Source organism: Ptychodera flava, assembly GCF_041260155.1.
Source record: "Ptychodera flava strain L36383 chromosome 3 unlocalized genomic scaffold, AS_Pfla_20210202 Scaffold_26__1_contigs__length_13983176_pilon, whole genome shotgun sequence".
Taxonomy (NCBI): domain Eukaryota; kingdom Metazoa; phylum Hemichordata; class Enteropneusta; family Ptychoderidae; genus Ptychodera; species Ptychodera flava.
In genome coordinates this window covers 2243494-2387672 of record NW_027248280.1, presented here as the reverse complement: position 1 = coordinate 2387672, position 144179 = coordinate 2243494, and the positions used below count along the sequence as shown (strand labels likewise).

At 38.0% G+C, this 144179-nt stretch overlaps 8 protein-coding genes and 1 long non-coding RNA gene across 12 annotated transcripts; 3 read left to right on the top strand and 6 right to left on the bottom strand.

The window, feature by feature from the left end:
- Positions 1-49245: 49245 nt before the first annotated feature.
- On the bottom strand, positions 49246-55495 carry LOC139125726 (guanylate-binding protein 2-like). The gene is made up of 7 exons (XM_070691826.1): positions 55479-55495; positions 55128-55317; positions 54446-54722; positions 52482-52780; positions 51684-51956; positions 50463-50522; positions 49246-49467 (listed from the first exon to the last, which is right to left on the bottom strand). The coding sequence occupies exons 1-7, from the start codon at positions 55493-55495 to the stop codon at positions 49246-49248; spliced, it is 1338 nt and encodes a 445-aa protein (XP_070547927.1).
- A 9045-nt stretch (positions 55496-64540) lies between these two features.
- Positions 64541-79015, bottom strand: LOC139126096 (uncharacterized). Of its 2 annotated transcripts, XM_070692150.1 has the most exons (11): positions 78909-79007; positions 76100-76172; positions 75392-75666; positions 74955-75161; positions 69695-69881; positions 68986-69265; positions 67723-68020; positions 67049-67321; positions 66664-66783; positions 66131-66190; positions 64541-65792 (listed from the first exon to the last, which is right to left on the bottom strand). In XM_070692150.1, the coding sequence occupies exons 7-11, from the start codon at positions 67795-67797 to the stop codon at positions 65577-65579; spliced, it is 744 nt and encodes a 247-aa protein (XP_070548251.1). In that variant the 5' UTR covers positions 67798-68020; positions 68986-69265; positions 69695-69881; positions 74955-75161; positions 75392-75666; positions 76100-76172; positions 78909-79007; the 3' UTR covers positions 64541-65576. The 2 variants fall into 2 exon arrangements, 1 of the variants encoding a protein (XP_070548251.1); XR_011550465.1 differs by lacking the exons at positions 64541-65792; positions 66131-66190; positions 66664-66783 and having other exon boundaries at positions 67182-67321; positions 78909-79015.
- A 6304-nt stretch (positions 79016-85319) lies between these two features.
- Positions 85320-103018, bottom strand: LOC139126095 (guanylate-binding protein 2-like). 3 transcript variants are annotated; one of them, XM_070692148.1, is made up of 11 exons: positions 95775-95865; positions 92414-92487; positions 91696-91971; positions 91239-91446; positions 90332-90521; positions 89680-89959; positions 88723-89021; positions 87721-87993; positions 87304-87423; positions 86741-86800; positions 85320-86418 (listed from the first exon to the last, which is right to left on the bottom strand). In XM_070692148.1, the coding sequence occupies exons 2-11, from the start codon at positions 92439-92441 to the stop codon at positions 86197-86199; spliced, it is 1956 nt and encodes a 651-aa protein (XP_070548249.1). In that variant the 5' UTR covers positions 92442-92487; positions 95775-95865; the 3' UTR covers positions 85320-86196. The 3 variants fall into 3 exon arrangements, with proteins under 3 accessions (XP_070548249.1, XP_070548248.1, XP_070548250.1); XM_070692147.1 differs by lacking the exon at positions 95775-95865 and adding an exon at positions 102859-103018 and having other exon boundaries at positions 85322-86418; XM_070692149.1 differs by lacking the exon at positions 95775-95865 and adding an exon at positions 95113-95213 and having other exon boundaries at positions 85322-86418.
- Positions 103019-105229: 2211 nt separating this feature from the next.
- Positions 105230-108048, bottom strand: LOC139125687 (uncharacterized protein PF3D7_1120000-like). Its single transcript, XM_070691789.1, has 4 exons — positions 107795-108048; positions 107368-107430; positions 107016-107075; positions 105230-106545 (listed from the first exon to the last, which is right to left on the bottom strand). Exons 1-4 carry the CDS (start codon positions 108038-108040, stop codon positions 106324-106326), a joined length of 591 nt encoding a protein of 196 aa, XP_070547890.1. The 5' UTR covers positions 108041-108048; the 3' UTR covers positions 105230-106323.
- A 1629-nt stretch (positions 108049-109677) lies between these two features.
- On the bottom strand, positions 109678-111984 carry LOC139126142 (uncharacterized). The gene is made up of 3 exons (XR_011550484.1): positions 111882-111984; positions 110481-110671; positions 109678-109784 (listed from the first exon to the last, which is right to left on the bottom strand). It is a non-coding gene; the product is annotated as an uncharacterized lncRNA (long non-coding RNA).
- Positions 111985-117945: 5961 nt separating this feature from the next.
- Positions 117946-122727, bottom strand: LOC139125725 (protein gooseberry-neuro-like). Its single transcript, XM_070691825.1, has 4 exons — positions 122322-122727; positions 118985-119067; positions 118682-118741; positions 117946-118032 (listed from the first exon to the last, which is right to left on the bottom strand). The coding sequence occupies exons 1-4, from the start codon at positions 122725-122727 to the stop codon at positions 117946-117948; spliced, it is 636 nt and encodes a 211-aa protein (XP_070547926.1).
- Positions 122728-137496: 14769 nt separating this feature from the next.
- Positions 137497-138354, top strand: LOC139125724 (uncharacterized). The gene has a single exon (XM_070691824.1). It carries the CDS (start codon positions 137497-137499, stop codon positions 138352-138354), a length of 858 nt encoding a protein of 285 aa, XP_070547925.1.
- Positions 138355-139196: 842 nt separating this feature from the next.
- On the top strand, positions 139197-140687 carry LOC139125723 (uncharacterized). Its single transcript, XM_070691823.1, has one exon. It carries the CDS (start codon positions 139197-139199, stop codon positions 140685-140687), a length of 1491 nt encoding a protein of 496 aa, XP_070547924.1.
- Positions 140688-140732: 45 nt separating this feature from the next.
- LOC139125722 (uncharacterized) lies at positions 140733-142940 on the top strand. Its single transcript, XM_070691821.1, has 3 exons — positions 140733-141072; positions 141222-141931; positions 142536-142940. The coding sequence occupies exons 1-3, from the start codon at positions 140733-140735 to the stop codon at positions 142938-142940; spliced, it is 1455 nt and encodes a 484-aa protein (XP_070547922.1).
- Positions 142941-144179: the final 1239 nt, after the last annotated feature.

The window sequence follows — 144179 nt, the reverse complement described above, 5'->3', positions numbered from 1 at the left end:
ATGGTAGTTGGGTGGCTGGTTGGTTGGTTGGGTAGGTAGGTAGGTAGGTAGGTCGGTAGGTAGGTAGGTAAGTTGGTAGGTAGATAGGTACATGCGGGTAGGCCAAGGTATTAAAAATGTGCGTATCTATGTATGTATTTTATTTGTATTGTGTGTTTAGGCATCAAGTCACATAGGTGTTCCTCATAGGTACTGTTCTTCACCAAAATTAAAAGCCCGTATGTGCTACATGAAAAGTTATACATGACTATCTATTATTAAGCTATCGATTAAAAGGTATTGATACGAACGGAACATTTACACGGTCAATTGGTTAGTCTAACGTATGTATTTCAACGGTGGTATTCTGACAATTGTATAACTATTGTTGTACTTACTATGTCTTCTTCAACCTGTTGTTTCATGTCCATTATCTGTTGTCTGAACATCTCCTTTTTCTAAATAGAGGCAGACAACCATTTGTAGAAACCAAATCAGTAGAAAACAAATTTTCATCCCGGTTATTTCAAGACGACGAGAAACGTTTCAAAGCTCAGTTCAAAACGCACAAGTGTGGTATACTGATAATAAATATTTGGTTTTAGAAATACAATGACAGGTGCTAAAACCTCTATCACGGAGCTTCAGCTCAGTTTGGTAATTTTCAATGTTACGTTGTCGTCAGCCTCTACTTTGCAGAGGCAACACAATTAGATTACATCATCGCAATTATACTTGTATGTTCTGTATTTGATAAATCTTTGATTATAATGCTATAAGTGCATCTATATGGACTACACTTTTTTTCATTTATTATCCGTTCATTATTATTTTCAGTATGTGAAGTCCGATTACTTTAGGCATACTCCCGCAAACGGAAAAGTAGGAATTCCATATTACATTTAGTCTCGTACTGGTGTACACCACAAATACACTTGGTCATGCAAAAATACTACGTCTTACCTGTAATTCCTCCTTCTCCATATTCATCACTTGAGCCTTTGATATACCGGCTCGTTTACGTTTTACGTCTTCTATACATTGTCTGCCCTCCGATACAGCGCCAGTAATTCTGGTTATTTCCTAGGATGAAATTAGATAACGTCATGGCATTTATTTATGGCATTTATTTACTTTATGAAGGAAACTAACACTGAAAAAATCTTCTATTTGAAATAACCCGACATTGAGAAACCAAATTTGACGATGTAGTTTGTTAGGACAATTACAAATACTTGTTCTGCAAAATTTGATATATATATATATATATATATATATATATATATATATATATATATATATATATATATATATATATATATATATATATGCCCCACCTCAGCCAATACTGTTTTATACACATGCAAGTCTTGTGGACCTCGTGCCTGTTCCTTGTATAATTTTTCGATCAGTTGGATCTTTGAGTTGAGATCAACAGGTGAACGTGATCCTGCACTTGAACTTATCAAAGGATCTAGTTTCTGTTTGACTAGTTCCATAGCGAGCTGTTTGCAGAATGCATCGGATTTCTTGGCGTTGTCTTCAAAAATGCCTTTGAGGTATCCGCCGATGATTACGTGGTGATCTTTGGCAAATATGCAGATTCGTTCCTTCAAAGGAAAGATATACACAGATAAATACGCGGAAAGGTGGGCATACACTGCTGCAATAAATGTCGAGGTATGTACGGAGAGAGATAGAGAGACTTAGCAACACAGTAAGCCTGGCCAATAGTACAGAGACTGGGGGTCTATCATCAAGCAAATAAAGAGTCGGATAGCACATTACGGAAGTTAAACAGATGAAGAATTGGTATCAGACAAATGTGTATCAGTGACTAATAGAGATAGTTATTGTCAACATTAAGAAACCATGGAGTGTTCATATTAACGTGCACAGCGCTAAACACAAGAAGAAGATCTGTAAAGCGTGAAGAAGAGATGTTATTAAAAATAATTGTGAAGAAAACATCTGAAAGACTTTGGTACGAAAGTAAAATGTCCATTAAAATAGAAGATCTGATATCATTCAATCAAATGATCAGCTGCATTGAAAAATAATGTCGTCTTCTGTATTGATCTTTCGACCTGCTGTTCAAAACACAGTAGGTTGATCCTACCTCAAAATTCTTTCTGTACTTGTTTAGCAGATCGAAATCATTGATATACATAGCATTTTTCTCGAAATTCTTCATTGCTTTGAAAAAACAATCGTTATGCTTTTGAAGATCTCGTGATCAGGACATGGAAGTGCTAACTCGGCGAATTTGCCCATGTCGTTGCAGTACTCGACGAATGCATTTCCTTCTATTTCCCCCAATGTTTCTTCCATCACTCTTTTTCCAACTGTTTGCATGCAGATTTCGGTACCATCGACGGCTAGCTCGTATACATACTGTCTTATCAGTCCGGCAAAATCTATGGAGAGAAATCAAAAATTTCCTGTCAAACTATTTTTGCGAAATGATCAAATAGTTGAATTATAACACACCACATGCTCACTCTCCAGAATACGTCACGTGACGGAAAAAGGGTACTTTTATAACACGCCACATGCTCATTCCGTGTCACGAGTTGCCAGAATACGTCACGTGACGGGAAAATAGATACGTGTAGTCCAACCGAATCAACAAAAGTGACGTCAGAGGGTATTTTTTTTGGAAAACTTTCCCCAGGGAAATACTTTTAATGCTCTCCCGGGATGAGCGACAAGCCTCTCTCTATAACATAGATTTTCCATTCCAACAGCGTAATAACTTGAACAGCTCAGCAACGAAAAAGATTCAAGTGCTACAAAGGATGTTGCAGGTATACTTAGACTAGTTTTGGAAGAAAGTAGTACCATGTACTACTGTAACCGCTGTGAAAATATAGCCATGTAAAGTTGTCAGAATGGATTGTTGCGGTGCAAAATATTAAAACATATTAAAAACTATAACATAACATAATGCAACATGAGCGTGTGGCATGTTATAAAACACCTATAGCTTGGTCTTTATTCGGGATATAGCGCCCGTTTTACCGCTAGTGGCCTTGTGTTACCAGAAACACATCGCTATAACCCCTCGGCCGACGGACTCGGGGAATAGCGATGTATTTTTGGTAACGCATTGCCCCCTCGGGGTAATAAACGGGCGCTATAGCCCGAATAAAGACCAGGTTATATATGTTCACTTGCCCAACAGAATCGACATATGTGATGTCAGAAGGTAGTTTTGAAAGACTATTACTCTAGGGAAATAGTTTCGGACCAAATAGGGAAAGGCGCCCAGTCACGTGACCGCAGTGTCGCCTGCAGCTTGAAACGATAGCGGGCGATGAGCGCCCAAGATGAGCGACCAGTCTCTCTCTAAAACAGGAAGATTTTCCGTTCCAACAGCGGAGTAACTTGAATAGCTAAACGACGAAAAAGATTCAAGTGCAGCAAATGATGTGGCTTGGCATGCTTAGTGTTTCTCGGAAGAAAGTGGTATTACTGTTATGGCTGTGGAGAAATCGCCAAATAAACCTGTTCCGTGCAATGGATTTTTGCGGTGCATAATATCAAAACACATTTAAAAACCACAACATAATCCAACATGAGCGTGTGGTGTGTTAAAAACGCCTGTAACCCGGTCTTTATTCTGGCTATAGCGCCAGTTTCTCAGTCCTCGTGGCCTTGTGGTACCAGAAACACATTTTTGTACCCCTGGGTATACGGTTTCAGGGAATAGCGATGGGTTTCTGGTTAACCAGAAAGGTTAAGTTTGTTACTCCAAAGGGGCCGTGCGTAACCGGTTACGCACGGCCCCTTTGGAGTAGTAAACATGCGCTTTATCCCTCATGACCACGTAATTGGTGTTTACTACTGGCTACTTTATAGTTGTCACCCTTTAGCAGTATCACTCTGGTTAGGATAACCTCGTGCGTGGAACAATATATGGAGATATTATGCCTGTAATACACGATTACTTGTTTCAAAATGAATTATATTTTGCACACTCAATACTGATTGAATGAGTAAGCATAAGCGTTATTCATCAGTGGTAAATTTCTCCATGTTTAATTTTCCCCCGAAAGTTAAAACGAAGTTTGACTTTTGGCAACTTGAACTTTACGCAGAAAAGCAACATTCAACGTAACATTCATTGAACTACACAATAGGAACCTGCACCACAGATACAATCTTTTATCATAGACATTCTAGGTACATGTCTTAAGTAAAGTGTATTTCAATGACACAGTCATCTGCCTTTTGACAAAACTCACCCGCAAGACTGAACTGTGTAGATCTCTCTGTAGTGAATGCTATACCGCTCATTAATAAGCCGCATATGTGACAAGGTGAATTTAGAGAACACCGCCAAAATACTAATGAATTTATAAAATAAAAAGGTTTCGTTTCGCATTCTCTCTCGTATCGATCTAGTCTAGCAGCATCGGCGTTCGCTTGAAGTAGAAATCATATTGTCAAAACAATTACAGTGTCTTATATGTGTTTCTGTTCACGCGTACATACTTTACAACCATGATAGTGAACTTATGTCGGTTATCCCGCTGCGTGTCACATTTACCTATGCACAATGCATGAATAGACCCTCTCGCTCAGGAGTCTGTAATGCAATGAAACATTCGAATCCTACGTCTTTTATTATTTATATGTCGTACGTCGGATCTTATCTGCTCGAGATAGGAAATTAAAATTGGATTCAAAAGTGCATCGCTACTTCATTATTGCAAGAACCCTAGGATGAGCAACGAAGCTCAAATATTTACGGAGTGTACAAATGGTGAATTTAGCTTGGTTTAAAGGGTCAATGGAATATTTCTCAGGTCATGTATGCAATGCATTGCGTTAACTTAATGAAGGTATTCGCTAAAACTTTCGCGTGGCCGGTAAAATCCGCCATTATGGATGACACATCGAATCGACCGTTCAATAGAGGGACACGGCTGTGGGTGGGGACAGCACAGAAAGACTTAGTGCACTCTATTCGCAAAGGAAGGATAACCGACCATATATGAATCGGAATCGCTCTTTTGAGACAAGGTCACGATACCGTACAAGCGGAGGCCCCGTCTTATTCACTGTCAGCGAAGGAGCAAAAGACTTTCATGAACTATTATAATAAAAAATCGGCCATTCTTCGGAAAGGTGCAAATAGTCGACCGGCCAAATCAGTTATACAGTTTTACTTGTCTATTATCCAGCAAGTGCGCGCAATAAGTGACCATAGAGATGGACACTTTGCACAAAGGTTGGAGGGGAGTTGCGCGCTGGGAGCAATTCTCATGTGCCCTACTCTGCTCTATATGACGATTTTGTGAATCAGCATCCACCAAAAGATGCAACTAGACAACCAAATTTATTTACTTTCTTGTAAATATTGAAAGCAAAATAGTGTCGCTTTGTAATTATGTCTACGAAGCCTTTAAACCAAAATAATCAATTTAGATATTATCTGAGATTGTATGACTTTCTGAAGTATTTCCGCTCAGAGATCTATACATAGAAATATTTTCTTTGGGTGTTGATATTGTAAACATTTTCTGTATTTACTTAAATCATATATTTTTTCTAAAACTGCTCAACAGATAGGCCGTATGAGTTAAAATGAAAATGATGTACACTTTAACTAGAAATTAAATTAAAAGGAGGCAATACTCACGGTAACCAGTGATATTTCCGATATAGGGCCAGGCTTTCTTTGGTTTCATAAGTGATCCACACCTGGAGATAAACTCGTCAACGACCATCAAGGAATGTTTGGCTAAGGCGATTACGTGTGGCCCCTCTATCCATCACAGCCATGACCGAAGATTTAGTCGCTGGAAAGGGCAATTTCATGGAGTAAAAGGCCGGAAATGACGTCAGCAGAGCTGTACGAAGACGATTCCGTTCTTTTATGTTTATCGCGTTGGCAATCGGTCTCCTCAATGTTAAGAACCTTGACAGAAAACGATGATATCGAGGCTTTTAACTCTTCATGAATAAAATTGACAACCATTTTTCCACCTGACCTCATAGTCTGCAAGTTTAAGACGAATTGAAATTTTTCTCGAAAATATTGGTCGGTCAGATAGTAAGAGTCGACGTATTTTGTGACACACTCAATGGCAGAAAACGCCACATACAATGTGGGCGCCCTCACTGCACTGGGGACAGAATGAGTCATGTCGCCACGAGGTGGCGCCCGACTAAAATGTTACATATCCATCACTCCCATTGACACGGAATCCACTCCCACTATACACACAAATACTCATGCGCACAGAAAACGTTTTCGTTGTTCAAAGTCACCATATATCACAGCTTACCTCTCTCAGCATGTATTCGTGCATATCAACTTCTACATATTTACTACCTCGGGGAAGAGTACAGTCCAATGTGACGTCACGAATCACCCACAAAAAATTCGGGAAGAACTTTCTGAAGTCCTTGGCCTGTGATTCATCGGACAGTCTGACCTCTTTTCCACGAATGACTTCACCAAGAACACCTACCAAACTATGAATGTAAATAATTAGTGTTAAAGACAAATTACCAGCACCGTTGTTGTCGACCAAACTCAAGCTGATGAGTGGTGTGTAACTTAACCATAGTAAATACAAGAAAATTTGCTCTTAAACATTTTCTTTCCTATTTAGGAAAACAAACATGTCACAGCCAGGATACAGCTGGTTATCAACTGGGGCATTTTATTTATTGTTAGAAAAATAAAACAGGAATTATGATACAATTGTCTTTCTGTGCTCGGTAATCCACCTTGCAATAAACTTTGTTTTCTTGCTAAATTATATGTTGTATCTGATAACGTACAGGATACGTTGACAGCAATTTGCAAATGCAAACTGACAGTAAGTTAATGGTATTTTTGAAAGGGTGAGTAAGAACTGAATTTGCGAGATTTACCTGTACTATATATTATAGATATTATAGACTAGATGTGTATGGATTTCTAATGGTGTTTTTTTTTTCAAAAAAACAACTATACAATCGGATGACAGGCTTACTATCATGTTTGTGCATAGCCAGTGTATCACGATTTCACAGTAACATACATATGCATCAAAACATAAAGTCGTTTCCTCGTGATAAAGTTACAGAGTCAAAAAATGCTTACAAGGGACATTGTTAGACATCAATATGTTATTTGAAAGTCCGCCATGCCTCTAATTTTTGCTGCGTTCTCACAAGAGACGTAAACATGAGAGGGTTTAAAGTCGATATTTAATATTTGCTACGGTGCACAAACTGCCTGTGTAAAGAGTTGTGGAAGACACTACGCTACGCCCTCCAATTGGTTAAGGCTTCGAATGCAGGACCAAATTATTGGATTTATATTTAGAGGTTATAAACGGCAAGTGAGGGTATCTTGTTGCTGGAATACAAGAGTTATATAACATTGACATCACTGTAATGAGGCATCGAATCAGCTTTCACTTTTCATTGGTCAACGCCGCCACACCCTCTATTTTGATTTGATTGTTTACTTGTTTATCAATGATGACATAAGAGGAACGTCGAGGGCTCGAACGCTGCTTGCGATCGCTCACACATACGTGGCAACATGCCATAGATAGCCAACAGAAGAGAACTTTGAGCATGGAACGCTTTTGATTTTTTCACATTTTGAGCTTGAAATTCTTCTAAATGATCGATACAAATAACAGTTCGAAGATTTTAAAAGGAATTTTAAGAGTAAGATACGGCAAACTTAACTTGTCGAACGATCGAATTTCAGCGTTCACCGTGGCATACAAGCGCTCACTGTTATCAATAGCGTGTAGGACACACAAGCACAGAATAAACTGCATGCAAAAGTGACTTTCTATTGTAAACAGGGAATGTCCGGTGAGAAAACTACTGGCAAAAACGTCTCTGCAAATTCTTCGTTGCGCGCGCACTTACGTGTGTTTCGATGTATGATGGCCGCCGTACCGTGTATCCATGGAGCTAGAAACGGACGTCGCCCGTTGTCAATGTTTTTGCTTCGCTGACAAACAAACTGCTCTTCCGGATAATAAAAATCATCCTCACACTATAATAAGTACATGCAATTTTCTTTGTCGTAGTTTTTAATCGGTAATGTCATGCATTTTACTATAACTAGCATCGAACCAAAGTGAAATGAAATCTTGTAGACGACATTTTTTGTGTTTACAAACAAAAATAGTTCCGGGTCAAAATTGGTAAATACTCATTAACATAAAGAAATGGCATAATGTTTTTGGTATTGCACTGCAGTGCAAATACCGGTAGTACGCGCGCTTCGATGCAAGTAAACTGTGGTACATATGTAATAATACGACTAATTCTTCAAATTTTAGATCAAGTAAAAATTACTACCGAAGGTTAAATTTGAAGTTGCCTTTCCTGCGTAAAGTTTCTCGAAGGAACTTTGAAAAGTCGGTTTTTACAAAAAAAGGAATTTCAACTCAACGGTCTTTAAAGTGAGCAAAAAACTAGCAGAGTAGGGGCGCGCCTGGACATATTTAACAATTTTGAGAACAAACAAAGACAAAATTGAACTGGTTTATTCTTACCCTAATTTTGTTATATCTTCTGCCGTCATGGTTGCTCTGCTGTTGTACACCAAAACCGAAGACAGGAGACATATCAAGGTAAAAAGGTGCACATCGTCTTGATTATTTGCGTCGTAGGCGCCAAGTCCCTCCGTATCCAGGACAACCACTGTCACTTCTTCGCCACTTTCCAAAGTCTTCTTAAATACCTCGGTGCTCATCCATATTCCTACGTTTAATGCATAAAAATAGTATGTGTTTCCATTTAACACAGCCTTCAGATTCAGGGGAGGTCGGCCGGGACTTTGATTCTTTGCGAATGGAAAACATTTTATTTTTATGGGACTGATCAAAGGACAGCAACGTTTGGCTCAATCGTGCTTGAATTTTGAAATACGAAAACAATAAGTTTGGAGGGTTTACATGGCGCAGGTTGGGTTACCTGAAACATTTATGTGCGCGCTAAATAGGTGCAGAAGCACTAAAATTGCACAAAAGCAGCAGCAAGATGAATTTCCAGATTCTATCCTAAGTTTTTGCTCCTGGTAATGTTCGTCGGGTCGAATTCATGAACAGTTTAGGCCTTGTATCATATCATTTCATCACTAAACTGTATGATGATTACTCTACGTACCCATCGTCTCTGGCTGCATTTTACTTGACGTTTTGAACAAGCAGTCAAATGGCCTCGGCTCGATCAGCTGACTGGCTAAGTATGATTTCCCTGTCCTTGCAGGACCAGTAACAGTTACTGGGCAGATTGGTCCATCGATGGAATGAAAGATATCCAGAGCGTCCTCACACATCACAAGTTTACCCCTGGTTTTACCACATTTAACCAGTTTACATTCGTCCCTGTCCCACTTGAAATTGTTGGGATAACACAGAGGTATGCATTTGGTCGTCATGCCTGTAATACAGTTAGTTAAAATATACTTACTGTGGTCTATTAGTAGCATTCAGAATGTTTGTTCTGGGCCACTAGTGGGTTGTGGGGCTGGTAAGTCGGCAAACTGAGACTCCCAGCCCAAAAAGTCTAAAATCCAGGGTCACTTGAGAAGGGCCTGGGAGCCTTCATTTACCAATTTGAAAAAAAGTTTCTTTTGTAAAAAGGTGCCTATTCCCTTAAATTGGTAAATGGAAGTTCCCAAGCCCCATAACAGGTGTTTGTTTGGGACACACTTTCGCTGATGAGAGTGTTGTGTCCTTGCGGTGCTCCTTGTTCTTTCCAATTAAACATCCAGCGGTAATCGGGTATCCCAATCAATGAGGAAAGGAAAAACACCTGCCAGTGACTTAAATTAAGCTCTGTACAGCATGGCAGAGATTTGTAAATTTCACAGACACAAACTCAGGAGAGGATCGTGCACGAAGCCTTGCTATGTGTGTGGTAGGGGTTGACAAATCAGTTGTCTCTCTCTGAAGAGGGTGGTTAGAAACATGAGGCGTCGAAACTATGGCACAGAGAGCAGAGGGTTTTCGGTAGGATTAAAGAGTATTTGCAAAGGAATACACCTGGCTGGTGGATATTAAATGACCTCTGATGTGAGTTTACTTCTTAGAGAGAACTGCCCAGCAGGTATTGAACATCCATTTAGAGACCAGCAGCAAAAAGGAGCCACCACCAGCAAACAGGGTACCCACTCATTACTTAGAGGAATCACCCAGCATGTATTGAAAAACCATTAGAAGAGTAGCAGCAAAAGGCATTACCAACCCATCAGGGGATACCCTTCCCAAAGCCCGTGCCTCGCCGACCTCTACCCAATGAAGAGGATTTAAGGCATTTTGGGGATGGGAGCGTCTATTTGCCGATTTAAGAGTCCCACAGCCCACTGTATAGCACAACACCTTATGCATATTTTGTAAGATGCACGTAAGAACGGGGTGGGGTACTCGTACGCTTTCCAGGGCGTTCATATACCCGTGGTCTCACAGATAAGATAAGCATCCTTTTTGTTTTTGCCGTGAACCAAGACAGTTTGCAACAGCTTTACACAGCTCAATGAATAATTGTTCAACAGTAAATGCGGTTTAAGTGAACGAGAAATTGTGCTTTGTTATAACATTTCAATGAAATGAATATTTCTTACTACCCGACAGAAATGCGGTGAAAATGGCAATTGCTTGGTCTTCGTAATGTGTGACACTTTCGTGTATGCTATTTTCATCTCTCCTGGGAGGCTAAGAACTGCTATAAAAGTAGTTATATGAGCAAACGAACCATAAATCTCATTTTAATTAACCGTTGACGATTCTGCAATCCAAAGTTTTGTAACCGAAACTTTTAGTGCGCACCATCAATGTTTTCAGCAATTGCGCGTTTATTTCTACAGTAACACAAGTTGTCGAATTGTAGACCTCCGTTTGAAAGAGACATTCATTTACAAACATTACCCCAGAATCGCATGGTAAATCCGCACTTTCTTTAATATCAGTCGAACATGTGACAAGCCCCAGAAAGAAACTCTTATAGTGGGATATCTAGTTAAGAGGAAGAAATGTACAAAGTTTCACAATAAGCTTCTCCAGATAAGCACTCATTGTTACTTGATGACATTCCTACCTTTCTGCGAAGTGTCTTTTCTCGAGCTCTTAGCAACCACGTTCCGAAAGTGGTGTCCACACCACAAGGGAATTGCGGTTGCACATCCACTTAGGCGGATGAACTATCATGGATCAGAAATACCCTACCTGTCATACACATGAAAACGTCTCGTTACTTCACTGAGGGGTCTCCAAATGCGAATCACTATACACAGTCACACAAATAGTTATCGTTATACAAAGCCAATTTTGAGAGTTTGTTGTTTGCTTAAGATAAATATATATTTGGTTCCATGCACACCGTACGTTTATGTTTGACACTGCAACGGCGAAGTCAGAAAAAATAAGTATTTGTCGATGACGGCTATGAGCTTGGTAGACACTGTCACCCATATCCTGAGTGCCGCCTTTTTAATGATATTCAGAAAGTGGCGCAAAAGTGAGGTTACCTTCTTTCAAGAGCGTTCTTAATACCTTTTTCGGTTGAGTTTGTTTCAGCTGATTGCTCTGCTTATTACTGTATAGACCGACGTGATAGCAATATTGACCATGAAAATTATTTCAATGCTGTTTATCATAATGTACCTCTACATCAGGAAGGCAAGTTCCGACTTTGTTGACTTCGCAATAAACTAAAGAAATATATATATATATTCGTTTATAGGGTACGACAACCTTAAAACAAGAGTCGAACACACACACCACACACCACACACACACACACACACACACATACACATACACATACACACACACACATATATATATATATATATATTATATATATATATATATATATATATATATATATATATATATATATATATATATATATATATATATATATATATTATATGATCACCGATAACAATATGTAAGTATACTTAAGTCATATGGTAGGTTGCAGTGTTATCTTTAGCATGGCTTTGTTATAGCAGATAAATGTATTTACACACGTCTACTGATCTGGTTGTAAATTTTCTGTTTATTGCGTTGGTAATGTTGACACAACGTTTCGTCCTAAAAGTAGGACTTTATCAGGTTGGTACAGATGTCGCGAACACATCATGTGACCAGAAAATTGATATACCCAGCCCCTACTGGTTCGAAATAAGTGACTTCATAGCGTAGCTAGGTACATTTCTTTAAAAAAAGGAAGTTTAGAGTGCGTTTTGTGTCGTGTGTAGCAAGATGTTCCATTCCAACAGCGTAGGAACCTTAAGAATTCATTGATGGCAAATATTCACGTGAAACCAAGGACGTCATGTGGTGGTCTCAGGAGAGTTTTTACTATTTTGTGGATTAATTGGTACTATAACCGCTTTTGAGAATCGCCCAATAAACTCCTCAAAATCATGGATTGTTGCAGTGGCAGTACATTAAAGCTCATTGAAAGAAATAACATAGAATAGCGCTAGCACACGGTGTGTTATAAAACACCTATAACCTTGTCTCTACTGTTCGGGTTCTGACGCTCTTTTATACCAGTCCTCCTTTACGGTGGCCGTTAACAGCAATAACTCGCTAAATAAATGTTTTTTTTTCTATCCGACGTTGCAATTATCTTTGTTGCTATGCAAACCTCCTTAAATTTCTAGCCGTTTTCGCGATGCTTTGTGTCATGATATTAAATGACAAGCACATCCCGCGTGCACAACTCAACAACATCTCACATGTGACCTAGCCTGACACAAACTCAGAAAAAATCACGCGAACATTCATTTGCCAGTTTTAAGGATAGGCGACAGCTTTTTTAGCTGATAATAAGGTTGGCCCAAAATCTAGAAAATGCTCGTATCGTTGTTTCTGAATACCCCAAGCAATGGCATTCACCATTAGGAAAAATTCATTTCACACTCGTGTTTGCTGCCAAGTCAGTTGAATGCTGACATGCGTCGACCGAAAGGTCGGGTATCATATTTTACGGCTTTTACTGCTCTGGATGGTGGACAGGTAGAAAAATACTTGCCGTATATGCTGATGCCGCTACGTTTGGTTTCTACAATATTGTACACACGTCAGTTTAAATACCTTTCGAAAGGTATTTCATTATTATCTGCACCTCTGAGCGAAACTGAATGACATATTGGTACGAAAGGTTTTTCTTGGAAACCCTGTAAACGCACATGTTTACACATAATAGGGGAGGTTAAACAAAGGCCTCCGGGTGGCCTTTTTAGGTGAGCTACTCTTTCATCACTACTTAGGACTTAGGACTTTTTTTTCCTTTTTTGTTTTTTTTTTTGCAATGAACAAAATTTTTATTGACAAACAAAACAAAACAGCAGACAAAGAAGCAAAAGAGAGACAAAAACAAAACTGGGAAACAAGAACAGAGTGGTGTCCAGAGTCAGCTTTTTAAATTTGCTGAAAAAGGCCGAGAAAAGGCGACCACTTTTCATTATGAGTGTCAAGCTTATCTTTGGACTTGGCTATACTTAATTCAATATCATGGATTTTCCTGAGGAATAAAACAAAACCCCGAAAAGAAAGGGGTTGCCCTGCAAATTTTGATCTGTAAATATATTTACGAACTACCAAAGAAATAAAGTTCACATTAAGATTATCTGCTGGATCACCAAGAATCATACAAAGCTTTGATGGAGTCGAACTAAGAGCTAGTGATCGACCTATTGCATACATAATATTTTGCCATGGGGCTTTCGTATGGTTACAGTTGTAAAATAGATGTTCTATTGTCTCTGGAAAATCCTGACAAATTCCACACAAGTTCGAAGGATTATTAACAGAATTAAATGAATAAAGCTGTTGATTTGTGTACAAAATGTTAACAGGACTTAGGACTTAGGACTTTCAAAAAGTTCTACGGTCGATATGATGACATTGTGGCAAAATATGACAACTCGGTCACTCAAATGATTAACGACAGCATTCCCGGCTTTGACTTATTACAGTGATTCATATCCTGTATCATTTCATACAATATTTAGACAATTTTGAGACCAATCCTGACGGGTGTGGCATGCTAGCAGAGTATGCTTACCCATTCTGGACACCTGGTACTACCACTAACTATCAGTGGTTCAGGGTGGTCCTACTTAAATTTGTAAATCACAATTGTCCCATGGACCTGGTAATGAATTACCTTGAATGGAAATGATTATTGGACCAGTTTAATGTCATATTTCATCACTACTTCAATCACGCTGAATTAAGGTTCCAAGACAAGAAATTGACCTTTTTAAGCTAACGATTCTCGAGTGGTTAATAAACGAAGAACCTTGTAAATTACATATTTTCGGAAAGCCTAGACATAGGGAAACATTTTTGTTACATTAGTGTCACAATTGTTTACATAACTATCACGTGACAGGTAAATGGTAACCCATAATAGACACAGCAATTTACATTCCGTTCATTGCGACGGCATGCCGACTCCTATAGAATTTATTACGCATATTACATTTCAGAGCTGTTTTAAATAAAAGTGTGACACCAGTTTTGAACTGTCCTTCCTGCGGCATTGTAAACTTACAGAATTTGTCTTTACAATGACCACTTTGTGGCAAAACATTGAAAGATAAGCTAAATGTGAACGGATAGTTTGCATTGTCATTTATTAATTTTTTTTAAACAATTAGTAGTGTTGTTGAAACGCCTTGCAAGTGTTTTAGACCCTGCTTTGTAGAGAGATTGTAGGAACTCTGCTTCATATGAATAGAGAAATAAGTCAACAAGAAGTGGTGCACAATCTGTACCCATTGGTATGCCGATATATTGTTGAAAGGTCATACCACCAAACTTAACAAACATGTTGTCGATTAAGAAATTAAGCATGTTAATAATTTCTTCATCTGTGTATTTGTGCTGGGCATCCATGTTGTTACTAAAATAACCTGACCCATGTTTGATGGTAATGTATTGGTGCCTTCTACTGCCATTTTTATGCAGGAAAGCTTGTTTAACAAGAGATGACAGCCTTGTTTTAGGTTATCGTGGGGAGAGTTGTGGTGTATAGTGTGGAAAAGTCAAATGTCGGATTGACCTGTACTTCTTTTTCTTGACTCCCTTGACTACCAAGGCCAATGTATTCCTATATACCAGGCCCCTTATGTAAATATTGATAAAATGTTGGGGTGTGGTCATTGCATGAACACTGCTTAGAGTAAACATTAAGTAAGTACCAATAAACCATATATTTTCTGAATCAGCATGAAATTTCCCACTTTTTCATACATAAATTTTGTTTTTCCAGGTCACGTGACTGATCACATGACACGTCATGTGACCAGAGTTGGCAAAGAATATGAATATGTGAAGCATCAGGACGTGTTTTGAATCCATAAAATGATGCAAATTTGAATACAGTTGCAATTTTCATGGCATTGTCTTTACATATATGTAATAATACCCTTTACTATATTTATAGATGTTCCTAGTTATGATTTTTCTCACAAAAGGCAGAGTAAATGAACCATAAACATCAGCATCTGACATGATTCTGTATTTGAAAATCAACACATTTTATATTTGTAAACACCTGCTTTATGTCTTCCTTGCAGAAACATGCATCTAAAATGGTTATGATTTATCAAAAAATATTTACAATATTTAAAAATACATTTTAGGGAACAACATATCACATGACCAAACACATGACCAGTCATTTCACCAGTCATATTGATAATATGGCTGCTATAAAATTTCACTGGCTTATATATAGAAACTGTATTTCCTCTCGTTTCATTCACGAATATTGCTGTTAATAGAACATACTTACATATAAATCATTTGTTTTCAATAAATAAACATTTCATATCATTAAAAAAACCCATAAACATCTTCGCGATCGTCTGTACTTCTGAAAACTGTAAACAATCAGTGCGATGCTTCAGTGATCAGCCTGACCTTTCAGGGTCGAGGTCATGGGTCACGACATTTGCTTCCGTATTTTGGCCATACTCGGACGTACGGGGGCGCAATCACATTCTGGCCAGATCAGAATACATCAATCTTAGTTTTGCTGCGTGCCGGTGCCGAAAGTACGGGATTTTTAGCAACAAAAACGAAGCAAATACGCCTATTTAACTGTGCCGGATATTTCCGGCACTCAAGGTATATGGTAATTCAATATGGCGCCGGAAATATCCGGCGCCATAGGTAGTCAAGGGGTTAAATCAAGCAACAATTCCTTTGAATTTTTTAATATCCACATTTGATTCAACCCACTCGTTTTCATACACTTTGTCACAATATCGAAAAAGACCATTTTTGATGGTTGTTAAAATTATAGTCAATAATTGTGTCAGATGTTTAGTAGTGCATTTGCTTGATCGTGCGATCAAGCGATATTTGTAAGGGTTCTTGTGCAATTTAGGTATCCAATACAAGATAGGCAGTGGGGTTACTCAATTTTTGAAGCAAAATAAATTGAAACACCTCTCAAATTGCACCATGGTTGCACCCGACTATTTCTCAAAATTTTCGATGCAAGAGGAGGACACCCCCTCCCGTGCTCTCCCCCCTTAGTTCTAACAGTTTTAATAATTAAAAACAAATTAAAAAAAACCTTTGAGGCTTTCAGATTGCACCAGGCTGCCCCATTGCACAAATCAATTTCTCAAAATTTTCCACGCAAGATAGTGAATACCCCCTCTGACACTTTCCCCATCAGCCTCGCGCATGTTATTTCCCTTGTGCTTTCAACCTCTGCCCAGTCATATATCATAGTGAAAACCCAGTCATGGTACCCATTCAAATTAAACAGTATTATGTGGTTAGATACTGGTTATAGCGTGAGCTTTAATATCTATATTTCGTTGTCACTTTGAATTTCATTTAGTTTGTTTCACCTTTTTCAACTGTCATTAGATAACCGATAATAATAATAAATAAAACTTTGTATTTATGGTCCGCTACCCCGCTACCCTTAGCTACCCAAAATCTAATTTGCATAAATGAATCGTGCCTCGAATTTGGCATTAATTGTGAAACGGCGGCAATATCGTTATATATTCCTGTCGGGCGACAATGTCCATGAGACAGTGCGTCGCTGCCGTAGCTGGCTCATGAATAATTTATAAGGACGACTACGCTTGGAACAAAAGGGCTGCCAAAAAAACCTGTCGTGAAATAGCATATCAATAGAAATTTTGGATTTTTCTGATATCTTATATAATCATTTTGGTTTAAATACCCGGATGGTACAGATTTTCAGGGAAGCTTGGGATCACTTCTATAGTGCTAATATCAAGACCTTCAAGACCTTAAAAATCACATGTAGGATTTATTCTGTGAGCTTTGTACAGATCAACCTCAAGCCTGCAAGCCAAAGGACTACTCACGTTTCAGTCTGTCTGACTCAACTTTAGAGCTTTGTGCCTTCCCAGCTGAGATAAGTAGCCTGTAAACTTTAACAGTTTGTACTTTATCACTTGACTTAGTAATTGGATTGAATGAATTTTGTGTCAAAGAAAATCGCTGACTTTCCCACCGTTTTTTTTACTGACGTAACACATTACTGCAAGATTACGTAGTGCAGTTCATGAAATTGAAGGGGTACCGTCAGCCACTTTACGTCTGCCGGCATCAGCACCCAACCAAACCCAACTACGTTAATTACAAAACCACTCCTACTCTTTGAGGCTGAAGGGACGGATCAAATACATGAGCATGAAACTATTGCATTAGTATTACTGGCACTGCGCTCATTGCGATAAGATATATTTTAAATTGTAATAAAGGAATGAGACCCCCATGGGATACTCATCATAGTACTATGGGTGACTACACCATAGTTATTTTTTCTGTACAAGATTCCTGCATATACATTTTCATTTCTGCTAAAAGTAGTTAATGGAATGAGATTTTTAAAGATCCAGGTAATCGAACTGACTCTCCCCATCGCAGCTGACACCACTTCGGCAGGCACAAGCGAAATGATTAAATAATTAGGTATAGGCCACTTTGTGTTGTTGCTTGTTGTAAACTACGGAACGTCTTGGACGGGAGTACATATTGAAAAAATAAAGAATTGGAATGACCTGCAACTAGGTCTTTCAGATATATGAGTCAAAACTCTCTGGTCTTATCGGTGACAACATAACAAGTGCTGTTTTAGACTTGTATAGTTAGTTGTAAACATTTAACTCCCGTTTGACTCCAAGGCAGAGCTCACTGCAGACCTGACTAATGAATTTCTTACCACAACAGAAAGACAAAAGATAACAGGTTTTACTGCCTACTCGTTGGAACCTATTAAATAAAATAAAAACTGCTTCCTTTCCTTAAATATTTGCCATTGCTGCATTTGCAAATATGACAGGTACCTTTAATCTTAGTGTTAGATTGCCGTAGAAGATTACCAGTTTTGCTACTAAATACCATTGTTATCGGACTGGCATAGGAAAATAAATCCGCCGTGTTTATCAGTATATCGCTTGTAGGCGTGTTTGTTTTCAAGTTGATACTTCGTTGATCTGGTGCCTAAAAAATTGCACTTAAAAATTGCACGTAGACCAAAAGTCATCTGATCAAATTCAGAAGAAGGTGAAAATAGTATCACCAGACGACTTTTCAGCCTGCAGGGATCCTTTTCAATGATTTTCGGCAGGAATGTGCTGCCAAGATAAAAAATCTGTATCCACGGATATTCAAAAATGACCCTTTGAAGAGATTTTGTGAACAATTTGCTACATTTTTACCGTTAGTAGTTTGCATGTTAAAATTTTCCTTAAACATTTGGACATTTTCTATTCTACATAATAACTGTTTTACCAATGTTTAGGTTTTTGGGATGGAAAGTCAATGAACATTTACATGGATTTGTGAAAAAAAACCTGATCCATGATCTTGGAATACCCCGTTTTGTATCACCACTTAAGACAAAATGAAAATTTGCAACATATTACTGAGGCTATTAGTTGAACGTGTGTCAAAATGCAGGCACTGTATCCCAATACATCAGCATTAGGTATTCTGATATTTGTAATTAAAGTGACTATAGTTGTAAGGGGAGTGTAAGGTTCAATATTTTACATCGATGCATTTAAAGCATTGCCAATTACATCTTTGGTATGCGTTACTTCATCCTTAAAAGGGAAGTAACACACTGTATCTACTATAAAAAGGATTAGCTCACATAGTGTTAAACGTTGTTTGTATCAGTAATGTGTTTTTTTTTACATTTTCCAGTAGTAAATTACATGGCACGTAGCGCCGGGAATTCATGAGCATAATACATGTCGTAGCCTTGTAGAGGACTGTGCTCATGCAGCAAGGAAGAAAGCCTGTTGATACATTTCATCATGATATTCACACAGCTTATGGCATTAGTACCACACTTTTCGTACTTTACAGGACAGTGGCTTCATAGTTTGGCCATACATTACAGCATAATATTTCATTTAACAGTGATTAAATCGATCACAAACACGTTCTACACACGTACGGCTTTCGTCAGTTTGATTGACTCATACACTGCTGGCATAAAGCGAAATGGGTAGAGACGCTGCTTGACTACGGTACAGTGAGTGACTGTTTAAAAATGCTTGTATGATTGATGTTTCATTAGAGCACATCATAAGAAAAAACATTAAAAGATGCAGGTACTGCCTGTTTAAAATGGCCTAAGAAGTTGGATCGAGTTTTTCAATCATAGACTATGGGTTTAGTATTCCTGAAGTGTCAATATTTTTATGGGTTTTGGGCTCTCCTCTAATTAAATAGTACAGGCTTTAACAGGGGAGTAAAAATCTAATGGCATAAAATTAAAAAAAACATGTTGACAAACCTAAATTATCTGCAATTGCTGTATTTGCGAACAGGAGAAGACCATTAAATCTTCACGTTAGATTGTTGTAGAAGATGTCACAATCACAGGCAATAGGATGATTTGAAGTGTCACTCCGAAGTGGTATGAGCAATAAAGTTCAGGATATATTTGAAGGACGCTTAGCGTATTTATGCACTACAGAACAAATTATATTTAAAGAGGGTTGGCCAGGGCATAAAGAACCCCACTTCCTAATAAGGTATCCAAGCGTACTGGGCTGATTGATTCGTTTGATTCACCGCCGCCGCCGCCGCCTTCTGGACTACTAAATTTGGAAACCAAATTGCGAGTAGTCATGTGATCTGGTCAGCCTTATTTAATTTCTGAATTCGTTAAATGAAATATCTTTTTCTCCATAACCAACAGACTATTCTATTTGGAATTTTGCCCAGATCATTATCAGTGAGAATGCTAGCAAGTTTGCAAACGGTAATGCAAAAAGCGTTCATCATGCGTTTTGGCAGCCATATTACCTTTTATTGCCATTTTAGAAAAAGTTAGATAAATATCCAATGGTTTTAAAATGACGTACTAAGAATATTCAGTGCGAATGCCCGTTAATTATTGTACGGAAAATATTTGTCAAGAAAAATATGTAGATATTGGGGTCTCCTAAGCGTATTGACAGTGTATATTGTTAAGGACAAGTTCACAGTTTTAAGAGATCGCATTTATACACTTCATCAGAGCCCCAAACATGATCGGATCGACCGTGATTTCATGCATTATCATTTTTTTTACAATATCGTGACATTTTTCAAATGTCAGATGTTGTAATAGAGAAGTTTTGTCGGAAATTTTACACTCAAAATGAGAAGTGAAAATTTTATTGCCACTTTATCACAAGAAAATCCCAGCGACTCTCACTTCATACGTCGATATTTCTCTTTCTTAACCAGATCCAGCAGGCAATTTAAAGGAAAACCACAAACAAGGCATTCCAGTGTTAATCACGGAGTTAAATCGACCTTTAAAGACGATTACACCTTAAATATTGACTTGAAGAATTTACAACCGATAAAATGCCATTGTTTTGTATTCGGTGCTGGAGTACATCGCCAAATCACGAGAGTAGAATGTAACACCCTTGTAATACAGTATCTCATCATTATAGATTGAGATTTTTTATATTCAAAGCGGATGAAATAATTGACATGCGATCGGCACAATAGCGGCGAAGAATTTTTAGCCCCCAGTCTATTACATAGCTGGTAATGCCATTGCTTCCCATGGGGCGCGAGTATGTGTGTTGCCGAACAACAGACGGCGGTAAAATTGTAAAAATACAATAATTTAAGCAAATATTTAAAACTCGAAAACAATACGATTGTAGAACGACGTCTAATAACTGTTTAAGCAAATTTTTAACATCTCAGATTGCAGTTCTCTTCAACAAGACCTTAACCACAAGAAAAGATGGTGCACGACATGGAAATTTAAACTGAATTTTAAAAAATGTATGGTTATTTCCTTTACGAACAAGAAAACTCCGATTCTGTATGATTATAGTATTAATGGGGACAATTTATGCAGAGTAACATCAGTTAAAGACCCGGTGTTCTTCTCACCCAAAATCTGAACTACTCTGCACGCTGTTAAAGCTTTCAAGCTATTAGGTTTTATAAATGTTACTCACGTAATTTTAGCAATGTCAACTCTCAAAACCCTGTATACAACACCTGTGCGGAGCCAGCTTCAGTATGCCAGTCAAGTATGGTCTCCACATCAGCTGTATCTCATTCACCGTATTGAAAGAGTTCAGTGTAAATTTCCTAAATACTTGTGTGGTAAAACTTGTATAACCTCCTCATCTGGTTACTACTACAACTCTGTACCTTTTTCAAAATTCCATCTCTACAAGAGCGTAGGAGTTTTCTGGATGCCAATTCTTTTACAAATGTTTGTTCTCTTTTTACAACACCTCCATAATTCGAGAGCGTATCTGTTATGTGCCTTCCCGCCCTTTTGCGCTCAAAACAACATTTTAAACCTCGTGTATCAAGACTAAATGCTCATTCTCCAGCATTTTTACAAAGAAACTATGAACACGATTGGAACTAAATTGGGATAATTGGATGAGAGTAATTTTAATGAAAGTTTGATGAAATCGAAATTTTTACAGCTTAAATTTTACAAAATGATAGAATACTGTAAAAAGTAAAATATTGTTTTCATCGAACAAAATAACAAAATCACGTCAATTATTGTATATCCATTAAACCGTATTCATTTCTATGAAAAGGCGGTATTTTTGTGTAAATGTCATAAAAAAACGAGACAAAATGCATAAAATTTCTCTAATTAATGATTTTGAGTCGGGGCACTTTTAAAATGTCCCTTACTTTTTCGTCAATTTGGGGCTTAATAAATACTAAATGTAGTCAGGGCACTTTTGAAAAGACCCTGACTAACTAAACCGTAAATCGATCGAAAAACGTGATTTTGGTTGGGGAAAAGTAACAAATCGAGATTAAATCTAGTATTTCACTACACAAAGAAAGCATAGACAAGTTCGCATATTTTCATTCAAATATAAATATCGTTCATAAGTATTGAACAATATTGCATTAGATGCAGTCACGCAATGATTCTTACTCATAACATGAGCACAACACCGCAAATTTTGAATACAATTTTAAAGTTGGTTGGTATATATGGTGTAATATTTAACAAATTCCTTATAAAATTTTTGAGAAATTGTGCCAATCCAATTAATCCAAATTAGTTCCAATCGTGTTTATGTAAAATGTTAATATTATTTTAAACAATGAGAGAGTCAAAACTCTCTGCTCTTATCGGTGACAACATAACAAGTGTTGTTTTAGACTTGTATAGTTAGTTGTAAACATTTGGCTCCAAGGCAGAGCTCACTGCCGACCTGACTAAAGATTTCATTATCACAACAGAAAGACAAAAGACAACAGTCTTAAGGCCCACTCGTTGGAACCTATCGAAAATAAAATAAAAACTAATAAAATAAAAATGCTTTCTTTCCTTAAATATTTGCCATTGCTGCATTAAAAATATAACAGGTACCTTTAATCTTAGTGTTAGATTGCCATAGAAGATTACTATAATCACAGAAGATATGTTGATTAGATTGCGTTGGCGAAAAGTGGTATGAGGAATTAGCCCAGGATATTTTGCTTGAGAAAATAATATATACTGAATGAGGGTTGTACAAACCAGTTTTGCTACTAAATACCTTGTTACCGGACTGGCATAGGAAATAAATCCGCCGCGTTTATCAGTATATCGCTTGTGGGCGTGTTTGTTTTCAAGTTGACTCTTCGGTGATCTGGTGCCTAAAAAATTGCACTTAAAAATTGCACGTAGATCAAAAGTCATCTGATCAAATTTCAGAAGAAGGTGAAAATAGTATTACCAGACGACTTTCAACCTGCAGGGATCCTCTGAATGATTTCCGGCAGTAATGTGCTGCCAAGATAAAAAATCTGTATCCACGGATTTTCGAAAAGGACCCTTTGGTAGAGATTTTATGAACAATTTTGCTACATTTTTACCGTTAGTAGTTGCATGTAAAATTTTCCTTAAACATTTGGACATTTTCTATTCCACATAATAGCTGTTTTACCAATGTTTAGGTTTTTGGGATGGAAAGTCGATGAACATTTACATGGATTTGTGAAGAAACTGACCCATGATTTCGGAATACCCCGTTTTGTATCACCCATTTAAGACAAAATGAAAATTTGCAACATATTAGCTGAGCTATTTAGTCTGAACGTGTGTCAAAATGCAGGCACTGTATCCCAATACATCAGCATAAGGTATTCTGATATTTGTAATTAAAGTGACTAGTTGTAAGGGGGAGTGTAAGGTTCAATATTTACATCGATGCATTTAAAGCATTGCCAATTACATCTTTGGTATGCGTTACTTCATCCTTAAAAGGGAAGTAACACACTGTATCTACTATAAAAAGGATTAGCTCACATAGTGTTAAACGTTGTTTGTATCAGTAATGGTTTTTTCACATTTTCGAGCAGTAAATTACATGGCACGTAGCGCCGAGAATTCATGAGCATAATACATGTCGTAGCCTTGTAGAGGACTGTGCTCATGCAGCAAGGAAGAAAGCCTGTTGATACATTTCATCATGATATTCACACAGCTTATGGCATTAGTATCACACTTTTCGTACTTTACAGGAGAGTGGCTTCATAATTTGGCCATACATTACAGCATAATATTTCATTTAACAGTGATTAAATCGATCACACAACTACGTTCTCATACACTGCAGGCATAAAGCGAAATGGGTAGAGATGCTGCTTGATTACGGTACAGTGAATTAATGTTAATAATGCTTGTATGATTGATGTTTCATTAGAGCACATCATAAGAAAAAACATTAAAAGATGCAGGTACTGCCTGTTTAAAATGGCCTAAGAAGTTGGATCGAGTTTTTTCAATCATAGACTATGGGTTTGAGTATTCCTGAAGTGTCAATATTTTTATGGGTTTTGGGCTCTCCTCTAATTAAATAGTACAGGCTTTAACAGGGGAGTAAAAATCTACTGACATGAAATTAAAAAAAAACATGTTGACAAACCTAAATTATCTGCAATTGCTGTATTTGCGAACAGGAGAAGACCATTAAATCTTCACGTTAGATTGTTGTAGAAGATGTCACAATCACAGCAATAGGATGATTTGAAGTGTCACTCCGAAGTGGTATGAGCAATAAAGTTCAGGATATATTTGAAGGGACGCTTAGCGTATTCATGCACTACAGAACAATTTATATTAAAGAGGGTTGGCCAGGGCATAAAGAACCCCACTTCCTAATAAGGTATCCAAGCGTACTGGGCTGATTGATTCGTTTGATTCACCGCCGCCGCCGCCGCCTTCTGGACTACTAAATTTGGAAACCAAATTGCGAGTAGTCATGTGATCTGGTCAGCCTTATTTAATTTCTGAATTCGTTAAATGAAATATCTTTTTCTCCATAACCAACAGACTATTCTATTTGGAATTTTGCCCAGATCATTATCAGTGAGAATGCTAGCAAGTTTGCAAACGGCTAATGCAAAAAGCGTTCAATCATGCGTTTTGGCAGCCATATTACCTTTTATTGCCATTTTAGAAAAAGTTAGATAAATATCTCAATGTATTAAAATGGACGTACTAAGAATATTCAGTGCGAATGCCCGTTAAATTATTGTACGGAAAAATATTTGTCAAGAAAAATATGTAGATATTGGGGTCTCCTAAGCGTATTGACAGTGTATATTGTTAAGGACAAGTTCACAGTTTTAAGAGATCGCATTTATACACTTCATCAGAGCCCCCAAACATGATCGGATCGACCGTGATTTCATGCATTATCATTTTTTTTTACAATATCGTGACATTTTTTAAATGTCAGATGTTGTAATAGAGAAGTTTTGTCGGAAATTTTACACTCAAAATGAGAAGTGAAATTTTTATTTCCACTTTATCACAAGAAAATCCCAGCGACTCTCACTTCATACGTCGATATTTCTCTTTCTTAACCAGATCCAGCAGGCAATTTAAAGGAAAACCACAAACAAGGCATTCCAGTGTTAATCACGGAGTTAATCGACCTTTAAAGACAATTACACCTTAAATATTGACTTGACTAGGTTGGAAATCACATAGATATGAAATTCGACTACACTTCTTCATAATTTCTCCTAATAAGTACCTATTAACGAGAAAATTAATGCGTTAATCTTGGTACCACAGATATTTGTTGTGTCATCAGTAAAATCATGACTTTTGCCCCATCGAGATGGTACTAGTCTGTTCCAGGTCGTAAATAATGTTGCATTAAGTACACTCAGAGAGCATAGGTAGGCAGGTTGAATAATTCAATTCGAGCTTAAAGTCGGATACAACATCATAACACTTGGTTGATAACGATTGATGACTTTCATGATGACTATTACTTTCAAAGTTCTCTGTAGTCATGTACCATCTTACCTTCATGAGCTTTTGATTAGACGTAGTACTAGTCATACATTGTGTTCATTTTCAACCCATCGGCCGCACAGCTTACTATGGTGATAGGGCGTTTTCAATTGTGCGCCTCGTCTGTGGAATTCTTTGCCGTCGCACCTTCGTGCATCTTCAGTCACTCGATAATTTTAAAGTCGGGTTAAAAACTTACCTGTTTAAGTCATTTTATACATGATTTTATACCCTTTTAAGTAATTTTATACCTGAGTTTTATTTGTTGATCTTTTTAACCAGTTCTTTAGTTTAGTTTTACCAGCTGTTACTTTTATTGAACATTTAAAATTTTACTGTTTTTATTTGTCACTTTTTTCTTTGTTTTTAATGTAAAGCGCATTGAGATATTTAAATAGGTAATGCGCTATATAAGAAATAAAGATTATGATTATGATTATTATGACTGCATTGATCGAATGGGAAAAGCCAAGTATGTGACAAAATTTGACCTTTCTCCTGATGGATCGTGCTGGTGAAATATTCTCCTTTGTTAACATCGGACAAATTGTTCCAGCACAAGGTAATACCATTTGGAATGAAGACCTCACCGACCACATCCCAACGAATGATGTATAAATATGTCATATCTGGATAAGAAAGATGTGAAGCTTATTTGGACGACGTTGTCCTTTGCAGCGACACCTTGGAGGAACACATCAAACTCATGCGGAAGTATTTTGAGAGACTGAGCGAAGCAATCTTTACTGTCAACCTCACCAAACCTGAGTTTGGTTCTCTAGCGTGACTTACCTTGTGGGCATACTGTAGGGCAGGGTGAGGCAAATTCTGTTGATGCCAAACCCAGTGCCATTTCAAGCTTTCCAATACCAAAATTGCACTTTCTCGGTATTGCTGGTTACTACACCAGTACTGAGCCTTTGACTAACTTACTTATGTAGAAAGTGAAATTTGTTTCGTCAGAACAATGCCAACAGGCATTTGAGCCATATTTCAAAGTGCCTCTGTCTTGTCTGCACCAGATTTCCGTTTGCCGTTCAAATTAGCTATAAATGCTAGTTCTCTGGCTGCTGGTGCTGTTCTTTTGCAAGAGGACAGTCACAGGAGAGATCATCCTGTCTGTTACATTTCACGCAAATTACTCCAAGAATAACTACTCTTCAATTGAAAAAGAGTGTTTTCTCTCTGATATTAGCTTTACGGCATTTTGAAGTTTATGTTTCTTCTTCAGTCAGCCAATAATGGTTGATATTGATCCGCGCTTTTATTGCCCGTGTTTGGGATAAATAAAGTTCTATTGAATTGAATTGAATTGATTGAATGAAAACCCTCTTGTGTTTTTTGCAGAAATTAAATGGCATAAATCAGACATTGTTTTGATCGAGTTTAATGATACAGGATTTAATCTTGACATTAGACATTTCAAGGGCAGAGACAATGCGATTGCAGACACTTTTCTCATATTTACAGTTGGTCCTTGTTCACACATTGTATATCACATTTGTAAAAAAGAGAGATTTTTTCTTGAAAAACTTTCTTTTCAAGAGAGGGTGTGTTATATAGACAGTTTGCTCTACTCATGTCCTCAGTTAATTAGTCCAGAAAATTCTAAAGGTCATTTAAGGAATTCTCCTCCATGAAATTGCATTTAATTTTTCATGTTCAGAACTTTCTGAAAGTTAATGTTAACTACAAGTGAAGGTGTTCTTAGAACAGCAAACACAACGGGGCAAAAGGCCTTCTAATTGTTCAGTGCAGCACCCGCCACCGTTTAAGCTCTGCTATTGCTATGGTCAATAGCAACAGATTTTTCAAGATGGCGGCGCCAATAAAGAGAAGCTGCTATATCGAGTTATAGTACTTTTATATCTAAAAACAGCTGTAAATATAGGAGGTGAAAGTAGAAAATGATACTGCTGTATTTCTTTTTGCTAGATATACTTCCCAAGATATGTTGGATTATTGAAATACACCTGCAAACTGATTATACAGCCAATGATTACAATATCGCGCAAGGCATGTTGATGTCGCCGAACGCCAGCAATACAATTGCAAAAAATTAAACAAATTATGTAAGCATCCGAAATCGAAAACCACACAATGGAGCATATTATCTCCAGATAATATGTGTATTTTTTTATTTACATAGTGGCAGCAATAAGCATAAAGAGGCGAGCGATGTAAATGGGGTCGGTAAAGCATTGCAGCCGGTGAAAAAGCCGTTGTTATCTATAGGTTATTCTGCATTTAAGCGCGGAATTACTTACGTCTCTAACAATGTAAACTTAAAAAACTCAAAATCTAAACATACAATTGAAGTGCATTACATCAACATTATTATTGTAATTTTTGTAAATCAATAGCTGAAGGAATAATAATCTCCAAGTGAGCGATTGACTCGGGACCGGTGAATAATCACAGCCGGTAAATATTCCATTGTATTTGTAAGGGCTTTGGAGTAATAAAATACGTCGCCGAATCACGACAGTAAAATTTAAATTTAAATGAAAATAACGCAACAGCAAAACAAGAAAATAAATCCCTTGTACTACAGTATCTCAAGGTTATAGATTTAGATTTTTACATTCATAGCTGAAGAAATAAGTATCTTGAGGCAAGCGATCGGCACGGTAGCGGCGAAGAATTTACAGCCGTAATATACTGGTGCGGGAGGGAGAGGTAACGTATACGAGTAAGTCGCCAAATCACGAGAGTAAAAATGTACACACCCTTGTAGTACAGTATCTCATCATTATAGATTGAGATTTTTATATTCAAAGCGGATGAAATAAATATTTTGAAACATGCGATCGGCACAATACGGCGAAGAATTTTTAGCCCCCAGTCTAGTACATAGCTGGTAGATGCCATTGCTTCCCATGGGGCGCGAGTATGTGTGTTGCCGAACAACAGACGGCGGTAAAATTGTAAAATACAATAATTTAAGCAATATTTAAAACTCGAAAACAATATGATTGTAGAACGACGTCTAAACTTTTTAAGAACATTTCTAACATCTCAGATTGCATTTCTATTCAACAAGACCTTAACCACAAGAAGAGATGGTGCACAACATGGAAACTAAAACTGAATTTTAAAAAGTATATGGTTGTTTCCTTTACAAACAAGAAAAGTCTGATTGTGTATGATTATAGTATTAATGGGGACAATCTACGCAGGGTAACATCACTTAAAGACATGGGTGTTCATCTCATCAAAAATCTTAACAACTCTGAACGCTGTTAAAGCTTTCAAGCTGTTAGGTTTTATAAAACGTAATTCACGTAATTTTAGCAATGTCAACTCTCAAAACCCTGTATACAACACCTGTGCGGAGCCAGCTTCAGTATGCCAGTCAAGTATGGTCTCCACATCAGCTGTATCTCATTCACCGTATTGAAAGAGTTCAGTGTACATTTCTCAAATACTTGTGTGGTAAAACTTGTATAACCTCCTCATCTGGTTACTACTACAAACTCTGTACCTTTTTCAAAATTCCATCTCTACAAGAGCGTAGGAGTTTTCTGGATGCCAATTCTTTTACAAAGTTTGTTTCTCTTTTTACAACAGCTCCAGAATTCGAGAGCGTATCTGTTATGTGCCTTCCGCACTTTGCCCTCAAAACAACATTTTAAACCTAATGTATCAAGAGTTAACGCTCATTCTCCAACATTTTTACAAAGAATTATGTAAAGTTTGAATATTATTTTAAACAATGAGACTTTTGATATTTTTAATTGTAACTTTGGGTAATTTCGCAGATTTTTATTTTATAATGTTTTTTAGCTCTATATTTTTTACCAATGATTATTCTTTTTTACGTTGTTGTTACTGCCTTTGTTTCTTTGTTGTGCTCTTTGTTAGTTTTTTATGTCTTTTGCTAGAACTGCAATTGGGCGAAAGCCCGTTGTTCCCAGGCAGTAAATAAATAAATAAATAAATTTTAACATTCGTAGTTGATGAAATTTTCAAGCAAGCGTTCGACACGATAGCGGCTATGAATTTGAAGCCTGCCGGTAGATGCCATTGTTTTCCTAAGGGGCGCGAGCAGTGTGTGTTTTGTCGAACCACAGACGGCGGTACAAGTATAAAATCGTAAGACTTTAAGCATATATTTAAAAATCGAAAACGATTATTAATCAACACTAAAAAATGAAGGTAGCGATCCACAAGGTACCGACAATCCACGCAAAAGCCATTGTTTACTATGGGAATTTTACGTATCATTCATCTACACTTGCAATAGCTAAAACTCGCCCGTTCAATGTTTTTATTTTTCGCACGAAGTTGAAAAAAGATACAGTCGTTCGGATTTTCATCGAAACAAAAAGCGTATTGTTTTGGACTTTAACATTACGCCCTACTTTTCTTGTACGGATTGGTTTCAGGGCTTAATTAGCAGTGGTGCTATACGTAATTCGGACATAACCGCTTGCCTGTGTCAGCATAATTTGGGTAGAATTTTCATAATTTATTTCATGTATTAGTAAAATAATTACTTATACGTTTTCATGTATATGTATACTATATGTTTGGAGAATCTTTAGGACAATGCTACTGTGAAACGGCGGCAATAGCGTTATGTATTTCTGTCGGGTGTCAATGTCCGTGAGACAGCGTGTTGCTGCCGTAGTGGGCTCATAATTTATAAGGACGACTACGCTTGGAACAAAAGGGCTGCCAAAAAACCTGTCGTGAAATAGCATATCAATAGCATATCAATGGAAATTCTGGATTTTTCTGATGGATTTTCGCTGACTTTAACCGATTTTTTTACTGACGTAACACATTACTGCAAGATTACGTAGTGCAGTTCATGAAATTGAAGGGGTACCGTCAGCCACTTTACGTCTGCCGGCATCAGCACCCAACCAAACCCAACTACGTTAATTACAAAAACCACTCCTACTCTTTGAGGCTGAAGGGACGGATCAAATACATGACATGAAATACTGCATTAGTATTACTGGCAACTGCGCTTATTGCGATAAGCTATATTTTTATATTGTAATAAACGAATGAGACCCCCATTGGATACTTATCATCGTACTATGTGTGACTACACCATAGTTATATTTTCTGTACAAGATTTCAGCATACATTTTCATTTCTGCTAAAAGTAGATCGTATGAAAAAGTTAATGGAATGAGATTTTTAAAAATGCAGGTAATCGAGCTGACTCTTCCCCCCCCCCCCCCCCCATCGCAGCTGACACCACTTCGGCAGGCACAAGCGAAGTGGACGCTAGTTAAATAATTAGGTATAGGCCACTTTGCGTTGTTGCTGGTTGTAAAACTACGGAACGTATTGGAAGGAGGTACATATTGAAAAAATAAAGAGTTGGAATAACCTGCAACTTGTGTTGGTCTTTGAGATACATGAGTCAAAACTCTCTGGTCTTATCGGTGACAAAATAACAAGTGCTGTTTTAGACTTGTATAGTTAGTTGTAAACATTTGACTCCCAGTTCACTCCAAGGCGAGCTCACTGCCGACCTGACTAATGATTTCATTATCACACAAGAAAGACAAAAGATAACAGGTTTGCCGCCACTCGTTGGAACCTATCGAAAAATAAATAAAAATGCTTTCTTTCCTTAAATATTTGCCATTGCTGCATTTAAAAATATACAGGTACCTTTAATCTTAGTGTTAGATTGCCACAGAAGATTACTATAATCACAAAAGATATGTTGATTAGATTGCGTTGGCGAAAATGGTATGAGGAATTAGCCCAGGATATTTTGCTTGAGAAAATAATATATACTGAATGAGGGTTGTACAAACCAGTTTTGCTACTAAATACCATTGTTACCGGACTGGCATAGGAAAATAAATCCGCCGTGTTTATCAGTATATCGCTTGTGGGCGTGTTTGTTTTCAAGTTGACTCTTCGTTGATCTGGTGCCTAAAAAATTGCACTTAAAAATTGCATGTAGATCAAAAGTCATCTGATCAAATTTCAGAAGAAGGTGAAAATAGTATTACCAGACGACTTTTCAACCTGCAGGGATCCTCTGAATGATTTCCGGCAGGAATGTGCTGCCAAGATAAAAAATCTGTATCCACGGATTTTCAAAAGGACCCTTTGGTAGAGATTTTATGAACAATTTTGCTACATTTTTACCGTTAGTAGTTTGCAATTTTACCGTTAGTAGTTTGCATGTTAAAATTTTCCTTAAACATTTGGACATTTTCTATTCTACATAATAACTGTTTTACCAATGTTTAGGTTTTTGGGATGGAAAGTCGATGAACATTTACATGGATTTGTGAAAAAACTGACCCATGATTTCGGAATACCCCGTTTTGTATCACCCATTTAAGACAAAATGAAAATTTGCAACATATTAGCTGAGGCTATTTAGTCTGAACGTGTGTCAAAATGCAGGCACTGTATCCCAATACATCAGCATAAGGTATTCTGATATTTGTAATTAAAGTGACTAGTTGTAAGGGGGAGTGTAAGGTTCAATATTTTACATCGATGCATTTAAAGCATTGCCAATTACATCTTTGGTATGCGTTACTTCATCCTTAAAAGGGAAGTAACACACTGTATCTACTATAAAAAGGATTAGCTCACATAGTGTTAAACGTTGTTTGTATCAGTAATGGTTTTTTTCACATTTTCGAGCAGTAAATTACATGGCACGTAGCGCCGAGAATTCATGAGCATAATACATGTCGTAGCCTTGTAGAGGACTGTGCTCATGCAGCAAGGAAGAAAGCCTGTTGATACATTTCATCATGATATTCACACAGCTTATGGCATTAGTACCACACTTTTCGTACTTTACAGGAGAGTGGCTTCATAGTTTGGCCGTACATTACAGCATAATATTTCATTTCATAGTGATTAAATCGATCACAAATACGTTCTGACATGAAATTAAAAAAATAGTCTGACTGATCTTAATTATATGCCATTACTACATGGCGGATAGGACAAGAACGTTAACTCTTAACATTAGATTGTTGTAGAAAACATCAGAATCACAGGGTGCAAAGTTATTGGAGTGTGGCGGTATTGAGAAATGAAGTTCAGAAAATTTTTGAAGGGACGCATAACATATTTATGCGTGAGATAATAATTTATACTCAAAGAGGGTTGAATAAATCCGCCATTCTACTGAATACCACTAGTATGGGACTGGCCTGGGAATAATAAACCTACATCCTCATTTCTTGTAGTCTCACGGAAATTTTTCCTTGTATCCATATGTTTTCCCTGTAAAGTTCATAATACTAAGACTATTTAAATTTTCTCTTAATAAGATTAGTGAGACCGCTGTCCATTTCTGCGACAGAAAGTGTTTAGATTTTGCTTCAGATTCAACGCCCTATCTATTCAAACTAACCCGTCTTCAGATTTAATGCTATCCAAAGTTGCTTCTTAGTAGTCTATTAATCTTGATGCGAAAGTTTGTGTGATACTCGTCAGTACTTATCCAGCTAGTACCGTTCTTTTCTTATTGTAAAGGACGGCGGTACCTATAGTTTGATTGTGATTAATTCTATCATGAACACATTGCTGCCTGGCTACGTATACCATGCAGTGAGTATGAAAATGTTTGCAATTGTATACTCGATATTTCATGAGGACACCGCTCAAGAATAAAACGTTCAATATGCTGCTACTTTTAATTAGCTTATGAAGTTGGCTAAGTCAGTTTTTCAGTTGCAAACATGATATTTGAGTATTCATGAAGGGTAGATATTTTATGCGTTTTAGGCACCAATCCCAAATGAATACTTAGGCTTCAATGCAGTCCAAAATTTACAGCAAAGAAATTGTTCACTTTAACTCATAATCTTAAAGAGTCTCAATATTCAAACATGAAAATAATAAAAAACATTCCCAATTTGGCAACCTTTGGCCGACTATCCTGTTTCTCGGCAACTGCAACTATTACAAATAAAGTATTGATGAATTTACGACTGGCGAAAAGAAAATAAGAACAAAACCATCAAAAGATGCTGCTACTGCACTTTTTAAATGGCTTAAGAGGTTTGATTAATAATTTTCTAATCTCGTGCCTTTTAAAGACTCAAAATTGTAGTTTAAATTAGCTAGGATATTTTTGAAGTGACGCTTAGCGTAATTATGCATGACAAAATAATTTAATACTTTAAGAGGGTTGTATAACTCATTTATGCATTTGAATACCCCTGGCATGGGATGGGCCTGGAAATAATAAACCCACTGGTTTTAACAGGATTTCGCTCGTGGGCACGTTTATTCTTGAAACTTTATAAGCCAGCACGGTAAATTAGTACATTGGCGATAACTCGCGCCGCAAGCGGCTCACTGACACACATGTGCCAGTGCAGTATGACTAGAATAATTCATGAGAGCATGGTCGCCACCATTGCAATCCCATGATTCTTGTATTACGTTACCGTACTTCACAGCCGAGCTTCAATAGTTTTTATTTGAGCGACACTTATGGGCAATAAAATTATAAATTACTATATTAACTGAAAAAATTAAAATAAATTAAAAAGCGTCGATTTACTTTCGTTTTGGATAAAAGTTACCATATCGTTCGATAGCATCAAACATGCGCACTGTACACTTCGTCACTGCCAGCCATCTTTTGTCAAGGCTTATCGCTGAGACACATAGCACTTTGCAGCGTAGAGTAGTTGGTCTCTGCTAGTTGGCACACGCCAGGCAAGCAAACCTGCGATGGTGTAAACACCTTTGATAAGGAAGATATCCTAAAAATGTTGAATCCAAATCAACCTACTATGAACGGTGAACTGTCACTTTTCTGAATTTGCATAACTGTGCGAGCTTATGAGCTCAGCCCTAGTGAGATATTAGGTCATGCCAATCGAGTTCGGCAAGTGGGTTGAAAGTAAATAATGGAATCACCATGTTTCTTAACCCCTGGATGGGATGTGCCGCTAAAGGCGAAACATCTCATTAAAATGTGACCATGCGGATGGCATATACTAGTATACCTTCTTTTAGAGTCCCCGGGTTCTTCACAATCTTACAAAAATGAGAATATACAACAAGAGTATTTAGTGCAAATGCCCGTCCAATTATTGTACGAAAATATTTGTCAAGAAAAATCTGTAGATCGAGGGGTCTCCTAAGCGTATTGAAAGTGTTTATTGTGAGGGCCAAATTCACACTTTTAAGAGATCGCATTTATACACTTCATCAGAGCCCCCAAACATAATCGACCGAGATTTCTTGAATTATATTTTTTTACAACATCATGACATTTTTCAAATGTCAGATGTTGTAAGAGGGACGTTTTGTCAGAAATTTTACACTCAAATGAGAAGTATAAATTTTTATTGTCACTTTATGACAAGAATATTCCAACGAATCTTACTTCGTTCTTCGATATTTCTCTTTCTTAACCAGATCCTGCAGGCCAATTTAAAGGAAACCCAATAAAAAGGCATTCCTGTGTTAATCCCCAGTAAAATCACCCTTTAAGAACAATTACTCCTTGAATATAGACTTGATTAGGTGAGGAAATCATACAGATATGAAAATCATCTACACTTCTTCATAATTTCTCCTTTTAAGTCCCTATTAACGAGAAAATTAGCGCGTTAATCTTGGAACTACACATTTCTGTTCTGTCATCAGTAAAATCTTGATACCCCATCGAGATGGAACTAGTACGTTCCAGGTCGTATATAATGTTGCATTAAGTACACTCAGAGAGCACAGGTAAGCAGGTTTATATTTCAATTCGAGCTTAAACTCGGATACAGCATCATATAACGTGAAGCGCCTTCTGCATATGTCAAAAATCGATAAGACCAATCTCTCTGCGTCAGTCTTATCAAAGGGCTGAAATATAGCTTTATAAACATGCCACAGATTAACTTTTCCTTCATTATAGATGTCAGGATCTCAGACGAGGACGGAGGATAGTGCAAGGGTCTGAGAGTATAAGTGCAATATAGAAATATTGTATACCTTGGCTCTTCTTTTCAACTATTAAATAAGATTCAAGCTCACTGTTCATAACTCTTGCCAAAAGATGATTTATCGGCCTTTTTAGAAGGTAACTTTAACCTCATTTCTTAAAGTACACACACCAGTGATATCATTAGTTTGTGTATGTACAACTTTTTGAGTGTTGCCACTTACTGTGCTCCAATGCATTTGAGATTTAACAACACTCTATTAAACAATATCTTATTGGGCAATTTTATTCAGGCTATTGCCCAATATCATTTAGAGATTGTACACATTTCTTTATTTATTTTTAAATGTGTCTGTGTCATGTTCAGCAATGGAAAAAATTAAAGAGTAAGCATTTTCAATGCGTCTATGCAATATATTATTGAATCAGATGCATGGTCTTAAAGGCTTGACTGTATTAACCGGTTAAAAGTGGGAAGGTAAATGACAACACATCAGATTCTGATCAGGCAATTAGAAATCGCATCCCCCTGTTAAGGTGATGTGGAAGGGTTGATATTAGGTCGCGGAACAATTTGCCAAGACAGATATAGTGAAGAAAACATTCCTTCTGGCTCGTATTTACACTGGTAAACACTGGCTGAAATATTCAAATATCAAGAGCTTGTTGCTGGTTTACCTTTGTATCTGTACAAGCCAGCATTTGCACAACCCTACAATGAACCCACTACTATATCAATTTTAAAAAAGACTCTATGTAGTTCATAAGACAATGCCATGGACACTCAGATCTTCTCATTTTAATCACAGTGCGTAGCCGTGGATCTGTAATAAGAAGGCAGTACACCTGTTTACAAGTGAAATTTGTGATAATATCACAAATATACTTTCAAAACACCCAAAACACAGGAACAGTACGGAACTCTCAAATACATATGGACCCTCAAGGACAGCAACACAAAATACAACGTCACATGGTCTATCATTGACAGAGCCCAGCCTTACTCAACCAAGACAAAACGCTGTAACCTCTGCATCACGGAGAAATTTCATATTATCAACTCAGACAAGTCAACACTGCTAAACAAACGTACAGAATTTCTTTCGAAATGTAGACACAGAAGCAAATTCCTTCTCATTAACACTTGAACGCGCCAGAACAACCGCCTCGTTTGCATATACACCTGACCCTATATATAGGTAGCAACGAGCCCGCCAACATCACTCCTGACGATTGCCAAGCGCATGAAACAGTCTGTAGAGTAATCACGACAAGTTCCACGTCTAGCAATATATATATATATATATATATATATATTATATATATATATATATATATATATAGAGAGAGAGAGAGAGAGAAGAGAGATAGAGAGAGAGAGAAGAGAGAGAGAGAGAGAGAGAGAGAGAGAGAGAGAGAGAGAGAGAGAGAGAGATGTTAGACCCTTTCACCATCAAACTTTAGTATAGTGCTGTATGCAATGTTAACACAGAACACCATATCATGTTGATTGAGTAAAGGAACTTGAAATTCCTAATATTTACATGAGTTGCTTGATGATTTATGATGCATATTGGTAGAGTTTGTCCGTACAGGATACGGAATCAATTCATCATAGAAGCAAACAGACATTCATGTGGCGAATATGGGGGCGCTCTTTTTACAGGATATACCACTTTTGAGTTGCTTAACCTGGATTTGGTTGTATTCAAAGAGGGCATAACTTACGTTGGTGAAGGGACATAAAAGTAAAATAGTTGTTCAAGATACTTTCTTGCATTTGGCAATAATGACAGAGAAACGTCAATCAATAAATGACTGAAAGACGGGAGTGTTCTATCTTTGGATCTGATGTAAGATGAGTTAGGGTAGAGAACAATGCTGAAATGAAAATAATACAATTTTCATCAAGATTACTGATGTTTTATGCAGCAATGGACAGAGAAGAAATATAATAAGCAACTCGTAAGATATTCTTGAAATCTAAACATCTTAACGTTTTATTCTTGGCAAGTTTGCCATGATTAATGTTCCTAGCTAAGGGTGAAGAACAATCATAACAATAAAATTATAACGTTGTGATTAATATCAGCTTAGGACAGAAAAGTACACAAGAAATCGGATATATAAATGATCAATAAGTGAACTAATAATGCGAGGAATTACAGCCCTTTGTGAAAATGTTATGGATTAGTCCCTTCGAATTATCTGGATATATAAGCTCAGAATGGAACGCTGATTAATACCAGTACATTTTTGAAGATTGAGGTCATAACATCCATATGATAAGCACGATTACAATAAATTGTTTACATGACCTCACAGGTGGTAGTTTAAAAATATAAAAGAGACAAAACAATTCACAATTTATGTCTTCCATGTCGCCTAACTTTCTTTTGTTAACTGCACAACACAGACACTGATACATCGAATGACATAATCTAATGCGCATGGGTTATCTTTTCCATTTTATTGTTTAGTTCTTCCATGGAAATATGGTGTTCATCGACGAGTTCTTTGTTGATATTCATCAGCGCCTTGGCCAATCCTGAATGGATTTGATGGTTCTTTGACATGAAACGCTATGGCGTCACGTCTTTCTTCGTGTTCAACCGTCGACTGCATTTGCTGCTGGGTCACGTCTTTAGGCATCGCCTTTCGCTAAATTTTAGGATATTTGTATAGGTCAGCATATCGTTTTAACATGTTCAAGCCAGCAAGCCAACAATTTGTCATTCCAACCATTAGTCAAAACATCCATTCATCTAACTACAATAATGATTGTACTGCCTAACAATACAACACATAAATGTATGTATGTATGTATGTATGTATGTATGTATGTATGTATGTATGTATGTATGTATGTATGTATGTATGTATGTATGTATGTATGTATGTATGTATGTATGTATGTATGTATGTATGTATGTATGTATGTATGTATGTATGTATGTATGTATGTATGTATGTATGTATGTATGTATGTATGTATGTATGTATGTATGTGTTAAGGTTGAAAGAATGTGTGAATATATCTAGATATATACTTTATTTGTGTTGTGTATTCAGGCAGCAAATTTACACCAGTGTTTTTCCTCAAAGTAAAAAGTACGTATGTGTAAGGTGAAAAGTGATAGTCAAACCTTATTTCAAAGGCATTATTCTGTCGATTTCTTTCTGCACTTGTTTAAACAGATCAACATCAATGATATACTTAGAATTTTTCCTGAAATTCATCATCACTTTAGAGAAGTAATCGTTATGCTTGTTAAAGATCTCGTTATTGGGACCTTGAAGGGCTGACTCGGCGAATCTGCAATCGTTGCAATACTCGCCGAATGAATGTAGTTAAATTTCACCCAGTGTTTCTTCCACCACTCTTTTCCCAACTGTTAATGTTTTCGGTACCATCAACGGCTAGCTCGTACACATACCGTCTTATCAGTCCAGCAAAGTCTATGGAGATAAATCCAAATTCCTGTCAAAATATTTGTGCTAAATGTTCAAAATGCACAATAATCGAAACTACTAGCTGCTCTATAATTGTATACATTTTTCAGTACCACATAGTTTTTGATAAACTCGTGCTTGGAGCAATTTAATAACTATAATCCTCGATTTCTTGCAGCATGTAAATATCAACATGAATTAGAATTTTCTGAATCAATAATTCTTTTCACACTTAATGCTGATTTAATGAGTAAGCATGAACGTTTTTCCATCAGTGGTAACTTTCTCCATGTTTAATTCATCATGCGTTTCTTCAAAATGAAAAACAAAGTTTGATTTTTGTCAATTTGAACTTAACACACGAAAGCAAATTTTACTCAACATTAATTGAAGTACACAATAGAAATCTCCACCACATATATCGTCTTTTACCACCTCGCTCATGAGTCTATGACGCAATTAACTTTTCTGTTTCGTTGTTTGTATGTCGAACATCAAACCTCATCAGCTCAAGAAAGGAAATTCAAATTGAATTCAAACGTTCATTGCTATTTCATTTTGCAATAAACCTAGGATGAGGAACAAAGCTCAAATATTTACTGCCTTAAGATAGTGTAAATGGTGAGTTTAGCTTGATTTAAAGGGCCAATGAAATTATCCCCTCCTACCATTTGTATGCAATGCATTGCGTTAACTTAATGAAGGTATTCGCCAAAACTTTCGCGTGGCCGGTAAAATCCGCCATTATGGATGACACATCGAATCGACCGTTCAATATTCAGACATGGCTGTCGGTAGTGGAGAGCACAACAAGACTTAGTACAGTCTATTCGTAATCAAAGGAAGGATAGCCGACAATATATGAATCGGAAGTGCTTCTCTTTGAAACAAGGTCACGATGCTTTACAAACGGACGACCTGTCTTATTGTCACTGTCAGCTGAGGTGAAAAATTCTTTCATGGGTTATTACATTATCATAATTGGCCATTCTTCTGACGGGTGGAAAATAGTCGACTGGTCAAATCAAGTTCACAGTTGTAATTGTTTATTATCCAGCAAGTGCGCGCAATAAGTGACCATAAAGATGGGCACATTTGCAACACGGTTTGAGGTCAGCGGCGCGCTGGGAACAATCCTTCATGTAAGACCATCTCATGTGCCTTAATCTCCTCTGTATGGTGAATCAACATCTAACAGATGATACATCGAGACAACCAAATTTCTTTAGTTTCTTGTAAATATGGAGAGCAAAAGTGTATCGCTCCGTAATTATGTCGACGAAACCTTTAACCCGAGAAAAATCAGTATATATGTGATCTGACATTGTATGACTTTCTGAAGTATTTCCGCTAAGAGATCTTTACATAACAGTATTTTCTTTGGGTGTTGATACTTTTAACATTTTCTGTACTTACTTAAATTATGTATTTTTGTAAATCCCCTTTGCAGATAGGCTATTTGTCTTAAATAAAGAAATGAATGTGCACGTAAACTAAAACTTAAATTTAAAGGGCGGAAATACTCAGTGTAACCAGTAATATTTAAGACGTAGGGCCAGGCTTCCTTTGGTTTCATAAGCGATCCACACCGCGAGACGAACTTATCAATGCCATCAAGGAGTGTCTGTCTCAGGCGATTACGTGTGACCCCTATCCATCACAGCAATGATCGAAGGGGTAGTCGCTGGCAAGGGAAATTTCATGGAGTGAAACGCCGGAAATGATGTCAGCAGAGCGGTACGGAGATGATTCCGCTATTTTATGTAATCGCGTTGGCAATCAGCATCCTCAATGTTAAGTACCTTGACAGAAAATGATGATATCAAGGCTAAATTAACTCTTTATGAATAACAATATTTGTTTCATCTACCTCATAATATGCACAGAAAGACAATGGTATCATAATTCCTGTTTTATTTTCCTTACAATAAAAATATGTCCCGGTTGCTAAGTTCCTGTACTGGGAAATTATTTTTGGTCAGATAATAAGAATCGACGTATTTTGTGACATAGTACATGGCAGAAAACACCAAAGCACTTGGAATGTGGGCGCCTACGTATACACTGCAATAAAGCACTGCCGACAGTGGGAATATATTTTGTCATGTCGTCACGAGGTGGCGCCCGACTGATCTATCACTTACACCCATGACGCGGGACCAAGTCACTCTATAAACGCAAACACTCACGCGCACAGAAAACTGTTACGTTGTTCAAAGTCACCATGTATCACAGCTTACCTCTAAGTACATGTTTACTACCTCTGTCAAGAGTGCAGGCAAATGTGACGTCACGAATCCCCCCCCTCCCAAAAAAAATCGGGAAGAACTTTCTGAGTCTTTAGCCTTTGATTCATAGAAAACACTGACCTCGTCTCCACGTATGACTTCATCCAGCGTACCAAACAAGCTATTAATGTAAATGATAAAGTGTTAAAGAAAAATACCATCACGGTCGTTGACGTCGTTGAGGCTAAGTTCGAGCTAATAAGTAGTGTGTAATTTAGCCAAAGTGAAATACGAGAAAATATGCTCTTAAACATTTTATTTTTTTCATATTTAAGTAAACAGACATTTCAAAGCCGCGGTACAGGAACTTAGCAACCAGGACATTTTATTTATTCTAGGAAAATAAAACAGGAATTATGATACCGTTGCCTTTCTGTGCTTGGTAATCCACCTTGCAATCAACTTTGCTATTTTTATTTGGCGAAATTGTATGTTGTATCAGATATGTTGTATCGGATATGTTGACAACAATTTGAAAATGCACAAATTCATGGTATTTTTGAAGGACGAGTAAGAAATGAATTTACGAGATTTACCTTTACTATATATATTATATATATTACAGACCATCTGTTTATGGTTTTCCAATGGTGTTGTTGCGGAAAAAATAATTGCCCGTGTGTGTTATTTGATAGCAATTTTGTAGGTGTGTTTAAAGATGATGGTTGAGAGGTCTCAAAATAGCTTCAGTGTTAAAAATATTGTTACAATATTACCGGCCACTGTGCTGGGTCATATCATCAAATAAACCATCATGTCTTTGTTTGGATTTGTTAGTCGTTTTGTTATGAAGTTTGAACGAGTCATGGGAAGAATATCTGAGAAGAGGTTTGAAATGAGTACATGGTAACTTTTATTTGTGACAATATAAATGTACAAATATGCATATCCGAGTCATGCTGTTGCGCTGAAAATCAAATATAATCTAAATGACTGTCCGGAGGCCATATTGAATATTATTATGGAAAGACACACCGCCTTTAATTCTGTTCTCCTTGGCAGACAAATTTCATTATCAATATAGTCACTGTGACGCAAGTCATGGACATTAAAATCGAATCTGTGTTCGCCTTTATCAGAATATATTTGTAGCCTGTCATGAAAGACATTCTAGAATTGTCACACAATTGATAAAATGAAGGGCTTTTTTGTATTCCCTGTTCAAATTGTATTTGTAGCTATATAAATATCTTGCAATGTTTAACCGCGTTCGCCATGCTTTGTTCTATAAAATGCAACGCTCCTATATATACCGCGTGCACTAGTTCTCAAAATGCCGCACCATGTGCCGTAGCCCTAAATTTACAGAAACGGAAAATGACAATTATGTCATGAACTCTGCCAGTTTAAAAGAAAGGCCATAGCGCATAACCTAATGTGAAGGCTGTCCTGAACCCGGGAAAAATGATATGTTTTCGAAAGTGGTGACGTTTTCCAAAATAGGACGCTAATATTCGCTGTTTTCATACGTATGTTATGTTCTAGGATTTAAATCTGTGCTTATATGCATCAGCCGAAATGACGAATTTTACAGATAATACTGCTTTGCATGGTTGCTGGACGGGCAGACATGTACTTGCTCAATACGCTGATACCGAAATACGTTTACGTCCCAAAATAGCAGTACAAATGTAAAACTCTGAGAGGGCACATCAATTTATCAGTTTATTCATCAGCAAAACATAATATTCTATAGGTTAGAAAAGATATATCTCGGAAAGCCTCTCTCAATACATGCACATTCACATACTACGAGAAGGCAAACAAAGGGTTTTGGCTAATATTTAGTCTTGCAACACATTCACAACAACTGCAAGCAATCTTATATCAAGTGACCCCATGGAGAAACACGGAAAAACTAGGTAAATTATAAATACTGTCATACCCTTTGTCCCAGACACAATGTCGACTACCATCAACTCTAAAAGCGCAGCCCAAGGTAGATCATTGGTAAGGTTGGTACACAGCTGTAGGCCGTTATAACTTCTGCTGGTAAATACAACTGGCCTTCTTTACAACTCAGAATTGGCAACATTATGATACGTCTATAAAACAGCATACAGGGAATTACTTTTAGGGGATAGGATATCAGATGTTCGGAGGGTATATACAGAGTTTTTTTTTCTGCATACAAATGATTACATTATCAATACGACATTAGTGGTCCATTTCCCATCTCTGTAGGAACAAGTTAAGCTGTCTAAATACCCTGTTGATTGGAGCAGCCTTTAAATAAGAAACCCATTGAGGATTTCGATTGCTGTTGGCCATTTTGATATCTTGAAAATGTTATATTCTGGCGTCGCTAAATTGCACATGGGCAATAAGTGCCAATACAGTCTGAGAGGTTGAAATCACGACGAATCTTCACCTCAGAGTAGTACACCCGATGTTTTCACATTGGGTCCTGCCTTGCAAGTGTAAAACATCTGCCCATGGTATTCCGAAAATGTCAAATTCTAAGGAATTTTGTGGAAGATTTTTGTTTTTTGTTTTTCCATTTTTCTATGGCACGTGGAGGTTTCCCTTAGGGACGTTTTTGTATAAGTGTAGCCGATGCGAATGATACATCCCCGTACCCCTTCCTTTGGGAGTATCCCCTTTCCCGGATTCTCCGCTCACCTTAGACGTAATGAGAGCGTCTAACAAATTGAGGGGGATATTAAGTGTCCACCCGTTTCCCCGGTATTTGAAATATGTGATAATTACATCAACAAATATACGGGCCGTCATAATTGTATCGGAAAATGTTAACTCGTAAGGGGTGAATTTAAAGTTGGCATAGGCTGCATTGATACACTTCATCTGAGTCCCTAAAACGTGGTCAGATGGACTGTGTTTTCACGACAGTAAATTCTATGATTCTATGTTATCTCACAGACAAAGAGAAACACAGACTAGAAACAGGTATCAGGGTTTTACATGACGCGCATTTCTGCGTCCTTTACGCATAAAACCGGACGCAGGACCCCTCAAAAACTAAACTATGCGTCCCTTGGGACGCAGAAATATCTGCTGCTGGTGTATATCTCGCGAAGCTGCTGAACACGTAAAACACATCCCAGTAAACCTTACCGACCCCATACTTTAATGGAATGCTCCGTAGTGCATTGGCCGCCACTCTTTGATGACCAATGGAAACAAATTTTATTACCGTAAAAAGTGACTTTCAAAATGTAAACTGATTCTTAATTGGTCGATTTCTTGTTTGCGTCTTTTAACACATGTTTGGCGGGTCGTGTCAAACACCCAAAACAGGCCGATCTGTGAAAGTTTTTCGGCGGCCGTAGCAACCAGCACGATGCAGGTCTGGTCGAGGCCGAAACAGCAGCTACGCCATGCGATACTGATACATCAGGTCCCTTGGCCAAGACGAACATTCAACAGAAGTTGGCTAGGTAGATTTAAATGGCTTCGATATTCTGAAGAGCGAAACGTCATGGAATGCGATACATGTATGATTGAAAGCGAATGTCACATGCCCGTTCACGGAAGGTTGTTCCAATTTTCAACATTCAACTCTCACTCGTCATCAGGACTCGAAAAGTCATCTCACAAGTCTCACAATCCTAAGCTTGAGGTCGCAATTTACTGCTGCTTGCAAATCTGCAGAGGGCCGGCAGTTGCAGGGTAAGAGTAACGAACTCGAGGCGTACGCTGCACAATTACGTACTGTTTATCTGATCGCTAAACGTGACCTTCCATGCGATGTATTCACTGACATCATGCATCTACAGAATCTGAACGGCTTAGACATTGAATATTACAAACGTCCTCAGATAGTTATGGAGTTTGAAGAGTGTATTCAACGTGTGATCGAGAAGTCCCTGATTGATAGCATACATGCAAGTGACTTCATCGGTATAATGTTGGATGAGACTTGTGACATTACCGTTCATAAGAAACTTGCCATATATGTTCGATATATTCAGAATGGCGAGGCGAATGTTTCTTTCCTCGGTAACCAGCAAATTACAGATGCCACTGCTGCAGGGATCGAAAACGCCTTGGTTGAATTTTTGACTAGGAAAGAAATCTGTGACGCGGCCGTAGACAAAATATACGGACTAGGAACAGACGGGGCGGCCGTAATGACCGGTCGTTTGAACGGGTTGGGTGCAAAATTAAAAGCCAGAAATCCCAACCTTGTTCAAGTGCATTGTGTTGCACATCGATTGAATCTTGCTGCTTCCCAAGCAGGCAGAGATATTGAATATTGCAAAGAATATCATAATATAATCCATTCATTGTATAAATACTTCAATGACTCTAGTGTGAGATATGACAAACTTAGAGAAATTCAAACTGTTGAATGGGAAGGCAAAACAAATTACTGAGCCTACATCTATTCGTTGGTTGTCGGTTGAATCAGCTGTCAAGATGATTTTCATCAGTTTTGAGCCAATTGCCTTGGCACTTGCAAGTGACAAAAAAGGGGGAAAGGCTGATGGCCTGTTGAAATTTGTCTCCAATTCATTGTTTCTGCTATTCACTGCCTTATTGATTGATGTCCTTACTGTCATTGGAATTTTGAGCCTTACATTTCAGAAAGATTCTGTCAACCTATCCCATATCAAAAAAAGTGTTCAGTCTACTAGGGACACATTGAATACAATGACTAATGATTCACACACTGTCAGAGAAGTCTTTAATGATTTGGGTGATGTTCCTGGCAATGGTCAGAAAAACACATACAAAAACATTCAAATCACTGACAATCAGCCACTCAGACAGAGGTTCTGTAGTGTACGAGAAAATTATATCAACAAACTGCTGCATAATTTAGATAGCAGATTTCCAGATGATGAGATGAATATTATGGAATGTTTTGATGTGATTCTAAACCCACACCGATATCCTGAAAATGTGGCCAACCTACCTGACTGTGGGGTCAACCAGCTTGATCAACTGTTGAATCATTATAACAATACACCAGGTATTGATGGCGATAGAGCTAGGGCACACTTTCTGTTTTACAAACACTTCACAAGATCTCATAGGGACACACTGAATTTTGACATGTATATCAAGCTGTTGCTAACTGATTTTACAGAGGAGTATCCTGATTTTGCCATTCTTGCTAAAATTGCTCTTGTCATACCAGTGTCCTCTGCCCCATGTGAAAGGGGCTTTTCAGTACAAAATGCCATCAAACAGAGGGCACGAAATAGACTCAATCCTCAAAGGCTTAATAGACTAATGTTCATCAAACTGGTTGGCCCCATCATAGATGATTTTGACTTCATGAACACTGCTAGGTTATTTGCTGAAGGAGCTGCTGGCAGAGTGTGAACTGGACTTACTAGGTGAATGCCATTTCAGAGTATGAAGTTACTTACCTTCTTGTCAATTTGCCAAATTTGAATACTGTTCAAATTCCACAACGTTGTGAACTTGTCATTAAAGTTATGAGATAGTTTCAATCATGAATAGTGTTCTTTGAATTGATCAATGAGGGCCCTCAGTATGAACTTGAATTTTCATGTAATAATTATTTTAAGAAATGTGCAACCCATTTGCCGTGTGTTATAATAATTGAACACAGTGAAGACCATCGCATGGATAAACAATATAATATTCTTGTGAAATAAATTGGGACCCCCATATTTTGATGTAGGACTCCCATTTTCTAACACCAGGGGTCCCAGGACTCTCAAAAGTAAAAAGTGATGTAAAACCCTGAGGTATTGTTCAAGGTGTGAAGCGGTTGCGTAATACCCTCCATGTACGCCTTGCCTCAGGTAGCTCTCGACTCTGCTTTCCGAAGAGTGCCGAACATGCACCTTCAGTAGTTTCCGGATTTTCGCCAATTTTTAAGCGAAAGTATGTTCGTGTTGTTGTTGTCATATAGTGCTGAGTGGAATGGGCGTGCTGGCGAAAACAGAAAAAGGTTTGAGATTCGTGGAGATGAGTTTTTGCCATTTAAAAAAAATCCTCTCACCTTATTATGAATACACAAAAGTGTCTTTGAACCAAATTTTTAAAAGTCTTTTATCGATACTGTAAGATTTTACTCAATGGTTTCCGATCAGTCATATCGTAGATCTTCTACAAGTACGTCATGGAAGGAAGTGTTCATGAAACTGCTGGTGTGTTATGTTTTGTTTGGCGTCAAGCAGTGTTTCTGCTCTGAAGAAACACAAAGTAAACATGATTGCTACGCGACACGCAGCACGATGCCATCTCGTCCTACTTTTCGCATAATCTCGTGCAATTATCAACCACGCACGAAGTCTTCTAAAACGTCTGATACCTGCGAAGCTCATATTAATATGAAAAGGCCATAGTTTATCGAGACGACAATGACATCAAACGGCGTGCCGCGTGTCTAGTCGTTTTTTCTCTTTGCCTGTGGTTATCTTACCCATAAGAGAAGAGTAACAGAAAATGCCAATGCAACATCTGTTAGGAAGAGTGCCTCACAAGGGGTTTAAAACATTGTGTGTTTGACAACTTTCTGGAGTAAATTACATTTACAGGCACTAAAATCGATCGCACACACAACTGTGCTCCAACCTTAAACACAACCTCAGTAGTAAGAGATCTTGAAAGCGATTTAAAACAAGTTAATATAACTTGCTAGTATGGCAACTAATTTGGAATCTGTATTATGCGTAACGCGTTTGTGACGTTATAGGTTTGTGACTATACCGTTCCTGGAATGTTACCAATTCTGCAAACATTTGGATTGTAAAAGAAGTCTTAAATGACCACATCTACGTGTCGATGTTCAATATGGTATGTTCTAAGGGATTAAACTACAATGATACTCACATGATTTTAATAGCGATCATCAATATTGCCCCCGTGACTCTGTTTACATACCAGACGATTTTCTCAGTTTGATAATCACAGTAAAGCAAAGTGAGAAATGTAATTGTTGTGTCACTTTATTACGAGTACAAATTAACACTTCATTACGAGTATACACACATTCCAGCTAATCTTAGCTGATATTGACAACGCATGTGTTTCTTGTGTTTAACTATCCAGCAGACGATCGAAAGTCTTATTGTCATTGTAAAGTCATCCCGGGTGTCGCACCTCCTCTTGTACACAATGGTTGTTTACAAAAATGTAGGAGTTTATTGGAGAGCTAATAACAGATACCTTTGCGTACTGTCATGTTAAACACAGTCTACCAACAAAGTTTGTGCCAAGGTGCTCTCTCCTGCAGATGTGAAAGAACATAAAACTGAAACAAGTATTCCAAGTTATCATTTTTTCTAAAAACGCCAAACAAGCTTTTTTGATTTTTGCCTCTCAGAATTCTCTAAGACATATTAGGCCCATCTATTCAATGTCAGTATTCCTGAACTTATTTAACAGACGCTGGACGATTTTGCCATACCATATATACTCGAACAAAATTAATGTAAAGGGTACATTTACGGAAATGATATCGTTGTGGATGGTCTTGTGTAAATCAAGACATGCATTTTCTCTCTGAATCGTGGTAGGGCCTACTCTCAAGTAACGTTTGCAATATTGTCTTGTTTGACCCGTTATTTCCTTTTTATTTTTATTCATATTTAGAGAAGTCAGTATTCTGTTGGTATCTGATAGAAGACACGGTAGGTGGATGGCAACGCTAAAGCAAAAATAATGCAATTTTTGTCATGATTGCTTATTAGATATTCAACAATGAACAGACAAGAAATATAACGTAGTAAAGTTGATGTCGATTAATTCTGTGAAAGATCCCAAAGCCGGTAGTTGTGAAAAAGAAAAAAAGTTAAAAATAGTGATACAAGGTATGTCTTCCATACCATCTCACTTGCAATTGTTAAACACTGACACTTATACACCAACTGACTTTATCTAATGCACCAGGGTTATCTTTTCCATTTTCTTGTTTAGTTCTTCCATGGAGATGTGGTGTTCCTTGATGAGTTCTTTGTTGATACTCATCAGCTCCTTGGCCAATCCTGAATGGATTTGAAGCAGTTCTTTGACTTGAAACGCTATTGCTGCACTTCTTTCTTCGTAATCAGCCTTCGACTGTTTTTGTTGTCGGGTCACGTCTTCACGCATCGCCTTCCGCTGAAATTTCGGACATATGAGTTGTTTAGCATCTGTGTGAGTATGTGCCGGCCAACCAGCCATTCAACCAACCGATCATCAACTATACAGCAATCTGTCTCACTGCACCTAATGAGATGCCTGACTAATACTGTATGTATGTATGTATGTATGTATGTATGTATGTATGTATGTATGTATGTATGTATGTATGTATGTATGTATGTATGTATGTATGTATGTATGTATGTATGTATGTATGTATGTATGTATGTATGTATGTATGTATGTATGTATGTATGTATGTATGTATGTATGTATGTATGTATGTATGTATGTATGTATGTATGTATGTATGTGTGTGTGTGTGTGTGTGTGTGTGTGTGTGTGTATGTATGCATGTATGTATGTATGTATGTATGTATGTATATGTATGTGTTTATGTGTGCTGCGCGCGTGCGTGCGTGCGTGCATGTTCACGCACGCACGCACTTACGTACGTATGTATATATGTAAGCTTGTTTACATACCTGTGTGTGCGTAGTGTGCTAAAATAACAACAAATGGTTTCGTCTTAGGCTCTCCTGTAGCCCAAGTGAAAGTGTACGTGTGTATCTATGTGAAACGTATGGATACGAAAGCGACATTAATACCGTTAATTCAAAGTGCTTTGGACGGTTTAGTTAGTACTGGAAGAAATGTTAAAATGGTGAATATAGAGCAGATGTGGTATATATAATTTTCAGCCAGAGAAACCGTTTAATTATCTAAAACATACATCTCACACAAATGTAATAAGGGTTTTAGACGAAATCACAGATAAGCTCGCTCTTGTACGATTTTTCGCGTTTTGACAAAATCGTTTAATTTGAACTCTCCTTGCATCCTGACAACACCGATCACATATAAATTACCAAAAACACTTTACAACATGAATGTCTTCAGAGGTAAAAAGATACTTGTCAGCTTTTTAAAATGGACGATTCTGTCGATAATAAGATTATGTTAAAACTTACGATGTCTTCTTCAACCTTTTGTTTCATGTTCAATATCTGTTGTCTGAATTTCTCTTTTTCCTAATAATAATACAGAAAAAAAGGACGCCACGAGCAGGAACAGAAGTAAAAGTCAGATCGAAAATTTCAAGGAGAACAATGATTGTTTTAGAGAAGAAATTAACCTTCTCCCAGAATGCATCACTCTAATGGTATTGGAAACTAAGTTTGATTTTCGCAATATGAAGTCAGAAATGCAACATGTCAATTGAGGAACTTCCGTTCGGATTGTAATTTTGCGAGAGGTTTGTTGTCGTCGACCTTTGTTCAGAAAAATGCAATGGCAGGTGAGGTAGATGTTAAACATAATCGTCAGACTTATTGTTATTGAAAATGGTTGGAGAGTGACTTTGATGCTCTGTGTTGGATAGTTACAGTATGATGCCATGCACCCGCATCACAGACCACCATTAATGCTGTAATTTTACATTAATTGCCATTTTCAATGCGACCATGATATTTGGAACTAATTGAAGACAAAGGGTGGCTACTTTGGGTATCTTTTGTATACCACAAATACACTTGGTCAAGCAAAAGTACTACGTCTTACCTGTAATTCCTCCTTCTCCATATTCATCACTTGACTTTTTGATATACCGGCTCGTTTACGTTTTACATTTTCTATACTTTTTCTGCCATCCGATACAGCTGCAGTAATCCTGGTTATTTCCTGTGATAAAATTGCATTACTTCACAGCAAAATGATATATATATGCTTAACGAAGGAAACGTACAACAGCAGCATCCTCTTATTTAATGACCCAACATTTGGAGTAGTGAAAAACAGTGAACAACAGAGGTTTTTAAGGCTAATGGCAACAGGGAGGTCTGAAAAACATTAGAAAATGTCTGCAGAATGTGGATCGAGGATTATCCGACGATGGAAAAGATATATATATATATATATATATATATATATATATATTATATATATATATATATATATATATATATATATATATATATATACATACATACAAAATGTATACAATGTGCCCTCCCGGTTATCACCATAATGGCTTTATATATATATTATAATATATATATATATACATATATATATATATATATATATATATATATATATATATATATATATATATATATATATATATATATATATATATATATATATGTATTATCTTACTCGAGGCACATATTATATAAAATATATTGACGCACCTCAGCTAGAACTGTTTTATAGACATGCAACACTTGTGGACCTCTTGCCTGTTCCTTGTATAATTTTTCGACCAGTTGGATCTCTGTGTTCAGATTAACAGGCGATCGAGATCCTCCACTTGATTTTAACAAAGGATCCAGTTTCTCTTTTACCAGGTCCATGGCGAGCTGTTTGCAGAATGCATCGGATTTTTGGATATTGTCTCTCAGAATTCCATTAAGGTATCCGCCGATGATTATGTGGTGTTCCTCGCCAAATACACAGATTCGTTCCTTCAAACACAAAGTTATAGACTAGTAAAATAGGCGGAGATGTAGACACACACTTCTGCGGTAAATGTCCGGGAAAACATTGTGGGAGAAAGATACGGAAAGGGTCAGAAAGACGGGTACACTAGCCAATCGAACGGACCAAAGGGCGGTGTGCCAACAGGCCCACCAAACCTGTATGAGAGGGAAGGGTGTGACACAGGTATCTTAAGAGGCGTGTGACAAATGCGTAGCAGGGAGTTATAGAAGTTTGTACTAAATCTGAAGAAACTGCGAATTTAGTTATATAAACGTGGACAACTCAGATTCCGATCAAAGAAGGCATCACAGAAGAGAGTTCATAATCAGTCATTGTCACAGTTAAAAAGCCTTTGAAAGAGTTTATATACGAAAGTAAATGTTCGTCGAAATAGAAGATCTGATATAATTTTAAAAAATTATCAGCATTGAATGATGCCGACTTCTCTATTGATCATCGGTTAATTTGAGCTGAACATTGTACCCAAATCATTTCAAGTTGACCCCTACCTCGAGATTATGTCTGTATTCGTTTAGCATATCGACATCATTGATGTATTTAGAGTTAGTCTTGAAAGTCTTCAATGCTATGAAGAAATATTCGTTATGCTTATTAAAGATCTCGTGGCTAGGACATGGAAGGGCTGACTCGGCAAAATTGCCCATTTCGTTGCAGTACTCGATAAATGCAGTTCCTTCTATTTTACCCAACATTTCTTCCATCACTTTTTTCCCGATTGTTTGCATACAGAGTTCAGTACCATCGAAGGCAAGCTCGTACGTGTACTGTCGTATCAGACCAGCAAAGTCTGCGGAGAAATAAGAAAATAACTGTGAAATATGGACATGCGAATTCAAATATTTTAAAATGCTTGCTTCTTTATCATTGTACAACTTAAGCAGTAGCGTAGTAGCACGCTTTTTAATGACGTCATGCTTGGATCAATTAGTTGAGATAGTAATACTTTAACTGTAAGACTAGCTGTACCTGATAAGGTATTACGGTAGTATGCACCTCGAAAGTGAAAGACTTAAACTTTTGCTCTAACTTTCCTCAAGGAATCTTTCAATCATTCTCTTTCAAAATCAAGAATAAAAATAGGGGGTCACCATGCAAATTTTGGTACTAGAGAAACAAATTACCCAAGATTTACCGATATTAGAAATTCAAAATGGCCGCCATCCCTGTGTTAACTCTATGGAGAAAAATAAATATTTTCGAATTTCGAAAAACTAAGCCGGTGAAAAGTTTTCTTTCACCAAGAGCTTTAAAATGAATCCCCACATGTGGTATATCAGAAGAGAATTGTAAAAGTTTGAGAGTCCGAATGTCTGTCCCCGAGGTGCGATCTACCTTAACATGAAAACAATCACAGTGATTTGACATGCATTGCCACAGTGTTGACAGCCTACGTAGGGGAAGTTTCAACATAATTTTATTTTTTAACTGAGAACAACAAGAGCTAAGCAATTGATATACATAACAAAAAAGATACAAATAGTTAACAATTACATCTACTGGCCCTTTAATTTATCATATTATCGTAAACTTTTAGGAATGTTTGATTTTTCGCACAGAGAACAGAAAACTTACATTATAATTATTTAAGAGAGTTAAACTGTAGAAATCAGACTCTACGATACGAAGATCGTCTCTTATCAGAGACGTTTTTTTGTCACATGTGTTTGGCAAATTGTATTTTACGTTTTCTTCATAATCATTGTATGTAAGACTGATCAAAGGCCCAGTTATTTATTCATATTTGACCAACAAAATTATTCAGTGACACAAAAATGAACTGCGTGTAAGTCACGTCAGGGATTGCTGAGTAAATAATAGAACAAAGTATATATGTGCAGAAGCAAAATCATACAGCGTCCTGAAATATAATTTAGCGTAAGAGGGACTTTTTGTCACTGAAATTTTCGCTTTGGTGTCCGAAAGGTCACGATATTGAGATAGGGTTATTCTTCTGATGAAGGTTGAAGTGCTGCAACCGAAAATTTCAGGCACAAAATCTAGTGTGTTGAGATCAAAAGCTCAATTGACAGTAATCACCTACCAACATATGAATTGCTATGCAAGAATTTATTATTCATTCTCGCTTCTATGGATCTTGACTATCCGCGTCAGTCCTTTCTGTTAAGTCAGCCGTTTTTATGAAATAAGAATTATTTTTATTCACATTGAGAGAAAACAACATTGCAGAAGCCTTCAATCTTTAATTATGTTTACAAAGCATTTAAACTAAGAACATTAGTTTTGAAGTTACCTGTAGTCGTATGACTTTCATTAGTAATTCAGCTGAGAGATCTGTATTTTAACAATGTTTTGTTAGTTGTTGATACTTTAACATTTTCTGTATTTACTGTAACCTTCTGAAAGTATCTCATATTTTCTTATGAAAAATCCTCTTTGCACAGCGTTAGCAGTTTGAACTTCGGCTTAACTTAAAAAGGAGGAAAATACTCACTGTAACCAGTGATATTTCCGACGTAGGGCCAGGCCTTCTTTGATTTCATAAGTGATTCACACCTGGAGACGAACTCCTCAATGCCATCGAGGAACGGCTTACTTAAGCGTTTACGTGTCTCTCCTTCATTCATCACTGCCATGATCGAAGGGTCAGTCGCTGGCAAGGACAATTTCATGGAGTAAAACGCCGGAAATGACGTCAGCAGAGCTTTACGAAGACGATTCCGCTCTTTAATCTTATCATTTTCCCTGTCGTCATTCTCAATGTTAAGCACCTAAACAAAACACGATTATATTAAGACCATGTTACCATTTTGTGAATACATAATATCTTCATCAAAACTCATAAACTAGTTTAAGACCAATTCAAACATGTTTCTGGATAAATGACCGGCTGATGAGACAATGCGATTCAACGTATTTTGCGACACGGCAAATGACAGAAGGCAACGTAGCACTTTGAATAGGGTCGCCCTTAACGCAAGAAAGCTCCAGACTGCAAACAGTCATGCCAGTTCCTGGTGTGAAACAGTGCGACAGTCATGCCACAGGGTGGCGCCACGAATACAAAATTACATCTTCTCTACTAACGCGCGATCTGCTCATAGACACAAATAAATGCTTATAATCACAGAAAATATCTTTGGCAGTTAAGCAAGTCACCACATATCGCAGCTTACCTCTTTCAGTACATACTCGTTCATACCAACTTCTACCAATTTACCACCTCGGCGAAGGGTACAGGCCAATGTGACGTCACGAATCACCCACAAAAAATTCGGGAAGAACTTTCTGAAGTCCTTAGCCTTTGGTTTATCGGAATATCCGACCTCGTCTCCACGAATTACTTTATCTAGAGCACCAACTAAGCTGTAGGTAAAGAGTAGTACAGTGTTATAGAATACGTACTCCTGTTCACACCCACGTGGGTAAAGCATAGCTTAGCCATAATGCAATATCAGACAATCTACGTGTATTCTGTATTTTTCACATTTAGGTTCTTTAGTTATGATATTATATTGCGTTCTCACACGCAGCAGATAACCATGATTCCTACCTCAGTTTCATTAAATCTTCTCCTGTCATGGTTCCTCTGCAGTTGTAGACCAAAACCGAAGACAGGAGACATATCAATGTAAAAAGGTGCACATCATCCTGACTATTTGCGTCATAGGCGCCAAGTCCCTCCGTATCCAGGACAACTACAGTCACTTCTTCGCCATTTCCCAAAGTCTTCTTAAATACATCGGTGCTCATCCATATTCCTGTGAACAAATAATTGGCAAAACTAAAAACAGTTCCTGGTGTGAAATAGTGCGACGAATATCAAAACACTAACCCTGTTTCCTCTGTGGAAAGTTAGTCAAGTCGCGGACTCTTGTCCTACCTCACTTAGAGCATAATTTTACATTTTAAATCCACGTACCCATCGTCTCTGGCTGCATTTGATTGGATGTTTTGAATGCGCAGTCAAATGGCCTCGGCTCGATCAGCTGACTGGCTAAGTATGATTTCCCCGTCCTTGCAGGACCAGTGACAGTTACTGGACAGATTGGTCCATCGATGGAACGCAGGATATCCAGAGCTTCCTCACACACTACAAGTTTACCCCTGGTTTTACCACATCTAACCAGTTCACCTTCGTCCCTGTCCCACTTGAAATTGTCGGGATAACACAGAGGTATGCACCTGGTCGCCATTCCTGTGATACAATTGATTAAAGTACACTTACTGCTGTAGCCTATTGAATTCGAATAGATAAAACACCCTACGGTACAATTTATAAAATGCACATGTTAACGGGGGTTCTCATACGCATTCCCGGGCGTTCAATATGTACTTGTTTGAACTTTAACCTGTGACACAACAAGTGAAATTAGCATATTCTTTTGCCGTGCACCAAGACAGTTTACAACAGAATTTACACAGAGCTAAACAAATAATGTGCTCAACAGTAGATGACATTTAAGTGAACATAAAAATAGTACTTTATTATAAAATTTCAATGGAATAGCTATTTCTTACAACCCGACTGAAATGAGAGGCAAATGGCAATTGCTTTGTCCTCGTAATGTGTGACACTCTTGTGCTGTCTATTACCGTCTGTCTAGGGAGGCTACAAGCAGCCCTAAAATGCTGGCATACACAGAAAGAACGTAAAAGACCCATAAATCTCATATAGCCCTTTGAATGTTTTGTAACCAACATGTGTAGTACGCACCTTCTATTTTTTCGGTAATGGCGCGTTTATATCCATAGTTTAAGGGGTTGCGGCAATGTAGACTTCCTTTAAAAGAGTCATTCATTTACAAACATTACCTTGGAATCCCATTCTTAAAGAAAACAGGCGCCTTAGAATACAGTTATTCACGACAAGCGGTCATCTCTGGCACCATGCTGCTGGCGTGACGTATTACCATTGTAAATCCATCAGTCGAATACTCATTGTTAAAGACACGATAACCATATGATGACTTAAAACACATTCGTGTCTGTACGCAACAGTCATATCGAGAACAGGGAACAGGAAATATCATCATCATCATGAACAACAGCAAAGAGAATAAAAACAACAATAATAACAACACACAACACCACAAACACAAAGACAAACACAACGACGTCACCAATAAGAGTATGACCAACCATATACATGTGAACGAAATCTACAACAAAGCCAAAACTACAGCAGTAACAGGGAAGCTGTGCTTGGTAGCTATAGAGAGGTGTTTTGCCCACACGGTTCTTAAGACTTTAATCCATGTCTTAATCTGACACTGTGCTAAGATAGCACCGTCCCCCCTCTAGGAAGGTACATTTTAGGTGTCAATCAGAAATGGTACAATACGATGCCGACCTGAGATAGCGGATGCTATTTTACAAATATGCAACACCTACATCGAAGGGGTACCGCCAAGCGCTCTCGAAGAGGAGGGCAAAGGACAAAAGTTGTTTCAGATTCAATTACAGTTGACATGTTTGGTGGCTCGAGTAGTATAAGTTCCCATTGTATTAGGTTAGTGGCATTAACCAAAACGGGGCAACGGTAGTAACTTGTCCATACGTATTGAACCGAACCAACAGGTCACAAGGTCAAAGGTCTATCATAAACTACTTTGTGAGCTTATGGATCCTTAGTGCTGTGCTTGGTGGCTATAGAGAGGTATTTTGCCCGTACGGGTCATAAGAATAAAACTCACACAAATTCAAATATGGTTAAAAGATATTACTCTAAATATATTTCAACACATAAAATGCAATGAACTTGGTAACGCCGACCAACTAATGTTGAAGACTAAGTGGATTCCATGCACACAATGACGGTAAAGTTGAGAGAAATAGGTACTTGTCGATGACTTCCACGGGCGGGCTGGACAATTTCGGCCCGAACACTGAGCGCCGACTATTTGGTGAAATTCAGAACGTGGCCACAAAGAAGGTCACCTGTGAATTATCTTCAAGAGTAGACACTGAAGCGTTCCTAACACCCTTTACGGTCTACTTGTATCAGTAAATTGTTCTTGTTCTGCTTATTACAGTCTTGACCGACGTGTTATTTTTAATAAATAGGTGTATATATATATATATATATATATATATATATATATATATATATATATATATATATATATATATATATATATATATAATATATATATATATATATATATTATATATATATATATAATATATATATATATATATATATATATATATATATATACGAAGTATGCGGTTCGACTTGTCCGATACAAAGTGCTCAATACAAAAGTAGAGCGAGATATATAAGGGATGCTGGAGAATTGATTTTACAATGTCATCTCTACAACGTTGTTTCGTGAGTCGCGAAACTCACTCAGTGAGTTTCGCGACTCACGAAACAACGTTGTAGACATTCTCCAGCATCCCTTATATATATATATATATATATATATATATATATATATATATATATATATATATATATATATATATATATATATATATAAACCGTACTCTCTGTGCCCACGTTCAGAGGTTGCCATAAAGCCATTATGGTGATAACCGGAGGGCAGATTGTATACATTTTGTGTGTGTGTGTGTGTATATATATATATAATATATATAATATATATATATATATATATATATATATATATATATATTATATATATATATATATATATATATATATATATATATATATATATATATATATAATATTATATTATATATATATATATAATACAATAGTCAAGTCATGTCACCAATAACTATATATTACGTAAACTAGAGTCCACACAGGTAGGCCCTAGTGCTATTAGTTGTGTGTCTTCGTTACAACAGATTAATGTATTTACATATGTCTACTTACTGATCTAGTTGTACATTTTCTGTTTTATTGCATTGGTAATGTTGACACAACGTTTTGTCCTAAATGTAGGAATTCGTCATTGAAAAGATGTCATGGATGTGTGGCGAAGACGTCGCGAACCGCCAGAACACGTCATGCGACAAGAAAATAAATATGTCTATTCCAAAAAGTGACGTCATAGGGCTCTTTAACGACTATTTTCCTAGGCAAATTGTTTTTGGTGACCGTATGTATTGTGTCGTGTGCAGCTGCGAAACAATGGCGGTTGATTACACCAGGATGAGCGCCCAGGGTGAGCGACGAGTCTTCTGCTAAAACACAAAGATGTTCCATTAAAAAGCATATGAACCTGAAGAATTCATTGATGACAAATATTCAAGTGAAGCAATGACGTCATGCGGTGGTTCAAGGACAGTTTTTGCTATTTGTTGAGAAATTCTACTGCTGTTACCGATATTGAGAATCACCAAGTAAACTCCTCAAAATCATGTATTGTTGCAGTGCCAGTTTATTGAAGCACATTGAGAGAAATAACCTAGAAGAGCATGAGCATATGGTGTGCTATAAAACAACTATGACCTGATCTGGATCTCGGGTTATAATGCCCTTTATAACCCCCTCGTTTCGGTGGCCATACAGCACAAGAAATAACTCGCTAAATAATTGTTTTTGTATCCTATGTTGTACTTATCGCTCTTGCTATGCAAACCTGAATGTCTAGTCGCTTTTGCGATGCCGTGCTCCATAATACTATATGCCAAGTACATCCCGCGTGCACAACTCAGCAACATCTCCCATGTGACCTAGCCTTGACACCAACGCTCCTACAAAATCAAGTGAACATTGCCAGTTTCAAGGGTAGGCAACACCTTTTTCAGCTGATGATAAGGTTGTCCTAAACTCAGCAAAATCTAGTATGGTTTCTAATTTTCTGAATTGGTGACACTCAACATTAGGAAAATTGATTTCAGACGTGTGTATGTTTCCGATTTTATTGCATGCTGACATGCGTCGACCGAAAGGTCGGGTACCGTATTACGGCTTTTACTGCCCTGTATGCACGACAGGGAGACAAATACTGGCTTCTAGAATAACACCACACACGTCAGCTTAAATACCTTTCGAAAGGCATTTCATTATTATCTGCACCTCTGAGTGAAACTGAAAGACATATTGGTTAGAAAGGTTTGTGCCTTGGAAACGCTGTAAAATCACGTGTTTACACACGGCAGGGAGGTTAAAAAAAGGTTTACGCGTGGATTTTAGTAGAGCCACCATGTCCATGCTACTTAAATTACGCTGAATCAAATGACCCCATGAAGAACGATCTGCATTCTAAATTTCTGCCATACCTTTTTTGCGCAGTCAGAATATCGGCTACCAAGTCCAAAGCGAACCCTCGGGCAGATTAAATCGCGGTGTTTGGTAATAGCACGGCTGTAGGGCGTTAGCGGGGCGACTTAAAAGCCTGTCAATTTTTTACAACTGGTCGGATTTACAATTTACAATGCATGGGCTTCATGGTGGACGTTTATGATGTGTCTATAAAATGCTTTTAGGGCATAGGATGTCAGGTACTGGTATGTACCGATTTTTCTGTGAAAATGATTATTTTATCGAACACCATCAGTGGTCTACATATAGTCCCTGGGATACTACCAGGTAAAACGTAGGGTTTGGAAATATGAAATAAAACTGTGTATGTCCTTTGGCTTGAATGGTATAAAACAAGGTCACCTGCATAATAATACCTGGACAACCACGTTTTTTGCGTGTAGTAAAACTAAACACTTGAGGGAACAGTTTCTGAGATTGTTAGAGATTAACCCCTTGACTATCTTAATGGCCGGAAAATTGCGGCGCAACAATAAATTACCATGTACCTTGAGCCCCAGAAAATTCTCGTGACATCCTATGTTAGTTGACAGCATGTGTCGTACAGGAATTTGACTACATTAGTTTTGCGGACTGCCCATTCCTAAAAAAATACTACAGGATCAATGACATTGAAATTTCAGATATTTCCAAACAAATATTTTCTTGTTTAAGGTAGAATGCGCCTTGGGGACAGATTTTCGGACTCTCAAACTTTTATAATACTTTTTGGTCTACTACCTTCGATGGTTCATTTTGAAGGGTATGGAATACATATTGTCACTGCTTTTATTTTAAATGAAAAGCGAAAAGCCTTATTTTACCCCATAGAATTAACACAGGGTCGTTGCCGTTTTGAATTTCAAATATCAGTAAATATAAGGTAATTTGTTTCTCTCTTACCAAAATTTGCACAGTGACCAGTACTTTCTATTCCTGAAATTGAATGACAATGGCTGAAAGTTTCCAGAAGAAAAAGTTTGAGCAAAAGTGTAAGTCTTTAAATTTCGAGACACATACTACCTTAAATGGCTAAAACATCGAGAAAAACTCATGTTACAAGTTTCGTCCAAGCAACAATATTTATCTTTTATGTCAAATATAAAACACGATAAACGCATTAATAGACTGAATAATTACATTTGCTTGCACATATTTTAAGGCTAACCAACATTATATCCTTTCGTCAAAGTAGAAAATGTGAAAATGAACCGTTTTATGTCCTTGTAGGTCCGAATACCCATGCAAAAATAAATATGACCCTGCAAGGAATACATTTCGCAAAATGCGCCCTTAAAGATTTTGTATGATGATACTCCCACATCTTCTTTTGACAGAATTGTAAAGATTTTAAGCACAGTTATGTGTAGTACTCAAATGGAATTATGAGGTGCCTGTGCAACTGAAGTAGAATTAAATGTATTGCCTCTCATGTCTTTCCTTGCACGCTGTAAAATTGTTATTGTCGATGGCCGATGATTATCATGTATGAAGGGGGAAATAGTTGTAACTATTGACAGTATTGATGATAAGTCTGTATTGATGATAAGTCTCATTACAAACTGTTTTAGCTTATCAAGATGTTGTCTATGGGTACAAAATATATTGTTATTGTTGAATTCTATTCCTGACCTGAATTCAACTTGTTATCAATAACAATGCAGTTTACATGTATATAGGCTGAGTTAGTAAACTGATTAATGTGTTTCTACACATGCGAGAAGAACAAGAAACTGTACTTGACATCAAAAGAAATAAAATAGTGTAAAAATCATCCAAAATTACATTTACTGGTCCTTTCATGACTCAGTTTGGATTTCAACAAAATTTAAAAGAAGTGCAATGGGACACAAAGTGTAAAGATTTCCGTGTACTGTGATCAGAACCAAAGGTATTACCATAACTGCTTATACAATACCCTGATTCATTCCGCCTTGCTCAATGTTGATCATTGACGTTTCCCGTCGTACTTTATGACTTTATCTACGCTGGATCTATTGAAAACTTTGGCCTTCGTATTTGAAGTGCACCGCAGGTTTCAGTAAAACTTTAACGCGCGACCAAGCCAAGGTACAGAAGCCAAAGTTCAAATATTATCAATGTCGGATACGGTGATAAGGTGAACAGGATCAGAATGGAACCGATAATGTAGATCTGTAGCAGGGGTGGAAATTTTCGCTCGTCCTGGTAACGATAACTTAAGTGCGTCACGAATGGAACAGGGCAACGGAAATTGTTGATTTTTATTGGGTGACATTGTAAGTGTTTGACTAAACTGTCCGATGAAAGTGCACCGGAAGAAAGCTCATTGAAACGTTGATTGATCTGAAGTGCTGTGCTTGGTTGCTACTGTAACAGAAAGGGGATATACTAAATTCACATCCCTCTCTTTGACTAAACTCTAAAGTCCCTCTCATTGTTATGTTTTTTTACTGAAACTCACAGAATTCACACAAAATAGAGCAAAATACTGGTAGTTTTGAATATATCAATCCTGGGAACAGGACGAGAAGGAACCATATCTTCTCCCTTTAGCTTCAATTTCAGAACAACAATGATAAATCACCTCCTGTCTAAAAAAGACCTGACCTTGATTCAATGATCACCTGCTCGAGTGTTAAAGTGTAACGGATAACAGTTTCTCGGAAATTATCAATGACCATATAGCCATTAAAAGTGTAGCCAGCTGCGTAGGTCTGTGGTATTTAATTTATATATAGTTCGTGGGAAACAGCATGTAAATCTGATTTAAAGAAGGTGGTATAAAAAGGTCAATATAAACCTTGATTTATTGGGAAGGCTGAGAGGAAAGCAAACGGTCGAGGCGAAGTAGGGCGCGGTCTTTTGAGTTTCGTCTTACCTAAAATTTAGCATTTTGAATTTGATACTCCAACCGTGACTGAGCTTGGCCAAGCATGGCTGAACTTGGCCAAGATGGCATTTTTACCTCTGGATTGTGAGGATGTCCTCACGCGATTTAAACTGTCAATGGTGTTGTTCATTTACATTCTCTTTACGCTTTTGACGCTTTTTATCATTGGGACTGATGATGCTTCCGGCGCTATTAATAATTTGTTCACTATGACTTAAGTCACCAAGAACTACACAATGTGTACTGAGTTTTACACCACTGGAATGACAGGCTGTTTTCATCCGATTTAGACTGTTAATAGCGTTATTATTTTGCATCCTCTCTTCGTCGCTCTTTATCCAAGGTCCTGATGATGCTTAAGATGCTGATAATTTGTTCACTGTTACCTAAGCCACCAAGAACAACACAATATGATCCGTCTTTTAGACAATGTGGGGGTCCAACATCTTAGCACAATCAACGTCAATTCGCTGACATTGAAGAATCCACTAGCTGCATAGTCCTAACTTTCTCGAAAAAATTAGTCAGATTTGTTCAGAAAATAAATGTTTTATTCGGTGAAAGAAATTCACTTCCTAGGAAAGAATAACATGGATATGAGCGAAGTTTCAAGTGTGTGAATCAAGCAAGGGGCAACATTATCCTTCGTTTCTCACCAACATACCGCCTGATAGTGATCTGCATAAGTTCTCGACGGGGCTATTATGGTTCAAGTGTAAAAGAATAATTTTATCGTCAATACTACTGCGTTGTCTGTTTAACATTTTGTTGTTGTTGTTGTTGTCGTCGTTTTTTGCGATTCCTATATTTACAACGGATTTTAGTTTGCATATGCAATGATAAGTCGAAGAAGCGAAAAGTTTTTAAAGTCCACCCTATACTCACCCAATGTGAACTTTCCATAAAAGATGAGAATATTTAGCAATTAGCAATTTTGTCTCTACACTTCATTATCTCGCAGACATAATTTGAGTAATACATTAACCTATGCCAATTAATCATGAGAAGATATTGTGATACTTTTGAAAATGGACAAATTGTCGCTGTGTGCGAGAGTCACGCGAGAATTTTTTTCCTATGAATCTGCAAGAAATAAAGAACTCTCGCCATAAGCCAGCGACATTTGTGATTTCTCGAAATGAATTTGGGAGAATTGAATTTTCTCGCTAGCAACTGTGAATAAAAGAATATGCAGCAATATTTTAACATTTGTCTTTGCTGTTGGAAACTACTAAAATGGCGATATAAGGTGACTAAGACATCAGCATGTGAGTGATAGACGATTTCTTTGCCCACTCTACAACTCACACAGTAATACCTGAGGTCACATTGAGGTTAACTGGAAACGTGATTCAAAGGCCTCACACGATGAACCTGTTTCAATACCTTACATGAAAATATTAGACCATTGTATTAAAAGTATATAACTATACGACAATGTTTAGAATAAGTCGCTCTTGGGGAAAAAATTGATTTCAAATTTTGATAGCACGTACAATGGCTCTGAAAAGTTTAATAAAAACATAATGACCAATTTTACATGGAAGATCGTATGCAGATTGAACGTATTTGTCATATTGTTTTTCAAAACAGTTCAAATGTCATTTCTGTATGTGTATCGGTAATTCAATCGAAGTTTACAAATATTGTAAATACTGGTCAATAAACTAGACATACATTTACATATACCAGGCTTTCTGACACAACTCTAGTATATTTACAACTCAATAGATTGGTGAGTATACCAAAATTTTTATCTCACTCAATTTCCACCAGCAGGTCGCAAGTGTGATTTGGCATATTCGGACCCCATTTGAGATTGTATTTTAGGGTGTAATCATGACTGCAGTTTATTTACAAACAAATGAATAGTTGACATGCGTTGTAACATCAAAATCTCATCCTTAAGGGTTTTATCAATATGACTATTTACTTACAATAACAAATACTATCTATGGCCTGTATCTTATGTGAACGTATCCTTATGATGCTATGCATCCACAAACACACACTCATTAATACAAGATAGGATTGTGTTAATATGTCAGTCTTCACTTAAAGCATATACAAATTGATGCTTGAATACTTTAACATCAAGAGGTTTTGAGAAGACATTACACAAGTGCTCACAAAGATACATATGAATGCCTCGTCAAAAACACCAATACCACGTCTGTGATCTCAATCTTCGGTACGCCTTTGAGGCTTTAAATAACAGGCACAATAGTCATTTTGGACAATTGATTAGAAATAAGGTTTTTTCTGACAAAAAAGTCGAAATATTTCCTAATCTCATTGCTTCCATCTAGCCTTGTAAAACCTTTGCTGGCAACCGTTATATATGTCTTTATCTCAACTGTAGCGTTGACATATTGTGTTCAAAATGGAAGGTTGCTCGAGATAATATGCTTTACAAAGCCCATTTCGCTAAGATGGAGTATAAAATTAACAACACTGGACGGGGCTGTCGCTTGTTGTGCCTGTATAGTGGCCCTTAATTGATGTCAGCATGCGATAACATGTCTAGTGTTACAGTGAAGTCATCTCTGTTTTCTCGTTCAGCAGTTTAATGGACATTTGGTGTTCTTGCTCCAGCGCAGCGTTTATATTTTGCAGCTCCTTAGCCAATCCAGCATGGGTCAGAAATAGCTGTTTGATTTGAGTCGACACGGCGGCATTTCTCTCCTTGTTGTCAGCTGCGGATTGGGATTGTTGTCTGGCGACGTCATCCTGCATTGCCTTCCGCTGAATTTGGGAATCAAAGGGAATGTCATGATTAAGTTGAGAAAGAAGCATATACACAGAGAAGAACACATCCCTTTGTGTGCAAATGTGCACTTCTCTGTCAGCAAGGTATTAACATTGTTCGCCCAAACAGATATTGGTGTCTATTTATAGGTGGTCTGACCTTATCTCTGCGTGTAGTCTTCAATGATTAAGGCTATGCATGGCTACTGACCAGTGCTGTGACAGCCCCAAGGTACTCCCATCCCATAGATTTTAAATTCCCACCTGACGTTCTACCGTTCCCAACAAATGCTAGCACTAAGACATCGACTGCAAAACGTTAGCGCCGTACTTACGATGCTATCCTCAACCTTGTGTTTCATTTCCAGGATCTGTTGTTTAAACTGTTCCTTGTTCTGAAATGAAATAATATTTAAAAAAACACTGAATTAAAATTCATGAAAATCAACAGACAACGGTAGATCATTGATATTCTGCCTAGCTTACTGCCAGTGCACAAAAACGTACATTTGATGGGAATGTAGTATAAATGAATTTTTCACTGATTCTGCATAGTGATTTCTTTTTGCGCGTTAGTCCAGTGTTGTGGAAACATCTTACAAAATATTCTTTCACAACTGCAAAGATAAGCCGGTTTAATTGCCCTAATTTGTTGCAGTTGGATTCAAGTAGTTTGTTATTACAACTGCACAACAAAAATGTTCATCATGAAACGTGTCAAAATTGAAATAAGGTAAGTGTCTATGGTTGCATGTAATAGCTGATATTCAATTATATCTAGATATTGTGGACCATTGTTGTTTGGGAGGACAACCTTTCTCTTTTAGGCTAGTTGCTTGGTATTTTACGAACTATGTGTAACACTTACCTTCAATTCTTCTTTCTCCACGGTCAGCACATCAATTTTGGTACTTTTGTCAGGTTCCTTATTCTTGTCTTCATTACTGCTTCTGCTTTTGGAAGCGGCTTTTGAAAACTTGATAATTTCCTGAAATGCGAATTCCATCGTTATGAGGTACAATAAAGAAGAATATATAATAAATTATCATAACTTGATATGCCTGCATATATTGTACCCAATCTACGCTCTATGGTCAATTTCAGGAAGTAAGGCACTGAGGCAATGTCTAACGTTGTCTTGAATGTGCTCGTCATACCATCACCAGTGATGATTCATCATTCATGGGTTACTGATAACAAGACTAGTTTCTTCGAAAAGTGGTCTCTTTAATAGTAATTGTCAACTCACACACCTCAGCCAGTAGTGTTTTATAGACGTGTAACATCTGTGGACCTCTTGCCGTCTCTTTGTACAGTTTTTCCACCTTCTGGATAGCAGTATTCAAATCTGCAGACTGCTTCGGTGAGCCAAAGGGGCTGATCAATGGACGCACATTCTCCTCGATCAATTCCATCACCAGCTGTTTACAAAAAGCATCGGACTTCTTGTCATTGGACTCCAATATCACGTGCAGGTGCCCACTGATGCATGTATTGCTATCTTTGCTAAAATTCGCTATCCGTTCCTTATAATAGATATTAAAAACAAACCCAAAAAATATTAAAAAATACGCAATGAAAAACATATTTTAAACTTAACAACTTATGAAATAGTAGAGTCAATAGCCATGCAAAGCAGAACAGAGTAAGGCAGATGTATTGAGGCGCAGACATGAGCGTTTATGGTAATAGTGAAAGAAAACATTCAGGATTTATAACTGAGACCGATGTCAAACAAGTACGGAGTATAGGAAAACAGGTGGAAAATATTATGAATTGTATACAAATTTCAGACATCAACAAATACAATAGGCATAAGTTAAAATATGTGCCAATGAACACGACGTTTTTTAGTATAATTTGAGACAGTAAGTGTAAATGTGGTGTTACTAAAACAGATCGCAAAAAAGGTTTTGTGAAGCCATACCTCAAGATGCTGTGTGTGTCTGTGCAGAAGTTCAGCATCGTTGATGTACTTTGTGTTGTCTCTGAATACTTTCATCGCCTTGAAGTGACAGCCGCGATGCTTGTTAAGGATTTCGTGGTGGGGCACGGAAGAGCTGATTTGGCGAAACTGTCCATGGCACTACGATATTCCATGAATGCCAGTTCTTCTGCTTCATTCAACAAAGCTTCCATCACTTTGTTTACAGCGGAGTGTATGAATAGTTCGTCACTGTTGATGGCGAACTCTGAGACATACTGCTTGACGAGCTTGGCAAACTCTGTGAAGAGGAATAAATCAAAAGTCGCATTGTATTAAGGATTTTCGGAATGTTTGTACTGCTGGTGTGAACTATTCTATACCAATGGTTGCATTATTAACACGTCCTGCATAAGGAACACGTGAATTTCTTATAAACTTCATCCATTTACAATGACTGCCGTAAATCAGACGTGGTTGAAAAACATTTAAAATGAGACTTCACAGGAACATGGTTAAAAAAAACACGATTGGAACTAATTTGGGATAATTGGATTTTCATATTTTTCAAATTTCTCAAAAAAGTCAGGTGTCCTTTAGCTGAATGTTGCGATATTCCAAATTACAAATAACTCATAACTTAAAAAGAAAAGTAGATGAGCTTTCATTTGCAGATCAAATAGACATGACTTCATCATCCAATTATCCCAAATTAGTTCCAATCGTGTTAAAAATGGCTGTACATATCAAAACACCTGAATGAAGCACAAACGTCATTGACAAAGGTCATTGATAGTTATTTTCGTAAATAACTTCAACAAATCGTTGATTCTGTGCAAAAAGTGATGATAAATGCTTTAATGACATAAATATAAACCTTTATACAGCTGATTAAATTTTGGGTAGACTATTCCTTTCACATTTTTGCTGACTGTATGTCACCCTGAGGAATGGAAAACGAGTAAACGGCTCATACGCTTTATATTGCGGATTCTTTTGTTTTTTGCTGTCAATCATCTCTCATCATTTTAACTTCAATCAATTTGTAAAGTTTTAAGGAAGTTTGGATCATGACTTCGTTGTCAGTCTTAGTTTTTTGCATTGTTTCTTTTATGGAGGGGGTGAAGGCAAGCAATTTTAGGTTCGTTGACTGTGATCGTGATCCAATAATGAACGGTCTCTAGGGAACAGAATGAATTAATCTGCTCGCGCAGCAACATAGAATCTGTCTGATAGAATTTTGACACAGATATGAAAAGATCTTACGTTTGCCATGAATATTTCCAACGTAGGGCCAGGCTTTCTTAGGTTTCATAAGTGATCCACACCTGGAGACGAAATCGTCTATACCATCAAGAAATAGTTGGCTTAAGCGATTTCGATTTACTCCTTCATTCATCACGGATATCACTTTTGGATCAAGCGATGGCATGGTAAGTTCCATAGCGTCAAACATCGGAAATGACGTCAACAGAACTCTGCGAAGGCGATTACTTTCCTTAATTTTCTCATCGGATCTGAAATCTTCTTTCTCTATCTTAAGCACCTGTAAATCGAGCGAGAATAACCTTTTATTAGAAACAGACGTATTTTCAGTGTCATGGGGGCCACTGAAATGTCACATTAACCAAATGCAAGTTGCCCCTCTTTCAGCGTTTGGGACTTTTAATGTTTGTCATTTTCATCTTGCCTGTTATGTAGGTGACCCATCACACAGGCAATCGACTTGCCTATTAGACACCCAATGATTAATGAATTGTTGAAGGTCAATCGAAACAAAACTGTTGGTGAAGTCAGCAACGGTCGTACTGGTGGCGATTGTGAAGTGTACTTTACTGTTTTGTAGACATACCAAACACATCAACAGCAAACACATTTTCTAGGCATAGTCTAACCTAATCCCGACTCATTCCTTGATGATAAACGTGAATGTACGTCTCTTAGAGCATATATTCATCAGAATAATATCACGTACCTCCTCAAGGATATACTTTTTCGCTCCCACCTGTACTTCCTCTCCATCTCTCGTGATAGTGAATTCCAATGTGACATCGCGTATCAACCACATGAAGTTCGGAAAGAAGTTGATGAAGTCTGTAGCCAGCGATTTATTGCCACCTTCTTTGCTTCCCCGAAGGACTTTATCAAGTGTTCCCACTAAGCTGTTAAAGCAAGTAGAAAGATTTAGTAGTAGCAAACGATGAAGAGATCGATCAAGGCAAGTACCTTCGATTTTTGTTAAGATTGTCAGGGAAACAATATATTGTATCTCGTTAACAGCGAACATGTAATTTAATAATTTAAGCATCTTAAACCACACCTAGAGAAATTGGCAATGTCTTTGCACAGAAACTACTGGGTTTCCCGTGACGGGCCGTTCTTATACATTTGTAAGCAACTTGACGCTCTGTTATTATGCTGTTTTGTAAACTCACTCTATGAGGTCCTACATACTAATTTTCCTGACCAACTTCGATACAAAAGAGTGAAAGATTAACATTTGCATGACAATGGTATGTCTCTGAAATGATAGCATACGATTATTTTTTGCATGGCCAACATTCAAAGCTTCTATGTTAGTATTCAGCTACGTAAGACAAGCATATGCCAAATTAATATTTGCAGAACGCATTCACTATCGTTACTAGTGAAAACTAGTTTGCTATCAAGGCTAAGTGATTAAATCCAACCCAATGAAAGTGGAACAGGACCTATTACACCAGACAAGCAATGAAAACATGTTAACAGAAGTGCAGGCTTTCTGTGGAGCACAATGACTGCTCATGATCTTTCTCTCTAAGCGAGGCTTTGAAACTGTTACAAGTTATAACCAATGAGAATATTAATACTTGTAAATTAAATAACAGGAAATGTGTCACGTGAATAAATGACAGGAGAAAAACTCAAAAAGGCAACTATAAACATTGTTGGAGGTGGCGGATGGTGGAGGATTGCCTCTTATCTCCCCGTCTCTTGAGACTTAGGGCATTTTATGCCTATGGTCACCCTGAGGCATAGGATATTCAGCAACATCATGGTAAAGTATTTTGTCCGTGACACCCGCATTGCGGCTATGTATGTAATGTTTGAAGGACACATCTGCAAAGTACCATCTGCCAATTTAAGTATGTAACTAGAATTAACCCTAGTCAGGAGGGTGGCATTTACACCCCGGGTCTTAAAGACTTCACTTTAAAAGCAATTAAGTCTGCTGCATGACACGCTTTAGTAGGTGTGCAGCAATTAAGTGTGTAGACATTCCACGATAAGGTCTATTTAGGGTTAGAAAGACTAGTCTATTGACCCCATCAGATTTGATTAATTTTGTACGGTCGATATATGCATGTATTGCTCTCACGGGGTAGATTTATGTATCTACACAAGCTTTAATCTTTAATGATTGGCAATCTATTTGATAATTATTCTCTGTCCCTAATAAAGTGATATGGGCTGATTAGCCCATGATGGGCTGATATGGGCTAATGAGACATCTGGCTTGAATACCACATTGTAAAGTATGACTCAATCGAATTGTAACACATGTATCAATAAAACTAGAAATTGTGCAGTATCTGGAAGAAGCATCAGATGGTCTCAGTAATCCAGAAAGTGCAAGTTTTCTTGCGAAGATTCATTTGATCATTGTAACCTGAAAAGTGGATGATCAAATATTTGACATGTTGCTGCAGTAAATGATAACAGTGCAGCAAATACTGTTTTGTACTGTAGATAATGGTGTGTCACATCCAAGATTTGGTCAGTCAAGTTGGTTAACAATATACGCCGAGTCTACCATAGGTTGTGCTAGTTCTTGGCTTACATCACTCAGAAGTCACATAATATTGAGTTGTATTCGTAGAGGTGGCATCAGCTAGCGAAAAAGACAGTAAATTGATCATGCTGTCAAGACACCCAAGTCTCTCTTTCTCAGATCCCCAAACACTCTGAATGCATACCCTGCCCAGTGTGTGTTTGTGGTTGGTTTGGCTCTGGTTGGACCTGTTAGAAATGTTGTCGGGAGATTAGGAATGAAGACTGGTGTGTTGATCAGGAATTGACGCCGTTGAAGAAACCACTGCTGGCTCGGCCACGACGGTGCTATCACTGCACTGTTGTTACAGCATTGCAATGGATAATGTGGCGAATGACCTTCTTTAAGATCTGCAATTCTGCTCTGCTTGCACCTGGTAGAAATGTCGGGAGATTAGGAATGAAGACTGGTGTGTCGAACAGGAATTGACGCAGTTGATGAAACCGCTGCTGGCTCGGCCATAACCGTGCTATCACTGTTGGTACAGCCTTGCACTGGAAAATGTGACAAATAACGTACCTTTGGTAAGATCTGCCGTGGTGGGTTGACGAAATTATTCTCCCCTGCCTAATTTTTGGACAATGCATCCACTGCTTCAGTGTGTTCATACCAAAAGCATGAATTGTCTCGGAGAAGTTGTGTGATGTGTACCACTGCAAATCTGTCTATGGCCCGAGGACCCAAACGCTGTTTCAACGTGTGAAAAATTGATGAAGTTTCCCATCGACCGCATCCAACAGGTGAGACAGGTTGTCTGCTCTTGTTTTGTCTTTTCCAGGCAGAGCGTGGCAATCTGGAAGATGATTCGGAAAGCTATAAAGTTCAAGTAATACTTTGAGCAGCTCCCTGTAATTCGATGATTGCTGGCTTATAGGTTGAGGAAAAGTCTGCTTGCTTTTTCGTTTTCCAACACTGCACAAACTTGAACTGGTCTGCAATGTCAAACGTTATGCTGGGATAATGACACTGCGGTCATACCAGTTCTAGAGGCGATCTCTCCACAATTCTAAGTTTAGAATTGCAGTGAAGAATAATTGGTGTCGCCCATTTGGATCGATGGCTAAAATCAGCCTGTACAATGCGAAGGATGAATTCCTGGAGGGACTGCTTTTGCCGCTGACATACAAAGTACTGATACTTATGCTACGAAGCGAACTGCTTTCTGGATGGCCTGTCGTAAAAGTCTGTTCACACTGTGACGCACATCGTGTAGTCGATCTCATGGAATCCGATACACTGGTCCTTCGGTACAGTCTAGAAGATAACTTGAATACTCTACCTTCTGGCTTGGAATCAGTTGTCACTTTTGAAAGTTTACTTGTAGACCAAGCTTGTGAAATACCTTCAATGAATGATTACAGTTGGTCAATACTTGGTGGTATGTCTGGCCAAAGAGATCCAATCATCGACATAGTTGGATAATCGTTGACCTTCGTTGTGAAGATATCAGAGGACTGGGCGACGTAGCTTTGTGAGTGCCCAAGGGCTCGGCGCCAGGCCGAAAAGTAGGACATTGTAATGGTAAAACTTGCCCTGCCATTAGATTGACAATAGAATTCAATGGGCAGGGTGAATTGGCAAGTGACTGTTACTGTGTGCAGATCTTCATAAGCAAATTTCAGGACATTCAAGTATCCCTCAGATCCAATATCAAAAGTATCCTGCCGTTTTTCTTGGGTAATACGGCAGAGGTGAAACACATTGTTGTTTAGTCGTGCATGCCATCATTGACCCTTCCTTCACTGTGTCCACAAATGGCATCCTGTATCTCCAATAACACGGTTCTGCTTGAATATTTGAGCTGAGCTGTTTTTCAGTGGAATTTTGAACTTATTGGAAAGTCGGTTGCATTTCACCCCAAGGGTATGAATTTGTTCCCACTGATGACGTTTTGCATGTAAAGACCGCGGAACAGGGACCATTGCATTGCAGTGAAACAATGACAGAGGTCCAGGCTGCTGATATCTGCCTGTTGTTACTATTACTATTTCCCAGCTGGCCCCTGAATGCCATCTGGGTCAGGTGTAGGCGTTGACTGTTGACCTTGTCACAGCATTTGATTTTTAGAAAGAAAAATTCAGGTGATTGTTTTGCTGAAATGGTGCACTTGGTCGCTGCTTTCCCCTCTGGTTGTTTTTTCCCACTGTTTTTAAACTGTACAGTGCTTTTCAGGGTAGTGGAAGTATTGCAAGGTCTTCATCTTGCATATTTGCTTTTGTTGCATTTGCTTATACAGGGCTGCAGCCTAAGATGATAATTTTGATTCGATGAATCCGATAATTCTTGAGTCGAGTATAGACTTGAGTCGGGCAAGAGAAACTGTTTCGACAGTGGCTCATAACTGATTCTGGGATTTTGAGCTTGACCAACTTGAGTAGGCACTGGAGGTATTTAACTTGTCCAAACAACAACTGTTGTGCTTTTCCTCTGTCTTCCTCATCACTAGTAATTTGGCAGATGTCACAGGAGACTGTGAGGTGTAACCTTTCAAGTCACTTTCTGACCCCTTTGAAATCGCTGGGGAGTTGCTACTTTCTTTGGTTGAGATTCTCCCCAATTAATATCATCGACCCTGGTTTGAGTTGAGAGGCAGCTTGACATATCTGCGGTATTCTTGACTCTTGTCATTATACTAGGGGCTCCTGCAGGAATATGTGAGGTAGATACCCTAGTGTGGGGGTTGAAGAAGGGCTGTTGCCAATGCTGGATGTCCTCGATGGCTTGACTGCTGTTGTCAATGCGCCATGAAATGTGTTACAAGATATCCAGAATGTCTGCGTTTGTCGGCGTTCTGGTTGATGATAGCCCCTTGTTGGAGACTAGCTCTGGGTTGGCAACCGTGGATTCGAGCATACTTTGTGTCCTTCGTATCATAGGAGGGGTGGGAGGTTTGACATTGCTGTATTCCCGTTCATTAGAACATGCGTCTTGCCGCCCATCTTGAATGCTGTGCTCACCTTGTTTTGGAGCGACCTGATTTTCACTCGATGTAGCATCGATGTTTTAAACTCCACGCCCTTGAACTACGTCCTAAGTGAACCTGGATGCACATAAGCAAGACTGAGTCTTAATTCCAAAGATTGTAAGTTGAAAATTCAACAGAGTTTTTCGGTTTCGAAGTGTCAGAAGCCATCTCTTGCAGGGTTAGGGTAAGGGTTAGTCACCCAAGCTTAGAGGGAATGAGCATGTGCAGTTGTTATGGTCAGTGTTGACCTTTGACTTTGGACTCGTTCGAGTTCTTACTTTCAATCAATAAAGAGAGTTATTGCTGAGTATCCCACTTCTCAGGGCGATGATGGACATGCATTGTCTAATGATATCTGATAGAATGTCTATAGGGGCTAAACTGTGTTAGACTGTAAATACTGCATTGAATACATAAATACACAGTATTTAATGATCTATATTACCGAAACAAAATTACCTTAATTGCTTGATGTCCTCGGCTGACATAACTCCTTTGCAGTTGTAAACCAAAAGGGAAGACAGCAGACACATCAATGCAAAGAGTTGCATATCATCTTTCTTGTACGCATCGTAGGCACCGAGGCCCTCAGTGTCCAGCACAATCACAGTCATTCTATTCCATTCTCTAGAGTCTTCTTGAACACCTCGGTGCACATCCATATGCCTGGTGATTTTTTGAATAGGCAAAACAAAAAGTATAATGCAGATCAGAAAAAAATTCCCAAACACCATCCAAAGGGTCATTCTTCACATTTAGCACAGCAAAGATTAGATTTTTTGGGTCATATCGAAGTTAACAATCATATTTAGGTGCATAAAACCTGTTTACTTCCGATCTGTTTTTAACCAAAATGCCTCATATAAAGCAAAAACACAATCTCCACTTCCACTTACCCATTGTAGATGCTTCATTTTATTTGACGTTGTGAACACACAGTCTATTGGTCTTGGCTCGATTAGTTGACTGGCTATGTATGATTTCCCTGTCCTAGCCGGTCCTGTGACAGCTATTGGACAGATTGGACCATCGATGGATCGCAAGATTTCCAGCGCATCTTCGCACACGACTAGTTTACCGCGAGTCGAACCTCCTTTGACGAGAACACCATTGTCTCTGTCCCATTTAAAGTTGTCGGGATAGCAGAGTGGTATGCTCTGTGCTTTTTTGCCTGTTATGACATAAAAGAACATATGGAAAAATGATCAATAGATTGCAATATCAACGACTCCAAGCAAGAGTACATGAAAATAAACAAATAATTCTGAGAAAATACATGGCAAATTAGCATAGTTTCATAGTTGAGCGCGGTATTAATCACAGTCGTAAACCAAATACATGAAAAACTCTCAGTCTACTGTACATGCCTCGATGATGAGGTTTGAATGTATCATTCTTTTTACTGTTTGCCTGCTTCCAAAGTCATGCCACTTTTCGTTCACAGGATTGATTTACCTCTATGCTTATAATTTGTTGTCAAGTTATGTGAAAAATATCAATACTGAGCGACGAAATACAAATATTTAACAGCATAAAATTCCGAAAGCAGAAGTAAATATAAATGATAAATTGCATGCTTGACAATGTAAAATCATTTAACCTACTTGGGGTGCTCATCTTGGCTCTTGGAACTGTTGGACGCCCTCTTCTAGTCTTTGTTAGTTATAACAAAGTATCCTGCAATTAAAATAACTTTGCCATAAGCTTCATACTGGGATGTCTGGTGTAAACGGAAAATTTGCCAGTGTTTTCAGAATACGCAGTATGCGTCGGTGAAATGACATATTTGATTTTTTCTGACTTCATGCCTATGTCATCTTAGCATCAATATCGCTGACAATATGCATCGAATTCAGTGAGTCCTTCTTTGGGCTTAATTAGCAATGTTGAAACATTCACAAAGACAGTTTAATGCGCAAATTACTAATTATTGACGTAAACAACGATATGATAAATCGTTCTGTTTACTCATACGCTGTTGTGAGCAATTATATGCCAAGTTCATAATGTTGTATGGTCATAATTGATATACAGCTTCATTTCAAAAGGATTAAAGATGCAAGTTTTCAAATACCTGGTACGACACTGTTAAATGTTATCAAGGGTTACGTGCACTGCTTAATGATCTCAAAATACAAACATGATTATTGTTCAGAAAATTCATCGTATATAATGCAGTCATTCTGAGAATATCGTATTTCTAGACGATTAAGTAGGCGAATTAGGCTTAATTATGAAAGAGATACCAATAAAAAACAAGTATGTTTAGTCATCAGTAACAATAATCAGAATGTATGAGACAGATTTTATCCGAGTCTATCAGTCTTTCCTTAGATATCGTAGCAACAGACAGGCCTACCGACATCCGCACAAGAATAGGTCACGTGCGCGGAAGTCTAGTGAAGATGGGCATTCAACATTCAACAAGGTGTAAGCTCTAACATATGACAAGAATGGTATGTTTGACTGAAACAAATGATATAGATCCTATATAGAAACGGTCACTGTTGTCAAAACAATTACAACCTTTACCTGTCCACCACCATCAACGTTTGTCGAGGTGACCATTCCACTTTGTCATCTCGGGAGAAAAATCGATATGTTCACTTAAAGGATCATTTAAAACTTTGGTGAAGTTAATATTAAACAACTATTTGCCAACATTCCTCCCGCGCGAGGCGTTTACCCGCTCGTTTGCTTATACATAGTTTTTTTTTTTTGTGGAAGACCGTTGTCGTAAAACTGGCTGCTACAGTTCATGAACTTTGAACGTTTGACCGATAATGTGGCAGGGAAGATTAACCCAGATTTTTCTGAAAAGTATGTCATTAGACAGCCCAATAAATATACAGCGATACAGTAAATTACTCAACGATATGCCAACCTATCTGAATGACTGAGTGGTGACGTTTAATAGTGAGTATAAATCTACCGACATTACTCTTTCTCGTTTGGCATGCAGTAGCTAGAAGGGGAGAAATCTGCCTTGACATTATCCTAATATTACCCGGAATATTCTATAACTTTTGAGACTCTGTAGTCCCTCCAAATAATCCAGCATCCAAAAAGTCGTTTCGCCTCATGAATATGTAACAGTTTGCGAAATAAGTAAGAAGTAATGAGCTATTTCACATAATCAGAAATACGAGGGCGTCTTGAAATGCATTCCGCCAACGCCTTCAAAGAACCGCCATAACAGTTGCCATGCATATTGCGTTTTCACTTTCATTTTGATTCGGTCCTCAACATGTGCTCGAATTGGCATTGCCGTTTTAAGAGTTAAAGGCTGCCAGTTTGTCATAAATGCATTCTATCAGAAGACTCGTAAAGAATCATATAAATTACATTTTGGTCATTTATATTTTACAGGGGAAGCTTTTAATAATTGACAAACAAGAGTTGGAGGTCAGGCTGTTGCCTGACTCGACTGGCGGGAAGATGTCTGTAGTTGATCACCGGGGGATTTCCTTTTTGTTATGGGGCAAAGCTCACGTACAATCTACACACAACCTTTTAAAATTATTATTCACTTGAATTAAGAAGTGGAGGTCTGCTGTGCAATGCCACGTGCTGCTCATTTCAAAAACATCTCTATTTAGAGAGTGGCATACACGTTTGATGCTGATTTTGCCGGCCATTGCTTTACCCATGCTCATTATGTTTTGTGCCTGTCTGCTACAAGCTTTGTAAAACGAACTAACCGACTGTAATGTATCTCTGGGAACCTGAAAGCACACGATTACCGGCTTGTAGAGACTCAGACGTCTGACCCGGGTATGGGATGTTTGATACTTCAACGGTCAAAGTATGGTGAATTGCTAAACTCATCGTCCTCAGCTATTCAAAGGAGACACCAAACGTACGAGTGCTGATAGCAACTGAAATGCGACTCGTTTAGAAATTTGAGAGAGACGAAAATGGTGATGAGGCCACAATACGTGAATGCCAATCCTTGTAATGTGTACGGACACAGGGGTAAATCAGTGTTATGAATACCCAACCTCTGATGTACATCGAACCGGTCACAGCCAGGTAGTGTTTTAATTTGTTTGCGCAGACTGCGAAAAAATGGCTCAGCACCGTCTTCAATCACGTTTTTTGGTTACCGGTTGCTCCTCCTTGATACCACGCAACATCGTCAGGTGTAGAGAGCCAATATCTCTTAGTGATTATATTCATGAGCGAGTGTTCGTTAGAATACAAATCGACAAAATAACATTTCTATAAATATGAGTTGATATCAATCGCGTGTATGAAGACATTGAAAGCATGCTCTATTACACAAACCCTACTTGGCGGGGACACTTTGCTTCATCCGGTCTGTCATTTTACCATTTCGGAAGAATGAAGGTTTAGGAGGAATCCTGCCAAGGAGACTCAGCCTTGAAGAATACAATTTAGAGGTTATCTTACCAAAACTCTCCAAAGTTCCAGAATCGGCTCAGACCAAATACATTCACGCGTTTGTTTTCAACCCAACAAAGACGTCGATTATCGCAAACGATATCGACGTCATCGCTACGCTGGGTCAGAGGGCGTGTCATCACCTTTAGTTTATGTTTGATGATTTGCATGGCGACAATATTCAGATGAACTGACTGAAGGCCGATGCAGCGATTGGAAAATAAAAAGCAACGACATGTTTTGGTGACCGAAGCATCTGAGACAGACGTTTTAATGTTCATTACTACTCATGCCCAGCGCAATTTCAAATTCATTTTTATGCTGACAGTGGGATCCTAGATAAAACGATTTTATAGCACTTGTGTCAACTCATTCAATACTTTCGATGCTATGTACCAAAGAAAACTTCAAGCAATAAAGCGAAAGTGCACAAAGCCATATTTCCGGTGAACTTCGATTCGTTGAACATATTTGCATAATAATACAGAAGGAGAGTCGAACGAGAACGGGTCGTCTTCGGTTACACGGGAATGTGTGTTGGCTGTACCTGAGCCGATTTTACTCGAGTTTAATTAGTCATGGCTTCTAAACAGATTAATTACCATGGTGGTAAACATTGATATTAACTTCCATAATCTCAAAACACTAACCGAGGTTGTGAATGTTTGTTCCCTCAATACGCCTATTAATTTTCAGTGCATTCTGTATCACACAAAGCCCTTGTTAAAAAAACAAGCCCTGGAGACTTCAAGATAACCTTCACTGCAAAACGTTATCCGGTATGATCTCTTTTCACTCTCATCATCAACACTACACCTTGAACACACAGACTTTGGAATAATGTAGCATAACATTTCTAGTAAAATATTTTTTTTTACAAATGAGATGTAAAGTAAACATGAATATTAATAGACGTGGCCAGTTGTCTCTCTTGGCTGCCATAGGGACACCTTGTCACATCGAAATCCGTGTGGGGAAAAGCTTTCATGCTGATAAATGGAAAGCAGTGGATGACCACATGAACAAGAGATGGAATTAGACGTCTTCATATCAAGCTCAGTATCATTTTGACTAATGATTCATGAAACTGCAGACCACATGCCTCCAACCTCGTGATATGAGGGACCGTGTCACCAGGGGTTTGTAATCTGTCCCGATGATGTTATCTAAGATGAATTCGAACTGTTGTTTCAATCATTTAGATTTCATTCATGAAATTTTTCGGTCACACTTGAAGCAAGAACAATTTTGATGGTGAGAAATATCACGGTGGTTGTATTATGATTTTATTCTTCCTAGTCAAAATTATTTATAAACTTATTCAAATTTTGCGTAGATATGTTTAGTATATTTCGATGATTATATCACATAATATGATACTTCACTTTTGCAAGTTCAATTGAATCTAAAATAATATAAATTGTCGGCAGCAAATAGTGAATAATGTTAAATAACATAAATGTTGAAAAACTACTTTATAACAGTCTGACACAATGTCACGATAATAATTATGTCAATTAATATCTGACAGAGCAAATTATGACACATACTTCTGCTGAAATTACCAATTTTCTGTGTGCTTACAGCATTACGTTAATGCGCTAAATCGAAATAAGTGTAAGAGGGAAAACGCTGATATTACTAAGTAGAGACGGAACCCACTCGGATTCAAAAGTATAGTACTATCTATCAGCTTCAAAGCTTAAAAATGCCGTTTTCAGAACCTTGTACTCGCCCGAGTTGTAGATATACTCATTTTAATGTGTGTATTTGAATGTTGTTATCTGCACATATTGTCATGAACCGACCGACACCTGAACTTATACTGCATAGATAAATTAATTTCGATATTTAAATTCAGTAGATTTTCGATCAGGTTCGAACTCACAACGTACGGCGCCCAGTCACCTATAGCGAAGACATCACAGTCAAAACCGTTCGGCCACATCATGGCCGCTGGAGGACATGCCTGAGCCTGTTGTGTCTACTGTCTTCGTTTCCATGGAAAACTATGCGACACGAATATATTCAAGTCATATCGCCAGCACATGCCTTTAAAATTACTGATGGATCATCTAGCACGTAAAATAACTAGTGTGACCTCCCTTCTGAATTACACAGATAACTTTGAGACATTCTCGTACAAATTACTAATTGATCGCGACATTTCTTGCTATACTGGAAGCCCCGGATGGAATATTTGTAGACAAGGAACTTCGCTGTTGGCCCGCACGCAACCAATCGACAATGCAAACAATACAACAAGCAAAGTATAACAGGAGAAATGTAACGCCCTGGCTGCTCTGATGCAAGTTTTCAGAAATATTCCAGCATCAGGTAGCATAAAGAGCGTTCTCTGCCATAAATCATGATAAATATCAAACGGGCGTCTGTAAAAATTCCCTCTTCATCACAGTGACGTAGCCTGATGAATTGGTAATCACAAGTTTGTGTCGTCAGAATATGAATTGGATAATTTCTTTTTTTCAGATTAACACGGGTATCTCGAAACGCATCCAGTTCACTCATTTAAGCGCCACGTGTTGCCAAGCGAATTCCGTATTTTTTATTTACTCTTTCATTTTGAAGGGAGCTTAATTGTTATCGGTTTTGCATTCCCCTTTCTTTATGTTGCTAATGTAAGGCCAGTCAGTTTGTTATGTATTTACACGACAGCGTGACTCGCAAATAAGCGGATAAGTAACACCTGGAAACTCGCATTGCACATATATTATTGACTTACAAGATAACAGTAGTAGCAGTGACTGTTGCCACCTCCCTTCGGGTCTTCCCCAATAATAGCAGGGCATTTTCCGAGGCCAATTGACAGATGGGTGGTTTTGTGTATCGCTAGCTGTTCTGTCAACCATATTCAATTTTGCTATGATTCCTATATAGCACTAACTTTTTATATAAGTTGAGCGGCTATCCGTCATGCAGTTTGTGACAAAGGCCGTGCAACCTTTCTCTTATACAAGTAATAAAGTTTGGCATATACATGTAAACGGTTTCCTTTTCGGCCATAACTGTCTCAAGCGTGCGTGTCCTTGGTATTAGCTGCCTAACACAGCTGACTTTTCAGTGATCTTCGCAAGCATGTGTTCGTTAGAGTAAATGTCATGAGTGTATGATCATGAAGATATTTTCAGCATGATAACACAGCTCTTCCTGACGGGGCAAAAATAACTCATTGAAAGCAGGAACACTTTGCTTCATCCTGTCCGTCGTATACCGTTTCTGAACTGTTGAGATCTGAGAGGAAACCGTTCTAGAAGACGCTAAGATTCAAAATGGAGGCTAGTAACCTAACTGAAATTCTCCGAAAGTCAACCATGGGCTTTAAGACATCCACCTTAGTGCAATCCATCCGTCAAGAGCTGCTGATTATCGCTGGTGATATCGGTATCACACCCACATATGGTTGGGGGCGTGCCGTCACCTTGGTGTTAATCGGCCTGGTAACTGTGTGTATAGGTATAGCGGCTGAAGGTCACGATGCAACACTAAGAAAATTAAAGCAATGGGACGCTTTCATGAAAAGCAGACGTTTTCACATCAAGCTTCGGAAAGGGAAACCAGCCTACGACTACCAGAGCTTTCATAATGTAAATGACATTTCATGAATCAAAACTACTGACATAATCAAAATATGGGCAATCTGTCCTTGTGGATTTCCGCTGTATTCGACCGGAGTTTGTTGGAAAAGACGGTATCGTAGGTAAATTGTAATCAGCTTATCAACTATCGGTCTAGAAAAAGGCACCCAATACTTGTTTACCGTGATTTATCAATGAGGCGGTGACTTTCAAATATGTCGTAATAATCAAGCAAATCGTTTGTTTTGTACAAGCAATGTCTGTCTGAAACACTGAGTTGTGGAACCGAATTGACACCCACTCTATAAATTTAATCATTTGGTCTACGTGCACGGTCTACTGCTGCATAATTTCAGTTGTTACTTGATCATGAACTATTTTCTAATAGATGTATGGAAATTATAGCTCATCATCACAATGTTTGATACTCTTCATATGTGGCACATATTCAAAAGAACCTTGTCGTTGTGAAGAAGTGGCATCCTAAATGAAGCAACTTGTAAATTTTCATGCCATACCTGACAATTATTTTCTGGTGATTGAACGACGAAGCATACCAACCGTACATCCGGTGACGCCTGGTTTATTGAGCTAAGTTGCATATCATTTAATCTGCACCTTATGAAAAGGGGTTGTTAAGGTCACACCCGATGGTCACTCGGCGTCAACTGTGCTATGTTGATAGAATGAGGTGGCTGGTATCCAGGTGCGTTTAAAATCCTGCCAAGCGTGTCCTTTGTTAGATCAGAGTTCAGAGGAGGTCACATACTCATGACTTGTAAACCAAAATTTATAGCCATTTGGTTAGCATTTAACAAGACATATATGTTTTAGAGCATTTAAGAGGCGCCTTTTGTTGTGTCCAACATGCCGTACGAATTCTCAACACGCTGTGTGCATCGAACTCTGAAATATTTTGTCGGAATGTAAACATCGGAAATGCGAATGCCATTCATTAAACATAGTCCAGGTCACTCTGTTGGAATTATACCACCTGTCACTATAGGTAGCTCTGCGTACGTATGAATGCTTACTTGTATTTATCTACTTGTATTTATCGCATGAATCCATCGTAAGCTGTTCTATGTTTACTACACATGGTTCGGTTTTCAATGATTTCCATTGAAAGATCTGAAAAAAATAGAACTATTCACAGAGTAGCTAGGGTCGAGTATGGACAATATTAACATTTCATTTGCGGGCGAATGTCATACGTTTAGAATTACAGTGGAGGATTCTAGGGATAAGAATAGATAACGAATCTTATCTCGGTTGATGAAGAACTTGAGCTGAAAAAGTGTCAACACGTGTGGTGGTTTCATTGTTGTTGTAAGATTATTTCTATAAACTATTGAGCATAATTCAAAGGGGACCGTATTGTTGACACCACTCTGGCGGCAATGAAAATATTCAGTCTATGTCTCACTGCCGCTTTCGACAGCAGATGCGGTCCAAACATTCACAGTCGTTTTAACAAGTGGTGGCATTCCTCGGAGTGAGCAAGAAACAACAAGAAACTATACTGTAGTATTTGGAAGCTGACTCGGATAAACAACCCTGTGTTATACATAAGAAAACAAAGCCTAGTATATCGGTACATACGAAATATAACATGTTTGTATAATGTTCAAAATTAATGAATAAATACCACTCATTCAATAACTAAGGTTACGAATGTAAAACACCAGTTATTAGAAGACGTGATGGTGTTAATGCGGTGTGGAAAATTGTAGATTATTGATTGATGGTAAACACGCCATATTAACTCGATTGCTTTTGTCCTTTGTTAACTTAAGAAACCTACTTTATGTTGATTAATCGACATCATCGACGTGGAGGGCGCTTGTATTTTGAATAGTTGACAAAACTTATTGAACGCAGATAATGAACAAAACAGTGGTCATTCTAACCAAAGGAACATACGTCAAATATTAGTGTAATTTTATTCTACTGGTAGCTTTCGATGTAAGACACCATGTACATCATCATGCGGTTTCTGGTTTTTAAGGACAAGTATGCAAAGACGCATGTGCACCATTATCACTGCCGATATGGAGGACATGTAAGTCAATTGCCGTTTGTGTCTCCGAAGCGACTGCAGGCGGAGACAGCCAGAAATATGCTATCTAAGCTATCCGCCTACTTTCAGGCAATTAAGTCCGATCCTATCCGTGGTATATTTGACCCATCTGAAGTTATTGTAGTCCAGCGGTACCTCAGAAAGATATCCGAAGAGAAGGCCATGTCACTGTCAAACAAGCAAAGCCTTTGTTTTGTGACAAAGTTGGTACGAGTGCTTGATCACATCATGGATCTACTAGTGGCATGTTCATCGGCGACCAAGCCTATCTGTATGCACGGGATTTAGCTTTCATAAAGATATTATACTACTCGGGAGATCGCGCAGGTGATCTTAGCCACCTAAAGCACAGGAAATTCTCTGTTTCCCGGACAATCCGGATTGATATGTAATTATACTTTTGGCAAAATTCTACGAGGCCCCGCATCAAATAGTTTTGCTGTCAAGCGATGTTCCGACGCGCGGCTTTGTCTCGTCAACACTTTGGAACAATATAATTATACAATTGGCTTCAAAACGTAATATTGATCTGCACACGGGGTACTCTTTGACCTACAACACCGGCGGGAAATATAGAGAATAAGCCGTTGAGGAATGGGTAAAATTTGGAGAACGTCTTTTGAGTTTGACCAATTTTGACCCCTATCAGCCCATCCCAAGCTTGTTGATTCATTTCGCTCAGGTCACCTAAGTTCATATCCCGATTCCAACACTTAAGATCCACGAGCGGAGTGATAAGACTTTATATATTACATTAAAAGTTTAATAGCATTGTAAATATTAGCAAATATACAAGTCATGCATTCACATTTACCAGCGTACTGACACAAATCTAGTATATTTACATTCACTGGTGACAACTTAACATATTATATCGGTGAGTATATCAAGATCTTAACCGGTCTAATTCTCACCAATTGTACGCAAAGTGATTTGACATATTCGCACCGCATTTGGGACAGGTCTAGAAGTACTCATGACTACGATATATTTATAAACGATGCAAATCCAATCCTAAAGGATTTTGTCAATTTTCTCACTCACTTACAATAACAAATACTCTTTATGGCCTGTAACTAATGTGAACCTATCCTTGTGGTGCTATTCATCTACAAACACACTCTCGTTAATTCAAGATGACCTAAAATTATTGTGTAAATATGTCGGTCTTTCAAAGGCAGCATATAACATCAAGAGTTTTGAGAAGACAGTACACAACTGCGCACAAAGATGCATATGAATGTATCATCAAGAACTCCAATACCACGTCTGTGATCTCAATTTTCGGTACGTCTTTGAGGCTTGAAATAACAGGCACAATAGTCACTTGGAACAATTGATTAGAATAAGATTTTTCCGGACAAAAATCGAAATATTTCCTAATCTTATTGCCTTCCATCAAACTTTGTAAAACCTTTGCTCGCAACCGATATGTATGTCTTTATCTCAAACTGCAGCGTTGACATAATTGTTTTCAAAATGGAAGGTTGCTCGAGAGAATATTTCTACTAAGCCCTTTCGCTAAGATGGAGTGCAAAATTAACAACACTGGACGAGGCTGCCGTTTGTCGTGCCTGATTAATTAGTCATGTTAATTTGATGTTAGCATGCGATGGCTTGTCTAGTGTGACAGCTTCATCATCTGTGTTTTCTTGTTCAGCAGTTCAATGGACGTTCGGTGTTCTTTCTCCAGTGCAGCATTTATGTTTTGCAGCTCCTTGGCCAATCCAGCATGAGTCGTAAACAGCATTTTGATTTGGGACGACACGGTGGCATGTCTCTCCTTGTTGTCAGCTGAGGACTGGGATTGCTGTCTGGCGACGTCGTCCTGCATTGCCTTCCGCTGAATTTGGAAATCAAAAGGAATGACGTGAGTAAGTAGAGAAAAGAAGCATACAAACAGGGAAGAGCACATCCCTTTGTGTGCAAATGTGCACTTCGACCCAGCAAGGTATTTACAAAATAGACGCCAGTGTCTGTTTACACCTAGTCTGACCGTGCCTCTGTGTTTACTTTGCAATGATCAAGACTTATATGCCCTAACCTAACTGTGATTGCCCTGAGGAACTCCTTTCCCATAGATTTAAATTCCCACCTGATGTTCTACACTCTGTTTTCATGTTTTCACGGAATCATCGACTGCTAAACGTCAGTGGCGTACTTACGATGTTTTCCTCAACCTTGTGTTTCATTTCCAAGATCTGTCGTTTAAACTCTTCCTTTTTCTAAAAGCAAAAATTTAAAAAAAGCACTGAATCAAACAACAAATCAACACATAATGGCAGATAATTGATATTCTGCCTCGCTTATTGCAAGCGTCCCAAAACGCGTGGCAATTAATTCCTACAGCGTACCTGTTGTATGGAATACATGATGAATGAACTTTTTCACTGATTAAGCATTGTGCTTTCATTTTGCGCGTTAGTCCAGTGTCCCGAAAAAAATCTTCAAAAAGATTATTTCACAACTGCAAATATACGCCAGCTTTATCGCCCTGGTTTGTTACTAGAACAGGACACAGAACATGTGGTTCACAGTTGTTACTGTGCAGCATATTTTCAGCATGAAACTTGTCAAAAAAAATCCAGTAAAGGTGTCTATCTATGGTTTCATAGCATAATTTATTTTCTGTCATATCTATACATTGTGGACCATTGTTGTTTGGGAGGACAATTTTTTCGTTTTTGTCTTGTTGCTTGGTATTTCAAGACCTATGTCTAAACTGTACCTTCAACTCTTCTTTTTCCACGGTCAGCATATCAATTTTGGTACTTTTGTCTAGTTCCTTATTCTTGCCTTCGTTACTGCTTCTGCTTTTAGAAGCGGCTTTTGTAAACTTGATAATTTCCTGAAATACGAAGTCCCATCGTTATGAGGTACAATAGATAAGAAAAGATAATACATTATCATAATGTGATATGCCTACATACATTTTACCTTAAGTATACTCTATGGTCAATTTCAAGATGTAAGACACTGAGGCTATGTCTCGCGTTTTCTTAAATATGCTTGCCATGCCATCACCAGAGATGATTCATAACTTAATATGGTAACTGATCATGACGTCAAAAGACAAGTTTCTTCAAAAGAGTGACATGTTTTGAATTTTACTGGTACACTGAATAATAATTGTCAACTCACACACCTCAGCCAGTAGTGTTTTATAGACGTGTAACATCTGTGGACCTCTCGCCTTCTCTTTGTACAGTTTTTCCATTGTCTGGATAGCAGTATTCAAATCTGCAGACTGCTTCGGCGAGCCAAATGGGCTGATCAATGGACGCACATTTTCCTCGATCAATTCCTTCACCAGCTGTTTACAAAATGCGTCGGACTTTTTGTCATTGGACTCCAATATCACGTGCAGGTGCCCACTGATACATGTATTGCTATCTTTGCTAAAATTCGCAATCCGTTCCTTATAACAATAAAAAGACGAAAAACCATGATAAATTATAAAACAAGATGACGAACCCGCATTAAGAAATGTTAACAGAGAATGTAAAACTTTGTTTTTAAAGGGGATAGAGTCGACAGGCATGCAAACCAGAACAGAGTGAAGTAGATGTACACAGGCATAGACATGAACATTAATGGAGAGTGAAAGAAAATAATTATAATTTAAACTCAGAATGTAGGTAAAACAAGTTTCGAGAATGAACCAAACATACTGACAATGGGGAGGGAAATGGGAACACTGTGTGAAAGGTAGAAAATAAGGATAGTCTTCAATCGGATTCGAACCCACAACATACGGCATCAGTCGCCTAGCTGAGAGGCCACAGACAGAACCGCTCGGCTAAATCTCCACTCCAAAAAGAGTGGTTCAATAGCCGGCTAAGTTGTTACATTTTTCTGACTGAGACCGCTCAACACGTTGTAGAGTTCGTGAAGCACTCACGCACGCATGCTCACTATCATACATCGCACATACACACTTTATCGAAGCGAAGAAACGAATTTCATCGCTTTAAATAGTATGAGTTAAATACAATTTTCAGATACATCGAAGGCTGGCAACAACAAATATAATTGCGATAATTTCAAATATGTGTCAATGAACAAAACGTTTTTCAGTATAAATTGAAGCATCACATTTAAATGTTGTGTTACAAAAACAGATCAAAAAAATATTGTAAGGACATACCTCAAGATGCTGCGTGTGTCTGTGCAGAAGTTCGGCATCGTTGATGTACTTTGTGTTGTCTCTGAATACTTTCATCGCCTTGAAGTGACAGCCGCGATGCTTGTTAAGGACTTCGTGGTTGGGGCATGGAAGAGCTGATTTGGCGAAACTGTCCATGGCACTACGATATTCCATGAATGCCAGTTCTTCTGCTTCATTCAACAAAGCTTCCATCACTTTGTTTACAGCGGAGTGTATGAATAGTTCATCACTGTTGATGGCTAACTCTGAGACGTATTGCTTGACAAGCTCGGCAAACTCTGTGAAGAGGAATAAATGCAGATTGGCTTTTGATGTAGGATTTTTGAATAAATGTACCTCTGGTATGAACCTTTCTTTGCATTACCAACACAAGATATGCTTTTCGCATAAGGATTACCTGTATTCATTGTAAAAACGCACACATGTACAATGATCGTCATGATTAAAATTTAAACAGCCTTTTCACAAGCCGTCAATTTTACGTGTTCACAAGAACATATTTGATTGTTTGCGTAAGGGACTGCATTAAGAACAAACGTAATCACGTAAAGATTAAACTGTAATTAGATCTCCACGAGTTAACTTTCACACTTTCTCACTGTATGCCACCCTGCGGAGTGGAATACGAGTAAATGCCCTGTACTCATCGTTTGTCGGATTATCTTTTATCTTTATTTGCTATTCAATCATCTTTCAAAAATTTAAACTTAAAGCTAGTCTATTTCAGCAATCTGTAACGTTCGAAAGGAATTCGGTTCTCGCCTCTGTCGTCTGTCTTATATTTTTGCATCGTATAGTTTGTGGAGGGTTGGAAGACAAGTGAAAGGAGGTTCGTTCGGTCCGTAGTAGACAGTAATTTATTCTGCTCGCATAGCAACATGGAAACTGTCTCAGGTGACTGTTAGAGATTTAGACACAGGTATATAAAGCTCTTACGTTTGCCGTGGATATTTCCGACGTAGGGCCAGGCTTTCTTTGGTTTCATAAGTGATCCACACCCGAAGACGAAATCGTCTATACCATCAAGAAATATTTGGCTTAAGCGATTACGATTTACTCCTTTATTCATCACGGACATCACTTTGGGATCACTCGATGGCATGGTAAGTTTCATAGCGTCAAACACCGGAAATGACGTCAACAGAACTCTGCGTAGACGATTACTTTCCTTAATTTTCTCATCGGATCTGTAATCTTCTTTCTCTATTTTTAGCACCTATAAATTGAGTGAGAATAACCTTCGATCAGAACACACGCAATTTTAGTGACATGCCTTTGTTACTGTTTAGGTCTTTAATCTATGTCAATGCCTGTCATCATTAGTTGACCAATCACACAGGAAACTGAGTTACTTACTAAACACCTAATATTAATTAATCGATGAAGATCAATGATTTCTAGAGTTAGCATCGGCCATACTAGTAGCGGTTGTAAAGTGCACGTGAATGCTTTAAGGACAGATTACCAGAAAAGACATTTTCTTAGCATATTCTAACACGATCCTGGCACAGACCTTGATGGTAAGCATGAATGTACAGTGTGGTTTAAAGGTCTATTAGAGTATACATATTTTTCAAGTGTCACTAACCTCTTGAAGGATGTACTCTCTCGCCCCAACCACTTCCTCCTTTCCTTTTCTCGTGATTGTAAATTCCAATGTGACATCACGTATCAACCACATGAAGTTAGGGAAGAAGTTGACGAAGTCTGTAGCAAGCGATTTGCTGCCACCTCCCTCTCTGCTTCCCCGAAGGACTTTATCAAGTGTTCCCACTAAGCTGTTAAAGTGGGTAGAAAGATTTAGTAGTAGCGAAGGATAAAGATATGGATCAGGGCAAATACCTTCAGTTTATATTAAGAAGTTCGGGGACAAAATTTATATTGCAACTCGTAAACGGCAAACTTTAGAGTAATTTTAGCTTACGTAACAGACAACACTTGGCAATGTTCAAACGAAAGCTACAGGGTTTACTGTGAAGGGTCGTTCGTATTCCTTGACGCCCTATTACTATCATGTTCTTTCGCAAATCTGATCAATGTGGGCAAACATTCTAAGCATTTTGTTCAACGTCGATACAAAAGAGCGAAATATTTCCATATGCATGACTATGGTATATGTCAGAAATGCTAGTCTAAGACCACAATTACCTATGGCATCACCAACATTCAAAACTTCTTATTTATCTCACAGGTTCTACATAAGACAAGTACATGCCAAACAATATTTGCAGAAAACATTCCCTATCGTCAATATTGCACACTAGTTTGCTATTAAGCCACTGCGAACAAGTTGAACCTAAGGAGAAGTGATTGCACAGCACACAAGCGATGAAAACATAGCACAGAAGTAAAGGCTTTCTGTGAATTTAACAATACCCGACAGAATGTCTTCAGAGGCTAAACTGACTGCAAAATGCTTCAGCAATAAATATATATTGTACATTGTTTTTGCAATCAATTTATTTCGTGGTCTATATTCCCGAAAACTAAATTACCTTAATTGTTTGATGTCCTCGGCTGACATAACTCCTCTGCAGTTATAAACCAAAAGGGAAGACAGTAGACACATCAACGCAAAGAGTTGCATATCATCTTTCTTGTACGCATCGTAGGCACCGAGGCCCTCAGTGTCCAGAACAATCACAGTCACTTCTGTTCCATTTTCTAGAGTCTTCTTGAACACCTCAGTGCACATCCATATGCCTGGTGATTTTTTGAAATAGGCAAAACAGAAAGTATAATGCAGATCAGGCAAAAAATTCCCAAACACCATCCAAAGGGTCATTTCATCATATTAACCACAGCAACGGTTAGAATCTTTTGGCTATATCAAAGTTAACGATCACATTTTGGTGCAGAAAACCTGTTTACTACCGATCTGTTTAGTAACCAGAATGTCTCATATAAAACACAAACACAATCTTTCTATGTGTAAAATACACTTCCACTTACCCATTGTAGATGCTTTCATTTTATTGGACGTTGTAAACACACAGTCTATTGGTCTTGGTTCGATCAGTTGACTGGCTATGTATGATTTCCCTGTCCTAGCCGGTCCTGTGACAGCTATTGGACAGATTGGGCCATCGATGGATCGTAAGATTTCCAGCGCATCTTCACACACGACCAGTTTACCGCGAGTCGAACCTCCTTTGACGAGAACACCATTGTCTCTGTCCCATTTAAAGTTGTCAGGATAGCAGAGTGGTATGCTCTGTGCCATTTTACCTGTTATGATATAAAAGAATATATAAAAAAATGACTATTAGATTCCTATAGCAACGAATCCTAGCAATAGTATATCAAAATAAACAAATAGTTCTGAGAAGAATACATGGCAAATTTACCGATTTCATTCTTGTCGCCGTATTGTCTACAGTTATGAACCAATTACATATAAACCCCTCAGACTCCTGTGAATGCCTCGATGATGAGGATTAAATGTGTGTCCTTACTGTTTGTCTGCTTCCAAAATCATGCCAATGTTCGCTCACTGTCTAAACGGGCGCTGGTTAATCGCAATGATATAATTTGTTGGAAACTTATATGTACAAGTATCAATACTGAGCGACGAATCAAAATATTTAACACCCTAACATCTCCGAAAGCAGCAATATAAAAAATGATAAAATGCATGGCATGGCTTTACAATATAAATAATTACACCTACTTGGTTTGCTCATCTCGGCTCTTGGCATTGTTGTAACGCACTCTCCTAGTCGATGCAACTTACAATTACTAGCCCTGCAATGAAGATAAATTTGCGATAAATTTTACACTGAGATATCAGGTGTCAACTGAAAATTTGCCAGTGTTTCAGAATACGCAGTTTACGTCCACGAAATGACATAATCGTTTTTATCTGACTTCATGCCTATGTTATCTTAATGTCAATATCACTGACAATATGCATCGAATTAAGTGTGTCCGTTCTTGCGCTAAATTAGCAAAATGTTGAAACATTCAAAAAGACAGTTTAATGCGCAAATTACTAATTATTTGACGTAAACAACGATATGATAAATCGTTACGTTTACTCATACGCTGTGAGCAATTTATCTGCAAGGTTCATAAAATGTTGTGTGGTCACAATTGATATACAGCTTCATTTTATAAGGATTAAAGATGCAAATTTTCAAATAGCTGGTACGAAACTGTTAAATGTTAACTTATCAAGGGTCACGTGATTGAATTTTAGTATATATACCAAAGTGTAAGTGCCTTTGATGAGCATATGGGAAATATCAGTAACAATGAATGGCTTAGTAATCAAAATATATGCGAGATGACTATTTTTAGCAACATTGATCGTATATAATGCAATCATTCTGAGAATATCGTATTTCTAGACGATTAAAACGCGTGTTAAGTTGAGAGAGATAGGAACAAAAACAGGTACTATTTCGTCATCAGTAATCAAATTCAATCAGAATGTATGTAACAGATTTGTATCCAAGCCTATAAGCATTTCCGTAGATATCGTACCAACAGACAGGCACACCGACATCCGTACAACAATAGCTCTCGTGCGTGAAAAGTCAAGTGATGGGCATTCAAAATTTAACAAGGTGTACGCTCTGACATTTGTCCAGAAAGGTATTTGACTGTAAAAAATAATGGAGCCTGTATGGAAACGGACACCGTTGTCAATAGAATAGCAACCTTTAGCTGTTCACATCAGCAACATTTTTCGAGGTTACCATTTCACTTTGTCATCTCAGGAGAAAATTGATATCTTCACTTTAAGGATCATTTAAAGCATTGACGAAGTTGATAATAAATGACTATTTGCTGAGAACTATACGGACTTTAGCACGTTATGAAGTCAGTCGTTCCAGCGTTTCGTAATTTAAAAGCTTCAAGAATAATTGTACGTTTTCTCTCTCTAAATTGCGTAGGGCTCTGCCTACCTGTGTCGACTGATATATGTTAGTATAATAGGAGTTAGTCAAACAGGCAGAGACATGTGCAACCCGCCCTCCGCGGCCCAGCTATCGAAAAAAGACGAGCACGTGATCAGTCACATGTCACAGTTCATTACCATTTTGGCTTGCTTGTGGCGTTTTCTATATATATAGTTCAGGCTCATGCTGTGATCAGTTACTGCAGTTATCTTGTTACATTTATAAGTACAGTCGACGACTTTAAGTCGACCTTGTATAGCGTTACTATACTGGTCATGTATTGTTGTTATTGATTCGGGTTCGCAAATCGAATAAAAGATGATTTGCATATGTCTCTGCCTGTTTGACTGATTCCTATCGTGCGCTTGGCGTTTGGCTGCTCATTTACCTGTACCAACTTTTTTGTGGGCTACCTTTTTCGGATAGGTGCCACAGTTCATGAACTTTGAAAGTTTGGCCGGTAACGTGGCAGGTAGGATTAACCAAGAAGTCTTCTGAGAAGCTGGTCACTAGACAGCCGAACAAATATACAGCGTTGCAGTAAATTACTCAACCTTCTTTTGACATGCAGCAGCTAGAAGGGAAAAATCTGCCGTGACATTATCCTAATTTTAACCGGTAAACTATGACTTTTGAGACGCCGTATCCCCTCCGAATGAGCCCGCGTCCAGACGATGGTTTCGCCTCATGCACTGTTTCGCCTCATGAATACGTAATGGTTTGCGATGTAAGAATGTACCATGAGCTATTTCAGATTATCAGAATTACTAAGGCGTCTTGAAATGCATTCCGCCCATACTTTCCAGGAAGCGCCACAACTAGTGCCATGCGTATTGCGGTTTTGTATTATCACTTTCATTTTGATTCGCATTTTATCATTTATACGCATTGGTACTGCCGTAAGTTTTTGGCGTTCAAGGCTGCCAGTATGTCATAAAATGCATTCTATCAGACGATTCGTAAAGAATACTATAAATAACAATTCTATCATTTATATTTTACTCGAGAAGCTTTGAACAATTAACAAACAAGATTTGAAGGTCAGGCTGTTGCCTACCTTATCGGATCTTGCTCGACTGGCAGGAAGATGTATGGAGCTGGTCATCGGGGGATTTTCTTTTTGTTGTGAGGCCAAGTTCACGTACAATCTTCACACAACTTTTAGATAAATATTATTTTTCACTTGAATCGAATGGATGTCCGCCGTGCAATGCTACCTGTAGCTCATTTAAAAACCACACATCTCTATTTAGAGAGTGGCATTCATGTTTGATGCTGATTTTGCATGCCAGTGCTGTACCCATGCCCATTATATTTTGTGTCTGTCTGCTGAACGTTTTGAAAAAACTAATTAAACTGACTGTAATGTATCTCTGTGGTACCTGAAAGCAAACGATTACCTGCATGTAGAGACTCAGACGTCGCAGATAAATCAACCAGAGAGTTTGGATGTATTGATACTTACACGGTCAAAGTATGGTGAATTGCTAAACTCGTCGTCCTCAGCTATTCAAAGGAGACAGCGAATGTACGAGTGCTGACTAGCAACTGAAACACGACTCGTTTAGAAATCGGAGAGAGACGAAAATGGTGATGAGGCCACAATAGGTGAATGCCAATCTTTGTAATGTATACCGACACAGGGGTAAATCAATGTTATGAATACCCAACCTCTGATGTGCATCGAACCGGTCACAGCCACGTAGTGTTTTTTTTTTTGCTTTAATGTGTTTGCGCTGACTGCAAAGAAAATGGCTCGACACGGTGTTTAATCACATTTTTGGATACCGTTTGTTCTCCTTGATACTACACAAAATTGTCAGGTGTATAGAGCAAATAACTCTTAGCGATAATATGCATGGGCGGGTTTTCGTTAGCATGGAAATCGACAAATTAACATTTCTATGAAACATGCGTGTAATATCAATCTCATGCATCAAGATATTTACAGCATGTCTATTACACTAACCCAAGGTGGCGGGGCAAATGTGTCTCGTTGAAAGCGAGAACACTTTGCTTCATCCGGTCTGTCGTTTACCATTTCTTATAAGAATGAAGATTAATTAAAAGGATGAATCCTGTCAAAGAGACTCAGCCTTGAAGAATACAATATAGAGGTTATCTTACCGAAACTCTCCCAAGTTCAAAATCTGCTCAGACCAAACACATCCACGCAATTGTTTTCAACCTAACAAAGCCGTCGATTATCGCAAAAGATATCGACGTCATCGCTACACTGGGTCAGAGGGCGTGTCATCTGCCTTAAGTTTATGTTTGAGAATTTACATGGCGACAGTATTCAGATGAACTGACTGAAGGTCGATGTAGTACTTGGAAAACGGAATTCAAAGCAACGGCATCTTACTTTCACAAAAATATCTGAGACAGATTGTGATGTCAGGTCTACCATTAGAAAATAGCAAGATGCAGCTAATGTTCTTTTTAGCTGTCCTGTGTTACTGACGACTACATCTGCGACCAGACTGCGTATGTAATGAAACTAGTACTCACATAATCACACCACGGTCAGGCAGTAACCTCCATAATCACCATCTTAAAGAGTACTGTCTCTCGTTATGGATGTCCCCATAATCAGCCGCTGCTTATTATAAAAGTGACTTTCACCAAGTGATTATCTATGGTGCATTGTAGTTATATTTTACTTGTTTTGTTTTCATCATTTGCAACAAATTGATCAATGAGTAATCATTGAAGGATATCATAAACTGTACCACCTGTGTTCATTATTACTCATTCCCAACGCATTTTCCAAATCGCTTTTGATGCTGACAGTGGAGTCCTAGATGAAACAATTTGTATTGGCACTTGTGTCAAGTCATAGAATGATTTTGGTGCTATGTATCAATCAGACGATAAAACGAAAGTGCACAAAAGCCATACATCCGGGGAACTTTGATTTGTAGAACATATTTGCATCATAATAGAGAAGGAGGGTCCAAGGAGAACGGGTCGTCTCAGGTCACACAAGAATATGTGTCGGCTGCACCTGAGCAGATTTCACACGAATTCAATTAGTCATGCTTTCTAAACAGATTAATTACCATGGTGGTTGGCATTGATATAAACTTCCATAATCTCAAAATACTTACCGACGTTATGAATGTTTGTACCCTTAATACCCAATTAAGATTTCTCTGTACACACTGTGGCACAAGAATTTCGTTTGAAAAACCAAGCTTTGGAAACTGCAGAATAATCTTCATACGAAACGTTATCCAGATCGATCGTTTTACACTCTTATAATCTGCACTACATCTTGAAAATACAAACTTTAGAATAACGTTGCTTAACAATTCTAGTAACATATTTTTTTACAAATGAAGTAAGAATCAGCAAAAAGTATGTTAAGGTTAGAGGGCGTGGCTTCACTAGACGTGGCAACTAGACGCGCATGTCACGGCAAAAGGTTGAATGAGCCACAGAGAAAACGAAAGTAAGGAGCTGCATTCATGAACAACAATCGGAAACAGTTTTCATTTCAAGCTATTGAATAAGAAAAAAAATCTTGGTTTTGCAACAGCTTTGCACTGTGACTGACTATTTCTAAAATAACTATGTAGAGTCAACAAATTTGTACAATCCCTTCTGGTTGATGCTCCTCTGACCAGCCTTGTTAGGGTGAACATAAAGGCAAGCAAGTCCAAGTCCAGCTTGTGTTTTAGTTTTTGATTTTATCAAGGACAAACTTTAGCCGACATATACACACTGAATATCATCAAGCAATGCTCAGCGCATTCCAAGAATTTTTGTCGCTGCTTGTTAGTGGAATGTCCTGAAGAAACGTTTGGTACTGTGAACTAATTCAATATGACCAATGATATGCATCGAGAGGACTTCTTGGCAACAAAACCAAAATACACAACCATACATCCGGTGACCCATGATTCGTAGAATTCATCAATTGTGTATTGAGCCTAACGACAAGGGGTCATTGTAGGTTACACTGGAGTGCATATTGGCGACAATGATGCGTGCACAGAGGTTATCACTCTTTATGCCCTGTGGACTTAGGAAAAACTGTGGGCACTGTGTTCTATATTTTAAAAAAGACAACCAGAAAAATGAACCGTCGAGAATGCAAAAAGCCTTCACTTAGCATTGCAAAAGTCGGTCACGTTTAACTAGATAATGTCTTGAACATACAAAGTTTGGAAGACAGCAATATTGTCAATAAAATAACGCTGTACCAAACAACGCATGAGGTGCGCCCAGGAAAGGATTTTATGGTCTAGAAGGTTGTGACCTGAATGTTGGTTTGAGAATCGGCTAAGGCAACTGTATTCAGGCGCTATATGACTGAGTATTGATTTATCACTTATAAAATGAAAGCATAAGTAATCATCACAAGAAAAGGATTTGGAACCAGACGTGTTTCATATCAAGCTCAGGAATGAAAAAACCGCTACTACCTGTACTTTTTATTGTGACTAATGATTCATGAAACTTAGAGAAAACAGACCCCAACCTGGTAGTTTAAGGGACAGGTGTACCAGCATAGCCTCCCATGGTATGTGACCTGTCCTTGTTGATTCGTCTTTGACGGGCTGTTGCTTCACATAAAAGTGACTATCAATTAAGTACAGTAGAGTCAACGCGCATGGCCCATTTGTGCTCTTGTTATTGTACCACATTCAACATAAAGTTTGATCAGTGTATAATCATTGGAGATTATTGTAAACCCTGCGAGCATAGTTCATTAATGTTAATCATACCACGCGCTGTCTGAAGAACTTTGTTGATGCTAAGGAGTGGTGTACCCTATATAACGTTTGCTAATCTTTTCATCATTTTGATGCCATGGATACAATGAGTCGCCTGGTGACCAAAGACAAATTAACAACTATGCTAACAGTAGGTGTCGCATTATTAGTACAAGTAATGTGTATATCGATCAAGATTTTACCGAATGAGGTGTCGTGTATTATACCGGAATGTTTCATGGTGTCAACTGTCAGTCATTTATGTGAAGTGATAAATTATATCCATGTTGTACTTCACAGTAGTTGAATTCACAGGGGTTCAACTAACCATTATTTGATTTATTTGTTAACATAAATTTACAGCATAGTTTGATATTCAGATAGACCTCAGCATCTCAGGGCACTTATAGACATTGTGATTTCTGTGCCCCGTGAAGTCCCTGCAAAGTCTATACACACTTTGTAACCGATTTCAAAATACTTTTTCAGATAAAAATTTATCAAGGAGAATGCAGAATTCTTTATAGAAGATGCAAGGTGGAACGCTCGCTGTGTCTACCAAAATCCAGGCTAGCATAGCGTTAGATCAAAGTCCATATAGGAAAAGCAACAAGCAAATCAACGTCGATCAAGGTAACTTATAGCCTCCGATGACTGATGACCTGATTTGAATATGAAGCAGACTATAATAAGCATTTTATAATCGACAAATACATAACCTACATGTGTATTGTTACAGGGGTCATACCTGAAGTAAGAACAATATGTAACATATGTTTATGATAGTAAGATATATCACAGTGGTGTCATTGTAAATTTATCCCTCCATATTAAAATTATTCATAAATTCATCCAAATATTTGCATAATTATGTTACGTATATTTCAATTATTATATTACATGGTGGTATACTTCACTTTGCAAAGTTGATAAATTTTGAACGTAAAATAATATAAACTGCGGACAGCAGACCCGAATAATATTGAATAACAGAAATTTTGAAAACATGACTCTATAACCAAATGACACAATAGCAACATAGTGGCATCGCTTGTCCCTTGTTGATATTATATTTCTTCATCGGTAATTTGTGACCCTTTCTTGTTAGGGTGTATGTGCTACAGTTTGACAGCCAAATCACCATTTGTTTCAATACAAAAATCGTTGAATCGGGGCATTAAGGTTGTTCGGCATTCACCGTAACCAGGTGAGTTCTGCGCCTGCGTCAGTGATGTCATTTTTGCTTACTTTAGGGGATGTGCAATGGCACAGTGTCAGAACAATTAATATCCACTAATAAATGATATTATCATTAAACACACCACGGTGAGCCTTTATTAGTCTGCGTTTGTAGGCCTGTTGCTAATAGTGATTCAAATGCGTTCATAGGCGCTCTCTTGTGACAATTAATTATCGATAAAGTTGCAACAGTGTGACCACCACTGTTGCCAGGAAGGATAACCTTGAAGTGAGTGTTTGTGTTGAAAGAGATGGGTCACCATACAACGAATAAACAAGACAGAGTCATGGTAGATTGCCATTTATGTCTTAACATAATAATTGTTCTAATTTGCATGTCAGTAATAGCAATTTTTTTAAGCATGTGCTAAAATTACCAGTTTTCTATATGCTTAATCAATAGGAGTGTAAAAGGAACAACGCTCAGCCTGATATTGTACTGATTAAAGACGGAAAAAATTGCCAGACCCTCTTGGATTTGAAAGAAAAATACCAGCTGTCAGTTTCAAAGCTTGTGCCATTTTCAGTCCCTGGTACTCTCACCTGTTACTGAGATAGCCTCATTTCAAATGTTTATATGTGAATGCCATTATCTATACATATGTTGTCACAATTCGACAAACACCTTTACTTTTACTTTGTGATTTGAGTAATCTGGTTATTTAAAGTCGTGGCCGAAGGAAGCCACGCGTGAGCCTGTGTTCTTGTATTCATTTCTTGGTTACGTGAGGATATTCAGTTTGTGTAACCCACACATCATGGACCATCTAGCACGTAGTGACGTCTTCTGAAATACAAAGACTAACTTGGAGACATTCTCGTACAAGTCGCTCACTGATTGAACACAACATTTCATGCCATGCCAGGAAAAAATATATGCAGACGAGGAACTTCACTGTTGGCCATTTCGAAACAGACCGAAAAACGCCTCATCTACACAACAACAAAACGCTTACAATCGATCATTAGCCTAATTACTAATTTCGATTTTTAATGAATAAACTGAAATATTGATTGGCCGAATTTACCACGAATTACAGTTGAACACATGAGTGATTTTTGCCTTGTTGATTTAATGAGGAAGGTCTCAAAGCTACCTTTATGTTACAATGTAGACATACCCGCTCCTTCTCGATCATGCTGGTTCATGACATTTTTACAACACAGTTACAGTGTTCGTTGCAACGTAGCAATGGACTTTGCTGCTAAAAATAACATCATGGCTCTGCATTTTCAGAAAACATCAAGCTTCTGATCGCATAATGAATGTCCCTCTGCAGTAAATTAGGATAATTATCAAACGGGCGTTTATACATTTGTCTCTTTATCACAGCGACGTCGCATCATGATTTGTAGTCACAGTTTGCATTTTAGGAATATGTAATTGGCAAATTTCTATATTGAGATAGACACGGGTACCTCCCAACCGTTACATTCTTTCTGGGAACGACATGAGTTGCCAAGCGAATTTACTATTTTATTGACTCCTACATTTTGAAGGCAGCTTAATTGTTTTCGATTTGGCATTCCTCTCTTTATGTTGCTGGTGTATTAGAAGGCAGTCAGTTTATCATGTATTTACATGACAGCGTGACTCGCAAATAGGTGGATAAATAACACGGGAAACTCATATTGTACATGTATTATTGATTTACTAGATAACAGTAGTAAAACCGACTGGTGCCACCTCCCTTCGGGTCTTCCCCCATTTGTGGGGCATTTTTCGAGACAAGTCGACGGCTAGGTGCTGTTGTGTCTCGCTGGCTGTTCTGTCAATCATGTACGATCTGCATGATTTTGAATAACATAGACAGACCCCGTTTTTTCATGTTAATGGCTGTCCAAGCTGTGGGCAAATGCACTCACCTTACGATCTACACAACTTCCTATCTGCAACTACGCCGCGACGGTCTTCTGATTTTTAGTCCTTCACTTTATTATATGTTTTGATACTTACATGCCCATAGACTTGGAGCAAGTCTTAATATAACGGTGAATTTTCACATAAGTTGAGCGAAGGTCAGGCATGTATTTCGAACTCGAAGGGCATGCTGCTTTTCTCTAATACAAAGTAATTGAGTGAGACATATACATGTACATGTATTGTGTTCTTGCCAGCCATAACTGTCGCGATTGTCCTTAATATTTAATGTCTAATACAGCTGTGACATATTGGCGAGCCGACGCAACTAAAACACCAGGATTACCTGTTTTCGCAATGGGGATGGATTCTATTTTTACTCCGTGTTCGCCCCGACGCAGATGACAAGGGCAAACCATATGAGAACATAGAATTTGATCTACACATGCTGCCTCCGATGTCATAATTGGATGAATACCAGCTTAGAGTAACATCTACTATATGAGGGCTAGCGAGCAACCAAAAAATCTGAGAGGAACGAAAATGGTGGTGAGGACACACTAGGTGAACACCAATCTGCATCATGACATTCTGACCTGCACCTAGTTAGTGTACCAGACGAGACAACTTAACGCGCAGTGCGTGACTCACCTTTACACGTTTACATTAAGGTAGTACGCGCTTCTAAGCTGAAAGACTTCAACTGTTCCCTCATTTTTACTTACGGAAACTTTCAACCGTAGTCTCACTAAATCAGGAATAAAAATTAGATGACTCACCGTGCAAATTTGATATTAGTAAGAGAAACATTACTCAATGTTTACCGATATTTGAAAATCAAAATGGCCGTCATCCTTGTATTTACTATGTTCGGAAAAATACAATTTTCGATTTTCACAATACTGTGATGGTGAAACCCTTCCTTACTCCGAGAGCTTTAAAATAGGCCCCCACAAGTGATAGGCGAGAATGGTATTTGTAAAATAATTGACAGTCCGAACATCTGTCTCAGAAGCGCATTCTACCTTAACAACAAAGTGAAAATGGTGTAACATCATGGATTTTACATTCTTTGTACCAACAGCCGTGCTCCGTATTTTGGATACATTATAAAACATCTGGTTTGTTTGAAAGATGACCGTTCAGTGGTCATCACAAGCAATTGTTCCGGCTTTGGAGTATATGCTATGAAATACAGAAATATGCATGTGATATATGTAGCGTGTATGCTGTATACTACACTGCTCGTCGAGACAGGTAAAAAATTGCCCATTGACAGCGGGAACACTTCGCTTCATCCTGTCGAACGTACATCGTTTTAGAACTATATTGAGATCTGGGAGGAAACAGTAGTAGGAGATCCTACAATTCATTAGAGGGGTTACCTTACCGAAATTCTCAAGAACTCCACCATCAGCTTTTAGACATCCACGTTATACAACCAATTCATAGAGAGATGCTGATCACCGTCGGCGATATCGACGTGAAAGAACCGTGTGGTTAGTGGGCGTGCCGGCGGTGTTTGTTTGAGAATCGGCCGAGGCAAATGTGTGTATAGGTAAAATGGCTGAAGGTCGATGTAACACTGGGAAAATGAAGGACTGGGAAGCTTTCAAGAAAAACAATTAGAGGCAGACGTTTTCATATCAAGCTAAGGAAACAGAAACCAGCCCGCAACTACTACATTTTTCATAGTATAAATGTCAATTCATGAATCTACTGACATAATCACTATATAGGCAATCTGTCCTTGTTGACTTCAGCTCCATTCGACCGGTGCTTCTCGGAAAAGACGGAATATATAAATTCAACATCACTTGGTCGACGTGCACGGTCTCCTGTGCATGTTTTCAAGTTGTTATGTACTATTATTTGATAGGTGTATGGAAATAAGAGCTCATCATAAAGTTTGATACTCTTCGTATCCAGCGCATAATCAAAAATAGCCTAGATGAGGCAACTTGTGGCAGATTTGTCAATTTATTGAGTATGTTTTTTGTGCTATGCTATGCTACACAGGAATCTTCCGGTGATTAAATGAAAATGCACAGTAACCATACATATCCTGTGACGTCTGATTCGTAGAACCAATTTGCATATTAATATAGTCTGCACCTTATGAAAAGGGGCCATTTAGGTCACGCCGGAAGGTCACCCGGCGTCAACTATGCTAAGCTGATAGAAAGAGGCGGCTGATATCCAGGTGCATTTAAAACCGCCAAGCGTGTTCTTTGTCAGAGCAGAGTTCACAGGAGGTCACATACTCATGACTTGTAAACAATTATTTATAGCCATTTGGTTCGCATTCAAGTAAACATATATAGTTCAGAGCATTTAGAACTTTATTCTGTGTGACCAACAGGCCGTACGAATTCTTAACACTCTGTGTGTATCAAACTTTATATTCTTTGTCGGAAGATAAACGCGGGAAATGCAGAATGTCGTTCATTGAGCTTAGCCTAGGTCACATGTAATTATACCGTCTGGCACTATATGTAGCTTTGAGTGAGCATGACCGTTTACCTTCTATTTTAGCAATATGAAACAGCAATTTTACTTGCATTCATTGCATGAATCGATCGCCAGCTTTTCAATATTTACTGAAAATGGATTTCTTTCAATATTTAGAATTTAAAGCTTTCTAAATTATAGAGCTATGCACAGAGTACGGTCGAGTACGGACTTGTGATCCGTGCGTAGCCAATTGCGTCTACAACGTACAGATCCTTTCCACGCATATGGTCATAATTTATGAACAACACTTGAGTACTCTTCTACAATTACCGTAGAGTCTTCTAGAGATTGGAATAGATGTTGAATCTTATCTAGGTTGATGAAGAACATCGAGTAATCTCATAAAATAAAATGCCAAAAAGTATAATTTCTTCTTCGTTTGCATATTGAGGTGACAAAGTGCCACTTAACGTTCGGGGATTTAAAAACTAATATGATCTAACATCAACACTGTAAGAGCGATTACAATTTGCCCTTATATGATACTACCACTTAGGCCAAAGTAATTAAATTCTTTGTTTTGCGTCCCCACCCACGTAGGTTTTTAAGGTTTTCATGAAAAAAACACACCATGTATTTGAATAGGAAATTTTAGGACATGACCGCTTAGCTTTTCTGAACTAAAATGTTGTTACAATTTTTTATTTGCTGCAATCAAATTACATTGTGTTAGTTTTCTTGTGTGTGTTTTTTAGCCGCTTAGCCGCGTACCTTTCTCCCATTTAGAGTGGACGCAAAACAAAGAATTTAATTACTTTGGCTTTATTCACAAAGGTCAAATCGCTAGGTATATAAACAGCCCGAGGGGGCGAGCGATGCAGGCCAAGTGTGCATTGTCCGCTTATAGCTCTAACGTTGTGAGCCAAGATAAAAATAATATCTGATTGAAAAATAAGTTATCCAGAAGCTAGTTCGGTGTCTTTGCCAGAGACACCTTTTGTCAATAGCTAAAGTAGATTTTGTTCTGTCCTTGAAAATAAACAAAGATAAATGGACTAGGGTCCATAAATTCAAATTCAAAGAAATATTATCAATAATATTTATTCTCTATGATGAAATTACAGTTGACGGGTGGCCTATCACAATTGAGGCTGTTACGCGGAGACACTCGCCAAGTTCAAATAGAGACCACGTTAACCTCAAGGAAGTTATCGTCCAGCAAATTGTATTTGAGACATTAAGAATTATGTATCATCCACCGAAAGAAATGTAGAATCTTTCTTTGTGAAAAGACATTTATTGCTATTTAAAATTAAATCACCAAGTGAAATATTTTCATTACCATTTCGCATAAAGACGGTGGAATAGAAAGCGGGAAGTCGTGAAGCCAGTGTTTTTCACAGAAATAACAATGCATTAAGGTCAACTTATATCAGAGCAATTTATTTCAATAACTATAAAATCATAACAGCAGTAGTGTGTTTGACATAAGCTAAAAAGAGTAATATATTGGTATATACGAAGAATTACAAGTTCGTATAATGATCAGTATTTATGACAAAGAACAACTAATTCAGCAACTAAGGTTAAAATGTAAAACACGAATCGAAAAAAGATATAACTGTGTTATTGTGGTGTGGAAAAGTTTAGATGTAGGATTGACGATAAACAGGCTATGTTAACTTCATTGCTATTGTTCTCTCTTAACTTACTTTATGTTGATTCATCGCTATCATCAACATCATCATCGTCGTCGTATTTTGAAATGTTGACAGTATTGAAAGCTGATGGTGAACAAAACAGTTGGCATTCTTACGAAAGGAAAATAAGTAAAAAAATTACAGGACTGGTAGTTTTGTATATAGGTCACCATGCACTGTCCCTGGAGAGGTGTTATTGAACGGAGTATAGAGTAAAATAACCGCAAAGAGTGGAGCTTGAATATCAGCTGATGCACGTATTCTATTTGCGTACTTCGCTCAGGAAGAGTTGAAATAACTGTATTAGTGGAAAAATTAAAAAAAGTTTGTACAGTGAATATTTCAAACCTGATTTAGAGAAAGCTGGGGAAGTTTTGTGTATATGTAATTTAGTAGAATTATCTTCTTCTGTTGTCATTAAACATTGTCGTTATTCCTAGTAATTATCTAAGAAGAGAAATGACACATAAACATAAACCAAAGTGAATTATCATAAATTTGCTATAGTGAGATTGAAAATAGTATATAATATCACACATTGAACGATGGAAACCGAGTTTCAGAACATTTACCTGGATACAACCATAATGACGTTTAAACTAATTGCCCTGACGTAATGTGTCACCTTACATTCATTTAACACATTTTCAAATCCTTTTCACTTTTTCGATGAACCGAGAAGCGGACCGGTGCATTGTCAACTAAATTGAGCTTTTCTGTGTCTCCTTTTGCCTGTTTAATTCCTCTAGCGCCCTCTTTGTCTCTTCGTCAAGCTTGTTCCTAATGCCTTCTAGCTCTTTAACGAGAGTATCGTGCGTCTTGCGAAGCTGATTTATCTGGGTCAGGATGGCCTCACATGCTTCATTGCAGTCATCTACTACTTGCTTCTCTTGTTTGGTGACATCTTCTTCCAGATTCTTTCGCTGTTTTTAGAGAAGATGCCAGGAAAGTTAATGGTGCGTGTATTGTCGAAAGGTTTATGTCAACTAAGTACGGTGCTTTGCAAACTAATTTGAGAGAATATGTATAGTAAAAGAGATAGGGAAGGCATGATCATTCGACCGTTTTGCTGACTTGAAATATAAGTGATTTTAAACGTTGCTTTCGAAATACATTCAGGAATCAATACGCGTATGGTTTCGTTGCATTTCCAATTGCCTGTATCGGACATTGTACAGATTATTTTAGTTCCGTTTTAATTTCTAGCCGTCAAATACCTGTATGATATTGCACAACGTCACAGAGTATCCCTACTGTAACCGATGCTGCAATTCTAGAATAGAATATGAGAGTGTGAGAAAGAAAAGGGAAAAAATAATTTTGCAGATCTTGTGCGAACGACAAAAGCTTTAATAATAGTGATAAAATCACTATATACTTATGTAAGACTTACCAAAGTTTCATCTTCCTTTAAATGCATTGTTCTTATCTCCTCTCTTTCTTTTTCCTTTTCCTGTAAAAGATTAATATATGTATTTACGAGGCACGGCAGCAAATGTACAATACAGTAGTGCAGAACAACAAAAAATCGTACAAGCTGAATACGGGAAGTCAGGTATATTAATGAGTCGGTCTTACTATCATAATGATGTCCTTGTCTTATTTTTCTCATGTGTCTTCTGTATGTTTACTGTGTCTCTCATATTGACTGCAATGTTAGTTCATCTTACTATGACGATGCACCACTGGACGGAAAGGAATTGAATTATCGTTAAAAAAAGCCAAAATATGGTGTATCCCTGTACCTTTAATGCTTCCTGTTCCTCCTTCTTTCTGTCCTTGAACGTCGACAAAATTGTATCTATTTCCTGCCAAAAGGATAAAATATTAAATGTTTTTTTGTTGCATTTATAGAGGCACATCCATACGAAAAAAGTGTGAAAACATAATAATTTCACAAAGATCAAAACTAGTTAAGTATGAAATCATTTAGTAAGTTACTTTAACACATTAGCCTCAACACACATAACGTCTGGACAAAGATAACTTTGTATGTATTTGCAGAACATTTGTCAAAGAAGGTACTTGTTTAGGAACATGTATTAATTATAATATAAAAACTGCTCTATAGAGTTAGCAAGTATGACTAACGCTAACATGAAGCAAGTGCATGTATGTCTGCATTGCTGGGGTTCTATGCAGCATTCCATAATTATTATATTACGTTCTTACCGTTGCCAAATCGGCTTTGAATACATCCCATTTACACGGCCCTCGAGCCTTTGCCCCGTACAATGTCTCCAACTCGTTGACTTTCAAATTGATTTCGTTCTTACTGCTGTCTTTTAAGGAACGTAATTCCTTGTCCACCAAGGTTTCAACTAGCGTTCTGCAAAGTGCTTTCCGATTTCTTCTTGTTTGACTGCAGTATCTCGTAAAGATATCCTCCAGTGCATTCACTGCTGTCATCTTTGCCATATGTAGCCATGGAGTCCTGAGAGAGAGAGAGAGAGAGAGAGAGAGAGAGAGAGAGAGAGAGAGAGAGAGAGAGAGAGAGAGAGAGAGAGAGAGAGAGAGAGAGAGAGAGAGAGAGAGAACTATGTCATCATATGTATTGTAGCGGGCTTTTCTTGTACAGTCAACGCTTGTAATATTTCAAACACAAACCTTTCGAAGCAAAGATTGTGCAAAAAGTACATAAAACGTTGACTAGGTCTGTCATCACTGTTTTTCAAACAATATTGTTTACGACTGGATGACTAGTTATCACGTTGTTAATCCGTTTGAAAGTCCTTTCGGATACTGCACAAGACTTTTCATGAAGGAAAATATTACTAGCTTCTCTTGAACTTAACTTTAATTGCTTCGTCATGATCCATACCTTAAGTGATTTTCTGTAGGAATGTAGGCGTTTGGCATCATTAATTTCATTCGAATTCTGTTCAAACATCCTCATCGCCTTTAAATAATATTTGTCGTGGGCGGTGATGACTTCGTGTGTGTCACATGGAAGAGCTGACTCAGCGAATGCTGCCATGTTGCTTTTGTATTCAGCCAAGGCATCCTTTTGTACTTCACCCAACAGGGTCTCCATTGCTTTGTCACTAACTATATTAATCTGCAACGCACCACCAGAGGACGCAAATGCCGCGACGTACTGTCCGAGTAATTCGGCGAATTCTGAAGGCGACAAATAATTTAATTTCGGTAAGTTCTACCTGCAGTAAGTATACCTAAGAGTATTTGATGCCACCGTAAAGTTTCAAAATGACTCTCATACTATACTTTCATTTTAACTATTTAAAAAAAACTAACATTTTATTTCTCTCTACCAGGCGGAAAAACTTTTCCCGCGCTATCTTTTATAAACAAAAATGCATTGAAGAGCTAATTCTACCCAATAATTCTAAAATGACACAATGCTGAATATCGAAGAAAAAATGAATATAAAAACCTATTAGATTTCGAAGATAGCTGACGTTTAATTTTAAAAGGCATTCTATCTGAAAGAGTGTTAACAGTTTTATGTATGCAGACGCATAATATTTAGGGATTCTAACAGAACAAGTAAATTGAATGTTGACGGTAGTGTAAAGACAAAGTTTCAGCGAAATTTCAGACAACTTTTACGTGACTGATACAAATTATAGTCGTGATCGATGTTATTTTCGATTAGGCATGGCGTATATACCCTTTTCTCATTGTCGTGCTAATTCCTTGCTGTGTGTACACTGCATGATGAATGCAACGTCAACCCCCTAAAACAAAACAAAACAAAACAAAACAAAACAAAACAAAACAATGGAAAGGTTGCCAGTGAGGAGAAATTTAAATTTCCCCCCTGGTACTTCTAACTAGTGCAATTGAAGATACAAAGATAACAAACACATTGGATTATCGATGTATTTATTTACTCGAGTCACATTGAACATAAAAAAAGGTAATACTCACGTGGACCGTTTATGTTACCATCGTAGGGCCAAGCTTTTTTAGGTTTCATAAGTTGACCACAACGTCCAACAAGATCATCGACTTCAGACAAAAATGTAGGATTCAAGCGATTGCGATAAGCCCCCTTATCCATGTTTGCAAGAACCTCAGTATCACTTGCCGGCATTGGAAGTTTTGCAGCGTCGAAAACGGGAAAGGACTTTAAAACTGCTCTGCGATATCTATCGCACTCCTTGGCGGACCCGGGCGTCTCGTCTTCTAATTTCAGTACCTTCACGAAAGGCGATATAAAATTAAAGTTAATATAGTGTGCGCCTCGAAAAGTGAAAGACTTAAAGCTTTGCTCAAACTTTCCTCAAAGAATCTTTCAACCATTCCCTCTCGAAATCATGAATAAACAATTGGAATTTTGGTACTAGAGAAACAGATTACTCATTATTTACCCATATTTAAAATTAAATGGCCTCATCCCTGTGTTAATGCTATGGAGAAAAAATACATATTTTGATTTTCAAAACACTAAGACGATGAAATTTTTTCTTACTCCAAACGTTTCAAAATGAACCCCTATAAGTCGTAGATCAGAAAAGAATTGAAAAAGATAGAGAGTCAAAATATCTGTCCCCGAGGCGCATTCTACCTTAAAAGAAGATGATGACTTTACCGTCTGTAGCCGTGTCCGTTGCAATCCCTGTTCATGTTTCAAATATAACTTGTGTTACTGTGCATCTCTTCTCTGTACTTTCAAGTTTGTTGTATATCCCCTTTAGTTGTTGATTGAACAATCTTGTAGCGTCAGAATGATTCACATTCAACAAAAGTGACCACGTACGATTCCGACGTTTTAATGATCTTTTTTATTTGAAATAGAAAAGGCAATGTTCTAAATATTGTGCAAACCTCGAAAGATATTGTTAGTTAATTTTAAAAGAAATATTCCTTGATGGTTTTAGTATTTATCACTCACCTCCTCTAGAATGTAGTCTTTGAGTTCTACCTCCTTCTCTCCACCATCTCTCTCCAAAGTGAATGACTTTGTAACATCTCGGAGAAGCCACATGAAGTTCGGGAAAAACCTGATTAAGTCTTCTTCTCGGACATTTCGAAGTCTTCCCATCCTTTTGCCCGTGGATCATGTCACTAATAGTGCTTACCCAACTGAAATCAGTTGACATGCACGTCAGTCATTATCCATTTTGGGATTAACGTGGATATATGAAGCTCATGAAAAAGCAAGAATACACTAAAAGATGAATCGTGTATACTGTGTATGACAACAAAGTATATTTGCTCCAGCAGCTCAGCAGTAAGGTATCAGAATTCACTCCGTTGGAAAGTCATGCAACATGGAAATGGTATGAGACAATAATTACCTTCGACTTCAAACTCTCCCTCCAATGAAGGATTAATATTCGAAGTGCATAAACATTGGCGCGAGATTATATGAGCTAAAATTCTTTTAAATAAGATAAATATAAGAACCAGGTTCTTGTTAGCTTATATTTTTGAATTATTTCAGAAGCAGTTTTTTGCCTGTTCTTAAAGCGACCATCCTCTATCGCTTCAGTGCTAGCTGAAATTGACTATTTATATATTTTAAAAACTGCTTGTTTCACTTTGAAGGCTAGGTTTAGTTAGTCATCTTATGGAGATAAAGCTGACAAAACTCCCGTCATCAAAAGTATCAAATATCTACATGGTTCCATTGGTATACAGTGCGAATCGAAAGTATTTTATGCAATGCAATGAGCTCCCTTTGTCATGCGAGTGTTTTAACCATCCTTCGTGTTTAACATCTTTACAAATTTAAAATTGAATATGAACCCTTATGAAGAATCGAGTACTTAACTAGATTTTGTCGTTTGGCTATAGACATGTTAAACAGTAACTCATTACAATACTGACGTCAGTATTGTACCTCTTCGTGTTGCCTATCTCTACTATCAAATAAACAATAAAGTAACAAGTCTGTGCATGATCTTACCGCCTTACTCTTTCCTAAGGTTTGGCATTATTGCCAAAACAGACCCTAACAACATTGAAGTCAAATGTATGCATCATGTTGTTCTTTCTTGTTTTCTCCAATTATAAAGTTCCTCAGTACTGTGAAACAAGTTCTGCAGTCTTATTTATTTTCATTTAAATGACGGCACAAGGAAAATACTAAAATTATCAGGGACAAGAATTATATTCCACGGAATTCACGGAGTAATCAAGAAATATAAACTGAGTGAAATTTTGTGAAAGATACAAAAGAAATGTGACACCTAAACCCTTTTTTTAAATGAGTCAGAGCAGAACAGATGCAGTAAATCAATTTTTCAAGATTTATTGAAATGAGTATATTGCCATGAAAGACAAAACTAACCTCAGTTGTTTCATATCTTCAGCAGTAACAGTTCCGTTGGTGTTATACACAATACAGATGATAGCAATGTTACCAATAAAAACAATTGCATATCATTATCGTTGTACGCATTGTAAGCACCGAGTCCTTCAGTGTCCATTGTTACAACAGACATCTCTGTCTGGTTTTTCGTCTTCTTAGATACCTCAGTGCTAATCCATATTCCTAGAAGCAAGTGATGATTGTCATTAATAGTTCAAATGACATAATCATTGCCTATACATGCATGCATGCATGCATGCATGCATGCATGCATACATACATACATACATACATACATACATACATACATACATACATACATACATACATGCATGCATGCATGCATGCATGCATGCATGCATACATACATACATACATACATACATACATACATACATACATACATACATACATACATACATATACATACATACATACATACACACACACACACATACATACATACACACACACATGTATGTATGTATGTATGTATGTATGTATGTATGTATGTATGTATGTATGTATGTATGTATGTATGTATGTATGTATGTATGTATGTATGTATGTATGTATGTATGTATGTATGTATGTATGTATGTATATATGTGTGTGTGTGTGCGTGTGTGCATACTACATACATACATACATACATAACATACATACATACATACATACATACATACATACATACATACATACATACATACATACATACATACATACATACATACATACATACATACATACATACATACATACATACATACATACATACATACATACATACATACATACATACATACATACATACATACATACATACATACATACATACGCACACACATGCGCGTCCGCGCGTGTACATAAAAGCGTACATATGTACGGACGTCCATTTGCTCTTCACGTTTCCACATAGTTATAATTCATTCCGGAAAGGTAAACGTATACTATACCCATCGTCTCTGGTTTTTGTGTATGTGATGTTTTGAAGACACAATCTTGTGGCCTTGGTTCGATAAGCTGACTTGCTATGTATGATTTTCCACATCTAGCGGGACCAGTGACAGCGACGGGACAGATTGGACCCTCGATGGAACGCAAGAATTCTATGGCGTCTTCACACACCACAAGTTTCCCTCGATGTTTGCTTTTTTGCTCCAGGACGCCTTCACTACTTTTCCATACATAGTTATCCGGATAACACAGTGGGATTACCATTCGCATTTTGTCTACAAACGTCACGTGTAAACGCAATAATTGAAACTGTAGATTGTGGACAGAAAGATCCTGTGTGCATAAAATTATCGAAACGTTTCTCTCCGTAAAAAAGACCCCGATGTGAACCGAATGTTTATAGTAGTACGCTTCACAGAACAATTAGATATCTGTTATATTACTATAAGAAGCAGGTTTCATCAACTTTCGCACAGTACTCTCAGAGTTAAATCACAAATTCAAAACTTTATGGAATATGCAAATAAGCTGTTTATTAACTTGACACTGCTCAATGCTTCATGGGACAATTATATATCTAACAAAGTAGCATTTGTAGCACGTTCTTTAAATCTAATGCTGTAATTTTTAGAGTAATATTACTAATTACAAAGTTCATTAAATATGCAAATGAATCCTTAATTAACTTGACACTTCTAAGTGCTTTACACCACAGTTAGATATCAGTCAGATCGGTATCTGCAGCAGAATTCATCAAATTTGGTGCAGTTATATCGGAGTTATATGACTAATATAAAACTTCATAAAATATGCAAATGATATTTATTAACTTGATACTGCCCAATGTTTCTAAGTGTAATTCGATATATATCAGATCAATATTTGGTGCACGTATCATCAAGTTCGGTGCACGAATTTCAGAGTTATGTCACTACTAACACAAGTTCATTAAATATGCAATTGAGCAATTATTTGCCAATTTTTGAAACTCTGTCATGGTGTCTTTTCATATTGTTCTTGCTCATCAAGTTTCCCTGTGAAAGTATGTTAAAAAATTTAAAACCCTTCTTCCGAAACATTGTTTAGCTACAGGAATTCTCTCGACTGCCGTTAAAATTGATCATTTTGCTCTTAATTCCATTGAAATTAGTTAGGTTTTACATGTCTTTACTGGTAGTTTTTGAAATACCTGGTAAAGATTTCTTTGCACACGAAACAAATTACGAGTGCACGGCACAATTGACGCTCCCGACGACCTCTAGATAATAGAAAAAACCGAGTGAATAGGGGGGAGGCGTACCTGCATACTTAACAGTACATTTTTGGATGCAACTGTCATAAGTTATTCAATTAAGTCCAACTTGGAATATGTAAATGAATTAATCATACTGTGCGACCATATGGCATGTAATTGAAACGATGAAATGCGAGAGAGAGAGAGAGAGAGAGAGAGAGAGAGAGAGAGAGAGAGAGAGAGAGAGAGAGAGAGAGAGAGAGAGAGAGAGAGAGAGAGAGAGAGAGAGAGAGAGGTTGGAGGGCGGGATAGGCGAATGTAATGACGGACTGATAGATTGATAGGCGGATGGCTTAAGATAGGCCACCTTCCATATAATTTAAAATGCATGTGATTGTCACACGACCAAGTCTACGGAAATCTAAATTCTGTAACATTTGCCATCTTTTACTTCTATAACTGATATGTTGCCGGATGTCGTGACAAAGCAATAGTTACGATAGAGTCGGGAATATGAGGTTCTCTTGCTTACATGAACACGTCCTACGCGTGTTCCAGTCCGGCACTCCGGGTCCTTACAGAGCGAATTCTACTCTGAGCTTTATCTAATCGTACGATATCCCATGCTATGGTCATTAGTTGCAAAGTGTTTGATAAAGCGTATCAGTGATAGACACTTGTATGCTGTACATGTCTCACACTGACTGACCTGGAAACCTTGCAAAAGCAAAACGAAAGTGTCTGTTTTCGATCTTTATACATGACGCTCTTCTGTTTGCATTTGCCGCATTTACATTAGTTCAAATCCGTTGCATCCTCACTTATAAAATGGTCGAAAACAGAATAATTAGTGTCGAAAAATAACAACTAAATTGCCGTGAGCTGTGCTCAGCTCATGCGATTCGAGCACTTATTTTAATTCTCTTAGATTTTACTCGCTTGTCTATTACGTGACTTTCTCGGCACAACTTTTTCAAGATTCGCAGTATTGTTAAGAACTAAAATTCGAGTAGTTGCAATAAAATTTGGAAGAGAAACATTTTGCAGAGGACTTACCTAACCTTGTCTCTGTTTAAGTATGAGTGACCAACCATCTACATGTGTGTATGAGCCGTTGTTTTAGAGTTGATGACTTTTGTAGATAAAAATGTGGAGTTATACAGGACGTTATTAATGGGCGTGGCTTGAGCATGACCGATTTGCCCGAACAAACCACTATTTGGGGGTTATCATGTGTCATTTAAATATTTCGGCATGTATTGCTTGGTGTAGTTTTTGACGACTGAGACACAATCTCTTTCAGTTTGGGAGACAGATACACATCTACGTTGCTATCAGAAATAGAATATGCAGTCGCTATATTTTGGTGTATAATTCAGGTAGCTCATTTTACCTCTTCCAGCCATCACAAAAATCAAATTCCTTCAAATGCACTTTTCTTTGCTTAGCCATCGATTTCAGACAAAGTCGAAAGGTTTCCTTCATTTCATTTGTTTGTGATCTATCCCTTGCTTCTGTAGAGATGACGAGAAGCACTCATACTACACAGGTAACCAATTTTCTGTCCAAAGCAGGCATACTTTTAGTTACCGTTTGATGTCGGTATTCTGTACATCACCACATATTTTACTGCGTGACGTATCCAAAGCAATGTGTCAACTATTTCATCCATCATCATAATCGGTGAATGAAATACCTAATCCATAACTTTTTATGATCTAATCTCTAAATGTTTCTTTGTACTTTTATTTGCGTACCACTGGGGTTAAATTGGTATCAACCGCATTGCATCGGGAGTTCGACCTGATTGAGGGTTTGACCCGAGGTCATTCACCTATATCATTCGAAGCCAGTGGGGTTATCGAAGGGTGTGTAAGGATTAAGCTTATAGAGAGTCGAATGAGAAATGATTAAATTCTACAATGGATGGTATATAAAAAATTTATTCGGGTGATAACGAAAGAATTTAAACCCCTCCTTCACAATTTCACCAATTATGAAGTTATAATCTTAATCTCGGTACCCAAAAATTGAGTTTACATTACTAAGACATATGTTGTTTAAACAATTAAAAATGCTATCTCCTCTGTCAATCAAGCATACTTTTCTTAATCATTCGAAATGAAAATTGAGAAGACTGATGTCCTTAAAAGTCCCTTTTTGCACAATTTTAGAAACTAGTCTATGAATTTGTCAACGTATGGTCGACATGATAGACTTAAGGAACCTCCGATGGTATAACTCATGACGAATTACCGACATCTCCATTACTGTGTGTGGGCACAGAGTCCACCGAATGAACTGCATTGAGCCCCTCATCAAGCACAAGTATGCTACACATATCACAACGATGACATTTATGACAGTGAATTTATGACAGGAATATAAACTGAGAAGGTTTATGCTGATCAAGTGAAAACCTAAGAAGGCACTGAAACACTGAGAAAGTAAACAATAAATTAGAAGGGGCATGTGCGATTGTTGTAATTGATACTTATACACACGTATACAAACAAACTAACAAATTATTTAGATATATTTACCATGGCTAGTTTTTATTTAATGACATTTTAAATTTTTAGAAGATTTAGAGGAGGAAATTTTTGGGGAATAAGCTTATCATACAGGCAGGAGAGGATTGGCGATTCAGTAATGAGCTCTGTCCTTCACTACTCGCAATGTTACAGAGATAACGAATAGACATTTTCTAATGGAAAGTCAAAGGTCAACTACTTTAGTCCAAGGAACGATTTTTGTTTCTGATAGTTTGGCAGCCTTCCAGTCTTTGTCGCTAACAGTGTGTGGGCGGATGGGGTCAGATTACTTAGGGTAGGTTATCTAACATAGCGTGACATATCGACATGGAAGGCCACAATACGAGCAAAAATGACTTGCCAGGTCAGTCGTGCTCTTTGAGCCTAAACAGTATAGTTTGCAGCGGCTCAGATGATAACGACGTTTTACCACTTTGAGAAGTCAGTCTCTCTCTCTCTCTGACTCTCTCTCTCTCTCTGACTCTCTCTCTCTCTCTCTCTCCTCTCTCTCTCTCTCTCCTCTCTCTCTCTCTCTCTCTCTTAGTGATCACAAACACGTTCAAGTTAATGTCACTTTCAGCCTCTCATATTTAAATGATGATATTGTTTATAGGTTGTGGCAACATTGAAAAGCGATGTTTATGTTGTGTCATATAGAAACGGAATGTGATATAAATGAAGAAAGCTACTGAATGCACATAATATACAAACAACAGACACACACTAGATAAAATCACTTTTTAAACGGTGATCTTTGGTTTAAAATCTTAACACAGGTTAGAAATACGTAACTCTGTTAGGCTTGTACACTTGCATATATAAGATGGTTAGATGTTGGATTGTAAAACATGAATTACATTAGGAGTGTTTATTCTACATGAGCATTTTGCTTTGAAATTGTAATATTCGTTCATATTGACTTACAGGGCGGCTTTAGTTCATATTTATTTTAGTATGATTATCTCCTTTAGAATTTCTGCAAGGTGCATTACTCAGTAATAACCGTTCATGTCGATAGATACTGCTTTCTATGCCTTGTAATTAGGTAAGTTAAGAAATGATGCCTGATCAACATGCGTTTACATGATTTACGTGCTGTTAATGTTATTTTGAAAATAATGACTTGGTACCAATCGGTAACAATCGTCAGTAAGTTGATGTTCCAAACCAGTCGCTTGTATACAATATTCTCTCTCACTGTCAACTACGTTTGGCACTTTTGTTGGAAAATTTAAAACGTTTGATAACTCAACAAAAGTGCAATTAACAATCAATAAAAGTTAGAGTATTTGTTTATTTTTCATGTTCAATTATTCCTTCATCTTCGCGGTCTCTCTTCAAGCTTGGATTTCACCTCCTGCAGCTCTTTTGCCAGACTAGCGTGCGTCTTGAGAAGCTGTGTCACCTGTGTCAGGATAGCTTCGCTTCTTCCATTGTAATCATCTTCCACTTGCTTCTATAGCCTGATGATGTCTTTCTCTCGATTTTTTCGCTGTTTGAAAGGAGTATGTCGGGACGGTAAATACTATTTGCACATTAGAAGTCACCACAAAACATGAAGGACATATTCTCACAATATCTCTTGCTATTCACATTCAGTCAAAATTAATTGATTGAAAAGCAGCTAAGAGCAGGTTATCAGGCCGTGCACGTCGTCAAGGCTGAGCTTTTCTTAAATTGAGTGGCTTATTAATTTTTTTGCAAAATGCAGTCAGATTATATGTGGCAATCCTTGTATGTCGAAGATGCACTGTGACCTTGGATGTATCTCTCTTTGATTCTAACTACTGTATATATTTCTGTCATTGCGGGATAACATAACGCATCTTTGCAGCAACAATGTTTCATATAAAATGAAATAATAGTTTCTAAAACAAAGGAATTTTATAATAGAATACGTGAACATGTTAAAGTATTTCTATACAATACTTAAATATCAAAATATATGATGGGAATATGTGTTAGATTTTAATGCAAATAATACGATCTAAACTGTAGTGCCAGAACAGATCGAGGATAAAAATTTAGATGTTCATATAATTATGAATACTCACCAATGTTTCTTCTTCCTGTATTTTAATAATCCGCATATCTTCTCTGGCCTTTTCTTTTTCCTGTCAAAGATTAATTTCCACATGTACTTATATGTGCCCAACTGCCAGTGACAGGCATCACTAAATTTTACACGGTCAATTTTAGGAATTTTTCATGAACAAAAGCCTTAAATGATGTTGATGGTAAATTTGGTACGTGTATATCTGGATGTCTCATGGTTGTCTCAAATTCATTGTTTTCCTTCCTATTAGCTTATGTGATTATCTGATGTGTCGTTAAAAATGTCAAGTTAGTTTCTTTACCTTTGAATCTTCCCCCTCCTCAAACACTTTCCTTTCCCCTTTGTCCTTGAATGTCGACGCGACACTGAAATTGTCACTGTTTTCTGCAAAAATATGCACAAAATGTAAATTTTGTGACTCAAACTATACGGGTGTATTCTTGATTTGATTAAACAAAGACAGAGAGAGACAGAGAGAGAAGACAGCGAGAGAGAGAAAAGAGAGAGAGAGCGACAGACAGACAGACACACAGATATGTCTTAACATTGAATCGTACATATTATGAATGAAATAATGCATGCACATTAGACAAAGGATATGCCATGTTAGGAAATATCCTAGTAAATCCTCGTTTCAAACTTCTCAGATAGAGCGGCTATCGGTGAAATGGAGCATATATTTCATGTTTTGTCTGAAATTTCCTATTGCAAATGAGGTCTTACATTATTTTTGTCCAATATGGTGACCTCCAAGATCTTACCTTTAACAAATCTGTTCTGTCGACATCCATATATCTCGTGCCTTTGCCTTGTACAATTCTGCGACCTTGTTGATTTTCATATTAATTTTGCTTTCACTTCTTTTTGCGTCTATTAATGGACGCAACTCCTTGTCCACTAAGTTTTCGACAAGCTCTCTGCAGAATGCTTCAAATTTCCTCTCGTTTGACATCAATATCTGGTAAAGTTCCCCGCCGATGCATTTATGGCAGTTATCTTTGTTATACATTGCCATGAGGTCATGAGAGAGAGAGAGACACAACACACAGACAGACAGACAGACACACAGACAGACAGACAGACAGACAGACAGAGGCAGAAGACAGACAAACAGATAGACAGACAGACAGACAGACAGACATACAGACAAATAGAGCGAGAGAGACAGACAAAGAGACATACAGAAAGAGACAAACAGAGACAGATAGACAGACAGACAGACAGACAGACAGAAGAGGTACGAGAGAGATAGAGAGCAAACAAGAAGCATTATCTTACTGTTGAGGCCGCGATTGCTAACGTCAATCTCACTCATCAAACAAATCGTCATGAAATGCTGAACACAGGTCTGTCTGTGATCTTTTACCACGTACTGAAATAATACGTAAGACTCTTTGTCATGAAAGTAACTCCACACAGGAGTACTTATTATTTGGGTATTTGCATCTCTCTCCTCGGTCCATCGCTATAAAAATCTGACACAAGACGTCTTAAAAATACGCATAAATTAAATGTCCTCCGCATGTAAAATTGATTGAATTTAAATAATTTTGTTGTAATTGGCTTCTCCCTACCTTTAGCGACTGTCTGTAGGAGTGTAGTCGATCGACATCATCTATACTCTTCGAATTCTGCTCAAATATTCCCATCGCCTTCAAAAGGTACTTGTTGTGGGCGTTGATAACTTCGTATGTGTCACAGGGAAGAGCTGACTCTACGAACGCTGCCATGTTGGTTTTGTAATCTTGTAACCCTCTCTTCGCACTTCACCCAACAGGGTCTCTATAACCTTGTGACTTACGGTGTTGATTTGCAACATACCACCAAAAGATGCAAATGCTGTGACGTAATGTTTGAGTACTCTGCGTAATCTGCAGGCGAGAAATGCAATTCGCAATTCGTTATGAACCCTATTCGACACTGAAAATTCGCATTCATAATGTTCACCATTAACAAAAATCTGAGGCCACTTTAATGCTTATATAAGCATAGATGAGATTACTAAAACTCTCTTTATCTTTTTCATTTCTAGTTGTCCGAACTAATTTATTTCTCTACTTCTAGATGACTACGATTAGCCCCCTTATCAATCTTAGCAAGGACTTTGGATCAATTGACGGCATTGAAAGTTTTACGGCGTCGAAGACGGAACGGATTTCAAAATAGCTCTTCGATAAACATTGTACTCTTCGACGGTTTGGCCACACATAGCAGTTTCCTTCTCTCATTTCAATACAAATCCATCCACCGATATAAATGCTCAAATTCACCAAATCCTGAACATCCTTCATAAATATTACAGTTGAGATTTCTCTAGACACTAAATATCAATTCCATCTTAATTAGGCCAAAGTAATTAAATTCTTTGTTTTGCGTCCCCACCCGCGTAGGTTTTTAAGGTTTTCATGAAAACACACACAATGTATTTGAATAGGAAATGTTAGGACATGTCCGCTGAGCTTTTCTGGACTAAAATTTTGTTACAATTTTTTATCTGCTGCAATCAAATTACATTGTGTTAATTTTTCAGCCGCTTAGACGCGTACTTTTTCCCATTTTGAGTGGACGCAAACAAAGAATTTAATTACACTGAAATTCGACCTTCCTGCAACACTCTGTCGGTTGAGACGTTGTTTTTATTGATAAGAGTAGCAGACTTTATTGGGGCGAACACAGCAGGGATGTAATTAAATCTGTGTCTATTTATATCAAAGCAGGCATCCAGTCTCAATGAGATAATAGCGGGAAGATCATTCCGTAACTGACACTGAGTAAGGCAACTTCAAGAAATCCTAGAGTTTGCAACTCTGCCGTTGAGTTGATGTGAAATAAAAACAAAGTTTCTGTGTAGAACCAAAATAATCACGTCACATAATGATGCATACATTCATGCTTGAGTAGAACTACTTTATTTACTTTATTTGCGGACAAATTATCGATGCTGTTGTGATATTTTTGTCTCGTGATACTTAAAACATTTCATTGCCGTGGTACTTGTAAGTAGCCAGTCGCGGCAAAATAATCAGACGTGTCGTTGGGTAATCATCCGAACCGCATTGTACACTGCCACTGCTATATTGTCGTGTAATAGTTCACGGTAATAGTCTTTTTTAAGAAGTGACTTCATCTTATTGAAGCAATTTTCTACTGGGTTGAAATCTGGTGAGTAGGTTGGTTAAAATGCAATTTCGACACCAATATCGTCCAATAAATTCCTAACATGATCACCTGGTTCATAGTGACGTATTGGGGCGTTGTCTACCACGACAGTGTCTCCTGGGTTTAAAGCGGCCTCACCATCATCTGTAAACGCCGTCGTAGCTTTAGTGAAGTATCTAATGAATTAATTGCCATTAGATGGTTCATCGATCACAGAGCAATATTTTACGCCATCACGTCCCACAAGCAGATTAGCCATGTTGTTTGCCTCGGTCAAATAACGCCCAATTTCTCTTGGCTGTGAGTGGCTGTACACATGTTGTCCTGTTTGTATTTTCACCCCACTTTCTCCATAAACTTCACTCTTGCCGGGTTCTTGGTAGCCAAATAGTCTAAATATGCTTGCGTGTAATCCATATTTGTTTCGGTAAAACGATGCTGATTGATGATCGACATTCGCTTATATGTCCAGGGCCCACCGGTTAGTTCGGTGCGAACTGCTCTGCCAACTGTACTGACGCTGACTGAGTTAACTGAGCCATATTGCAGGAGTTGCTCCGTAATTTCTTTGTAGGTAATGGAGGGTCGTTCTCTTTTCAACACCTCGATGAATTCTAAGTCCGGATCTGTGAGTTTATTTCGAGTCTGTCCACCAGGAGTACCGGGTACGATTTCGCCAGTTTCACAAAAGCGCTTCCAAATGCGGCTTACTGTTGATTTGTTCACTTTGAATCTTTCTGCGACTTTCCTCATACTACCAGAGGGAAAATAACCAGTCAAGTTATTTGCACCAAGTGACAGCATCTCCGTTCTGATCATATATCTCAAGTCATTTGATAGTGGTTTTCCACGGCAAAATGAACGTCCAGTCTGAGACACCTCCATACTTGTGCGCTATAGATGACAAACCGTCGCAGGAAGTGGCCCGCCAAAGTGAGCGCGGGAAAATTTGCTCGCTACACCGCTCACGCTGAGCTAGTTTGGAACAAACCATATACCCTAAAAAGGGCCATGAACAAACCAGTCGAGACTTGGAAAAGGGGCGTGTGTATATAATTGGTGACGAGGAAGGTCAAGTTCAAGCAAAAAGCATGACAAAATCCGCCAATTGTGCAATATGATTTATTCACGACATCGTTTCTTGCTCCAAAGTCATTACGACGCGGAAACTTTCGTTTACTGAATATACACCTTGACCCACCCATCTATGAAATGTAGCTAGTCGTTCCAAATCTTCACACCTTGTCAAATTGAAAAGTTACATATGTTACACTGTCAGTGAACATTGGCACACGCGTCTACCGAACAAAGTAGTGATAATCTTTGGCCATGGAATCAAAGTCTCCAAGTAAGCCCAATATCTCAACGCTTGAGAACTTTCTAGTTTCCATTAGCCCAGCTCTGCTCAAATATCGGTCGGATTTTGAAGAACTTGATTTCACTTCCACGACTTCGCTCAAGTTTTTCAGAGAATGTGACTTTTCGAAGTTCAGAAACCGTGTCAGCGAGACTCACAAACGGATGATTATGTATGGCGTTGATAATCTACCGACTCCTCTATCGAAGAATCGCACTGACCAGAAAAGGAGTCCTGACACTGTCGTCGGTTCGAGTCGTGGACGAATTTCTAAAAGGCTCTTCCGAACCCGATCTCCCCGACATAGAGAAAGACGACCAAGTAGACACCGCGAACCACCGAGAGACGCATCTGATGTACGTGCAATGGCGGAATCAGACACGGATGACGACTCCGAATGGGGAAATTATACTTGGCAATCGCCGAGCGAGCTCATGATGGAAGCAATACAAGGTGAAATTTCCGAAATGGAACTGGAACTCAGTGAAGCTACTAGGAAATATGACAGTTTGAACAATCGTTACAGACAAACTGATCAACGCAGAGAAGCGGGCCAAAAGAAATGCACCAACTGTCATCTGTACGGATCACATGATAAGCGGAAGTGCCCATTTCCTACTTGTGTTACCGTTGAACAGTGCGGTTCACTTGGCGACCATCCCATGGAAAGGAAAGAAATTACATCAGCAAATGAAATAGTCTGCAAACTGAAAACTGACCTAAAGAAAAAAAAGAAATCCGCGCTCGAGTTAAAGAAAACTGTTTACGAAGCAACCGCGACAACGTTTTACTCGCGCGTGTACAGTACCTTACTGAATTCTAACAAGAGAAAATATTTGATGCGCACGTCGTCAGGAATCATGCCGAGGACCGCTATGATCAAGGAGACTGTGCAATTCTTGAGAAACATTATAAAGGCAAAGTCCCGGAAAACATTGCGCAGGCTGGAAAAACGTTCCAAACTGTTATTGACAATTTTAATAGTAAACACAATCGTGCAGATAAATATCGCCCAGGCTCACGATTGCCAGACCCTATCCAAGAAATGTTGAAACAAAGGAAAGTCCAAATGTCACCGGGCCGATGCCACGATCGTAATGTGACAGCGATGGGGTGCGAAGCACCGGGTCAGACGAATGAAAATCGCCGTGTCTGTTCTCCACCCAAGGTCAAGGAAGCCTCAAACAATGTTCATCGCGCAGACAATCTCCATGTATCAACAAGCAGTTCGACAGTCTCTGGCATATCTGGTTCTGTACCAGCTGACATATCGCCAGTCCCGACCCAGTTTTACAGTCCATAGCACAGTATTCTTATGGAATGGGATACCCCTACCAACTCCAGCAACTCTATCCGTATCCGTGGAATGCTGATCATACACTGACAGCTCCGACTACGCAGTTCAGTCCAATATATACGCCATACGGATATACCGGTAGCTACGTGCCAGCAGACGGGCATATGCATGGAGGGATTATATCTTATCCGACGGCAACATCGACGTCGGCAAGCGATGTTCCCGCGACAGTACAGCCACCACTTCGAATTGAGTCGCCCCTTGAAAACTGTGCACCGTCCCCAGACTCAGACGAGTAGTACGCATTTATTGAGTGCTGCATCATTGACATTGACATTGTAATTTCTCAGAGCGCCCTAGTAAGGACTGAACTCTCGGCTACACCTTTGTACAATCAACCCAGTTCTGACTCTTTACAGTAAACTTTGCGACATGGTAGAGTACGAAATTCAGTATGCATGAACTGAACTTTGTTGCTTTTAGATTGTTTTAGATTTTTTGGTTACCTTTGCTAATATCTTTGTCGTTAGTATGGTTCGATACAAATTACCTTACCTTTTGTACGTTTTGTTCAAGTTGGCTATGTACGGTAGATCTGCATCAAAAGAAAATGTGAGTTCCGCCTTCTGTGAGTTATTAAACTATGATGAATGACACACAAACTTTGTCGTTTTTATTCAATATATTATAAAGCACACAGAGAGTCGGCAGCGGAATTCTGACGATTTATCTCTCAAGTATAAAACTGACGATTTCTTGAAGTTGTCTTGCTCAGTGTCAGTTACGGAATGATCTTCCCGCTATTGTATCTCATTGAGACTGGATGCCTGCTTTGATATAAACAAGCACAGATTTAATTACATCCCTGCTGTGTTCGCCCCAATAAAGTCTGCTACTCTTATCAATAAAAACAACGTCTCAACCGACAGAGTGTTGCAGGAAGGTCGAATTTCAGTGTAATTTGCTCTCAAAAACATCCCGCAATATGAATAATCACTTAGTAAAAAAAGTACTATTTCTTTCAGAACATGACTGAAACTAATTTAGCTGATTATCTGGCTACTGCCTCACAGTTAGGCTGCATTCACAACTAACGGGGCGGGAGCTGAAAGAATCGCAATGAAATGTTGTTTTCAGATCGCCCCCTCAATATTCCCCAGTAATTTCAATCCCAAACCCGTCTATTTGATTAAAATTTTTAAAGTCCTCCCGATTACCATATAGCCGCTTTTATTTCAGATGCACGCGCAGTAAAATAACCAATACCACATAAACATCAGTTTTACGTGTAAAATATTAGCCGCCTCCGATGACTACATTTTGTCGTCTGCCACACAGTACTTGTGGTTCGCCGCGCGCGTGGTATGCGTCTATGCATACCACGCGGTGGCCGCTATGTATCAACCGCACGTAACTGGGCTAGTCACCTATGCGAATTCTGGTGGAATCAGCAAAAATTGTTTTTCGTTTTTTCACCAAGTCAGTAAGACTCAGCTTTCTCCCACGGTGCATGACCGATCACCGACGCAAGTGGTACTGTGGCGTACAGCAGCGTCAGTGTAGACTCGTACTCCATAGCTTAGTTGACAATGGCCCCAGTGCCGAACGTTCGATGTTCGGAAGCTGAATTTAGGTGGGCCACCGGAATTCAAACTTTTACTTTTTGAGGACATGTTTTTATCGATATCTCGCGATCCGCACTTAGTCGCCACGTCAAATATCGACCGTTGGCATTGAAAAAATGTGTTTTAAAAATGTTACCAAATGGGAGTGCCTCTTTAAGGGAAGTTCTTAAATTGATTCATTTTTAAACGCATTAGTAAACTTTTTGTATTTATCAGTCTAAGTCGATTTTATTTAATCTAACTCTGGCCAGGTAAATGGCACCTGTTGACGAGCACACAGAGGGACGATCAGGAGAAAGTATGCTACTCGTGAATTCCTTACTATATTTCACAAAATCTAGGAAAGTGATTAGTGTGGCCTATGTTTTTTTCAAAAGTGACAATATATCTATATCTATATCTATATCTCTCTCTCTCTCTCTCTCTCTCTATCTATCTATCTATCTATCTATCTATCTATCTATCTATCTATCTATCTATCTATCTATCTATCTATCTCTCTATCTATCTATCTATCTATCTATCTATCTATCTATCTATCTATCTATCTATCTATCTATCTATCTATCTATCTATCTATCTATCTATCTATCTATATCTATATTTATATATATATATATATATATTATATATATATATATATATATAGTCTTGTACTTTTGAAAAGTAAATGCTCTAATTAAATAAAATAAGTGAGACTTTATAAGAGTATTTACTTTTTACCAAATTTACCATTCTACACCTGACATTTCAGAGATTAAAACGTTATTGTGAGGAATATTTTAACCTCCCGTTATTGTCAATTTTAAGCAGCGTCTAGTCATATATATATATATATATATATATATATATATATATATATATATATATATATATATATATATATATATATATATATATATATGCTATTATATATATATATATATATATATATATATATATATATTATATATATATATATATATGCTCAAAAGTGACAATTATTTCATTGTCGTACACATTTTATTTCATTTTTTCTGTACAAAGTTTCCTTTTGTATTATTTTACGATACGATGAGAATGTGAATATGTAGCAATCAAGCACGGTGACCCAATCTTTTTTCTTTAAATTTGAATTTTTCAATATGTCAAAATTGAAACTTCCTGATATTTCGAGTCTCCTGGTCTTCAATATATTGTGTTATTCCCTGGCCTGATCTTGTGTACAAGTAAATTTCACTGTCATAAGCGTGATTTGACCCAAACTTTTCTTCGAGGACCCAAGAATCAGAGCTATCTCTCTCACTACCAGTTTGTTGTGACAGTGACAATGCATTATATTACCATGCCTGTCGCATTTTGATTGGTCGAGCTGAACCACATTACTGACCACAAATACACAGCAATGGTTTCTTTACATGCCCGTAAATACGAATAATCAGATTAACAACTCGAAGTATCGTAACTTTACAGCTCAAACGTAAATCATAATCAATCACAAAATAAAATTGAGCACTTGTAGGTCAAGTGATATACCTTTTTCTGAAAACATCTCCGGATTTGCCATTTTTTTACGGCGCGCATGACAGTGTGTCGCGTATTGCTCAGTTTCTGGGACCAAGTTGTCATTCGCTTCGGGAATTTTTGCAAATTGTAACGGTTTTCTTGGGTTCGCTTATAATATAATGGAAATAACAGACTCCGAGCTGACCATAAACGTTTACTTATGGGCGCGGGCTCGAGGAAAGCCAAAATAAACGGGCGAGGCTTAATTTTTGCCTTTTCGCTCGCCCTTGCCCATAAATAAACGTTAATGGTCAGCGCGTCGCCGGTTATTTCTATAATAACAAGGCAGCTGCATTAACTTCGATAAGTTTGACAATGTTTTTGTATAGTTCATACAAGTGCGTTCTTGTTCTAACTCCCTACAGCATGTTTAACTGTCCAGTATTCAGCCGACCAACACAGTCTATGTATGTGTACCATGCATTTGTATCATTGGCAATTAATTGACTTACAGTCTGGACTCTAATTCAATTATCACACTATACATATTTATATGTCGACGAACTGAATATTGTTTGTTTCGGCATGCTGTAGAAAGACAGCAAGAAACTGCAATTGATAAATTGTGTAAAGATATAGCAAAAAAAATATCATGGCTTGCAGCTTCTATCCCGATTCAAGACCAACATGTTTTGTTACGAAAAATCACACGTTTAGATTTTTTTAGATATGTCATGAAATGTGACAAATTGTTTGAGATTTTTTTTAGTATTACGAACATTAGAATAATCGATATTATTCATTTTTCATTGAATTAACTACAGAACCTTGTAATCGGAAGACGTTAAAAGTAAAAGGACAAAAACTTTTCAGATCACCCTACAGGTAGAGCAAAACTTTCAAGTCTCCCTTTACTACCGCAATATTTTCAAATCCCCCTGAATTCCTCCAGCCTGTCACCACTTTTTGTGAAGTATGTTGAGTATTGTGAAGTATTGTATTTTCCATAACACCCCCTTTCGCTGCATATCGTCTTTTTAAAAGCATATTGTTTGTTACCGAACTTATTCTCTTTACTTGATCGTGACAAAACAGAGACATCAACTGTTGATATGTGCCAAGTACATATATCATTTCAATACACGCTATTACGCTCAAAATCATGCAATGATGTCCAAAGGTCATTATATAATAATAACGCCAGCAACTATTCTTTCACAACAATCAATCGCTAATTAATACAAAATCTCATATTTCAGAAAATAATTATATTTTCTGCTGCTGCACGTAACGTTGATGGACATGGAGTGGAAGCACCGTATTTGACGGAGGCTGACGAGGAGGATAAAAGGTAACCAGAACGTTCTCATTGTCTTCAAAATTTCCTTCTATAAACATGAAGGCGGACATTGACATTCAATAGGCAACGATGTGTGTTTTAGATAATGTCAACCTATGGCGCCGGATATATCCGGCGCCATATTGAATTACTGTATACCTTGAGCGCCGGAAATATCCGGCACAGTTAAATAGGAGTATTTGCTTCATTTTTGTCCGTAAAAATCCTGTAATTTCGGCGTCGGCACCCAGCGCGACTAAAATTGATGTATTCCGATCTGGCCTGAATGTGATTGCGCCCCGTACGTCCGAGTATGGCCAAAATCCGGAAGCAAATGTCGTGACCCATGACCTCAACCCTGAAAGGTCAGGCTGATCACAGAAGCGTCGCGCTGATTGTTTACAGTTTTCAGAAGTACGGACGATCGCGAAGATGTTTATGGTTTGTTTTTTTTAATGAAATGAAATGTTTATTATTGAAAACAACGGATTTATATGTAAATATGTTCTATTAACAGCAATATTCGAGAATGAAACTAGAGGAAATACAATTTTTTACTATAAGCCAGTGAAATTTTATAGCAGCCATATTATCAATATGACTGGTCACATGATTGGTCATGTGTTTGGTCATGTGATATGTTCCCTAAAATGTATTTTTTAAATATTGTGAATTATTTTTTGATAAATCATAACCATTTTAGATGCATGTTTCTGCAAGGAAGACATAAAGCAGGTGTTTACAAATATAAAATGTGTTGATTTTCAAATACAGAATCATGTCAGATGCTGATGTTTTTGGTTCATTTACTCTGCCTTTTGTGAGAAAAATCTTAAATAGGTACATCTATAAATAAAGTAAAGGGTAGTTATTATTACATATATGTAAAGACAATGCCATGGAAATTGCAACTGTATTCAAATTTGCGTCATTTTATGGATTCAAAACACGTCCTGATACTTCAAATATTCATATTCTTTGCCAACTCTGGTCACAAGATGTGTCATGTGATCAGTCACGTGACCTGGAAATACAAAACGTATTTATGAAAAAGTGGGAAATTTCATGCTGATTCAGAAAATATATGGTTTATTGGTACTTACTTAATTTTTACTCTAAGCAGTGTTCATGCAATGACCACACCCAAGATTTTTATCAATATTTACATAAGGGGCCTGGTATATAGCAATACATTGGCCTTGGTAGTCAAGGGGTTAAAGCTTTACTTGGCATTTTGCTATATAAAAACACAGTCACAGAAGAGCCAACTTGAAAAAAATTTGGGTTCATCTTACATATCGTTCTGTAGATATTAAGTTAAAACAAGTTTCATTTTAATAGGTAGATGGGACTTTTCGCCTACAACCAGGGAGAGTTTACAGCCGTAAATACTTGAAGAAAAAAAATTAAGTCTCGCAACATTTTTTTAAGATGCCAGTTAAACCCTCCTGTTATATAAGCTACCAAATTTAAATCGCACGTATTAGCTATCAGGTAAGTTTTTACAATAATCGATACCATCAAGACACTTCGACTAAATTACCATTAGGCAGAACAATCAGATCACATTCTACTTTCTGAAGTACCTTGTTGTTATAAAATTGTTAGATTGACACGTGTTATATTCATCATTTCGAAACAGCAAAAGGAGAGAGAGGAAGAAAAGATGTCAAATCTAAAGGAAGAGGAGCAGAAAAACTCGTAAATATAGCCTTGTTAACATTTTGTGCCCTGCCCCTGCCTGTAACTTTCTTTACATAACTCAGTTAACGGTTTGTGCCAATGTTCCTTGATTTCAGCAAGAGTTTAATCTCGCAAATGAGATAACTAACGTTCCAACAAAAATATACTTTACTATACTTCAAAGTTTTGCCGTGGTGAAGTTATATATTTCATGTTGCATTTACTGTGTTCCATTACATCTGAAGCCCCATTTCTTTTCTTTTCTGAGTTCATAGTATTCACCATATTGCACAAGAATGTAATTTTTTCACTTTATGTTAACATCTAGTAATATATACCTTCAATCCTGAAAACGAATATATACTTTGCAGTTGCACTTGTCATCATGAAAATAATATATCTTCTCCACAAATACAGCGCCTTTCTATGAATGAGGACATCACCAAGCAATATGACCAGATAGCTGCCGACCTCGAAGAACGCAGCGCCGCTATACAGGCTCAAATCACCCAGCTGCTGAAAACACACAGCGATTTGGCGAAAGAACTGCATGTCGTTAGGGATCAGCTTGAGAAAGAAAGCAAAGCAATGAACGAAGTGTTGAGAGAGAAGAAAGAGAAAATGAGTTAAATGTACCGACGGATGCATGAATAACTACTGTTAGAGTAGGAAATAACTTCTAAAACCATCCATGTATCCATCCGCCATGACAAGCAATGCGCATGTGCAAAATGCATTAATTAAAATAAAATGTAATAGATCTTTGCTTGCCTTTCCCTGAACTTATTGTGTAACCCGACTTCGAATTTAGTACAAAAACACCATGTCGTGTATAAATCGATTAGCATATTCCCTTTTACAGTGGAAAATGATCAGAAATCGCTTAAATTCATTCATTAAATATGCAAATTAGGAATTTGCTGAACTTAACATGCTTAAGTACTTTAAATAGTATTGTATCATATTAATCTCAATGTACAAAGCAAGTGTCGTCAACTTCGGCCAAGTCAATCTATAAAAAATTAAATATACATACACACACACATATATATATATATATATATATATATATATATATATATATATATATATATATATATATATATATATATCTCATATATCTGTACATCTCAAGTATACGTATATATATTCCTAATTGGGAAAGTTCATCAAATACGCAAATTAGGAGTTGGCTGTGGCAATAATGACTTTCAGTAATGTTAAATTATAGTATTTTACCACATACATACCTAGTTTTGTCAATTTTGATTGTCTCAATTCAAATATATACTCATAACTAGGAAAGTTCATCAAATATGAAAATTACCAATTAATTTTATGTAACCCCTTTTTGTCTTTCATATTGGATTAATCCCTGTGTGATCAACATTTGTTACGAATCTCATCCAAGTCGTTAATGTATGTCTGATTGTTTTGTAAAATCATTAATTATGTAAATATGTACGAAATATGCATGCCAAACGCACCAAAAACTAATCAGTTCTTGCCTTTCCCAAACAGATTCTATGTACCAGATTTTATTCTGATCTTATTAGCCGCTTTTGAGATATCAAGTCAAAAGACAGACACATAGAAAAACAGAAATCCAAGCGACACGTGTGAACACGTGAGCTTATGACGGTATTCGATGCTTTTTGATTAATAATTAGTAAGTTTTTAATTAAGCTTGTTTTTATTTTGACAAAGTTCAATGAGGTTACCCTATTTGTAAACTTACATATTATATAAGCTATGATTAACCTGTCTGTGTACGTTAGATAACCTTGTAATAAAGTGGCTGTCCATTCCAAATTGTTAGCGTATGTCTTACGAGTGTGTTTCTCAGATGGTGAAATATGCCATTTCTAAAGTCTATGCACACATATCAAAGGTTTAACCAATGCAAAAGGGAGAAAGTCCTACACACATCAGACTGAGAACTTTACGGTTTGCTTGTCTGTGAATAAAATCAAAAGTACAACCGTGTCGGCGCGGACCGAACCGAAAAACCCCAAGCAACTCAAACCAATTTCAATGTGGGTTTTTAAAATGTTGAAATTGGTTTGAGTTGTTTGGGTTTTTTCGGTCCGCGTCGACACATGTCTGTCATTTTAGTTTATTCACACATAAGAAAACCGCAAAGTTCTCAGTCTGATGTGTGTAGACCTATCTCTGTCCACATTTTAGATTAAGCACAGTTTATTAAATACATACAAGAGTGTGTTTTTCGACAGAAAGATAAACAGCAGATACTGTCAAATTGTACATATTTCTTTAGCTATAGTGACGGGCTTTATGAACATACACTACTATAGCACCCCGAGTTTAAAAGGAATGTTAAATTGACTTTCCATAAGTAGCGTTTCGTCATTCATTTCTGCAGTTCGTTACGCTATATTCAAATCACTTGCTTAAATATGAAACATGAGTACATATTTCACAGCAATTGTATTCGTAAAAAATAAATGTTTTGTCTACCCGATACAATGGAACTGAGACTTGTCAGATTTAAAATAAACAGTTGACAAATATCTTAATCTAATATCTAAATTATAAAATCTCTGCTCGTAAAACTCCCACCAGCCCTCCATTATAAAAAATAAAAATAAAATTTAACCTCGCTGCAGGGTAGTAGCTCAAAAATAAAGAGATTGAACTGTTACTTATTTCATGCTAGGGCAGCTAAAACTCAATAAAGTTCCCTGATGTTTAATACTGTCATGGGTCTGCAGGGTGCCCGGTAGCGGTTGGATTCCGTGAGGGACCAAATACCGCTGTCAAGGCCGCTACGACGCCCAAACACCCCGCTTTGGTAGTATATGAATCCCCTGGTAACATGGTGCTGGTTCTATTCAAATCTGCGAGTGTCCTTAGGTGAAAGATGGTGACAATGCTTGGATTTGCTATCGCCCCATGATTTCGGCCAAATCTTTGTCTCCGTGTCGTTTCTATGCAGGCTTTGTTAAGGTAAAGGGCGACGAATTCGGACGCGCACACGCTTTAGAACATTTCTGCGCAGATTTAACTCCAGCCTGCCGCAAATGGGTTATTTTGTAACGCATGTATTTAACATCACCTGTCATTGTTGAAATTGCGCTTTTACCTAATTTTTTGACCCAGTCTCTTAGAAATGCATGTGACCTTTAACCTTGTCATATTTTGACCCCCTAGGAAGCTGGTTTTTATTCAATATGAGCGCAAAATTAACATTTCTCTCCCATTTACATGGCGCATATTACCAATTCACCTGGAGATAATGTAAAAAGTAGCGTGGTGACACCCTTTTATTAAAAGTGTAAACTAAATGGTATTATGTCAGGATTTTATTCGCCAAGTTTGGTCAAAATGACACCATTCAAAGCGACAGGAAGAAAGTTCGAAAATTATGTAGTGATATAATTTCGATATCGTCATTTTGTAATCGATACTTATGTTAAAATTTCTTTACAAACATCATGATCTTAATTCGATAGATATGGATCTTAATTCTTGGTATTTATAAATTAACTCATTTGCTAAGCGTTTTATAATTGCTTTCTTTAGTTTAAGTGAATTATATCATTTTGATTTATTTCTAACGACGCCATTTTAACGTCCGTTTCCATGGAAACGAGCGCAGTGACCCCCATTTTTTATTTCATTTTTGCACTGTTCCCAACCTCCAAGAATATTTGTGCAAAGTTTCAAGAAAATGACACCACGACCTAATTTTGACGTATTCGTAGTACTTCACCTTAACCGCCATTAACATGACATGACGTTGGTTTGACATGTCAAGCTATTTTAGTTAGCTCTACAGTCAACGAAACAGAACTATAACTCATTTAAAATTTAGTTCTTTGTCGGCCGGTGTCGTGGTATCCGGCATCAGACATTATTCTTCGATTTTGTAGTTCTCTGAAGATGCTGCTCAGAAATATCTTTACAGGGACAGTCCTCAATCCCTGGTTCTCACACTGGTGGTTATTGATATTGTCTGTTTGCGATTTTAATTCTTTGTTCTTTATCTGAAAGGTTTGTACTATTCGTGAATTTGCTCAGAGATAAACTTAATAAGAACCTGCCTTTTTAGACGCGAATATACACGACCGTAGGTGCACAATGGGGGTTTAGATGATGTCAATTATTTGTATACACTGGGCGAGATTTTTTGAACTCTTCGTGTAAAGTAGGACGAGATTTCCCAGAGTCGACGGCGCAGTGCTGCCTGTCGCGTAACAACCATGTATACTTTTTGTGCTTTCAGGGCAGAAACACTGCTTCACGCCAATCAAAACAACACGCCAGCACTTTCATAAACATTTCCACCAATAAAGAACTTTAGAAGACGATACGACTGACCCTAAACCATTTGGTAAAATCTGACAGTATCGATAAAAGACTTTCAAAATTTGGTTCAAACACACTTATTATATAACCATAAAAATGTGAGAGGATTTTTCAGAATGATTAAAATTACCTCTGCGAAGCTCAAACTTTTTCCCGTTTTCACCAGTCTCAGCGCTACCCGACAACAATAGCATCAACTTTGACGAATATACTTTCGCTTATAAAAATTGGCAAAAATCCGGAAACTAACGGAGAGTGCATGTTCGGCACTCTTCGGAACTGCGTGGTTTCGTGAGGTTATAGGTATTTTTAAAGTCTGATACAAAATGGTAATTGTGATGCGACATCAGTACAACCACAGACAAGGAGAAAAACAGACTATAAACGGGTATTATTCGAGGTGTAAAGCGGTTGCGTAATCTCCTCCGTGTACACCTCGCCACAAGTAGCCATTTTCAGTTCACGTGCACACACATATGTACATTTATTGCTTTTCAAGGCCTCCAGCCCATACGCAAGGGAGAACAACAAAGTGGTACAGGTGAGAAGTGTACATGTACAGTGTTAAGTCATACAAGTACAGTATATACACGAGTTTCTCGTGAAAAAAAGAAAATCAATTCTCAGTTCAAAGAAAATCGTACTGAATACAAAATTATGACATTTCAGTATTTTTCAAAATGATTCTCTGAGTTTGAAAGCTTTATATACAAAGTTACATTATGAGAGAATCATTGATGGCTCCTTAGCACTCATATTCTCAAAAACATTTGAGAAGTGAGGATAATTAATATCATCGTGTGGAAAATGTTGCTTTCCCAAATTTCAAAATCTCATATACAAGACACACAAATAAAAACCAGATATGAACTAAATATGGTTACGTGTTTTACGACAGGTTCATTAATAGTAGTACGCTTCACAGAACAATGAGATATATGTTATCACTGTATGTAGCAGGTTTTTCAACTTCGCACGGTACTCTCAGAGTTTAATCACTAATTACAAAACTTTATTTAATATGCAAATGAGCTGATATTTAATTTGACACTGCTCAATGCTTTACGGGACAATCCATCAGATCAACATTTGTAGCACGTTTCAATTAACTTAATGCTGTAATTTCAGAGTAATGTCACTAATTACTTAGTTCATTAAATATGCAAATGAGACCAAAATTAATTTGGCACTGTTCAATGTTTCATAGCACAATTAAATATTTATCAAATCAACATCTGTAGCAAGTTTCATCAAATTTAATGCTGTAATTTCGGAGTAATATCACTAATTACAAAGTTCATTAAATATGCAAATGAACCCTTAATTAACTCAACACAACTAAATGCTTTACATCACCATTAGATATGTGTCGGATCAGTATCTGCAGCAGATTTCATCACATTTGGTGCAGTTATTTTTGAGTTATATGACTAATTACAAAACTTCATAAAATATGCAAATGACCTATTTGTTAACATGACACTGCCAAATGCTTCTCAGTACAATTAGATATATATCAGAACAATATGTGTACCCAACTTCACTGACTTCGGTGCCGTAATTTTAGAGTTATATACCTAATTACAAAGTTCATTAAATATGCAAATGAACCCTTAATTAACTTCACACTACTAAATGCTTTACACTACAGTTAGATATCAGTCGGATCAGTATCTGCAGCAAATTTCATCAAATTTGGTGAAGTTATATCGGAGTTACATGACTAATTACAAACCTACATAAAATATGCAAATGAGATATTTATTAACATGACACTGCCTAATGCTTCTAAGTATAATCATATATATATATATCAGATCAATATTTGTTGCAAGTATCATCAGGTTTGGTGCAGGAATTTCAGAGTTATGACACTAATAACCAAAGTTCATTAAATATGCAAATGAGAAGATAATTGACATGACACTCACAGTATCATCAAAATGTTCTTAGATTGTCATCTGTGCAAAGTTTCATGAAATTTTGTGCAGTATTTCTTGATATATGTCTACACTGTCATTACCGTCTCCTGTTAGGAAATATATTCTTGTATTACGCCAATATTAGCACAGTGTTTTACTATAGATACTCAGATAGCATTCCTTCTACGACTAAGATTTGAGGCACCGCTTCCTATAACTGTTTATTTTACCAACCAGAGATTCCATCTGCTAAGACAATATGTCTAATCCATCATGTGCCTTTCTCGTGACTCATAGACACTTTTCCCGCCAAAAGTGCTTTATCTACGGGAACCTCGCCTTCCCTAATCAGAGACTTTGAGACTTTTCCACCCTCAACAGAGACACTTCACGTCACTGGACTCTATGTACGGTCTCTCACCCAAGTGTTATGCTTCACTGTATTAGCCACAGTCTATTATATTAGTATAGAATAAAGTAGTCATTTATAGTATTAGACGACTTCGTCTCCCGACTGCTTACTCAGACCTGGTCATATTCCACACATAATTTCTGGTGCCGAGACCAGGATTGCGAGACTACCTACTACACATAATGCCTCAAGAATACTTTCAACGATGCCAAGAAACGGAAACTTCTCTGGGTCCTCCGGATCCAAGGAAACTAAAGAGCTGGAATACCAAAGAAATGGAAGACGCGATCGGATAACAACACTTCTGAAGCAAGCGGACAACATAACCTCCAAGGAAAACCCCACACAAGAAGAAATTGAAGCCCTTTCCAAAGTCACCAACAACGTCTCGAACAAGCTAGAAATCATCAAGAAATTGGACGACGAAATTTCTTCACACATCAAAAACAACAACGAAAAGTTACAAGAAGAGTTTGAAGCAGCAGACGAATACGAAGATCACATCACCAGTAAGATGAAGCTTCATACACAATTTATTGGAAAACATACTGACGAGCCGACTAGTTCGAATGTATCGTCGACTTCGTCGCCGGCGCCAAGTTCTGTGCCCGTTTTAAAACACAAGGGAAATCATCTGCCGAAACTAACTCTTGAAAAATTTGACGGTGAAATCATGAAATGGCCAAGCTTTATCGATAACTTCATGTCTCTCATACATGAAGACGCCTCGCTAAATGACACCGAGCGACTTCGGTATTTGAGAGCAAACCTCATCAGTCCTCCCGCCGGGGTAGTAGATGGACTGAGATCAAACAAGAAAAGTTACGGTGACGCGATAGAACTCTTACGTGATAAGTATGGCAGACAAGAAGAAATACGCAGAGCTTACGTCAAAGCTTTTTACAAATTGGAAAACCCCGCTTACACTGTCGAAAGTTTGACCGCATTTCACAATAAGTTAGAAACGTACGTTCGCCATCTTGAACAGTTAGACGTTCCACAAGAAAGATTCGAATGGGTGATCTTAATCATAGTGTTGGAAAACTTCCGCCCAATCTACTGACGCTGCTTCAACGTCCATTAGAGGATGAACTATTTCACACGTTCAAACAATTTCGCGAGGCTCTCAAACGCGAGATAAGGATAATGTCTTCCAACAATCATGCTGCTGAATTGGACGAATCAATTCAGTCTTCAATGCCTAGTACCGCCGCCTTTTACTCAAGTACTGCGACTAACTCAGCCGCGCGTCGCTCTACTCAACGGAAAGAAAAGAGCTGCACCTTTTGCCGAGGACCACACTATCCGAACGATTGCACTGTGGTCACCGATTCTTCGAAACGACACAAAATTGTCAATCAAAACCGGCTGTGTTTCAATTGCCTAGGGAAACACAGAGTAAGCGACTGTAAGTCCAAAGGAAAATGCCGCAAATGTGATAGAAAGCATCACACTTTACTCTGTAAATCGGACCAGGGATCCACCTCTATGACTTCGGAAACTTCACGCGATCCTTCCCCCTACTCTACATAACGCTGATGTTTCGCCTCAACCCGGTACCGCGAACGCTTCACACGCTCAACCCGCCGCGGCAACTACTCAAGTACACTTCGCTACGTCGGATATAGAAGAAACCACTCTTCTTAAAACCACTGTTGTTCCTATCTCATCGGGACGGAAAACCGTCAACGCTGTTGTACTCATCGACGAAGGTTCTAACCGTTCATTTATCGCTAGAGACTTAATTCGGAAACTGAACATTAAACCGGATAGTTACTTCAACACTAGTATCGCAACATTGGGCGATCTCTCTCAAAGTAAACGCTACGAAACGGCTACGTTCAAGCTTCATACTCGCGACGGACCAATGGAGATAGCGCGCTGATCGCACCGAAGATCTCCGCAATGAAGAACTTCATCAAGAAACCGCTTGTCGACCTTCCTCATCTACGAGGGCTACCGTTAGCCCATCATCCCTCGGACGCGTCCTCCTTCGAAATCTCTGTTCTCATTGGCGCTGACCACTCGTTGGGCTTCATCGAAAATGAAGTCATCGAAGGACCCGGACCTTACGCTGTGAAGTCAAAATTCGGATACCTGCTATCTGGACCTACAAACGCGAGAAACAATCTCAACGCTGCTAACGCGACTATTCTACATATCGCTACGCACTCTATGGAAGAAGAAACGAAACTTCAGACTCTCTGGGACTTAGAAACTATCGGAATTAGAAATGAAGAGCAATCAACGGACACTAAGGTAAGCGAATTTGAATTATTTCGCGATACCCACTTACGAATCGACGACGGTAAATACGTTGCTAAGCTTCCTTGGAAACCAGATCACCCGCCATTACCGACCAATTATCAAATTAGTGAGAAACGCACACGCGCCATGGTACGCAGATTAAAGCCAGATTTATTGAACGCGTACAACCGCATTATTCAAGAGCAAATCTCTTTTGACTTTATTGAAGAAGTTTCTGATGATGATGTAACTCGTGGACATTATCTACCTCACCGCTCTGTTAAGAAAGATTCGACTACAACTCCTATCCGTGTAGTCTACGATTGCAGCTGTCGCCAATCAATTGACTCCCCTAGTTTGAACGATTGTTTACAGACTGGGCCTGCTCTGCTAAACGATATGGCAGCTATACTACTCAGATTTCGATTAAATGAGACTGCCGTTATCAGCGATATTGAAAAAGCATTTCTCAATGTCCGCCTCGACGAAAGTGATCGGAAATTCACCAAATTCCTGTGGCTATCAGACCCTAGCGACCCTGAAAGCAATTTCAAGGTCTATCAATTCAAAACGGTCCTCTTTGGCGCGGTCTGCTCTCCGTTCATTCTGAACGCCGTGAAAACTCACTTGGAAAAACACAACGCAACTTTGACTTCCACTGATTTAAAAGATAATATTTACGTTGATAACGTTGTTACTGGAGTACAAAATGCGACCGACGCCGTGAAATACTACAACGACGCGAATGAAATCATGACTGCCAGTGGATTTAAACTACGCTCTTGGTCATCCAATAGTGATGAAGTACGCTCGCTCGCCAAACGCGACAGAACACTCGAAATGAACACCAACGTGGGTGTTCTCGGAATGCGCTGGGACTCTGACTCGGATACATTGACTTATATGAAGAAAACGCAACCTCCTTCGAACGACTTCGTGACTAAACGCGAAGTTGCTCAAATAACCGCAGGCTTATTCGACCCCTACGGATATCTATCTCCGGTTCTCGTAAAGGCAAAACTTTTCATACAGGAACTTTGGAAAAGAAAACTTGACTGGGATGAACCTCTGGGAGACGACCTAATCAAACAATGGTCACCCATAGCAACCGACTTACGCGCCGGTTCTCACGATACGTTCAGTCGTTGATACTTCACTGAAGGTACAAATCTACGCGATGAACATGAACTACAAATGTTCGCTGACGCAAGCACCAAGGCTTTCGGTACCTTGGTGTACCTAGGCTACAAGGGCCAGACTGCATTAATTATGGCAAAGACTCGCGTTGCTCCTACGAAGGAACTTACGCTACCGCAATTAGAATTGATGGCCGCACTTATTGGTTCAAAACTTCTCCGTTTCACCTACGATGCTCTGAAAGATAAAGTAAATATTACACGTCGCTTCCTATGGTCGGACAATCACAGCGTTATTGGCTGGATAAGAAGCGATAAGAAACTACCGCTGTTTATCGCAAATAGAGTGAAAAGAATCAACGAATTTCCATGCACAGTTAAATACTGCCCTGGGCAAGGTAATCCAGCCGACCTGCTAACACGTGGAATTTCTACACGCGACTTGGAGAAGTCTACTCTCTGGTGGGAAGGGCCAGATTGGCTCAACGTGGTGATTGGCCAGTTTGCAAATTATCTGACAACGATGACACCGCTGTGTTTCTCGCAGACTCGGACAATAGAGATAACGCAAATAACGGACATGCAAACACAGCGGCTCCTCCTGAAGACAACGCCCACTCTACTCAAATCGGAATCCAACACGTGGTCGACGCAAATGGATACAGCTCGATCACCAAACTACTCCGCGTATCGGCTATCGTACTACGTTTCGTATCGAACTTGAAAAAACCCAACGCTCGCAAAATCGGATATCTAACCACAAGAGAACTTCAAGGCGCAGAAAACAAATGGATGAAAGACGTTCAACCCGAAGTATATCGCACCGACGTATACTTGATCCTCGGACAGACTACGAAAACTATGTTCGCTAGACAACTCGCGCACTTCTCGGATGAAGACAAAATTCTTCGCTGTGGTGGCAGGCTATATAACGCGCCCCTTGAATACGCCGCGAAATTCCCTCGACTGCTTCCAACCCATCATCGGTTTACGGAACTTGTCATCTTAGCCGCGCACAAATGTGTGCTACACGCCGGACTACAGACAACGGTTACTCAACTCCGTCAACAACACTGGATCCCAAAATTACGACAAGCTGTGAAGAAAGTAATACGCAAATGTGTAAAGTGTTTGAAAGTAATTGGTAAGCCGTATCAGCATCCAGTGCAAGCCCCTCTTCAGAAATACCGCGTGAACGAAGCTCCGCCGTTCACCATTACCGGTGTGGACTTTACTGGCATGCTCTACGTCAAATCGGTAAGGAAACAAAGGCTTATATTTGTCTTTTCACTTGTGCTGTAACACGAGCAATTCACCTCGAACTTGTATCGGACTTATCAACTGCTTCATTCTTACGTGCCTTCCGCCGTTTCGCTGCTCGACGCTCGCTCCCTTCTGAAGATGATTTCCGACAACGCTACGACGTATCTCTCTGCGGATAAGGAACTTCGTGAACTCTTTGACTCATCCTACATAAAACAATACATGGCTAACAAACGCGTAGAATGGTCCTTTATTCCCAAACGCTCTCCATGGTTTGGTGGATTTTGGGAACGCATGATTGGAGTGACAAAGAATATTATCAAGAAAGTATTAGGTTGTGCATTCATAACCTTCGATGAGATGAACACTATAATCACAGAAATAGAAACTGCGCTGAACGACCGCCCTATCACCTATCTGTCTTCGAATTCGGATGACGCAATATCGCTCACCTCTTCACATATGCTCCATGGTCGCGTCCTCATAAACGTGCCATGCCCATTTGTTGACGACACTGAAATTTCGGAACGATCCGGACCCGTCATTCGGAAATGAAGATGACATGAGGAAACGCTATCTGCGCATTACTCAACTACAGGAACATCTCTGGCGCAGATTGACAACGGAATACTTGACTGCCTTACGTGAACACCACAAAATTCACGGTAAAACGGACAATGACATTCGAATTGGTGATGTTGTGCTTGTACACAGCGACACCTCACGCCGAATCAACTGGGAATTAGCCACCGTAGAAAAGCTAAACTACGGAAACGACAGCATCATTCGTTCTGCAGGAATCAGAACTGCTAATGGACATACAAATCGTCCCATCATCAATCTGTACCCACTGGAAATCAACGCCAACACAACACAACAAGCTACAGAGAACAACGATCACGTAAATACAACAGGTAACCAGGCAACCAGCAGCGAGAGGCCACCGACCAGAACTGAAGCCGCCATCGCCCGTTGCAGAATTCAAGATTTAAACGATGTGTGAACTCTTGTTGCTGAACTCGTATATATCGGACTATATATACTCTTATATATATTGGACTTATTTACTCAATATTATCCCATAGAATAGAAATTCCTTTTCATTTATTACACATTTCACTGCCAAATTTACTACTTAGTATTTTACGTTTCATTGAGATTTTGCAATCATTTGGAACACTGCTAAATTTCCCGTCGGGGAGAATGTTAGTAAATATATTCTTGTATTATGTCACTATTAGTACAGTGTCTTACTATAGATACTCTGATAGCATTCCTTCTAAGACTAAGCTTTGAGGCACCGCTTCCTATCACTGTTTATTTTACCAACCAGAGATTCCATCTGCTAAGACAATATGTCTAATCCATCATGTGCCTTTCTCGTGACTCATAGACACTTTTCCCGCCAAAAGTGCTTTATGTACGGGAACCTCGCCTTCCCCAATCAGAGACTTTTCCACCCTCAACAGAGACACTTCACGTCACTGGACTCAATGTACGGTCTCTCACCCAAGTGTTATGCTTCACTGTATTAGCCACTGTCTATTATATTAGTATAGAATAAAGTAGTCATTTATAGTATTAGACGACTTCGTGTCCCGACTGCTTACTCAGACCTGGTCATATTCCACACATAATTTCTGGTGCCGAGACCAGGATTGCGAGACTACCTACTACAGCCTGAAGCATACTTTTAACGATGCCAAGAAACGGAAACTCCTTCGGGTCCTCCGGATCCAAGGAAACTAAAGAACTGGAATACCAAAGAAATGGAAGACGCGATCGGATAACAACACTTCTGAAGCAAGCGGACAACATAACCTCTAAGGAAAACTCCACACAAGAAGAAATTGAAGCCCTTTCCAAAGTCACCAACAACATCTCGAACAAGCTAGAAATCATCAAGAAATTGGACAATGGAATATCTTCACACATCAAAAACAACAACGAAAAGCTACTAGAAGAGTTTGAAGCAGCAGACGAATACGAAGGTCACATCACCAGTAAGTTGAAGCTTTATAGACAATTTATTGGAAAACACACTGACAAGCCGATTAGTTCGAATGTATCGTCGACTTCGTCGTCGGCGCCAAGTTCTGTGCCCGTTTTAAAACACAAGGGAAATCATCTGCTGAAACTAACTCTTGAAAAATTCGACGGTGAAATCATGAAATGGCCAAGCTTTTTCGATAACTTCATGTCTCTCATACATGAAGACGCCTCGCTAAACAACACCGAGTGA

Excerpts from the sequence above, each read along its gene's own strand:
- LOC139125726 (XM_070691826.1), bottom strand. Across the intron at positions 52,781-54,445 it reads CGGAAATATCACTGGTTACA|ACTTTGCTGGTCTGATACGA; the intron begins GTGAGTATTTTC and ends ATTTCTCCGCAG. Across the intron at positions 50,523-51,683 it reads ATAAAACAGTTCTAGCTGAG|GAAAAAGAGAAATTCAGACA; the intron begins GTGCGTCAATAT and ends TATTATTATTAG.
- LOC139126096 (XM_070692150.1), bottom strand. The coding sequence starts at position 67,797 with ATGAAAGTATTCAGAGACAACACAAAGTACATCAACGATGCTGAACTT. Across the intron at positions 66,784-67,048 it reads ATAAAACACTACTGGCTGAG|GAAATTATCAAGTTTTCAAA; the intron begins GTGTGTGAGTTG and ends TTCGCATTTCAG. Across the intron at positions 66,191-66,663 it reads TGGAGAAAGAAGAATTGAAG|AACAAGGAACAGTTTAAACA; the intron begins GTAAGTGTTACA and ends ATTTCATTTCAG.
- LOC139126095 (XM_070692147.1), bottom strand. The coding sequence starts at position 92,441 with ATGCCAAGAGCCGAGATGAGCAAACCAA. Across the intron at positions 87,994-88,722 it reads GACACACGCAGCATCTTGAG|GAACGGATTGCGAATTTTAG; the intron begins GTATGTCCTTAC and ends TATTGTTATAAG. Across the intron at positions 86,419-86,740 it reads ACAAGGTTGAGGAAAACATC|CGGAAGGCAATGCAGGACGA; the intron begins GTAAGTACGCCA and ends TTCCAAATTCAG.
- LOC139125687 (XM_070691789.1), bottom strand. The coding sequence starts at position 108,040 with ATGGCAAAGATGACAGCAGTGAATGCACTGGAGGATATCTTTACGAGA. Across the intron at positions 107,431-107,794 it reads TCAAAGCCGATTTGGCAACG|GAAATAGATACAATTTTGTC; the intron begins GTAAGAACGTAA and ends TCCTTTTGGCAG. Across the intron at positions 106,546-107,015 it reads TAAAGGAAGATGAAACTTTG|CGAAAGAATCTGGAAGAAGA; the intron begins GTAAGTCTTACA and ends CTCTAAAAACAG.
- LOC139125725 (XM_070691825.1), bottom strand. The coding sequence starts at position 122,727 with ATGGAGGTGTCTCAGACTGGACGTTCATTTTGCCGTGGAAAACCACTA. Across the intron at positions 119,068-122,321 it reads AGTTCGCACCGAACTAACCG|AAAACAGTGACAATTTCAGT; the intron begins GTGGGCCCTGGA and ends ATATTTTTGCAG. Across the intron at positions 118,742-118,984 it reads AGGAGGGGGAAGATTCAAAG|GAAAAAGAAAAGGCCAGAGA; the intron begins GTAAAGAAACTA and ends AATCTTTGACAG.
- LOC139125724 (XM_070691824.1), top strand. The coding sequence starts at position 137,497 with ATGCCAAGAAACGGAAACTTCTCTGGGTCCTCCGGATCCAAGGAAACT.
- LOC139125723 (XM_070691823.1), top strand. The coding sequence starts at position 139,197 with ATGAAGAACTTCATCAAGAAACCGCTTGTCGACCTTCCTCATCTACGA.
- LOC139125722 (XM_070691821.1), top strand. The coding sequence starts at position 140,733 with ATGTTCGCTGACGCAAGCACCAAGGCTTTCGGTACCTTGGTGTACCTA. Across the intron at positions 141,073-141,221 it reads TAAATACTGCCCTGGGCAAG|ACTCGGACAATAGAGATAAC; the intron begins GTAATCCAGCCG and ends TGTTTCTCGCAG. Across the intron at positions 141,932-142,535 it reads GCATGCTCTACGTCAAATCG|GAACATCTCTGGCGCAGATT; the intron begins GTAAGGAAACAA and ends ACTCAACTACAG.